Below are 131680 nucleotides of genomic sequence, written 5' to 3'. Positions count from 1 at the left end.
TGCTGGTCTATATGGCACTTGGCTGGTTTTCAAGCCAAAAGGGCCCGTCTGGCAACAGTGCGATCCCAGGGGGACGCTGTCACAACTGGCTCAACCCAGCGTGCCCGCCGGGCAGTGCAGGGCAGCAGCTGTGTCGCACGTCTGTGTTTGTTTGCCTCGTCTTGTTTTACACGTGCACTGCCATGCAAAGGGTCTTGCACATTCTTCCACTCGCTCCCATGCCTTCCTCTTTCCTCCATTTCCCTTCTTCACCCGGGAACGATTCTCTGCCGATCTGCTGAAGAGTTTTGGTTTAGCCGGTTATGTTTCAATCTAACAGGTAGTCTTGACGGATCGGTATTTTATTTGTATGGAGGTTTATTGAGAAGCCAAGACGTTAATAACGGGGGAGGACAGTGTGTCAGATCGGATTGCTAACCACCTGGAGTCCCAGAAGCTGACTGTCATGTCTTTTCTTGAGATTATTGGTCTGTTCCACCTAGTCACTAGACAAATAGCAGTAGCAGCGTATAGTCGAGAGAGATTCTCTGCACATCAGTTATTCAGCCTCCAGAGCCATTAATTCTCGCTTAGGCTGAAAACAGCTTTTCTTGTTATGACAAGCTAATGGGGACACTAAAAAAGGTAACTAAAAGGCTTTTCTAATGCTTGTTTTTTTTATACTTGCATGAGGCTCCCCTCCTCCAGGACCTTTAATGAAAGTCTCATTTCTATTGCGAACACGTCTGGTATGCAATGTTAAGACCCGTAAAGGCAAAAACTTAAGGGTTAAACAAGAGCTGCTGGTTCTCGGGGAGGGACAAAGAAAAAAAAAAGAAATCCTAAGAGCTTTGAGAAAGATGCCAGGGGTACGGTTGTCCAGTGCAGGTCTTTCTCCCCAGCAGCCCTCCTGTTTGCATCATAATACGTGGGGAACAGAAGAGGCTGATTAAGATTCAAGGAGCTCCCCTCCATCAGTGGCCCTGCTACTGCAAGACAGAAGAGGAAAGATATTCCCATCTGAAAACAACAAACTGTTTTGTTGAGTTTTCATGAAGGCTTTTACAGAGTAAATCCATCGGCCAATTTAAAATGGAAATCACTTTTTGTAGCTAAGTTGAGCAAGTGCAGGCAGGACCCCCCTCCTCTCTCCTCCACTGGCCCTTTTCTCCGCAGAGTGTGTCCGAGTTTCCACAGCGGCCCTTCCGGAGCGGCATTCCTGACGGACGCGGTTCGAAGCCGGTCTGCACCGCCCTCTTACCTTGCTCGGTGACCCAGAACGTACACACTATCACCACTCATACCCCTGTGATATCTCCAAGGGGCAAGTGCAAGGACAAGACTGTAGGACATCTCTCACCCAGCAGGTGCAGGAAAAATCATGTTAAAGATAACGCAGGCCCCTTCCCTAATCAAGCCTTCAGGAGATGACGAATTCAATGGGCAAAAGCAAGTGTCTTCAGCAAATTAGACCTTCTGGTTGCTACATTATAAAAACAGCTTTACTACCCTGGACAGAGTTCAAACATTCAGACCCGAGTTACTAGGAAGTGCTGGGAAGTGGGAATATGCAAGACATGTCTCTTCCTTGGAAGGAACTAGCTGCACGAGAGTCTTGAGTCGGTAACCTCTTGGAAGCCTGACAATCGTGAGTGGAAAAACAGCCTCTCTCCTTCGGAGCCTTCCTTGTGTCTGTGAATTGACTCAGGTGTTCCTAAGAAATTCCCAGCAGCGTAGAAGAAAGATTTAGCCAAGGGCTTTCCTGTAAGGGGGGCAAAGTTCATCCAGGCAGAGAGACTGGGAAGAGCTGTGAAGCTTTGTTCCTCAAAAGCGTGGTGTAATTTTGAAAATGAGCTCATGACGGCAAGTCACGAGATGCAATCTTTTTTCTGCCTTGTTGCCAGACCTTCAGAACGGACATGGAAGAGAGCGTTTGGAATGTGTTCCATTTTAGTCTCCGAGTCAAATTATAAAAAAATAAAAAAATCTGCAGTGGATACGTTTTATGTCCTATCGGCATTGACCGAAAAATAGATGCACAAGTCCAGACAATCTCTGTTAGTCAGGATAGGGATCCGCTGATCTGAGCTGCAGTTATCTAGGTGTGTATGGGTCCCCTCCAAAACAAACAAAGACTCTTCTACCAACATTGTCTGGAACACTTAGTTGCGCAGACGATTTGGGTCTTAGAGGAGCTATTTAGAAGTAATGAACCACTAAATCCCTTGAAATTCAGTATGCAGAGTTAATGCTGGTCTAAAACCAATCCGCTGTAAGTGCAGTGAGGGGTATAGTGGTGCCTCTATAGTTCGGGTGAAATGAACTAACACACTTTCGCTTCGTGGAGATGATTTGAGCGATACCAGCCAGTGGTCTTTTGTGACGCTGCGTGCTTCAGATCTGAGTGGTGATGCCGGAATAACAGATTAAACCCTCACCTGTGGGCATACAAGCAGCTGTCAGCTGTCATAAAGGACAAGAGGATCGAGGTTGGTGGTGAGGGTTCGACTACGGGGGTTGAAGATGAACATCGGAGAACACAGTGTTGATTGCTAGGCAATCTAGGACAGCTGCATTCAATTATGCGTCAGGAGACATAATACAATTGGTAGTGCATGTAAAATGGAGAACCGGACATACTTTTTTTTACACAGAGGCTTGTGTACACAAGCATGTCCTTGAAGCTGAAACCCTGGCTTCTTTCAGATGGGCTGACTGGCTCCTCTCGTTTGTAACCTTTCTTATGCTCTTATTTGTTTGCCTGTTTCCTCCAAATGAGTTTACTGCTATGTGGGACCCCCCTGGGAAAACACGCAACAACCGTCTCTGGGAACTCTGCATTGACCGGAAAGTCTTGTGAGTCTAAAAGGCCCAATTCAGTTTAGCTGCTCAGTCTGGCAGTTCTGCTTGCAGTTCTGGCTGCTGACAGAGAAGGAAGTTGTGGAGAATGGAGGTGTCAAAAGTGTCTGTCTTGGCACATCGGGTATTCGGCACATCGCCTGTTTGTTTTTGCCTGGCACACGCTACACCCCGCCCTGCGGTAACACATTCCGCCAGTCTCCTCCAAGCGCAGACAGACGGCCTCCGCCAAGCCACACTGCTGTGCGGAGCGAAGTCGAAATGACAGGTGGGAAACGGTCTTAGCTGGGGAAGCCAGCTGCTGCGGTATTTTGATGTCTTGTCTTCGCGAATCTTTTGCTGCTTGGCTCAAAATGATAGGAAAAGGATGTTTGCTTTTCTCTACTTTGTTGAATAATTTAGAACCCTTAAGTGCTGTGCCACCATTGGACTCTTGTGATTCATAGTAGCTGCCTTTCTCTGACAATTTAATTTTTCCTGTTTCATGTCCGGTTGCTGAGGGTGTCTCACCTGTGCTTCCCTCCTGGCTATTTCAGGCATCCTGGCTCAACCTGTCCAGCTCTGCTGCTGAATCCTGCACTCTGACCTCCAGAAAGGACTTGCCTTTTTTTTTGGACTGAATTTTGTGTTCGATTAGTTACAAGTAATTAACTTGAACAAATGCAAAAGGGAGCTTTTCTTTATAAGTGTTCTGAGAGCTGAAAGACACATAGGGGTATTGCACATGCAGCTCTCAGAGACGAAACATTTACCTGACCAATCCTCTGAAGATGAGCATTGATCAGTGATATGGTTTTTGCTCTGGTCCAAGTAAAAAAGAACTACACTCTTCATCTGGCGACGTGACATTTTTCTTTTTACAATACGTAAAATATAATACACACCTAGTGTAGATTCTGTTTTAGTTAATATTTCTGGGCTTCTCAATTTCGTGCATGACTGAATCCAATTCCGCTACTTGCATTGAGTCATGTGTCTGTGATGTGAAGATTAATATCACCATGGCAAGTTGGAGAGGAATATTCACTCTTTCGGTCTACGTTTGCAGAGGTCTTGCATTGATTGGTCATCGGCTGATCATTGATTGATCATCAACTGATCTTTGCCAGAGACCTCTGAAATGGAAAACTGCTGCTGTCAAAGTCAAGTCAGGGACCAACTTTAGGCTCAACAAAGAAACACAGAATTAAAATATGTTGTGTTGTGTTGTGGGAAAAAAGAAAACCATATTCACACAGGGAGGCATTCACCAATGCTTGGGAACAAACAATCAATACATTTGGTGTCAGAGATAATTGTCTAATCCTTCAAGGAACAGCTGGACAGAATTTCTGGATCTAATGGCCTTTTCTCATCAGTAACTCCGTAATCCTGAAGGTATATCTTATAAGACCTAGAAGGGGATTGATTTGTCACAAGGCCACAATGAGTTGAGACGCGACATGAGAGGAATGGGAGATGCCGAGCAGGAATCTAAATGTGGACATGTAGCTATGCGTTTTCTGTAACTCACAGGGTCACTGCTTGCATCAGGCCTGCGTTCTGCATTTCTAAGGACTGGAGAGAGGCTTCTGTCAACCTCGGTGATCAGTCCAGCATCCTCTGCCCTGGATCACTGCACACTTCAGCACCGGAATGCTTGTCTCTGGACAATTGGGGAAATTCCATGCTGAGGTGGAAGTACCTTCAAGCTGAAAGTGTTGGCTTAGGTAAGGAGCAGAGCCTGCTGAGCTCATTGCTTAGAGGGGAAAGGTCAGTGGCCTCTGGGTAGGGGCCGCGCATGAGAAAACAAGGGAGACTCCAGATGGCTGCCAGGAACCGCAAGGTGGTAATCACAGACTTGAGAGGAGGAAAATGAATGGCTGAATTGCTGAAAATAATTAAGCGCAAACTAAAGAGAATACACTGCCATTCCCTTCCATGAACTCTGGCAATGAACATCTCTCCTTCGTTCTTAACTTTCTGGTTCCCAGAGACTCAGTGAAGCAGAGGAACTGCACTGTCGCGAGCCCAGCATGGCAGTCCGTAATAAACAGCAGCAACTAAACCTGCCCTCTTTATGTGTGGATGGGAAAACGGTTCTTATGTTGGAGACATGTGGGGGAGATCTCTCTGGAAACTGTTTCGAAGGGTCTTGAGGGGAGCCACTTTTCACCCGGGGGCAGTTAACACCTCTGTTACTCTCGCCGGCCTGTAAATTAAGAGACAGACCATTCCTGTAACTTGCTGCACCTTCAATTCCCAGATCTTCGACGAGACTTTACTTTCCCAAATTCCCGCACATCCACTGGGAACGTCTGGAAAGTGAGCTGGCCCCCACGATTCGCCAGAAAACCTTACTGTGGTCAAGCCAGGCAGGATGACCTCTGCATTTTGATCTCCGGTTCTCACTTCCTGTCATTCGATCAAAAAAACAGGATGTGGAAAACCAGGAGCTTCCATGCTGAGTCACAAACCGGGAAAGAGGAGACTGCACTGCTCCTCTCAGGTCTGGATTGCGACATCTCAACCTGCAGAGTGCTGGCATCCCAACCCATTTATCCATCTCTCAGTGTATATATACATACACAGTGCATTATTACATTTCTCTAGTCTGCTTAGGTGAGGGACATTAAGGCTGATGAGGCAACAAATCTAAATCGATTAATGCTTTAATCTATCAAATTTCAGACCTGCGGCGAATCAGTGACAACCAGCTTTGAGCAGTGGTTTTTCTTCTGTCTGTGTTTCAACAGTATCCCATAGTGAGGCAGCTCTGGACTTCTGCGTTGCAGCTTCCATTGCTGCCTCTGTCAGATCCTGGTGTGTTCTGCCACGGTTTTCCATTAAAACAAACGTCGGGGACCCATCTTGACAAGGCCTGGGGTGGAGGACGCCTCCCAGCCCAGCTGTGGAGGAGAACCGATGGCCAGAGAACTCTTCTGGGACTGGGGATCCTTCTGCAGTCGGTGCCCAGAGGAGCCAGGTCAGAGGTCAGGGTGGCCGGAGAGATGGATGGGAACTGACAGGGGGCAGCTGGTATTTCAGTGGTGCAGACAGGATGGAGCTGAAATAACAGGGCGATTGTGCAGCCCTGGCCTGCGCTGTGCTCTGTTCGTGTTGGCAGAGGGCCAGGAGGTGTTGTGTTCACTCACTCTGGGTTTTCACCTTCTGTGTTGTGTTTGACTTCTTTGAAAAAAGTTGTGTAAGCAGGAGTAAGTTCCAAAAGCATTTTGTTCTTCTTTTTTTTCCCCCTATTTACTTTTTCAGAGGTCCTGGTATGTGCCCCATCTGAATAAACACCGTCTGGCTCTGCAGAATTTTGATATTCTTGCAGTCCGGAAGCAGGGAGGAAGTTCGCTACTGTCACTGGCGCTCGTGATGGACGTGCATTGACACGACACCCCTTGCATGTGGGCTAAAGGTTATTTATAAAGCGCCTTTCCAAACCTACATGAGAACGTTGTACATCTTCCAAAAGAAAACAAAAAAAAAACAATAAAAAGGAAAAGGAAAAAAAATAAACTAGTACATACAGGACCGACAGGAGGGCCATCAGACATAGACCCTAGTAAAAAGGTGATTTTGAGTTTGGATTTAAAGAGAGTTTAAGAATTTGTCTCTTGGAGAGTCAGAGGAAGGGCATTCCATAACACTGGAGCAGCGACAGAAAAGATAAGATAAAATCACTTTATTGGCCATACACAATTTCTTGCATTAGGAATTTGTCTTTTCACATACCCCAGCTTGCTCTCTCCACACAGGTGGGGAGAGAGAAGTTTGGGGTCAGAGCACAGGGTCAGGCATGTATACGGCACCCCCTGGAGCAGGTGGGGTTAAGGGTCTTGCTCAGGTCCAGAGTAGAGGACCTGCCTCGACTGAACGGAGCCAACAGGGAGTGTAAACACGGAGGAGGTCAGAGTTGTGCGAGTCCAGTTATGTAACGCCTTAAAAGTCAGTAAGAATAGTTTTGGACATTGTGCAACTTGCTGATGAGACTACACCATTTAAAAAGTAAGTCTTGCAATTAATCTAAAGAAGATACTCTGCAAAATATTTTCCTTCTATGGTGTAAAAGTTACATTTTGCATTCACGCTATACGGCGAACATAATGTTTTTGAGCAGGTCTATGTGATGACTATGTAATAGGTCGATCTGACTTATCTGGGCGTGTAGGAGGAACGTGTGCACCCGTTCCTCTCTCTGCCGAGTGGGTACCTGAGTCTTCGTAGGAGAGCCAGATTATAAAAGAATTACCCTTTCCAAACTGAGTGGTGGGTTAGGTGACAATAAAGTTATCATCGGCAGTCCCAAACGCCATTAAAAAGCACAAAAAGGGCTGTTATCACGAAGTATCCGGTTGCAGTCATCGAAGTTTTTAACAGTTTTTAAAAAAAGTAAATTACACATTAAGCTCTTAGTCATGATAGCGGCTTTGCCGTCTCCTGTGGACATTAGGTTAGTAAGAACCGGTTGTGCCTACGTCACATAGCGCTGTGGAAGGGAGGTGACGTCACGTCCCCCACCCTGTCTGTTCGGCCTCAGGTGCTGGCGGGCACATCTGACTCAGGCTGTTTCTCGCCACTTGAGTCGGGAGGTCGTACAAGAGCACGCATTTCTGAGCCGAACCGGAGGTTTCCGGATTGCCCTCCAGCCGAAACTCTGCGGAGTGTTGCCCAACCTCTCCTCCTCCTCCCCCAGGCCGGCGGCGAGGCTGCTTATCCCAGAGTCTCCTAAGGGCACTCCAAGCCTGCATAATGAACTGCACAACCCTTCTGCACTACTGCTACTGAAAACCTAAATTAAGGGAAAATAGGAAATGAGTCATCTGGAGAGGATTTTCTTATCAAAATACGTTCTAGGTTGAGACGATCTTTTAGCCAAGAATTGCATACAAAATATCACTAACTGACCCCTTTTTTTTCAGGTCAAGTACTGACCTGAAACCAGACAGAAAAGGTTTCTTGTGTATCTTGTCCTCATTTCTTAATTAATACGTCTTTATTCCGAGACCCATCCCCCCGATGTTTGTCTGCACTACCAGTTATTTAGTTAGTAACGATGTCTGAGCTAATGCGTCTTTTTTTGTGTGTGTGAGAGGAGCAGATGCGACTGGATTTCCGTCGTGTTGTTCCATTAGCTCGCAGTATACTGACGTAGCTTTAACATTCACGTCTTTCGGTGTGTTAAGAGTCTGGTTAATTCGTGGACGGGTCCGCAGGTGTGCTCCGTGTAAGACTCTGGTGTGTGCGTCGTCACTTCGACGTCAAGACAAGAGCCAGAACTACTAGACTAGATGACTGCCAGAAAACCAACTTCAGATGACGCAGATCCTTTGCTAAAAGCACGCAAGAGACGTAACTTTTCTCCAAAATGCCATGAAAAATTCAGGGAGCACAAGACCGCGTTTCTTTTCACCGGCGGCTGCTGCATTTTTCATTAAAAGTTGTGTGTGTGTTTTTTTCCCTCTCGGTTCAAAAGCCTTGACGAGCGTCGCGGATCGTCATTCTGCCGTTGCGCTAGGGACTGTTCCTTAGAAGTAGCCGTGCGTGTGAGGGGGAGTAGGGTCTTAATTTCAAGGTCTTGTTGTGTCTCAGGAATGAATCGTCTCTCCGGCCGTTCTGATTTATTGAAAATGCGTGCTGCCGCTGCACAACGGTTTTTCTCATTTAACTGCAGTTGCAGCAAAAGGCAGACTCGCCTCGACTCCCTCCCCACAACCAAAAGAAAAGGTAATAAAATGGACTGGGGTACATTCCCGCTGTCCAAAGTTACCCACCGTTCTGTTGGCCACCGTGAGCGGTAGTGCAGCGCAGGACAGGATTTAAGAGATTTTGAAAGTGTCGGATTGCCTTAGCGATCCATTATGCAGGTTAAAGAAGCCTGTGTATGCTATTACTCGGAACTATCGTGAAATTTTGTTTCCTGGATGATTGTTTCTCACTTAATCTTATGCTCAGCTACCCTAAAGGTAGAACTACTGTATAAAGAACGGCTTCATTGTGTTTCACCGGCTTTTAAAAAGAGTGTTTAATTCGTGTAAGAGGGTCAGGTCTAAAATAATTGCGCTGGTCATCTCAGAACATACTTTTGTTGGGCAAAACTGACTATAAGCTGATGTGACTTTAGCAAAGTGTGTGTTTAGGGCCCACCCTAGGGCACTTATCAGTAGGTAGTCTACTGCAGAACTGTACTGTGTTTTAAGGATTATAGACAATCATTTACATGCATAGACGTCTGTGGATTTGTGCTTCTAACTGACAAAAGCAAGCAGGAGCCTTCTGAGTCAGGCCCTGTTTGTTATGATGTTAGCTTAGCAGACAAATTGTCTAGGCCTCTCCAGAAAGACTTAGAAAAGCCAGGAGACTCACACCGAGACAAGAGGGGATACAGAGGTTAATACAGCTCTGAAAAGGGCATGCTGAAAAAAAAGATGCTTCATGTTCTGATTTATATATCAGATGTTAACAGCTGGGAAAGGCGTAGGACTAGGAGACTGGTGCCTGGAGAGTTGTGGCTCTGGAGTCCAGATAATCTGCTCTCAACAGAACAGAATAATATGAGCTGAGAGCACTATTCTGCAAGGGAAAGCATGGTTCAGCTCTGAGATAATAGGATGTGTTGTGAGAACTGTCAAGCCAAAGGAAAGCATGTGAACAATGATAGAATGCACTACTGGCAAGAATTTATTACAAACTGTGCAGATTTGGTAACCGGATGAAAAAAAAGAGCAAAGGAAAGCAAGATATTTCTTTCCTGGCTTTAAAGGAATGCCTTACCCCCAAAACATCTGAGGAACTGATTCTCTTTTGTCTTTAGGTGTCAGTAAAATCTTGACAGGTACTAGGAGAGTAAGTCCCAATGCCTATTGCAGGATCATCAGTGAAAGGAGGAGTCAGATGGGCAGGCCAGCCCCCCTTGATGACTAAGATACTAGTAATCAAGTGAGCAAGGTGGTGACATGGCCTCGTTGCGTGTGTAAACCTCCGTGGGCTTTCTCCTCCACAGCAGTGGTGACCTGCTTCTGATTAGGTCTCCTGCTTTCCTTTCCACTTCATGGCCTGTCGCACCGCAGCAAACCCTCACTTATTTAAGTGACGACCGGCAGGGCAATTAACTAATTAAGGGCCCAATTAAACAATGAATGCAGTGGCTGGGTCAAAATTTCCAGCAGCGGAAAATGAGTGTAAAAGCCTGAGCCGTCCTGGCCTCTCGGCTGTAACTGCTGGCTGTCCCCCATCGCGCCTGGGGTGCTGCCTGGGATTGAAGCTGCGCTCAGATGGCGAGGAGTGGCCGGGAAGGGGCCGCGATCCCTTTCCAAATCGGGCAGCGTCCCGGCAGATCGGCAGTGTCTGAGCTTGGTTGAATTATTGATTGCTCCTGCTGCCGGGAAAACAGGCTTTGAAACAGCTTCAAATCACTGGGGCGCGACATCTGTTCCCCTCTGGAAACCTGGCCTTTGGAAATCTATTGCTTTCTGCAGGCTCGTGTTACGTACAGAGCTGCCTTTTATCCCAGTTTCCAGCCTCCAGGTGATTCACCTTTCCCTAAACTATCAATATACTCTGTGCGCCCCCCCTCCCTCCGCGCTCCCCGACCCATAGGAACAGAGAGACGCACGTGTGCTCTTTGCCATCTCCACGCGGGCAGGTGGTGTGCTTTTCTCGTCATTCTTCTTCAGCAGCTCCTGAGCGCTCTGGAACTGACAGACGGTCTATCCACCGGTATCATTTCCATCAGGGGCCAGAAGCCAGGCAGGGCACTGACATTTATTCTTTTGCACCGAACCTCTGAACAGTCTGAATACACCAGATGGCACTCTCAAGACCTTAAAAACATGCATGCACAGCAGTGGGTATTGCTGGCTCTCCAAATGTATTATTTATTTATCTGATGCCTTTTTATTTAAGACGGCGTACATGGAAATGCAATTACAGAATCGTATAAAGATACATAATACAACACTTCCACATTGCGCAGTGGAGCTATATGACAGAAGGCTCGGAAATTAACATGATGTAAAAGACGATACATCTATCAAAACCGTAGGATGTTCGGCAAACAATACGCAATATAGGTTTGCTCTCCGCTTGACTGAAATGCACCAGTGTTCCTCTCTCGTGTTTTGCAAAGCTCTGTTGCCTTTTGTTCCTCTTTTGCTCAAATCAAGTTCCTTTAGAAAAAAGTATTTCCTGTTAGTCTTTTTATTGTGCAGTACTTAGAGATTTATACTCATTATGTGTGCTTGAACAAGGACACCATTATCTGATCCGTCACACTGCACACTGTACCTGCAGCTCCACGCTCAGAAGGCTGGCTGTGTTTAGGACTGTTACAGACACCTGAGCAACTTCACAAGTCGTTAGTTGTTACAGACGTGTGGCAATGATGTATATGTTTTCGCAAACAGGAAGGAAGAAGGATCACTCCCATGCTGATTTTTCTGATTATTTTAAATTGAGAACTGTGAAAATGTAGAAAGTACTCTATTCTTTTATTCAATAACTCTCCAATATCTTGTAGTATCTTGTAGCTTGTCTAAGGGTTTCGTTTTCCCAACCAAAAAACTGCCATTTTTTATTTATGAGATCTTTATTAATTCTAATGTGCATAAAATTGTTTTCCACCCTGGCATTTCAAATCTGTAATCTTCTACCTCATATGCAGATTATGGAATATACACAGAGTATGTTACACTATTCCACAGATGCGATAGATGCATGTCTAAATGCTCATTTGAAAAATGAATTTAATCACATAATGCTATGAGTAAAGCCCGGTGGCATTAAGCAGGGGGTATTTTATAATTTAACATTATGGGAGTTACATCTGTCTAATGTAAATTAAGCATATTGAATGACATATCCTGAGCTGGAAGTTTATCAATATATTATTAGCAGCAGTAGCTTCTAACAAGAAAGTGTCATTTTTGTACTCGTGTCTATATAAAGCTATCTGTATATCCTAAAAGTACAGTATATTTAGAGGGGTTTACACTTTAGCCTGAGCTATTGGGAGCCTGTTTCACTGTTGCAGCCAAGCATGTATTGCGTCTGTCAAACTAATTGAACTAAGCTGTTCTTGTTATTTACTGTATTTCCAAGCCCTGCCCCACCATGAGTGGTTTTACAAACACACCCCCCTGTCAATTGTATCTATATTAAAAACAACATAATTAACACATCAGCTGTGCCCTCGTACATTAGCTCACAGGCCTGCCTCGGACGCCTGTGCGACCAGATGAGGTCCCAAGCAAAGAAGAAGGTTTCTATAGTAACCCTGATGAGTAAATCCGAAGAGGAGCACCTAGGGGGCTCCTAACAGAGTGTAAACAGTGTCACCCCTGGAAAGGACATCCTGGCAGCCTTTATATTGGAGGCTTCTGGCCTGCATTCTAAATTGTGCTGTTAAGCCCATAACTTTCTTTTACTGCTCACTCTAGCCCTAGATATTTATACAACCACTGCCATAAATATTTACGGCCTGCTTGTGTTTGGAGAGTGAGAGCTCAGATCATACACACCCCACAAAAGGAAGCCACTGTGTCCTGCTCAGTTTCCTCTAAACACGATTTTATTGACGCTACTCGTGGACAAGCAGTGGCTGAATAGCTTCACCTCCTTCATTTGTTTCCCATTAAGAGAGTGATTCACACTGGGGGAGGTATCTGCTTTGCTTCAAAAAATAAAAATTACATAGCTGAAATAGTTTCCGATGTTCCTGTTTTTCGTTGTGTAACTGTACAGAACAGAAAAGGGAGACAATATATTCTAATAAGTAAAATAAGAGAACAAACAATAATCACTGTCACTGATCCAAAAGATTGAATGAGCCCTTATATTTATACGGTGTGTTTTACACGTTTAAGACACTGTTATCACAGTCTGACAACTAGCCTTTAGCCCGATTCCAGCAAGGTGTTACTGCTCATGTATCAGATGCGTCTCATGGTCAGTTTTCTCACTTCCACAAGTTTAGATGAAATGTCTGTAGGACTTCCATCACATTTAGTAAATGTGAACGCAAGCAGATTCCAATCGCAAATCGCTGTCAGTGGTCATTTCTCTCTCGCTTTAAAAAAAAGATCAATAAATGACAATCTGCGGTCCATACGCTTGAAGAGTTTCCTCGCGAGACACGGCGGATGATTTTAATTTTTGCGTCCTCACCCATTGAAGTGCAAATTGTCTCAAGTGTCAACCTGGCCCCCTTGAGGTGTCTCAGTAGAGCCTTGTCACCTCCGTGATGCAAAAGCAGACCATCAAAGAGTGCAGCGGACCGCGGCCGTTGCGCTAAGGGGCCCTGAAAGACAGCTCTGCACCCCTTTTCAAGGAACCCGCTGTCTTCATCTGCCACCCGTGGGGGTCTTCCTTTTGAGAGCAAAGCATGCCTTGGCTTTGGCCATCTTTGTTGTGACAAACTGCCCGCCCGCAGAAGCCTGTCTCCCAAGACGAGAGGGGCGGCGCAGCGCAGCGACTCCGGTTTCCTCCTGCAGCTCTTGACTGTCCTGCCAGCACTCGTGCACTCGTGCATGAGGCAGCAAGTCTGCTTTAAGCTCAGGAACGCCTTGTTCAATCGAGAGCCCCAGGAGGCAAGGCTGGGCATTGGTCAACCCAGCAGTGTTTTCATCGGCCCCTTGCTGATGCATGGTTCATTCATGTTCCCAGCTGATTCTCAACTTGATCGGGAGCTGGAACACAGAGATGCAGGGCTGGCTGCTTCACACAGAAGCCGGCACCTTCCTACACTCAGGACCGGTGACGCATGGTGTTTCATAATAAGGGAAATCAAGTCGCCTCTTTGGTTATAAAATGATGATGTTTGCTCATCACTAAAACACAGTGTTTTTCCAAAACAAATTCACAACATGGGTATCGCTGGTCTTTTGCCATGAAATTCCTGATCTGAAGTGTTAGACTTTTTCTCAGCTCCCTTGTGAGGTGCAGCTTACTGACAAAACACTGGTGAGACCAAACCGACTTTAGAAGTTCGAGGAAGGAGCTGCATCAGCAGGCGTAGACCGTAAAGGAACAGGTAAGGGTTTATTCCCTGCGGGAAGCAAGAGAAAAGAAACACAACGTTTCGGCTGTGGAGCCTTCTTCAACCTTCTGACACCTGGAGAAGGCTCTGCAGCCGAAAACGTGTTACTTTTCTTGTCCTTTTCAGCGGGCAATAAACCTTTATCTGTTCCTTTGCAAACCTACTTTGCCTTTCCATTTCTGACCACACACTGGATGTCCAGCAGTGCATCTAGGACAAGCAGTGCAGTGTGGTCAGTGCAGGAGGAAGTCTGGGGATTGTTCTCATCCACACAGTTTGAATGGTTGTCTCCTTGTATCAGCCAGAAATGGTACAGAATGTGGGAGAGCGTTACAGGCCTGTTAAGGCACAGTTTTTCTAATCCTGGGGTCAGTGAGAGGAAGATTAAATTACTCAAAGCCCAGCTTGCATCTGACACATAATGTGATGGAGATGTTGAAGAATCCTCTTAAACCAGCAACAACTAGCCAGATGGGCCATAGGGACTCATGTCATGGGAAACGCCGGAGGTAACTCCTTTTTAATTTTCGCAGCAGTAGCTTTTATGCATTCAGTGGAACTTGGAAAAGCTGTTCTGAAGTTTGCAAAATAGATAAACGCTTTATAGACCAGAGCACAATCTGCAAGTTGCAAATGGGCATTTCTTAATTTCCTTACTTTGATGTAGCTTTGGACTTTTTGCTTGGTTTTATTAATAGAAGAGAAAACTTGAATCAAAAGGCGCAGGAAAAATGACACCTCTGACATTCCCACTGTAAGGTTTTGTTTATACACAAAGCATCCAACCCCCCTTGCCGATCTGTAGTCTACTGGCATTATTTAACATTGAATCTTCCCATTAGAGCCCCTGTAGCCTTTAACCGTGGAGCTGTAGCTCAGTGTCAGGGCTCCTGCCTGGGCTGTCCTCCGTGCTGATTAAAGTGTCAGATTGAAAAATGAAGGGGACACAGACCGGGGGGGGGGTTGGGCAGTTTTCCTCCAGCTCCAGCACACACTGGTATTGAAGGGCTGGTATCTATCATCTCCTGCTTCCTGTTCCTTTGCCTCTTACCTGTCCCATACTTCTCACACTTTGCTCTTCCTTCTTTCCATTTTTTAACTGTTGTTTTCGACTAGAACTAGTGATTCACAAGGCAGAACGTATTTTAGGAAGCATTAGAGGAGAGGGGAGGAATGACTGTTTGGCACAAGCCTACGGTCATGATACCCCACCACAGAGCTTCAGAGTGTGGTGCAATACTCATTTTCTTCCCCATTTTTCTTACCGTTATATGCCTTCAACTGCAGATGCAGTTGTTCACTGTGCAGAGCTCTCTTATCATGGCTATAATCCAGCTTCATGGCCACTTGCCTTTTTTTTCTGTTTCTCTTAATCATGTGAGATTCCTGTCCTTTGGACAGACGGTCTGCCCTTGAGTATTTTCTGCTGACCTATATCTCATGAACTCCCCCAGACTTAACTCTTGCATTTCCAGTGCAAACTCCTTTGTCATTCTCAATGCGTCTGCAGCTGCTGTACAGGTGAAAGCTTAGTGCAGTCCTGTAAATCCATTCAGCCATTGTCGGTAAGCTGCTTATCCTGATTGGAGTCACGGAAAGCCTGGGCCTATCCCAGAACCACAGGATGCAAAGCAGGAGTGAGCACATGGCCACCCCCCACCAGAATTGCCGGGGGAAACTATGCACAAGCAGAGAGAACATGCACACTCCACACAGACAGATACCTTGAGCCCGAATTCCCACAGTACACTGGAGATGGGAGGTGGCAGTGTTGATTACCAAGCCAAAGTTTCGTCTGTTTCGAGTTTAATAAAGTCAGAAAACTGCTTTAGAGAAGAATTGATTTTGTAATTCAACACTTCTGTTCCTCCTGACATCCCACATTAGTTGCTTTTAAGATGTATTTTTAGCAAAAACACTGAATATCACAAATAATTCCAATTATTCACTATTAGGGAAGACAACCCACTACAGGGCATCTGAACTCTAAACAGTAGTGTATAACATTTTGCTTTTAAACATTGCTTACTTTTTTATTATTAGCAGTATTAGTAGCAGCTGTAGTACTTGCAGTAATAAATACTGCAATTTATGGACTAATAATAATACTAGGAGTAGTGTTACTAACAGCAATGTAAGATAATACTAATTCCTGGCTTTTCTATAGTGTTTTCGTCCCAGAGGATTGTAATTCCTATAGAGTTTAGGTCAATGTGAGAAATGGCTGAAATGGCTTCACAGCATTCAGAGGGAACTTTAGGAAGCCCAAATTTAAAAGTCCACAGTGGACATTATGTAGTGAAACTAGAAGTAGAAGAAACAACCCCTGTAGAAGCAGCAGGGACAGCAGTAATAACAGAGGCAATATTATTAATGGGTGCGCAGGTGTGAGACTTCAGCCATTCTCTGCCCCCACCATCCCTAGGGCAATGCTCAGGCCAGGAGCTGCAGGGATGTGAGATGAGTATCACAGCCTGATAGACACATGTACCCTGATGTCATCCTTTCAGGCAGGGTAAATGTACCCTGGAGAGCAGCTCCCTGGAGGGCATCTGCCTTTAGATTCCCACCCAGGTCTCATCATCTCTCAGTAAGAGGACACTTAGATGATGATGGCAGAATCACCCCTAGTCACAACCTCAATCTGTCTCTTAGGAAATAAAGGGAAAGTCCTATGGAAAGATGGGAGAGCACTGTCAAGGTGCCGTGACTGAGGTGGTGGCTGATGGTGCTGTAACATCACAGCACAGCTGGGCTCCTCATGGACAATGACAGTCACTCAGACTGGCACTCCGTCAGCTCAGGAAAGATTTCGCAGCAAGAAAGGGATGCTCGGAGGTTGGTATGAAATTCTCAAAAGAGTTTCAGCTGCAGCCTGGCAAGGTTCCGCGTCATTTTTCTCCACATTTTGTTTGAATTATTTTTTCCATGGAAAAATTGCTCGCTCGGGCTGCGGCAGAGGTTTAAATCCCATAGAGCAATCAAAGAAAAACATTATCTAGCCTGCTGCTTCTGGCTAGGTGATGGCTTGGAGAGGCTGGATATTGCAAGCTGAACATCATAATCCCTACTCAGTAGCTTTCCAGTACCCTGCTCCGACCTGCCTGCAACAAAGCCAGTTACATTCCCAGGCCTAGCACTCCCTGATTCTGTGCAGCAGCTCCAAACACGGGGGACGACAGAGTCCATTAGACCGCCTGGAGGAGAAGGAGCTCTGGTTTCTGCAGTTACATATATACAGTACACACTGTGTGTGTCTTTTTTTCACATCAGAAAATAGAGGATTAGTCTGAACTCTGCCACCTGGGCTATAGTCCTCTCCATCAGCATGCTTGACATTTATTAAGCTCAATATCAGACTACAAATCCCTGTGGCTTCAGAAGAGTGAAGGGGAGGACAGTCTGCCAACCCCAGAGCTTTCCCGTGGCTGGGCTGCTGGGCGGAGAGTCTGGTGACACCCCCAGTAGTGTTTACAGAGGACATCAGCCCACCTTCTGGTGCTGGTGTCAGACACCAGAGTGCTCAGACACCAGAAATACCCTTTCGACAGCAATAACATTAAAACACTACTAGTAATAGCACTAGTTAATAACAATTAACCAAGCGCAGCTAACAGAAGGGTTATGTTCCACCCTGGGGAGAACAAAGATCTCTTTCAAAGGGGAGGTGGCACAGCAAAGCCCCTGATTGTGCAGTCTGAGCCATGTTTTACATCCACAGTATGGATTAGCATCCAAATGTGAACTCATCAGAAAGTGGCTGTGTGCAAACATACTCATTGCCAGGAGAGGCCTGTAGTGTGAGTCTGGTGGGGGCAGCAGGACAGGGAGATCGTGCAGCTTGTTGCTAGCTGACGATGTGTCTTATAGTAGCTCCCTTCCCTTTCCTCCCTTCTGTCACTGTGCTTCAGTTTCTGTCTTTCCATACACATGGGTAGGTGCTGCTGCTCAGAAGAGCCTTTTCCCCTGTCCTTGGTCACTGCTGGGACCGACCGGTCTCCTGTCCTGCAGTAACGGTGGAGTGAGGTAGGTGTACTCCTTGCATCCCCTCCTCAAGCCCGGCTGTGCTCTGCTAGAAGATGAAAGTGACTTAGTGTGCACCTTTACAGAAGTTCTCCAGACTCGCACACATAACTAAAAAATACATACAGTATTTGTAAGGGTATAAATGAAGAAAAAAAAACTTTCAACCTTAAAATTCATAGAGGTATTATGACTAAGTCTCTCAGAAATCCTTATCATATCCGCTAAAGTCTATCAAAGCCTTTTACAGAGTCTACAAGATTGCGTGCTCCTGTGTTCCCTGTAGTGTTTACTGCTTGGCTATAGTGTTTACACTTGAGATATCCATTCTCACATTGGTCAGTCATCTCAAACTAAGCTTCACAGCTTTCACCAGTGCACCAGAACACAGAGCCTTGGCAGCAAAGTCACAGGAGACAGCTGACGTGCCGCTGATAACATAACATCTTCCCAAGTCTGCCGAAGTTCCACTGACACCGAGTCAGTCAAACCAGAGGACTGACTTCCGCATGAACAGTGAAACACGGACCAGTGGGCCCACGCGGAAACTACGGGGAAGTGCATTTAAATTCAAGAACACGAGACGCCTCTTTACACAAAGGGTGGTGGGAGTATGGAACCTGCTGCCCAGCCATGTAGTTGAGGCCGATAGCCTGGCTCCTGTGCAGAAACACCTGGATGAGGAAGGATGAACTACTAACTACCACCTGGCCAGATGGAATGAATGGCCTCCTCTCACCTGTAGCCTCTTTTTCACGAGGGAGGGTGACAGTTGATTTCAGTATGTCGCAGAAGTAGGGTGAGAAAACACCAAGCACCTCAGAATGCAGACAAGCCTGAAATCATTCATGATTTCAGGATTTCATTCACTAGTGAGTACGCTGTTTCCCCAGACAAAGCTGAGGGCTTGAGAAGAGACAGATTTAGGGTAAAGGAAGGGGGAGGCAGGCAGTAAACCTCACAACAGGTAATAAATATATAGCTGGAATAAAAGGTTTCTACCCATAGTTAATTATCCTTGAAGACTAAACAGGCACAAATGCATTAGAAAATCCATCTGTTTCCCCCTCAGGAATAATTAAAATGCTCTCCTCACTAAGTTTTACGAGCTGTGAGCATTTTATGCTTGCATGCTTTTAATACAGAGGCTGGCTAGAGACTTGAAGCTCAGGATGGTCAGTGCCTTATCGGCACGGTCACCTACAGGGACTGATGTTGTGCACAGCCCATTGGGACTGATCCCACAGGTGTTAAATGTACAACAGTTTACCTTCTATCCCTGCGGTACCTAACAGCATTGCTAGGTTGTATATTCTGAACATCTGGATACTATTTCTAAAGGCAAGCAGTCACAGTGTTTGGTCATCAGCAGGTGCTGGTTTGGAGAGCTAACACATAGCTAACTAGCACCCAATCATCTTACTGCCTGCCTGACAAGACTAACTCAACGACTCCCTGTTCTCTGCGATCTAAACAACATTTTATAGCACGGTATCGCACAGCAGACTACACCCCTCACCTGAAAAAGAGCTTCCCTTTGTGAAAACTGGAACAGCGCTCCAGACCAAGGATGACACACCAGCCAATCAGGCCACAGCCAGTCGGAGCTGTGGGAATACAAGAACGGTAGTGATTTTGTCAGTCTTCAGCCACCCAGAGAATTGTTCACCAGCCCCCATCTCCCATGCACTGCCATCCGGAGAGAAATGACTGTGTGATATGAATAACGATGTTGACTGCCAGACCCTGCAGTGGATGTCTGCAGCTTCCAGTATTCTTTGAGGGAGGCTGCAGGCCAGAGACTCAGTGTAAAGGTCAGGTCTATTTGCCAGGCCGCTAAAATGACAACAGCAGAGAGATCACAAAGTGCAGAGATGCCCCAGGTGTTTTTCTCTTGTTTGCAATTTTGTGTATGAAGACAAACGAGCAAACATCAGGTGAAAACTGAACACGTTTCTTCCTGTTTCTTTCTCAATGGGGTTTTGAGTTCTGTGGGAACTGGGAGGCACAGTTTACAGGTCAGAAGAGGAACTGAGAACTCTGCCCTGAGAGCTCTGGGCGCCCCTGGATTATATCATCAGAACAACATGCATGTGTTTTACAGGTCTGCGAAAGTGAGCCCCTCATAGTCCTAGCAAGCACAAATGGGAGCAATCAGATCCTTTTTTAATCCAATGTAACAGACAATCTATGCACTAAGGATTGTTTTTCCTAGTGCAATGCCTAATGTTGTGACAGTAGGAGAAATACCTTAATTGCACACTTACAGACAAGAGGTTAGGATTGAACAGAACTTCAGTGCTCATTGTTCTGTGGCTGTATTTTGGTTAATAGCAGCATGTTTCTATAGACAAATCTGTCCTGTTACCATAGAAATGATGTGCTTATTTTATATTGACGGCTCTTTATTATCCTCTGTAACAAAAATGAAATACATTGTAAATCAGCCTGTAAATGGATACGTGCTTATTTTGTTAATAACATAATGACTTGCTGTCTTTGTGTGTGCTGACAGAGGAATAGTTTAGGAGTCTGGGCCTGCAGGGGAGTGGTGCAATCGTCAGCGTAGGTCCTGCTGGAGCGTGGAAGAGCTGCAGGAGCTCATCGCTGCTGGTATTAAGGCGTTTCGCAGATGTGAATCACTCCAGCAGATATCACCCACCCTTCTGCTCACTGCCAGGCTCTGAACACAAAGGCAAGAGGGATTTAGACAATAATTTGGCTTGTCTGTGTTGTAACAGAGCTCCTGATTTATGCCATCTCATTCATGTATCACAGTTTTGCAGTGTGCAATAAGAAGAACATAAAAAAGGGCTTACCCACCAGAAAAGGCCATTTGGTCTGTTTCGCTCGTGTGGTCGCTGGGTAGCTAACTGAAAGAAATCTGAGCAGCTGGGTACCTTGTTCCTAACTCCCACAACCCTCTGTGTAAAGAGGCTTCACATCCGTTTCCATTGCTGTCCTCTGGTTTGTGCCTGACTGTGGATTCAGGTTACACAAGATCTGCCCGGTCTAGATCCACGCTGACACCCCTAGAGTCGTATTGCCTGCAGGTTACCCTACAGTTACGTGTTATTGTTTCCATAACCTGGCGTGCAATCCGCGTATGTCTCGTTGACCTGTAAACGCTTTGTTTCGTCACCCTTATTGTGAATGGGCGCTACAACAGCCGTTTCCGGTCAGAGACTATCGCCCCTGCTTCGAGCGGCCGATGGGAGGGTTTTATTAGGAACCCATGAATGAGCTCTCTCGTCTCTTCTCGGGTCCTCGAGATGTGTTTACCTGCATGCATCTCGTACCTGTGGCCGCCCTGCCGGCTCCTTTCTGACATGATTAAATATTGACGTTTGTATTTCCTCATCCTGAGTCATGCTGTCAACGTCTAGTTGCTGCAGAGAGACAGTGGGAGTGTTATGATATTATGCCAGCCCCGCTGAAATTGTTGATTCTCTTGCACTGCCGGCTTTCTGCAGGTGTACAGTATCTGGTGCAGATTAAGTTTTCCCGTGGACCAGAACGGCACCTCTTACAGCATCTGCTTTAGACATTCCACGTTATCTGAACTATATTTAAAAAAAAAAAACAACGTACTGTTTTGTTTTGTTTTTTCTGGTAAATCCTTCATATCAACCACCCATTGATGATCGTCGTCAGGTTGATAAAACTTTCCGGCTGTGTGAGCGTCACAGCTCAGCCCGGCCCTGCTGCACTGACCGCGCTGGTAGACCGGCGGACAAAAATGCCGCATTGAGTACAGGTCAAGGGTTTTGAATGGCTTTTTTTTTTTTTTAAATCTGCGGCCAGCTTTGCTGCGCTAATGCAACCAGACACCGGCTTTCTTTTGCGCGTCTGCTAATCCAGTGATCTGTGATTCCAGGAAGCGGCCGCTGGGTGTCAGCCTGGGAACACATGCAGTGTGTGTGTGTGGGGAGAGAAATAGGTGCGATGCCGTTTTGTTCTGTAGCTCCACTGCGCATATCTCGCATTCCACTGTGGGAGAGCTGCATAACACTGCCCCTGTTATCGCGCTTCATTCCTTCATTTGACCGTTTCCCTTTAGAATTCTCTTTGTGGGCGCATTCCATCGCGTGGGAATATGTTGCCAACGGTGCTATTATCCCTGAACAGCGTCGACTTATTTATGAAGCAACTGCCGTGATTTGACTTTCATACACAGTAATGTCTGTCCTCAAAACTACAGCGATGAGCATTCATTTATCTTCCAGCTGGAGACGGCCGGGCCATGCATGCATCGCCACGCATTCCCCCGTGGGCTCGATATAGCGCTGTAGGAGTGCTTTCCAAAATAACCGGCCGGGTGGACCGCGTCTGCTGCTATTGGCGCATTCTGATCGATAATGACTCCCTGTATGTCTCCTGTTTTCAGTTAAAAAGGACATTTATTTCAGTTTTCTATCTGTTTGTGATGATATCAGTGTCTGTAAGAACAAATGCATGATTCAAAAGAAAAAAAAAGATGTTACAAATCTCATTGATGTAAGGGCCAAAGGTTTCAAGAATGTATATACAGTAAATGGGAACTTCTATACTGGATTGATACTGGAATATAGGGTGGTAGTGACCTGCACTCTCTCTCTCTCTCTCTCTCGTCAGGACAGCAGATTATGTCAACATCAAACAAAGGCTAAGAAAAGCAACCAGCTTTCTGAGCATCTTACTCACCATGTGTGTTATTACTGGGGGTATGTGCCCATTGTGAAAAACTGGAGCCCTGTAAGCAACAAATTCAGCCTGCTGGAAAGACCGAAGTTAATTATTCCCTACTTGACAGATCTGACTCAATCCTGTGAAAACGTTATCATAACATGTCGAAATACTAGGTGTCTACCCGCGTTCATCGCTTGTCATCACATACTGGCAAACCAAACGCCTCTTTGGCTCTCAGATAAAATAAGTGCTGCACTGTATTGGTATGAAGAATACCTTTCCAGCAAAACCCAATGAGGTGGAATTGAAAGTACCTTTTGTCACGCTGTGGGAGCGTCCAGTTATCCACAACCTCTAGACTCATGTCTGTGTCTGTATTGCGCCGGGCAAACTAATTGGGATACATTTCAAACCAGATCCCTGCCTGTGCTTGTTGATTAATTATGTTTATTTTACTCCGATTCAGAAAACGCTGCTTTTCCCCCCGGCTTCAATGCAGTGAAGCAAACCACTGAACGACTCTGCGTAAACCCACTGTGCCAGATAAATACAGGATACTCGCATTTCAGTGTATTGCGAACAGATCGAATAAATAAAGCAAATCCCTAGAGGATCCAATCAATGATTTCAACAGCTGTTAGAAATATGCACGTTTATTGACATAATACACATACAGTGTATTCTGCATTTATGTGTATTGAACTAGTGTTATATGAGCTTCAGATAAAATTATATTGTACTGTGTTGGTACTTTACTGTTGGTTGCAGTGTTTATGCATGTTCTCGTTTGTTTTTGTTAATCAAAAAAGTACTTTCCGAGGTAGTGCTGAAACAGCGCTGCCCCCTAGTGGACATTATGAGTAATGGCTGTTACCAGTTTATTTTCAGAAACGAGTTCAGCAGTTCGGTTTGATGAACTGATATTTTTTCTTGGGTTGATATGAGAATATGACATGATGTTTTTCTGAACTGAGAACTGCTGATTTTTCTGAAGGTGGATTTTTGAACGAGTATCAATTGCATCAGAATCCATTTAGAATCAAGTAACTCTTAAACAATTGCACAAATGTGTAAAAATCACGAGTGATTCAGAAGTGTGTGTGGTCTGTTAACGGCGAGAGGTGGTCGTTTGTCTTTAATTAGAAATATCACAACAAATGGAATTAGAAATTCAGTTTTTGTAATTGATTTCAAAGGCATTATGTGTAAGGAATTCGGAAACAATTTGGTTTTCTAGGCGCGTGTAACAGAAACATTGTTAAAATATTAAAAGTAAAGGCACAGCTAGTTTAGGTGGTAGTATAATCCCTCTGCACTCATTTTTTGTTTAGCGAATGGTCATTTGATATTCCAATAAATGTGCTATAATAATAGTGCTTATGTAGAAAATATGTTGATGACTTTTTATTCTGTTTTCTGTTTTTACTGTTAAGTTTGATCCGTTTTAGTGATTTTCAAGGTAATAAACTACAACTCCCATGAGGCAAAGCGTGCTTCCCGGTGCTCCCCCGTCTTTCTTCTTCGCCGGCCTCATAAATTATTGTATTTATAGTGTTCTGCGGAAACGGCCTGCAATACAATGAGAAGTAAAATGTAAAATAGATGTAGTTAGTTTGTGTAATATATTGTTTTGATTGTGTTTTATCTTGTTTTATTTTTTATTTTATTGAAATAGATAGGTTTGGGATTGTTTCGTCTTAAGACGACCCGTAGCCAATAGGAACCACAGTCACGGCGTCGATTGTTTCCCCCCGGCGGACGGACTCTCAGTGCGTCAAACCAAAATGGCTGACCGAGAGGATTCAGTGAGGGAGTTTGTTACAGTTACAGGTGTAGAGGAAGAGCGGGCCCGGTTTTTCCTCGAGTCTGCAGGCTGGGATTTACAGGTAGGGCTTCCTTGATTTCAGCAATTCAAAACTTAGAAGTAGGGGTTCGTGTTGTTTAATGTCAAAAGGAGAATGACAAAGACCACCCCTCCCCTCTCTCTTTGAAAATCGTCACAACATCCAAGGCGAAACCGCTGTAGTTGTAGAATTTGCAAGTCACTCTTTATACAAAGCGCCGGTAGCTTTGATGGAAAAATTTCATTACAGTATAAATATAAAACCCCATCTTTCAAGAGCTGAGGTTTGGAGTAGAGGACGTGAATTTGGTTAAGACTAAATTGGACACTACTTTCAAATTGAATAGATTAGCCATTCGTGAGATTAAAAAATAAAAAAATGTTGAAAACTAGACAATCGAAACTGAGACTCCTTTTGGGTAATCTTATTCATATTTTCGTTTTGTTAAGTAGTTTCGTTTTTCCCAGCTAAATTAAGTTATGGGAGACTGGTCTCGCCTAACAGAATACGTCTTTGTGATTTTACTCTTTTATTTCACGTTTAGTTTACGCATGAAGTGAAAGGTAGAGCACCACGTTTGCCAAAACGTGTTTGCGTTTTCGTAATTCTGCTTCAAAGTCTGAGGAATTTGCTACGTGAATGGTCGTTCTGGAAGATACACTTTTGTGTGTCTATATAAGGATTATAATACGTGTTGTCACATCCAAATATCTGTAGGTATGATGCCCTTCAATAATTTCGTCTTGTTTTAACGAGACAACATTAAATTTGCAAACGGAAATTTAAGGAATAAACACACGCTGAAAAGAAGAAAGAAGCGAGCGAATTTTGAATTAACTATTTAATTGAACCACCCAGATGCTGACGAGCAACTTTCTTTTCAGAGTGAAATATTATTTACATTAACATTCCTTTCGAGTAGGAAGCTGCAAGTTTTAAGCATCCACAGTTTTCTTATGAGATTTCCTTCAGAACGGGAAAGACCACCTCTGGTCCTGGATGTCTGTAGGTTTTCATTCTAGCTTAACTTTTAATGGCCTAATTGGTCATGGCCTTAATTGGATCGGTTTTTCAGCTTCCCCAAAGTCTTTAGGTAACAGTGTTTCAAAGAGACCTTAAAAGACCACGTGATGAAACTAGGCGGTTTTGATGCTCAAGTTGATTAAATTGATTCATTTAATCTCTGATGAAAAGCAATTCATCGTATGACTTGAGGTGTTCTGTCTTTGCTTTGCTGTTGAACTGAGGACAGCAATAAAATGAGCAGTGTGCAAAGTGAACTGAACAGGTTTTTCTTGGCCCAGTCCGTTCAGTGTCAAGCAGTTAGTGGTGTCCCGTTTCTGCTTTCTCTGTGCCTTAATATTCTCTCAGCAGCGCTGCATCACGGCTCTTTTTCCCATCCTTCCACAGCTTGCCCTCGCTAGCTTTTTCGAAGATGGCGCCGATGATGATATTGTCACTCTCCCGCAACCAGAGGGCAGTTCTACCTCAAGGTCTACAGCGCCTAGGTAACAGCTGCCTCCTCTGCTGGGCTGGAAAAGCTAAAACTGATCTGGCTGGGTTAAAAAGTCAGTGTAAAAAGGTCTGAGGTTTTTTTTTGGAGGGAGGGTCTTATTAAAGTTACTCTGCTCTCTTTGCAGTGAACACAGAGTTACATCCTTCAGAGATCTAATGCATGAGGATGAAGAGGAGAGTGATGAAGAAGAAGGCCAAAGGTATGAGTGACAGAAAGAAATGAAACTCATGACATTGTTTTCCCAGAACTACTTTGGGAAGATGCTGGATGTCTCCATATCTGTTGCTCATTTCTTTAATTAGTCCAGCGATTACTTTATGTTGGCAGGTCTCTCTTGTGCTCGAGTACATCTGTCAATGTGTATGTTTCCATTTTAGCTACACCATTTTGACAAATAATTCTGTAATACTGTTCTGTTAAGTTATTGAAAATGAAGTTATAGTGGTGTCACCTTAGTGAGTTCAATGGTATGAGTGGCAGTATTCAGACCATCTCTTTGTAAAACTCTGTTGACAGTGATAATGCGTTATTCTGACTGGAGCTCTGGAACCTGCTGTGTACTTGCTGCTGCTGCTGCTGTTGTTGTTGTTTGGGGGAAGTGTTTCTTTTATGAAAACAAAGCTGAACATTGAAATGTGTCGAATCGCCAAAGTCTCTTGATGTTTGGCACTGTTTTTTTTCTCTCCTTCCTTGCCGAGGTCAGGTTTCTGCAGCAAGCTGGTCTTCTGCTGTTCTGAATCATATGCCCGACTCCTTCTTCACCGTTTTTAAGTCTGATTACTTGGGGCTCAATCTTTGCAGGGGATAAGTCAGCTGGATCTTCTAGCAGTGTGGGTGAAAGCCATTAAAGGACCTGCTGCCCCTGCGTGTTCATTGGGTGTGGTGTCTGTTTGGGTGGAAGCCTGAGGCTGGTCTGTGTTATTTGCCCACTGCAGGTTTTATGCTGGGGGCTCTGAGAGGAGTGGCCAGCAGATTGTAGGCCCTCCCAAGAAGAAGAGCTCAAATGAGGTGGTGGAAGACTTGTTCAAGGGGGCCAAAGAGCACGGTGCTGTTCCAGTGGAAAGAGCCTCCAAAGGCCCCGGGGAGTCCAGCAGGGCACGGGTAGGGAAAACCGGACCCTCTTCTCCGTTTCTGTGCATCCCTGGGGGAAAAAAAAAAGAATAAAAAACTGCTTTCTCTGCAGTTGTACTCCTCTGCTCTTTGAGCCCTTTCAGGCAGCCTCGTGCTTTGTAAGCGTGTTTCCCCGTTTGTTGTGGAACCAGAGACACCTTTAAGTAGTCCGGCTCAGGTGCGCTACACGGGCTACAGAGTTGCCTCCTCTCATTTGCAACCACGCTCACGTTCTTAATCGCTCTTCTGCCAGTGAGAGAAACATGGGTACATGGAGGCGGTAGGCTCTGTCTAAAAGTATCTCGGTCTCCACCCCACCTCCCAAGGGTTTTTTTATTTAGCCGCCGTGAGACCAACCGGCAAAAGCGGGCCACCCCGACGGTGAGGCCGTATCTGGCGACGGTCATCGCCATGTTGACGTCAGCGTGGCTGAGTAGCGAAGCCGTCTCCCCTTTCTGGTTCAGATGCAAGTCTGTTTTGTCCCGGCCGCGGGGGTCGCCCCTCACAGCTGGCGCTCCCGCAGAAAGCTTTGCAGCCCCCCGCGCCCCGGCTCTAACCCCGCGCCCCTCTTGCCCTGTGTGTTGCAGCCGTTTGCTGGAGGAGGGTATCGCCTTGGCACCGAATCGGGGGAGGAGTCCGCCTACGTCGCTGGGGAAAGGAAGCAGTCGGAGTCGGCACAGGACGTGAGTCCCCTTGTTCCTCGTTGCCCGGGGGGGCGCTTGGCCTTTGAGCCGGAGGTCCTTCATTTGGGATGAATTAATTGCCGACACCGCTTGATGTGGTGCTGGAAATTAATTGCTAGGTTTTCTTTTTTTTAACATTTGAAGTTTTTGTGAACAACAACAACAACAAAGACAACAAAAAGAAATGTGCCTGCAGTTAGTACCTCAGTTCAAATACTCGCTTTCCTCCGGAAGCCTAATGCAGAATTGTGGGATTTAGTTTTGGCATCTAAGGGGGAAACTGAAGGGTTTGGATTTTGTTTAGTTTATGCCAAGGCCAAGAGTGACATTCTTTTAAAAAGAGTGTGTGTGTGTGTATTGGGTGAGCCAACCGAAAGTAACTGATACGATTTTCTCTCAAACTGAAGCGGGCCGCTGGAGCCTAGAGCTATAACTACAGCTTCAGGCTTTCATCCCTATGAACACTTGTGTTCTTTTGTCAAAACTAAGCTTGATACATTGAGTGAATATGACGACTACAGTGACTCATTATACATATATATTCCATATGCATATCGCTTGCAGTGATCAATAGTGCTTAACACCGCTAACTATCGGTTTATCATTTATATTTCTCATTGCTGTTTAGGTCAAATAACTAATTCAACATGATGCAGCCTATGTTTGTAGATACGTATTGCAGTAAATCAGTTTTATATCTCCCAACAATTTTGGTTGGCACATGTTTCCTGTAGTCCAGTGAGGTATCTCTGTCTGGTCTTTTTTTTGTTCCTGATCACAAGTGCTAATCGGTGTCATAACTCATCTGTTTGCTGTTTTGGGACCTTTTTTTATACTCAGTCTTTGGTTTCAAAAATAAAAGTTCTGTATTTCCAACAACGTAAGAACACAGAAATTGTGTGTGTACTCTCTCCTCAATTTGCAGAACGATCGTTTATTTTTTGACTTAACTGCTCTTAAGAAATGACCAATCGATGAACAGATAGGTGGGAATGAGACTTATCGCACATGCCCTTTGTAAGTCTGTTTTTCCTTCCGCTCAAGATCGCATACCTGAATGAGGGCTTCTTGAAACATGTAAATCAGTACAGGGTTCATACCTGTTACAAATCTCATTCAGGTTTAAACAGCTGAAGGCAAATTTTAAGAAAGGCTCAAAAAGCTAGAGGAGATGCAGGGTACCCAGAGAACCTCTGAAATGGGATAATAATTATTATTTGAAACCAAGGCCTCAGTGTAAAACAGCTCAATTACTAGCAGGATTTAGCACAGGAGATTAAGGGCCCAGCTGGCACAGAAAGCACCAGACACGGTGTCCTCCTGGACCTGGATCGTGGATCGTTGCTGTCGTCGGGCGACAGGCCCTGCATTGTTCCGGCTCGTGCAGTGAAGGCAGTGTTGTTGCGCCGACAGGTGCACGTGGTCCTGAAGCTGTGGAAGACGGGCTTCAGCCTAGACAACGGAGAACTGCGGAGTTACTCCGACCCTGAAAACTCCCAGTTCCTGGAGTCCATCCGGAGAGGGTGAGGAAGGCGCCGGCTTTCGCTGGGCTGCCGGCGTGGCCTGTCGGAATGCGTCATTGCGACCTGGTTTAAAACGTGGGGCAGCCCGAGCTGTCGCGCAGCGTCCACCAGGACGGATTTGGAAAGAAACCTTGATTGACAAGAAATGACCTCTCAGAGATAACATTGTAAACCGCTCATTGGCACTTGAAAAATCACAGGAGAATGGACCGTGACGTGGCCGAAGTACACGTCTTAGTTTGACAAAGGGCAAGATGACAGTCGTTTTCACCTGTGGCTGCTGGCAGGTTTGGCAGAGGAGGCTGGCAGTCAGAGATCATCTTTATTTTACGAAAGCCGCCGCCCATCTGAGGGACTTGGGGTGTTCCTGTTTTGATGGCGTGTTCACTGCCTGCGCGGCGTGCCTGGGAGGGCGCGGGCGTCAGTGCTGTGGAGTGACGGGGGCGCGGGGGGGCGTCTTGTTGCAGGGAGATCCCCGTGGAGCTGAGGCGGCTGGCCCGAGGAGGCCAGGTCAACCTGGACATGGAGGACCACCGGGAAGAGGACTTCTCCAAGCCCAAGACCATGTTCAAGGCCTTTGCTGGGGAGGGCAAGAAGCTGGGAAGGTGAGCTGCAGGAGCTCCCGTCTTTGGCCTGGCTGTCCCATCCATGAGTGAGGGTGATGTTCTTGATAAGAATGAGGCTTGTGGGTAGCATTGCTGCTCCACGTTCATATGTTTTTTTGTTGCGGCTGCTCCGGTTTCCTCCCAACGGATCCAGAGATGTGCTGGTTGGTTAAATCGGCTTCTGGGAAACCTGGCCCTGGTACGAGCCAGAGTTTACCCCATCTTGTGCCTGTTGCATGTTGGGATAGGCTTCTGCTCCACACGTGACCCAGTGTTGGATAAAGTGGTTAGAAAATGAATGAATGAATGAATGGATGAAATGACTTATTTATTTTGCCTGTTGTAACCTTTAAAAGTTTCTTGGTCTTTGCCAAAAGAAAAGCATTGTTGCATCAGAAGGCCACAAGGGGGTGTTCACTTCCCATTGCAATGGACAGCAGTTACAAAACCGGTCAAGTGTTTAGGCTTCTTGACGTGTTCCTTTCCTTTATTTGACCATCGTAAAGGACTTCCTACAACTCTTAAATAAAAGATCTGCACCTGATGACTGATGGTGGTATCACCATGGCATGGTAGTTAGTGCTGTTACCTTGCAGCTCTTGAATCCTGTGTGGTTCATGACTCGGGTCACCTTCGGAATGGGGTTTGCAGGGATTTTGGCTGGTGTCTGTTCCTGCAGTCCCGTGACATGCTGGCCATGCTGTGTGTCTGGAATATCCCTGTGTGTGTGTGTGTGTGTGTGTGTGTGTGTGTGTGTGTGTGTGTGTGTGTGTGTGTGAGCGCGAGCCTTGCTATAGACAGCATCCTGGCCAGAGTGTTGTCCCTGCATTTTGTGTTTTCATGACTCTGGACTACTGTGACCATCAACAGAAATTGGTGGTTTTCTGATACAGAGTGGATGGATAAAAGACAGTTGTCCGAAGAATGTTTGTGTTTGAGTTTTTGAAGAGAAATTAGCTGTTTTTTTGCTTAGGCTTTGAAAACGTCCAACATTTTCAGAGCTGTAAGTTGCTGTTCCAATGAAGCCCATTCCACACTTCGTGGGATCTTTTAAAAGTTTAGCCAGTCCGTCCTACATTCTGTTGATAGGGCTGGTGCCGTCGTCCATAAGCACACTGCAGGGTCTTTCAGTTCCTGCCAGAGCAGGCTGCTGTTTCTTCAAGCCATCAGCAGCAGCAACACCTGAAGAGCTGGGAAAAACTGGTAAATGGTGCCAATTAAAGACACTAGCGAGTTTCCTTAAAATGTTAAGAGCTGAGATGCACCAGCTGTGCAGGATCGGAGTCAGTGCACTCTGGCCTGTGGGTCTTCCAGGGAGCTGTGTTGATAGACTGACCTGGTGCGTTGAAGAAACCTTGATTTACTTCGGTCTCTGTGTGTGCCTGCAGCGCAACACCCCAGGTCATCGGCTCCATCGTGGGGACACAGCGAGAAGCTGACGAGGCCCAGGCCTCCAGCGAAATCATAATTAACGAGGAGGAGCCCGTCACCAACATCCAGATCCGACTGGCTGACGGGGGGCGTCTGGTCCAGAGATTCAACCTCACGCACAGGTCAGGAGCCCATCCCACCTTCCTTCAAATCGATTCCAGGGATAATACTCCAGGATCCAAAGTGGCACAACTGTTGGATACCTTTCTGAGTTTCTGAGCTTTGGGCTCTTGTTCATGTAGTAACAATGAAACAAAAGAGCACTTTTTTTTTTCCCAGATGACAAAGCCTACATCACTAAAAATAATGTAGCGTCAGTGAAGCCTCCAGTTGGTTTACCTACAGTAGCTTTGAAAAGCTGAAACTTCTGTTCCTGGAGTTAAAGAAGTTTCATCCTTGTACTTAGTTCACTCCTTTTTTTATTTTTGAAAGAATCCACAGAGCACAAAGAAAAACTAGTGCTCATGAAGGAATGTGAGGCTCGAGGACAGTAATTATCTAGAAACACAGAAGTCAGCTGCCTCACAGAGATCTCTGTACTGTAAACTGCGGAGTATAATGTAACTTTCATGAAATTTATTTTCTGATAGATCCCTGCTTGATTTTAATTGTCTGTTGTTGATCTGATATTTGATGAATTTCCCAACATGTAGGATTCGACCCTTTTTGCTTTTCCTTTTGTGCCGCCTATACTCTGCAGTGCATTTCCAACAGTAATGCTGAGGGGTGTGCAAGCCTAGAGACCTCGGCTGGTACCTGATGCTACTGCTAACTTCCTCCCACCTCCCCTTGCATGTGGAGAGCGCTGTGTAATGAGACGCCCCTCTGTCCATTTTCCAGAATCAGCGATATCCGCCAGTTTGTGGTCTCTGCGCGTCCGGCCATGAAAGACGTCGACTTCGTCCTGATGACCACCTTCCCCAGCAGGGAGCTGACGAAGGAGTCCCTGACGCTGAAGGAGGCGGACCTCCTCAACGCGGTGATCGTGCAGCGGTTGAAGTGACCGACGCCCACCGTGGGCCTGCTGGAGACATCGCCAACTGGGGAGCCAACAGGAGGGATGGACTTCTTTCTTTAGGGTGTTCTCACCAGTCCGGGTGCGCTGTTGGGACTGAAGAAGATAGATAAAATGCTTTTTAAAGAAACTTTAATTGACCTCAAGGGGTTCTTCAATAGTGTTAGACTTCTAGTTCTTCAGAGATGCAAGTTTCCTACATCATGCTCCTCTCCCTTTCATGTGTAATTCGTTTGTACCGCTGTAACCCAATGCCTAAGTCCTTTCATTCAGAATCTGCAGTAAAATGTGCTGGAGGGAGTAAGTGATTTGTTTTTTACAGGGATGCGCTATCTGAAGGGTTGGGGAGGAGGGGCCACAATTTGTCTGGATTGCGATGGTTAGACTTGTACAGGGTGTTCACCCTTTCACCTTCTCTTCCCCCTAACCTTTGAATGGGTTTTTCATGACTTTTGGAAACTTGTGATTAAAACTGAACATAATTTAATTCATGTATTTTTATATATATATATGCAGCTACTGCTCTTAGCGGCGCTCATCTTCCTGGCTGAACAGCAGCTCCTGTGTGGTTGGCAGGCTCCTGCGTTCAGGGGTCCACGAAACGCGCGACTGTGCCTCTCCGGCCAGCCGCTGCGGAGCGTGTCCGCCCTCAGGACAGTAGCGGCAGCCAAAAAGCCAAAGGGTCCGAGTCTCGGGGTGGGCCCGAGCTGGAGAGGTCCGGGATGAAAGGACCAGTCAAGATAGCTGATCCACAGGGACCCTGATGATCAAGCAGCGCTAAGTATCACCTCCCTGGGGCCTCAGGTCGCCCTCAGTAGAATAGAACCAAGCTGTCTTTAGCGAGGTGAGCGTTTGAGCTTTCGTCCTCTACGCGTGTGTGACTTCAGTGAAGGGCTCTGAATGGGCCACTGGGAGTTTTGCTTGGCGTCTTCTGAATTCACGTTGCCCCCTCCCGTAGTTCGTACTGCCCCCGAGAGCTGCTTTCGTGAATGTGCTAGGTGCTAGGTTTCACATGTTAGCCTTAGTACTGGAGTTGAACTGTTCTCTTCCACTTTGACTCACGCCAGACCTTCTCGTCCGCTGCAGGGCAACTCTGTGGTGAAATCTGATACTTCATTTAGAAGAAGTTGTTGAATAAGAATAATTGATAAGAACTAGGTTTCCCAAGCAGTGCTCTCCAGACGCAGCCCGTCCGAGCTGACCCATATTTGGTCGTACGGCGTGCCCACTGCTTTTCTTATCAGAAGGACGTCCGGTCCACGGGGATCTGGAGCAGATCGGAGGCGTCAACTCTCTTGTTTTTCTGAAATGGAGCGTTGCGTTAGCTGAGGGGAAAATCTAAGAACAAATTGCTTGTGCAAGGGAAAAGAAAAGGGCAGGTCCCATAGCTTGTGAAATACATTTCGGTGCTAGCAAACACTAAGCACGGCCCTGGTTCTTTTTTTTTTCTCAGAAAGTAATGGTGAATGACCTCGTCAGGGAACAGTCGTTTTTTTTTTTGTTCTACATAGAAGCAATTAGACCCCCCCCCCCAAAAAATTATTCTAAAACATCAACGCCTCAGTTGATCACCAGAAAACGAATAAAGTCTTAAGTGGATCAGAAAACGGACACCAATGTTTATAAAACTCAAGACTGATAAGTAACAACGAGCTTCCACAGGAAGGATAGTGGCCGGGCTATAGATGCGTAGGTCTCTCCTCAGCACGGTGTGACCCACTGATGAAAACGCGCTGGAAGTGTCAGGGCGAGAGATGCCACATGTTCTGTGGGAACAATATTAGGCGATTAACGCCCTTTTCGGGGGAGGGAAAAAGTAACTTGTTTCAGCAGAAACAACTGTCACGCTTCACCGCCGCCTTTTATTTTAATGAGCTGCATAACAACAGTGTATCTTGCAGCCCGTTACAAAACTAAAGCTGACATTTGGTAGACAGCCCGCAATAAAAAAAACGCACACCCATGGAGTAAGGACCACAAGGGGAACTGACGCGGTTGCGGTGTTCCTGGTCTCTACAGTGAGGCTTCCCTTTGAAACGCAGAAACCTGCGGACTTCATGCCGCCGGTTCCGGAGGCGGTTCGGTTCTCCCGGCCCGGGGCCACGGCCCCTAAAAAGCCGGAGAGGTCTCACAGCCGTTTCCGCGACGCGGGTTACGAAACCGCGGCGGTCGGGGAGGATTTCCACCAGATGCGTGACGAGGCGCATATAAGCGCGCCCGGGTCCGTGGCCCAGCGGAGCTCCTCGAGCGTGTGTTCCCGAGCGCGTGCTGCGGGATGGATGGAGCGACGGAAGGTCCCGCGACGGCACGGGACATCAGCACCCCGCTCGGCGCTGGCGCAGGGTCCGAGGGTGTAAGTTCACCTCCATCGGGAATGCTTTCAAAACCTACAGAACTTTTAGGGGATCTATTGCATTGCGCTTTCTTTACGTTTGTATTTGCCTTTTTTTATTTTTTATTTTAAAAAAAAAAGCGATGCATGTAAAGCATTTTAGAGGTTAGTACGCGGAGTGTGATGAAACTTCAGTTCGATGCTTTCTTAAAATGAGAAAAAGTGCTAGAAATACAGCGCGTGGGAAGTTTGGTATCGTGTTTTTATGAAATTGGCGTGCAAGCGTGCCCCGAACTTTACTTATCGACTGTGTTGGGAAACGTCTCGGCAAACTCTTTTTGTTAAGATCTGGTCTTATGCAATGTGCCACGAAACCTCAGTTTGAGGAGGCTTTTACGCTGACGTCACGCCCTCCCGCAGAGACCCCCTGGGGAAGGGGGTAATGTGCACGTTATGTTTTGCCATCCCCCAAGTTTGAATGCAATTCATTTTGAACTAAAGCCCTTATTGGATATCTGAGCTATGAGCTCGGACTTCAGCCGACGTGCACGGTCCGAACGCTGGTATGCAGTGACGCTAAATGTAGTACATACAGTATGAACACACCGACACCCCTGTCCGGTCGGTTCAATGGGGTGTCTGGTTTCTGTATTGTCCTGTACCGTTACATCTCCCAGGTCTCGGGATTCCTTTTTTTTTTTTAAATGGGCGAACTATCGCAATACCCGTGCAGATAGTGGTGATGTTGCGAGCGAGTTATTATGAGCCCAGTGCAGGTCTCCACGACAGTCCGAGAAGGGCGGGGCAGCAGAGCGGTCAGTAGCTCCAGGCTGGAGGTCGAATCCGGGTTGAGAGATCAGCGAGGGGAGACGAGAGGTCCGAGACCCGATGGGCCTTCGTGTCGGTGGTCAGAGGTTCGAGAACGATGCAAGCTCAGGAGGCAGATGGATCCCGAATACCGAGCGAGGACTAGGACTGAACGGAGGGCTGAAATAGTGAAGGAAGAGGAGATTGAATAATGAGGATTAATTGCCGGCTGTGCTGGTAACAGGTGGTCCCATTTGTCCTTCGCCTTAGAGAAACCTCCAGTCTGCCCGAAAAACAAAAAAACAAAAACAAAACAAGATTGATCTCGGGTGTCGAATGGCATTCGAATCTTTGGGGTTTTGCTGGGGTCGCGAATGAGATGGAAATGCAGTTCCTAGAACAAGAAAAGCAGAGAGAGAAGGGAAAACGAAGAGATCGCTTGTGCTTTGACCACCTGTTGAAACCGCAGTGTTGTCCGAAATCCCTTTTCCCACTTCAGTGATGCAGACCGAGCAATTCGGTATTATCTCGAGATTCCATTGGACAAAAAAAACAAGCTTAACGATTTTTAAAATTACATCACTAAAGGGCGAGTCTCTTGTTAGAATACTGAATACTGAAACTGACTTCCTGTATCCAAAATATCTTTTTAAGATGGTGATTACCAGACGTGTGTGTTATGTGAATGCTATAGATATATACAGTACTACTGTACAGCAGTGGTGCGGAGTACTGCTGTACAGTACTACTGAACAGCAGTGTACTGTACAGCAGTGGTGCGGAGCTGAAGTAATCAGTATGCTTCTGTATACTGTATTGCATAGCTCCAGAGACGAAGTCGGCCGCCCGTCTAAACTTCAGTAGAGTGGAGAGGGAGCTAAGGTACATGAGTTTTAATCTTCTGCGTGGTGTGGAGGAGCCGACTGACAGACGATTGATCACACACCCCCCTGCAGTTAGAAAACCCGTCACTGAACACGGCAGCGCTGTACCTGGAGAGAGGCTAGTGCGGGCAGACAGTAATGCAGTAGCACTCCCAAACCCTCTCCTGCTGTTTTGTTTCCAGAAAGTGTGACGGGTCCTTGGGAGTTCAGCTCCTGACCCGGGGTGCGATCTGGGTGCGGCTTGTCTGTCTTCACGTGGGTTTCCTCCCACAGTCCAAAGACGTCGTGCTTCGGCGGCACAAATACCAAACATTGTAACGAGACCGAGGAGATTGGCATGGCAGGCAAATTCGTGAAGCGTTCCAAAGGCGTGCTGGGAGGTTTTCTGGCTTCTGGGAAAACTGGCCCTGGTGTGAGTGCGTGCCTGTGTCTGTGTGCCCTGGGATGGACTGGCACACTCTCCAGGGTGTGTCGTGCCTTGTGCCCGCTGCTTGCCAGGATAGGCTCCAGCTCCCCCGCTACCTGGACTTGCATGAAGCTGTAAGAAAATGGATGGAAGGGTGTAACCTGTATGTGCGCAAGTCTTCTTAAGGCCCTACCTCAGCCCTCACCCTAAGACCTGCTCGGCCACCTGCTGTGACAGATGTGCTTTAATGCTGTGCAGAATTTCTTTGGCACAGTTGTCATTAACGAGTGCGAATGCTGTCATAATACCATATGGGGTTTCAGTAGAGGTGATAGTGTTGGTTATTCGGAGAGCTCATGTAAATAAAGCGAGACCTGAAAAATAACGGAGATATGGAGACGGCTGGATCATGGAAAAATGCAAATCATGCAAATGTGTTCCTGTGGGTTTTCTTTCATTTTCCTCCCACAATCCCGAAACACACTGGGAGGTTAATTTCCTTCTAGGAACATCAGCCCTCTTGTGTTAGCGTGTGTGCGTGTGTGTGTGCGTGTGTGCGTGTGTGCGTGTGTGCGTGTGTGCGTGTGTGTGTGTGTTTGTGCCTGTGTGGGCGCTGGGATGGGCTGTTCCCTGCCTTGCGCCCTTTGCTTGCTGGGTCAGACCCCGAGCTGGAGGAAGAGGCTAGAAAAGGATTGGACGCCTGTGACATGGGTGTCCTCTCGTTCCAGAAGCCCACGGCGATGCCGCTCCGCAGGAAGATCTGCTATGCAGTCGGCGGGGCTCCTTATCAGATGACATCGAACGCGATTGGCTTCTTCATGCAGATCTTCCTCTTGGATGTGGTCCAGGTGAGTAGGTCTGGACCTGGAAGAGGTCCAGCATGTCCGAATCCCACTTGACATTACAGTTCCACGGTAGTCTTCCAGGTCCTCCCTCAGCGTTTCCTGACCCTGGTGCTGGAGGACCTCTGTCTCTCAGTTGCGTATTTTGAACTTTTAATTGCTACGTAGGAGAATTGAGGCCCAGTGAAGCTTCCCGTAAAATAGTCCATTCTTGGTGGGCTTTTTTACATGCTGAACAAACGGGTTTTGGCTGTAAACGCATTAACCTGTTGAACTGCAGAGTACAGCTTCTGAGAATTCCCTTTTGTTCTGTGAGTTTTCGGAAGGAAGGGTATGTGTCAGAGGAGGGAAGGAAATCTTTTTTTCTGTCTCAGTTTTGTTGTTCTTGAGGCGTCTGGTTTTTTTTCTCTGCAGAGGCGATAGGGTTCCTTAAAGTAACATTTCCTCTTCTCCTGGAAGAGAATTCTAACGTTGCCCATCTAGACGGTCTTCTCGGAGACGAGGGATTTTAACAGGGCTGTTTCATTTTGCACGGGCCCTCAGGGGCTGCAAGAGCAGGGTAGCAGGGCACCTGTTCAGATTGCTGTTGGCTTGAGTTGACCGGTTGACATTTGCAATTGAACTGTCTCCACCTCTGAATTCCATCCAGCCTCCCTCTGCCACTTCACCGTGACAGAGGCACAGAGCCTCAGCTGTGTTTACAGTCGGACTTGGGTCTGTCTTTGCCACTCCAGCCTCCCAGTGGGTTTCACCAGCTTCCCTCCTCTCTGGTTTAGATGGAGGCCTTTTACGTGTCCCTGATCCTGTTCTTGGGACGCGCCTGGGACGCCATCACGGACCCCCTCATTGGCTATGTGGTCAGCAAAAGTGGGAAAACAAGGTTTGGCAAGCTGATCCCCTGGTAAGTGTACCCCAATATCTAGCCTCGCCTGTGGTAGTCCTCGGGCTGTGCTGGACTGAAGTCATCATTCCTGCGCACGAGGAGTTTAAAATCGCTGGGAAAATCTTGCTGAGGCATGAGCGCCCCCCCCACTCACTTCCCTTCCTGAACCTGGATAGGAGTACTCTGCGATATCGGAGTTGTGCTTTGCAGCCTGCGAGACCGCAGCTGTGTTTTAAAGCTGTGGCAGTGCAGGAACCCCTGAGTTGTCGCAGGCTTGTGAAGCAGTGATTGAAAGCATCCTTTGTTCCAGTGTGTTTGGCTTGCTTTAAGATGTGTTGAGATTTTGGCTGCTTCAAGCCATTTGTTTTGCAAGCCAAGGATGACTTTTTTTATAGTTGGCGTGTTCCCACACGGCCACACCCCCCCCCACCCCGCAAAACACACCCCTGAACTCGACGAAGACGGGGTGAAGCCGCGAGAGGTGAGAGGAAAGGGAAGGATGTTCAAAGATGCAGCTTTTGGGTTGTGCCTCATCTCTTACCTTGTGTTCAGTGTCTTCCTCAGAAGTTAAGATCCTGATCTTCTTTGAAATATTCAGCCCCCTGTTACTTGTCTTCAAATCTTTGAATATGAAACGGAGTGAGCTTTTTGTGTTGTGTGACCCTGCTCTTGTGTTGTGTTTGCAGGGCTGTCTTCACCATGCCGTTCGGGGTGCTGTCCTATGTCTTGCTTTGGTCAACCCCCAAAGACACTATGTCCTCCCAGTTCAGCTTCTTCTGGTACTTCTCCATGTACTGCTTCTTCCAGACCTTCATGAGTGTAAGATCTTACCCCTGCCTTTTGAGGTGTATGGAAACCTCATCTCTGCCCAGGCCTGTTCCCTGATAGTTCTAGAGTAACCTGGTTTTGGCTGATTTGTGAGATAAGCATGCCTGAGTTAACAGAAAACCATAATTTTGCATGAAGCTTAACTTCCCAAGAAATCTGATATAGACCTGTTCAAAAATGTTTCCCTTTCTGTGGAGATGTACTGTTTTGGAAGTTTTTCTTACATATTCTGTCAGAGTCCAAGCTCCTTGCTACTGTTCTGTATGAGGTGTCTGATCTGAATATGTAAATCCAGGTCGGTGTTGTAGAGTTCCTTGAATTTGTCATGTTTCTCACCGTTTCCTCCTCTCTGCCTGTGCAGTGCTACCATGTCCCTTATTCATCCCTCAACATGTTCCTGGGTGGAGATCAGAAAGACAGGGACTCGGCGACAGCCTTCAGTAAGCAGGCCTCACTTGTCTATGACTTGTCTCTCTGGTCTTTTTTCTCCTCCGGGACACTTGATTCTTCTGCTTTTGTTTTGTGTTTGTGGTTTGCTGATGGGACAGTTCTCTAAAACACTTCAATCATTGCAGTGCAAAAGCCACTTCATGAGCCTCCAGAAGAGACAGGAGAGTCTAGTTGCCTCAGAGCTCTTGAGAGCATGGAGCCAACTGGTTTTTGATGGAAACTGATTTTGTTTTACCAGAGAAATTCCATTTGAGGGTGTGTGAGCACTCTGGTACTTTGGGCTGAGACGAGGTCTAAATCTAGTGAGGGTCTTGTTGTGCTGACCTCACTGTGTCACACTACTGTTTGGAAGAAAACCCTCCAACCAACTCAAGAGCGCACCTGACATTGGGTGACCACCTACCCAATTGAAAGGGTTGTCCCAAGCTTGAGGCCTGGTTGGCTGCCATTGGCCTGACAGACCAGCACAAGTGTTCTAGGAATGCATCCAGATTGGCTGTGATGGAACTTGGATTTATTTCTGATTGGCTGTGATGGGGCTGGAAGTGATTCCTGATTGGCTGAGGTGGAGCTTTGAGTGATTCCTGATTGGCTGTGATGGTTCAATGATGATTGCTGTCACGAAAAACGTTTCTTGACGGCGGCCCATCACTGGATGAGGAAATATATTTTAGTGGTTAAATGTTTCTGTATACGTGTGACAGAAAATGTCTTCCTGCAGAGGTTGAGTGGTGAATTTCTCTGCTAAACTCCAATGGTGCTCTCTTCTTTGGGCCACAGGGATGGGTCTGGAGGTTTTTGGGACGTTGGCGGGGGCCACTATCCAGGGGCAGATCGTGGGAGTGTACCACGCCAGGAAGGCACAAGCCTGCAACGAGCTCAACTCCACCGACTTCAACCTCACGGCCCTGAACGAGACCGTTGCCCTCACGGACACTCTCTACAACACGGTCAGTCTTCCTGGCTCGAGCCGCTTCCTGCCCATGCTCCCGCCCCCTGAATGCCATGGCAACCGCGATTGACAGGGAGAGCAAAGCACCTAGAATCAAAAACCGCAAGGCGGAGGCGGAGCAGCAGTCGGATGCACTCCGCCATTACTGCTAGGAAGTGCGGTAAATTGGAGCGATTGATTGATTGATTGATTGAGATGGGATTCTCTGGATCCAACCTGAATTGAACGGGCATTTAATTCACCCTCCTCCCTTTTAATGCGGACTCTGACTCTCAAAATATGTTGGAGACAGAAGTACTGTATTTGAATGCCCCCTGCATCTGTCTGTAGCGGGGTACCAGCTCCACCAGCTGTACAGGATGACCCACGTAGTTTGTGGCGTAATCTCGTCATTAGATTGTTTCTTCCCTTCCTACTGGAGGTAGTTTGGTCTGTAATGTAGACACGAAAGGGGCACTCAACCAGAAATCCCTAATTACCTTCACTATTACAAGAAAAAAGTGTGAAAAAGTGTTATCTGAAGGATGGAAACGTGGGCTGTATGTCTTCAGAGGTTTAAGTGATACCAATAACAGGTCCTGACACTGAAAAGAACCAGTTTTTTCACTGCCTTAGCAATGTGTAATGAGAGATAAATTAGAGGTTTTTAATTTCATGAAAGGGCAGTTGTAGTTTAAAGATTAACGAAATATTTGTCCTGGTTCACAAAACCCATTCACTGATCACTGGTTTCTTAATGACTCTTTTTTTCTTTTTGGAAATCAGAGGAAGGCCTACCTGATTGCTGCTGTGATTAACGGAAGCTTTTATTTTCTCTGCTGTGTGGTGCTGTTTCTGGGGGTGAAGGAACAATTGGGTGAGTGTGGACATTGAAAGGGCTTTAACAATTGCTCTCCTTCCCTTCATCATGCTGCACCTAAAAACACATTCCTTCAAGACATGAGGCAATTCAGTATCGCTCCATTATCTCCAGTAATGGGACTTTCATATCAGTTTAAGCTGAGGCAGAGGAACACTAGATGAAATCTGCACATCTGGGTTTAAGAACTACAGCAGTGTTGTTCTTGCTAGGTGCCTTTTTGATGAGTTATCCCATCCTATTGTGGGGGGGAGGATATCAGTGTGAGTCACCCATTGGTGTTGTTTGTGCCAGTACTTTGTAACTTGTACCCCTTCCATGTAACATTGAAATATAGTTGAGCTGCCCTCCCTTTCTGTCAGAAACAATCTGCTCTCTGAGACGAGCCCGTTGGAGACCTGTGCTTTGTTTTCGGCGAGCACAAGGGCTTTCTGTTTCCAGTCCCGGTCACGTGGTGATTGGTGATCTCTGCAGTGACAGGGGAATTTCTTCGCTTGGCTTTACAAATCGCAAAGCAGATGCGTGACCTGTCACTTAAAAACTTTTATGCCTTAACGAGCACCAGTTGTGGGAAGAATGAAATTTCGGTAGCTCTGCCTAAGCACTGGCACAAGCGGCCCTCGTTAAATTCATCATGCAACTGCGGACACTGAGGTCAGAGGTGAGCTGCTGAAATGTTCGTGGAGACCACTGGCTCACAGATTCAGCTTCATGCTTGTTTTCTCTCTCCTCCTCCTCCTCCGCAGCCCCCCTCAGCACCCTGGACAAGTTGCAGATGTCGTACCTGTCGGGCCTGAGGTGTGTAGTGAGACACACCCCCTACGTGCGCCTGGTTTTCGGATTCCTCTTTGCCTCCTTGGCGTTTCAGGTCAGCACCGTGGGGGCTGAGGCTGAAAGAATGGGGCACAGAGAATGGGGGGGCCCTGCAGCTGTGGTTTACTGGGCAACAGTGGGTCGGGCTCTGCTGGAGCTGGACGAGATGGGCGACCTCGTGCTGCGTGCCGTGACCCCCTGCATCTCGTGGTGTGCAAATCAGCGATCAGCCCTGAGAGGGGCTAGGGACGTGCCTGCAGACCCCAACCGGAACCCAGTGCAGGTGGGGGGGGGTAGCGTTGAATTAGCGCCTTGTGGTTCCGCAGTTTGGTCTTTGATCGAGTTCTTTTGGGGGCTCAGGGGAGCAGTCATGCCAGCGGCCACCAAACACAGAATAGTCACAAACGCGCTCTGTCACAGGGGTGATGTCACGTTTGTGGTTTGGCAGCAGCTGGTTGTCTGACCGGAAGGCGTTACAGGGGGTGATCAGGTCAGCCCTGTCCATCACTGGAGTACAGCTCCCCTCTCTTGTAAAAATTTTACAACTCGCTCTCTGAGGAAGGCTGGAAGTATCGCTAAGGATACCAGTCATCCTGGTTTCTCACTTTTCTCCCCCGATTCCTCTGGTAAGTGTTATAGGAATGTAAAGGCACGGACATCTAGATTCAGAGAGAGTTTCTTCCCACAAACTGTCAGATTACGGAACTCCCCCCCTACCACTGGCTCACACTGAGGGTATTTTTCTCACACTGCTTGTCTACCTTTTTAAAAAAAAAGAAGTGTTATGCTATTTAAATGGCTTTTGTTGCTGCTGCTTTTCTGTGTTTATGGTTTTGGTGATTCCTTTAATGTCTTTGTCTCTGTATATATGCAAATAAGCATTTCATTGCACTTGTGCATATGACAAATGAACTGAACTGAACATTTGAAAAGCTTGCAAAAACAGGTTCAGGTAAATCCAGGTGATTCTTTTTAGCTGCATTTAAATTCTAAACAGAAAAGGACCACAGTAATTTGTGAATTACAACGAAAGGAGAGTGTGAGGTTGATTTTAGAGAGTGCTCTTATCCTTCCCAGATGGCGCAGGGGAACTTTGCCTTATTCTGTACTCATGCTGCGGGCCTTGGCGCCTACTTCCAACACCTCGTCCTCATCCTGCTCGTAAGTACAACGGCCCTCGCCTTTCGAGGAAATGGACTCCCAGTGCTTGTAACTTCTCCGTAAATAACAAGGCCTTTTAGCAGTTTTGTAAGAAGTATGAAGTAGCAGTTAAGTTCTGAGCATCTGGACATTAAATAGTCTGGAATGTGCTGGACGTAGTTCAGTTTCATGTGAGTCCGCCCACTGAATGCAGTTCCCCCAGGTGCAAGGAAATTGGTACAAGCTGCTTTATCAGTGTCTTTATCAGCCTCAGAAGGACCTCGTAATCCAAGATTTTCTTAAAAGGTTCACCAGCGTAGAATGTGAAATGATGAGAAGGAAGAAGCTTAGACTATTTAAAAAACAGTTTTCTGACGTTCGAATGGACGACCTTGTATCACTTTATCAGTGAGGAGATGGTCAGAGCCAAGTGTGTATCATCAGTTAAAAGAAACTAGCTTTAGAATGTTAAAGCTGGTTTGTCCTTCTTGTCCTGATCTAGTAAATGACCAATTGCTTAATCCTCTTTTTGTAACCAGTGAGTCCTGTGTGCGTTGACATAGACTTGTGCTCCAGGGAGGAGCCTCAGATTCAGAGAAAAGTATTTTCCTCTGAAATTAGCTTGAAGCAAAACACCCAGATCAGTAGATTGTTTTGATTGATTGATTTATTTGCCATGTCATCAGTGTGTTGAATTTTTTCTATGCGAGTCAAGTTTCCTGAACCTGCGGAACTGAAATCATTTTAAAAAGGTGTTTCCTATTAGGTGGCGGCTACTTTGTCAATACCTCTATGGCAGACTCTACTTGTGAAGTTTGGGAAAAGAACGGCACTTTTTGTGGGTCTTTCGGTAAGTTTAACAAAGTCGGCATGCCTGGATGGTCACATTTTCCATTACTTTTCAGTATGCAGTCAATAGTAGTTAAATTGAATTTTATTAATATAGCAACCTTATGAAAATGATCTATTGACAGCTTGTAGGTTTCTACAGAGAATGGAGGCTTTCTAAAGAAACTTTGGGGTTGTTTTTGTAAAGTTTTAGAAACTTTATCAATGCTTATTTCAGTGATATATCCCAGACTTTGGTCTGGTCTGTTAGGGCTCATGTTGTGCTGTTTAAGAATGTTCAACACGTTCTATTGTGTTTATCCAAACAAAATCCATTCATGTTATTTGAATAATGCACGCAAACTAGTTAGAGACGCACTAGGAACAGTAGAGCACGTCATCAACAATTTGAAAACAGCAGGCAGAGAAGGCCTCAGGTACTGTACATTCTGCATTCTGTGAAAAGAATGTCTGTAACGGATCCTGTAATGCCAGAAACTGGCGATCACCCATGCCAGCCCTTTTCAGCATTTCTGCCAAGTCTGTAATTCTGTATACATTATGTACTTAGGCACCCTGAGTTTATTCTCCATGAATAAAAGGTATTATTATGACTGAAAGGACATCCAGATTCCACTGCTTTCACAAATACCACCAGCTTTATCATATCTTTAACATATCAGTTTGCATATTTATCAAATGCACGGCTTGTTGTCTGCATGTGTGTGTGTGTGGCGTTGACCTCGGTGCACGCAGACGATTGTTGGCTGAAGAACGGATGGTGTTTTTGAAAGCAGTGGAATTGCATCTCAAAATGTCAAAGAGCTATTTTAGGACAAAGAAGTTGCGATACTGTCTCTTCACACACGAAGGAAGTTGCCAATCAGAACATCCCTTTAAAAGGTCACTAACTTCTGTATTTGAACCTGCAGGGCTATTGTAATATAAAAACAAGGTGATTAACTTCACAGTGAAAAGGTCTCTTACTTACTTATCGTAGACTTGCTAGGGCATGGTTTCACATTAATTAATCTAGTTAGTCATTGTTCTTCTTCCTCCTAGTGCTACATCCCAGCTCTGATCATCATCGCCTCTGTTAGGAGTAACCTGCCTGTGTATGTCGTCATGGCGATCGTTGCAGGGTCCAGTCTGGCTGTACTGTACTTACTGCCATGGTGAGTCAGCCTCGCTACCAGACTCACCCAGGCACCTGCATGTGCTCTTGAGTGTTACCTCTTTCTCATCGAATTGCACAACTGTTCCGCGCTCTGTCCGTACGTCCTGTCTTGCGAATGGGGAAATATCGGTTGTCCGATACTTCCCAGTGCAAGATGGCCCTTTTTTGCTGTTGTTCTCCTCCGCTTCTGAGATGTGGGACCGAGTGTTTCTGAGAGCAGGTGCCCCGAGTGTGTTAATCCCTAGCTCTTGGACCTCTCAGGGTTTTTCGGTTCTTATGCCATCGCATAAGATGAATTGTTTTTTCACGTTTGGTTTTTATCCCTGCTGCCAGCTATGATGCTCTAGGACAGGCAGTACATTAACTTCTGCCTGCTGGAGCTGAGGCTCTGGCTTGAGAGCTCCAAAAAGTTTCTATAACTTTGCATACAGAGCACATGACTTGATATTTTCATATTTGGATTTTCAGAAGGTTCCACATAAAACATTAATCCTAAAATTGCATGCAGTAGGCATCCTGTACCATCTAACTGCACGTATTTAGTTTGAAAACTGCTTAGATTTGAGTGAAAGGCCTGGTGTTGCACAGGGATCTTCTTTCGGACCACTGCTCTGCTTAATTTAGTTCAGTAACCGAGATTCTGGTATAGCTAGTAAGATAAGGTTCACAGATAACAACAAAACAAGAAGAATACAAAACAATGCGGAAGTAGCAAAAGAAATTTGAAAAAGGCGAACAGTCTTTATCATTTTAGAGATGTCTTTGAGGCATGCTTTTTCCAAGAAGAGTTTTGTTGTACGTCTTGCAGTTTCCACATGTGTGGCACAGTTCAGTGGCCTGTGGGGAATCTAGCCTTTTATCTGCAGCCGTGGTGTGTGTCCTGTCTGCAAAATGTTTATTCCCACCTCTCGCAGAGAGCAGTCACTTCTGCCCTCGCCTCTCGACATACTGACTGACTGACTGGCACAAAGCCAGCTGGAAGAGCCTGACTTGTCACTCTGGGGCTCACGCTATGAAAAGGACACAAATAACGTTGGTCTGTAAGGGATCCTTGCAGACTAGATGTGGACCAATTCCTTTCTTCCAGCACAGTCATTTCTAACCAGCGTGAATTAGGGTCAGGGTCGGGGTCAGGGTCGGGCTCAGGGTCAGGAGCAGGGTTGAGGTCAGGGATGGGGTCAGGAGTAGGGCCAGGTGTCAAGGTCAGGGTCAGGAGCAGGGTGGTGCTGCTAGGCAAACTAGTAAAGGGATGAGCTTAGAGCAAGAAACTCTGTGACACGTAACTGTGATATTGTGCAAGCGGCCCGAACTGATTAAAACCTTATCAGTGAAATACTTCTGTGCTTCAGCTTGCATATCCTGTGTTTTTTTTCTCTCACAGCTCACATTAACATATGCTACCGTTTAAGCTAATGTACATCTAGTGTAAGTTCATTTTCTGTAAATGACATTCACACGTGACATAGGCACAAAAAGGCACAGAAATTAGTGACAATAATACACTAACATTTATAAATGGGTTGATTTGGAGTTGGTTGTAATGCATTCTCCTTTACATTACATTACATTATTCTTTATTGGACATTTCTGACCAACTAACACAAGACTTATAACCCATCTATCATGTTGGTCCCAGAATACCTGAGCTGTTTCTGCGATCTGAGTCCAGTCAGCCATGTGTTGTCATGATCGTCCGTCTCACTGAACAGGGGAGTGAAAAACGCAGTCAATGGCCAACTGCGTCTCCGGTCACTGCTACGGCACCTACCTGCTCCATGTTGTCTTACGGTGTCTGGAAAACTGACCGGAAGTGGAAGTCAGTGGAAAGCTCGTGGCTTCGCTGTCTTGCTGAGAAAGCCCTGACGCGGTGCGTGTGTTTTCGCAGGTCCATGCTGCCGGACGTGGTGGACGATTTCAAAGTGAAGAACCCCAATTGCAAGGACCTGGAGCCACTGTTCTACTCCTGCTATGTCTTCTTTAATAAATTCGGGGGGGGGATGGCCATCGGAATTTCCACCTTGGCTTTGCAGTAAGTGGCTGTGATTCCCTCTGACGTGACGCACCGCAGTGCTGGGGAAAAAGCCGCCTCGCACTAAAAAGATAACAAAGCTTTAGTTCTACTTTGTTACTCTACAATCCGTGTAGTATACTATACTTATGGTACATAAGGAATGGCACAGAGAGGCAGCAGTTTTAATATACTATTAACAGTGGTTGTGAACATCCTGATGGACCTGGCAGGTGTGTCGAAGCCCAGGGAAAGGTTTCATCTTTCCTTTTCTTCTGCAAGCTTTGTATGAACATGCAAGGGTATAAATACTGTAAATACAGAACCTATAACTATCCTGGCTCCCTTCATCAAGCTAGAGTGTTACATTTCAATATCTGGTCTAGAGAAAAGAGTGCCACCTACTGGCACTTTTCTTCAGTACAGATTGCATAAGAGCAGGCATTGAGGTGGCATTGTCGCTGTTATATCTCATAACACAGCTGTTTCATACTGTACCAAGCTTCACTGTTACATCAATATTGACTCATCTGTAAAGAACTTGTAACCTGTGTGACGCTCGCTCTGGTTTTGTGTCCCAGCTTTGCAGGGTACCGGCCAGGTGCCTGCAGGCACAACCCTGCGGTGATCACGACCTTGAAGGTACTGTTCGCCCCAGCCCCCATCGGGCTGCTGCTGGTGGGGATGCTCATCTTTTACTTCTACCCCATCGACGAGAGGCGCCGGAGGGAGATCAAGATCGAGCTGGAGAGAGCGTAAGTCTCCTCTGTCCAGACTAGCCTTGGCGTCAAGGGTTAGGGGTTAGGGGTCAGGGCGGACATTCAGCTTGGGTTTTTCCTAGCAGGAGTCGGAAAACACTTTGCCCTTTGCTTCAGTAATCCCGTGAGCGAGCCCAGCTTAGGTGCATACATTGGAACAGCAGGCAAAAGGGGGACAAAATAAGATGAGAATTTTTTTAAGCAATTTTAAAACTTTGAAAACATCAAAATGACATTTAGTCCATTCTCGAACCTTCACGGTGCTTTATTGAATAAAAAAGGCCCTTCCTTGGCAGAATATCCACTGGTGTCCTAAGCAGAGGTTAACACATGCTGACACTGTGCTCCCTATTTGCTGTGCAGTTATCAGTTTAATATTCTTTAACACATGTATTTAAAAATTTAAGGGAGATAGAAAGGGACAGTACACAGTACAGTGACGAAAACAAGACCATTCTCTCTTTACTTCATGTGAGAGGAAGGGTGGAGAAGTTCTGGAAATGAAAAGGCAACATCGGCCCGTCCCCTGCACTGTTTAGCCTGCAGTGTGCCCCTCTGAAATAAGTGAAATATCTTCTCGCTTATCTCTCGCTGACCTTTTGTGTGCAAAACAAATATTTACCAGCCAGTTCAAGAAGTCTGTCGACACAAGAATGGAAACAAGCGACAGGATGTCAGGGTGACCAAACCAATGTTGCACCAGACTCAGAGACAGGTTGTCCTGCGGCGTGCATGCCTAATCATGCCCTGTTAGACACAGAAATAGCATTGCACGGCAAGTGGTGTTTTGTAAGCAGAAATCGTACTTTGAAAATGTCCTCCGTCGTTGGTTTTATTTTTCCTTGCTGTGGCCTTCCTCCCGTGTCAGAAGTGGCTGTCTGGAGTTTTTATGATTCCTTGCAAGTGTGGGGGAAAGAACTGAGAAATAGGTACTTCTGATAAATGCAGCTTTTTTATTATTTTAATGTGGTAAAATATGTTGTTGCAAAATTTCAAACTGTATTACCATACAGTATACAGTATATATATATATTCATTACTCTGTCCTCACAGGGAGAAAAAGGAGAACAACATGAATCTGAACACTCCTCTGCAGAAGCACTGATCCCTCTGCACAGCCCCACAGCCCTGTCTGTCTGCAGCCTGTTTCCCCGTCAGGCGACACGAGTCTTATCAGGACTTAAAGGAGTAGTGAGGCAGATGTATTCGCTGCACCGCAGTCCTGACTAAATGAAAATCCACTGTGTGTCTCCTGCTGCACTCTGCTGACTCCAGCAGATGTGCACCTGCTGTTTTATTTTACTGCTGTCTAGCGCCGGGTGTCCTGCCCTGCGTCCGCTGGGGCAGAGCTCTGCTCGAGGTCAGCACGATTTCACACCCGGCCATTCCAGTCCAGTCTGTTGCAGTACTTCAGTGTCTTAGATAGCAGAAAGGACTGAGAGGGACGCTGGTCTGTGGGTGGATATAACACTCATTTGTCATTCATCTTGATTAGACTCCATGTTTAGGAACAAGAGCAGTACCTGTCCACCAAAAACTGCTTTTCTCAGAAGTAGATTTTTTCAGGGTGGGTGGAGGACAGCTTTGACACCCTAAATTAAATCTTCCCAACTCCAGGACTGTGTGGTCTCATCCCTGGCCCACCACTCTATGTGAAAGTGATGGACTGAGAAGAGGGCGGACCGGTGATACAGTGATTAGCACTGCTCTGGGGCTCTGGGTTCAATGCCAGACCTGGGGAGCTGTCTATGTGAGTTTGTTTGTTCTTGTGGCTTTCCTTGGGGTGCTCTGGTATCCTCCTATAGTCTGAAGACAGGCTGGAAGGTTAATTGGCTTCTGGGGAAGATTGGGCCTGCTGTGAGTGTCTGTGTTTATGTTCTGTGTGCCCTGCAATGGACTGGCTGTCCATCCAGAGTGTATCCTGCCTTGAGCCCGTTGCTTGTTGGGATAGACTCCCCGACATAAATATCCGTAAGGACCCTAACCTCAGGCCCCACCCTCAGACTTGCAGTGCCACTTGATGTGACAGGTGTCCCATCTCGGGTGTATCCTGCCTTGCGCCTATTGCTCGATGGGATAGGCTTCAGCCCTAAACTGGATGGAGTGCTTAAAAGATGAATGGATTGCGAAGAACTTTCGGCATTTGCAAAGGAGAGGGGCTGCAACAGTGCTCTGGAATGCTCACCTGTACTCTGTATCCATAGGTGAGGTTGTGCAATCCAGACACTGTATTCCTGAACTTCCTTCAGACGCAGTCTGTAACTACAGACACAGTAGCAACTCCTTTGTTCTTTTTAAAAAACATGAAAGGTCACTGGGCAACCAGACATGCAGCGTCATTTCCAGATGAACTCCAGTTGCCTTGAAGCAGGCGTTCATTTACGTTCTCGATTTCGAACAGAGACGGCTAAGATTTGCTGGTGCATGTTCCGATGTGGCTTTGTGTATTTGTAAATGCCCATAGATCTAGCTGCAAAAAAAAAAAAAAACCTCTGAAAGTCATTATCCTGGACAAAGCAGATAAAATGCTCCGAAGGATTAAGTGCAGCACCAATGGGACCACAAGATTCATACTGGGATATACACATCGCCTGTGAGACTATCACCTTTTGGATATGAAGACCATTGTGGTACTATTGCTTCCCAATGTGTCACAGCTGGTGTCATCAGCTGTCAACCCCAGCTCCACATGGGGTTTAGCTTGTACCCTGTCAATCACCTGTGCCAGCTGGGACAGATTGGATATGATATGGAATGTAAAATATGTTGATTCTGTCTGCTTTTTCTCTCTTAAATCTGGGTTCCTTTTGCTTATTAGGTTTTTTTTTCACTATTTCTGTCTATGGCAAACTTATATTTCTAATTGTGCTGTTCTGTAAGAGTATGCAATATATCAGATGTTTTGTTTTTCTTTTCTGTAAAAATGACAAAAGATGTAGCCTTATAGCTAAATTAGTGGGTTTTTCAGAAGACTGTGTATTCTGCCTTCTGAAAAGTTTTTAAAATTTCCCATTGCAGTACCTAAGAGATCAAATAACAGAAGATTCCTGATCTCCAGGTATAGTTATACTGTATATACATGGGTTAAAGGAACTATATATCTTCAGTACATAGTTTATATATTGTATGTTGTGTTCTTAATAAATACTAATTGATAATGTGATTGTTCTGCATGAATAATCAGGCTGTTTCATTACTGTTATTATATACATTCACAATATTTTAATCTGAAATATTTTTTTATTTATTTATGTAGTTTTGATCCTGCGCTATTGTGAAACATTGTGCGAGCCCTACTGACATTTCTAGTTATTTGAAAGGTGTTTTTTTAGCGTTTCCATAAACATGTTTGCTAAGTGCTATGGAGTCCAACGGTGTGCCCCCCCCCCAGATGTACTTGTGCCTCGTCTTATTCTGAAATGGAGTAGATAATGAAAATACGGCACTCCTTTCCGACATACAGTACTGTACGCATGGCTTCTCTTGTAAACGTACACCATAGAGCGCTGTGACGCCGGGACGAAAATCGCGATGAGACGGACAGGACTGGTGAAGGTTAAGTTGTCCTGCCACCTAGTGGTTGTGGCGACATCTCTGCCCGTATCTCTGGTCTCCTGGTCTAGAATCGAAACCGTATGAGACGGTCGGAAACGGTCAAGTTAATTTCAAGGGCAGCTTTGGAGTGATTTCCGGGATATGCGAATATGTTGTTGTTGTTTTTTTACTTTGCCTATGTCTTTGTGCAATTGGTATAATACACCTCTGGAGCACGGTGACCGATTCCCCTCTCGGAACCATTATTAAATCGCGAGTTGCACTGAATCTCGGCGGCTGCTCCGCGTTCAGCATAAATATTATTCCAACCATCTAGAAATAATCTCGAATGGCGATGGTGAGGGAGGAGGCGAAACCCATCCCCTTTTATCTTTGACATTTAAAAAAAAAAACAAATGCCTGGCGTCCTGAGATCCACTTTTCCCTCATAACTGTATACAGGCCCTTTTATCTATCTCCCTTGCACTGAACAATGCTGTTTTTCGCTCTGCCCGGACCACGAAGCAGCGTCTCACAACGCTTGCCCCCAACTGCGCTGGGAAGAGAGCGACCGGCTCCAAAAACAAACAAAAAAAAAAGTGCGCGGCCCGTTCCTCGCCTTTAATTAACGCAAAGACCACAAAAGGCTCTCCTTTTTTTCTATTTTTATTTTTGCACACAAAAAGCCCCAGAACCGGGCCTCCGGTCCCCGTCCCCACCCCTCTCTTTCCGGCCCCAGCGCGGAGCGGGGGGAGGTCTGTGTGTCACATGTGCGCGGCGCAGCGCAGCCAGTGCCGCAGCCGCTGGGTAGTGCGCGTCTTCTGCGGAGGGTCGCAGCGAGAGACGAGATGGGTGTCGAGATAGAAACCATTACCCCGGGAGACGGTATGGCCTCGCTTTTTTCTCCCCCCACCCCCTTTTTTTTAAAAGACGCAGCCCCGAAAAGGTGGGGATTTTGCTTTCGTGCTTTTAAGAGAGTTCAGGTGACCGTTTTCACCCATTTACGGCTCTTTCTTTTCTCTCCCTTCCAAACGCACAGGAAGGACCTTCCCTAAAAAAGGACAGACGTGCGTGGTGCACTATGTCGGTGAGTAAGCTGGCTGGGTGGTGGTGGGGGGGTAGGACTGTTCACATTGTAGGCCTCTTGTCGAGGAAGTGGGAAGCGGGGAAAATGAAATACCAGCCACTCTTGAGTGGGAAGGTTTTGCCGCAAAGGGAGACCAGACGGGGCGGCGAGCTTCGTGCAAGAGCTCAACCCGTTGTTGGGAGTTTTTTTTTGTTTTCCCGGCAGGATCAGCAGCGATCAATGGTTGTGCGTAAAACCTGCCTTGCGGATCACCTCTGGGCAGAAAGCGGGACGAGGCGGTGTCGGATTTAAACCCGTCCCGTTTCTGTTGTGGGGTCCGCCGCAGAGAGGCGGGGGGATTCCTGCTTCAAGCCCGACGGGTTCGTCTCCTTTGCCTGCTCCAGAGGTGTCCGTGTTTTGGGAGCCTAACGTGACCTTGCGTCAAATCGAGCAAATTAACTAGGTTGAACGTCGGACCCTTCCTGTGGCCTTTGCGCCACCATGCTAGGGGTAAACTGGGTTACAAAGGAAAACCGAGAACAAGTGTGTCGGTTTGGCTTGGGTTCATGTAAAAACCGAGCTCAGCGCAGCCAACAATGCGTTCGACTAGACACTTCATTTCAGCTATAAAGATCACCTTAGTAGTCGAACTTGTATAAGGTTTAATTTCGCCTTTAAATACCTATACATTTCAATCCCATTCGTTCAGACCGCTGTAATGCCCCTTTTTTCCGCCCATCTTCTTGTTTTTTTTTCACGTTCTCGTTCCCCGAGCTCTTTTTCCGTCTACATTAATTATGGAGTTAATTTACGATCATTGTTGTGCTCAAGACAAACTGAAATCCATTTCCTGCGGCTACCGTGGACAGGCTTAAAGCATGGGCTTTAAATATGTGAATTTCAAGACTTCGTGGTTCCCCCCCGATGGTTAAAACCGGTGGAATATTAAGAAGCAGTTTCTCACGGGGTGGGAGTGGAGAGGGGTCAGTAAGGTTGTACCCTTGATCCTCAGCTGTCCGGAGCGCTTGCTGTTGTCGGATGAGGCGCAGGCGGGGTGAATGTCATTCTCCGCGATTAAGGACTGGGCTGCGCCAACTGGTGATCTATCCGTGCTCGTCAGTCTCGTTCATCCTCTCGGCTCTGTCCTGCCCTGATAATGAAGCTGAGCCCGGCCCCCCCCAACTGCAGCTGCATCCTGTACTGCTGTCGAGAGACAGAAAATCCGGGAAGAGGATTCGTTTACGTTTTATGCCCTTTGAATACAACTGTATGCTATGCATGGCATTAGTGTTTAAACATTAATGGAATACAAGGTGAGCGTTTTATTTGACCCGATACAGTGTTGAAAAGCCCACCTCAAGGCGTTTTATGGTGTTATATGGATGTTAGGAGCAGCGGGAGTGGTTATTCTGTCGTGATGAAAACTGTGTCATTGCCTGTAATTCATTCTGACTGTCCTCTTACATGACCAGAAGGCACGAAGAAGACAATGCGACATTGCTTTTCATTTCTCTCTCTCCCTCTCTCTTTGCTCTGTGGTGCTTTTCTGCTTCCAGACACATGCAGTGCTGAGCTGCCTCTTGTTCAGATGTGGAGGACATTCTGTATGCGGCTTTCTCGCAATTAAAAAAAAAAGAAACATCAGAATCTTTGCCTTTTTAAAGTTGTTGCACGTGGTGGGTTTTGTCTGTCTTGGGGAAGACCTTTGCTGGGGGGGGTTGGAATTAGCTCCCGTTGCTTTCAGAAACCCCCCAGTGAGAACGTTCTGACCGCGCAGTGTTCTGTACCAGGCGGTGGACTGGATGCTCAGTGTAGGTGTCATGGCTGCTGCATGAACAAGCCAGTGCTCTGTGTTCAGAGCTCAGACCCCCCTTTGAGAACTTTATGACCTGGGGGGCCCTGTTGGCTTGTCCTCCACTCATCCTCTGAACTAAAAGACATCCTTGAGATTTCAGCTTTGATGTGGACTTCAAAATGTCAGAACTGGAGAACCACCTGACATGTAATGAAAGAAGAAAACGTCGCAAATCCAGATTTGAGGCTCATGTGACTTGTTTGTACTTTTTAATATTGTACCATGTCTTGACAGTGCATAATGGGAGGGAGGGATGCCATTTTTGATGACATCATTTTATTGTTTTAATTGCATTAACCCACCATTTCATTGAGGGGGCATTGAGTGCTTGAAGGGGTTTCGTCCGGCTCTCACCAAGGGGTGGGGTTTGTGGTTTATTTTGCAGGTTCACTGACGGATGGCCGGAAGTTTGACTCCTCCCGGGACAGAGACAAGCCCTTTCGGTTTAAAATAGGAAAACAGGAAGTCATTCGAGGCTGGGAGGAGGGCGTCGTCCAGGTATTTGTGCTGATTGTCAGCCTTCGTTGCAGCATGAAGCTCCTACGAGTGTTCGTCATGAGAAGATGTCAATGTGTAAAATGTGTGCGTGGTCTCAAAAGTCGGGATTCTTGTGCCTTTCAGATGTGGGTACAATTTAAATGTGCACCTTCCTTACTGAGAAAAAAGGGTATTTTTAAGTTGCGCTAGTATATAAATTGACCTCTTAGTGATGTCTGTTCTCCGACTGAGATGCTAGGGAATCGGATAAATGTTTGTACAGAGGAGTCGAGAAAGCCGAGATTTGTGCTGTCTGTGAGTTCCATAAATATGTAATTAACAAAGGCCTGTCACGCCCAGGATGTTTGAGGCGATGAAGAAAATCTCTCCAGAAGGCCGGCCTTCTCCATAACACCTGGAGAAGGTTCCATAGCAGAAACATTTTCTTTTTCTTTTAACCTGGGCTGAAGCTTTACCTTCATATCCTAATGTAAAGGGGTTAGCTGTAAATAGGTGTTATGGAAAAACCCAGTATCTCGAGAAACCTTCTCGGAGGTGGTGGCTAATTGTGTGGTTCTGCTGAACGCTGCCTGCACATTTTTTTTTTTATGAACTGGAAGGATCAATATGGCAATTCAGTAGCTGGTTCCATCCAGGTACAGCAATGGAGAGGTTCAGAGGGACTGCAGAGGGAGTTCCCTGGTTTTACAGGGAAAACAAACCCGAAAAGCTCCACGTCCTATTTAAAAGTGATCAGTGTGGAGGTCTTATATCATAGGGATACAAAAATCTTGCCGGACGGCATGGCCCTGCTGAGCTGGGGCATTTGTGGGTCAGAATAATTACTCTTCCAACCTGCAGCGGATTTTTGCTCGTGTTTTCGAGCCCTGTGCGTTTCCACGAGAACGGACACTCGGGGGGGGGGGGGGATGTTTGCAGGTCCCCTGGGGGAGCGCGGACTCTCACAGCTCTGTGCTCTTGTTTCGGTTCGCTGCAGATGAGTGTCGGCCAGAGGGCCAAGCTGACCTGCTCCCCTGATTACGCCTATGGGTGTAAGGGTCACCCTGGCATCATCCCGCCTAATGCCACGTTGATCTTCGACGTGGAGCTGCTGGGGCTGGAGTGAAGCTACCCAGAGCATCTTGTAAGTCCTATAATGATATTAACGCTATTAGTGGTTTTACATGGTCTTGATCTTGTGCACAGGTTTTCAGCCGGCACTGACTTTCCAGTCCAGTGGAATTAAAAATACAGCTGTGTTTTTGGTCATAACACTCTGCTTTCTGTGCGACTCAAGTCATCCATTGGCCTTGTGCATTAACTCTCCATAAATCTCCGACTCGGCCCAAGCATCATTACATCGAATGCCATGATGATAATGACAGTTGTCAAATCAGTTCTATGATTTACTAAATCATAAGTACCTTCACACATGACTTGCACATTACCTTGTGTTTTATCAGAATCCAAATTAGATTCGAGGGCTGGAAATATGTTCTAATGCAGTAGAATGCATCAAGAGGGAATGGAGGGCTATCGGCTCAGGAATAAGCTGTGGTGTATTGTCACCTGGTTTAACTTCTCACGGCTGTGGCATTAGAGCAGCGAGCTTGCTTTTGTACTGATGTCGTTGTTTCTGTTCAGGTCACCGAGATGCCACACCTATGAATAATGCCAGAGACGTTTTAGCGAAGTTTTAATAACAGCCTGTCGCAACAGTTTTTGTTTACTTTTAGAAGAGTGTGCAAAAAGCCTGACTCATAACGTGTGACTACAGGAATGTCAGGATTGCTGTGTCATGTGTGTTTCAATTTTTTTTTCTTTCCTTTGTAGGTTGCCTCCTGCCCTGGGCTTACGGAGAAAGCTAGGAGAGTGTGCACTTGAACATTAAAGGGGCTTGTCTTATAGTTCCACTTTGGTCACTATTTATCCATATAGAAAACATTCTGTGTATCATCTGTGACTCAGCTTTTTTTTTTTTTTTAACACACACCCTTCCTTTGAAAGTATGGGCCATAACCTTCAAAACCTCGTGAAGTTCTTAATCTTGAATTTTAATTGTGCATTTGTTTTCAGGGAGGGTATCTGTTTGGATTTTTGCTCTTTTTTGTGTAGAATACGTTGTGCATGATCAAGCATTTTACTGATTATACCAATGAACAGTGGCAGTGGGAGAGGAAGAGGGTGAATATACAGTAATGTACAGCAGATCGGCGGGGTACTGCAGTAGCCAGACAAAGTGCAATGTTTATACAGAAAAGCACTGCGTGTTAAATGTTCTACACTGTTCTGAGTCATTTTGAGACAGGATAATTCACCTGATGGACTGTACAGTTTCCCTCGTGGGAAATGGAGTGGGGGTGGGTTTTATATTGGAATATCCCGGAATAACGTAAGCAGTTTTGAATGAGAGGAATCTCTTTAGGCTGTCATTCCTGCGTTGCTGTTGGAAACCTACAGTACTGATCCCAGGACGATATCCAAGCGTGTCTTGAGCAGCAGAGGACATGGCTTTCGCCAGAGTGGCAGGGGAGGTTGTTCCATGCACCTGCCATTCTTGGTGTAAGGCGTATCCCATTTTCAGTCCTCTATGCTCTGCTTCTTGAATTCCCCTTGCACGTCCCGCGGTCCCACACTGTGTGCGCCGTGAGAGACGTGATGGAGCATCGTTTGGCTGTGCAGTGCCAGGTTAATTATTGCTTTGGAATTGGAGGTTGGAGGTAGGAAAGTGTGGTATCCTCAGGTCACTGTGTTCCTTCATCTGTCTGGAACTAGAATGGATTTGCATGTCTTGTTTAAGAATTCAGTTTGTCTGCTTGTATGGTTTACATTTTTTTTCTCTGGCCTCAGCTGTATTCACAAAGCCATAATGGAAGTATGACAAAACAGACCATGCTGGGGAGTGTATTTAAAGTTGTAGGACTTCTTACACAGTGCCTAAGCATTTTGGGCAGGGGAACATGCGATCTGCCCCGATTTTCATCTGAACAACTTGCCATTGTTTTGCAGAGACGAAAGCCTAAACTGAATCATTTCTACTCTTTTAAACGAGGCTTCAGAAAACCCCACACAGGGCTTTTACAAATCGTCGGAGTTACCAGTAATTGCTCCCTACTGCCTAAATATTTTTGTAGGGCCAGAAGCATCCTTTGTAATTACAGATGCTGGTTTTAGAAAACAAACACAAAAACACGCATAAGAAGATGCTGGTCATCACAACTGTAATGTATGCTTTCCAGTGTGGCTTATCTTGTCCTTCACTGCACTGTATATCTGCTTCAGAACACGCAGGGAACAAAAATAAACAGGAAATCAAAATATGCTGTTGCAATAAAGTGCTTTCTACCTGCTTTGGAAAATGCGTGTCGGTGAATTTTTTCCGTCTCATGTAGTCGTGTCTTTTGCAATTAGTGCGGTAATGTGCAATTTCAATTTTAGCGCTTCATCGGTGTTCTCCTTGCCTCGCAACAAACGGTGACATTAACATCTTTAAAGGACACATAATAAAATGTGTCGGGTCTACCCGTGATTTCACCGCTCTTGAATTAGACCACATGGCTCTGTAAATGATTGCGTTGGTACCGTGTTCGTGATGCATGTAGTTCTGAAGCTACAGATGACATTGTATCAAATTATGCCAAGTAATCTTCCGAAGTCATGAAAGGACAAAACGCGCATCAGTTACAGGAATATGGGACAGAGTTCCGTGTCGCCTTTGTGAAGTTTCGAAAGGTAGTTGTCAACATGCAGCGCAATGATCGTGTATTTTTGGTTATCTTAACTGTTAAGAAGGTTAACCTAGAAATACAGTATACAGGGGCTCTCGGGACACCGATTCCTGACAGTACAAAGGGTCTCCGCTGTACAAGTGTATCTTTGTCGCTTTTAATAGCTGGAGGGTAAACGTTTAATTTCTATTTACTGGAAATCCGAATTTCCAAATGTATGATAAGAACAGACGTTCACTGAACGCTGCTTTATTTGGGAATGAAGATTACCGGAAGATCAGTACCGTGACAAGTGCACACAAGTACTGCAAATATTTAATTAACGCATGTACGACATTCAGTTTCGTCTGGTAATTAAAAGCTGTAAGAATGTAGTTATGCAGGTAGTGGGAACTTTAGAGGGGGCGAGGTTACAAAAACCATCTTTTTAACATGCAATTCTGACAGAACCCAGGGATTATCGTACGACTCGTTTAGGTGTGGTTGCCGCTACATGCGACCAATATTCTCTGTAGTCTACAGGTGGAAAGGTAAAATGTTTTATCTGTACACACGCGTGTTTTGTTACGTGGTTTAGAATAATAAACAATGTAACGGAATGAGAGAGAGAGGTGGGCATTAAAAATAGTAAACTGTGGGTTAATATCAGCGCAGGAAGATATGAAGTAATTTATCGGCGCCAAGGACGATAGATTCGTGTAGCAATAGATACTGTACTTTAAAAACTACAATTCAGCATCCACCTACTGTACTTAACGTCGCACCATTCAAACTGGATGACTATACCACAAAGCACGCAATATCTGGATATTTGTAATCAAGGAGGATATTAAACGCGGATTCCTAGGGATACCCCCACGTGATCAATACCGACACGAACGTGTTTCTGGAGTTTCTGGGGTAAAAACAAGCTTTCCTGAACTGATTAATTTCCTTGTGACACAGTCAGCTGATGCCCTGGCAGTCCAAGTACGTCATTGATTTTAAAGCAGGAAATCATCGCACAGGGTTACTTGCTGGAGAAGGAGGGTCGAGATCGCTTTTGGCGTAGTTTGCCTTTTTCCTCTTGCCTGCGCTTCTTGAATTTGTTCCTCGGCTTCGCTCCACATTTAAGGTAAGTTTGCCTGTTCTTCCTATGTGCTCGACAAACCGGGTTTTAGTTTTATTTTGGCTCACGTCGAGAGAACAAAAGGCTCTTCTGTATCCAGGCTGGCGTGGAAGTTTTCAGTCTTGTCTCACAGCGAGTTAAGTTTCGTGTTCCCGTTCTGGCAGACAAAGGAGGAAAAAAAAAGAGATACGCCTGTTCCGATAGCTTTGCTGTTTATGACGGTAATGTCCCGATTTGTAACAAAATAATGTATCAGTCTGAATCTTGAGAGTTTACCGCGGTGTTTGGACAGAGGTAAAATACTCCACTCCAGTCAACTGGCACCTTTTTCGATTTTGTTTTTTCAAGTTTCGCTTCTGGCGTGTTGTTGATTTATTTTCCCTCATTGTCGCTTTCATTAGACTTGCGGCCGTCCGATATTTATTTTTCTTTTGGTTGTTAAAATAAAACAACTTAACGTTTCACTGGCTCTCTCTCTCTCTCTGTCTCTGTCTTTCTCGTCATACGTGTTTAGTCACCGGAGTGCAACAGCTGGACTCCCGTGTCGTTGTCTGAGATTTCCTGTTTTTTAACAGACTGAAGTACAGTCTCCGTTTTAATGCGTTAAAAATAACTGAAATATTCTCAATGATGAACATAGAAGGGAATATTAAAATATGCGGTCTGTGAAATTGTAGATGATCGGTATATTTCTCATGTGTTATTTTGTTTTAAAGACTAACAGTTACAAAGGACAGGAGGCCAGTCGGCCCATCCAGTCTGTTGGGTAGTTAGGGTCTCATCCAGCTGTCTTGAACTAAACCGGGTTATTAACACCATGGCCATGAGCTTTTCCCGCACTCCTGCAACCTTTTCGGAGAAAAGGTGTCCCTTGTCCTCGGTTTTAAAAGCACTTCCTCGTAGTTTCCTCCTGTGCCCTGTGGTTTGAGTTTCACTGGTGATTCTGAAGACGTCCGCCGGCTTGACTCTCTCAGCGTCTGTAAGGATGTTGAACACTTGTACCAGAATTTTAAATTTCGATTTATTTACGTTACCTTCCACCTTCTCATTTAATTAACTGAACAGGGAGGGTACTTTTTTTTTTTAAAAAAAAGAAGAAATGGGGCATTCTTGATGAGAAAACCAGAGTTTGTACAAGAATGACTTCTGAGAATTCTGGTTTTCTGGTTTTATTCTTCTGAAGGTACTGGAGATGGATTTTAAAGAGCGTGGAAAGAGCTTGTATATTCTAAGACCTCAGAAGTTATTTCATCTGGTCTGGGCTGAAATACTGGTTTCATTTACAGTGCTGTGCTGAAGATGCACTGCATCAATATATTTTATTCAAAACCAAGCAGTCTCCCAATACATGTCTTTTAATAAATCTGCCACCAAATTATTATGCCAGTGACTAATCTTTCAATACCCTTTTTTTCAAAATGTGGACATCGAGATGGTAAAATGCGTGCCATGTGCGTCAACAGAGATCTTGGATTATTCCCGGTTTGTTTGCGCGTGGGGAGGGTGTTGAGAGTGGGTGCCGTCTAGCGTTTTGTTTTCATTCCCTGAATAAAGATCGGGGCTAGAATTAGAAGAGGCTCAGGGGACTTCGCCATGTGGACGATGTGGTTTTCCGCAGTCTGGGTATTTGGAAGACGCGCCTGTGTCTGGAGACCACAGGACGCACACATGCTCTGCACGTCTGGGAGGCCCAGTGAAAATTCTGGTCAGTGCGTTGGGCGTCGTCGGCCGTTTGTGCGTGGACGGAGTCTTCAGGAGCCGAACACGCCTCTCGGGCAGTCACGATGGTGGCCAGCTGGACGCCGGACACCGTGAAGAACCTCTAAAAGGGATAACCCTGCTGTAGCGTCTCTTTAGTTCATTTCCTTCTTGGTCAGTTTTCAGCCTCGCTTGGCCTCTTGGACACAAGAGATGATGCTTCTTCCCACTTTCCTGGTACAACAGCCCCCCTTCAAGCACGACATGAAGCCTTGAAGTCCTTCCCAGTGCACCTGAAGGCTTTTTGCCGAGCGTCGCGACTTGCTGTGAAAGCACTGGCTGTGTTTTTGAGATGTAACAAGCGCAAGGGGTTCCCAGGGGATCCTGAGCCTGACTGTGTAACGTGCTCCATGAGCTCACTGTTTATTCTAATGCAGGCTCCGTCTTAACTGTAATTCCAGGAACACACTATGGCTAAGGTGCACTTTAGTTTCTGAAGCGCCATTATAGCATGACTAATGGGCAGGTTTTTAGTGCTGGTTTTGCTTAAGAGCCACTCCTTCCATAATGGAAGCAAAAGATCAATCGGGTCCTTATTTCCTGATTTGATTTTCCTTGGCTCTCAACCTCTGGTGTGACTTCAGAGACAGCTCTGCGCCGGGGTCCGTTAGGAGACGCAGGGAGTGGGGGAGGAGATGCTGTGTAGTAGGTTTGAAGCTTCCCGGTGGGGAAGACGCTGCCACAGAGCAGTCTGCTTAATTCTCCGACGTTTTTAGCTGGGAAGAGCTGCCTTGGTGACCGTGTTGCTGGGAGAGGTCCCGTTCGGCTGCACAGGGATCTGGGCGGTGATGGTGAAATCTTAGAGCACCGTGGGAGTTTAAAGTGCTCTGATGGGGCCGAGCAAGCCCCGAAGCATGGCCCGGTTAGCATGAATATTAGCGCTGTGCTCCAGGGAAAGAGGCCGTGCTGGCCTCTTTCACACGGAGAGAAAGCTGAGCTGGCAGTGGTGACCCCAGGAATCCAGGTTGTGCAGCTCTTGAACGGAACGAGAGAAAACACCGCCGGGTTTTTCTAGTAATTTACCATCTATAGGTCTGGAGAGATCAATGGCTGGGGGCACTCGAAGCTGCTGACAGCTAGCAGCTAACTGATCTCTTCATCGATTCTTCTGGTTTTTAATGCAGGACTCCAAATTAAAGCACTCACAGTATAAGGTGGCTTAGCAAGGCGTGTGCCTGGGAGACTTGCAGTGGCTATGGTAGCAGAGGTTAGAGGGGAGGGGTGGGGCAGCGCACTGGCATGGCCGTTAGGGCAGCAGCCTCAAAGCACTTGGGTCCTGGGTTCGATTGTGATGTGGAGTGCCTCCTGTGTGGAGCTCGCATGTTCTCCCAGCACTCAGCTGGGATTTTTTGCCAAGTGGTCCAGCTTTATTTCACCTTGGAAATGTATGCTGCGTTAGGATCACCTTGTCTCATGTGCACCCTGCGATAGACTGACAGGACATCTTGACTGCAGTCCCCTCTTGCTCCCTGCGCTTCTGGGATAGACTCTGGGTTGCCATGAGCCTTATCAAGTATTGGATGGATGCATTTGCTCGCTTCCTTTTTTTTGTCCCGGATGGGAAATGTGCTTTGTAGGCAGGTAAAGGTCAAAGACTTAACACGGCACCGTTAACGTGACATGATCCCATCGACAAATAAGAAACACACATGTGTGACGAGCAAGAAACAAATGAATGTGTCAGTCAAGTACAATATCCAATCAGCTGTCCAAATTAAGCAGGTTAATGACTGTGGGGATAAAAGCTAACAGTTGTTGCAGTTGAATTGGTCTAAATTGGCACCCAGATGGAAGAAGCTCACAGTGAGTATCGCGACCACCCTTTGAGCAGTGAGTGATGACATTGGCCTCCTGCAGTACTTGTTTGACGTAGATGTCTGACATCTGACATGAATCCTGGCCACTCTCCTGCTCAGTCTGTTTTCATGGCGGGTATGAACAAACCAGGCTTCCGCAGTGGGTGGCGGGACGGGACAGGTTCATCGTTGTGCTACATGCTGTTTCTGGACGTGATGGCGTTTGCTGTTGGTTTGTTACTGAACGACGTCCTGTGTCTGTCGCAGCTGCTGTCTTGTTTGTTTGCAGGGCTGAAGTTGATGGAAAGCTGACAGATTTTATGTCTTGCTTCAGTTGTGTCTGCTTGTCTTGTGACCTTGTTTTTTTTAAAGGTTGAGAAACCTTTAAATCTCAGCAGTAGTCTCGGCGGGAAAAAAAGACCACATTTCAGATAAAACTTCACTTTAACATTGGAGAGGTTTGGCTTCCGGGTGTTGCAGGACCTGTTTTCCAGTTATTTGTGCTTGGTTCCTGCATCTGCATTTACTCCTGCTAAAGGGTTCCCTGCAGCCGTGTCTCTCACCTCTTCTGTCACATGGGCTGCTGTGCCGATCGTCTGTTTCTCAGGGCTAACTTGCCTGTACACAGTAATGTAGTGCGATGTACATCGTCAGTAGAAACAGACTGGCCAAGAGGCACGGTCTAGAAAATGGTGATACTGTATATTGTTCTAGAGGCTACATGCTTGATTTTGCCTGTACATAATCATCTTTAAAAATGAATGTAAAATATGAATGAACAGCTGTAAAATGTGAATTGCCCTCTCACAGAGTGTCAGCAAAAAGGAGAGTCAGGTTTTTTGGTTCCCCAATGTTTCTCTCTAAAACTAAAAAACCTGATTTGTCAGCTTTTTAAAACTTGTCATTCATGGAGATACTTGTTGCATGATGTCGCTCAGGGGCAGTGCAGTTGTTTCCGCTTCTCAGTTAAAGTTCGTTTTTTGAATCCACATATTCAGTTTTATTTTTTATTTTTTTATTTGCAGTACAGGTTGCTTGTGATTCATTTAAAAAAGGACAATTTTGTAATTAATTGAAGGAATTTGGAAAATGTGTTTAGGGTGGGTTATTTAAAATGAAGGGAGTTTTTTCTCAAACTCACCCTGAAAAGACTGCAGGAAGTGTTCCATGACAGCCATTTCAGCTAAAAAAACTCTGCTGCTGTTGGTGTTGAAAAATTCCATACTCTAGAGACAAAACAAGATTATATTTCTGCCTCACATCCATTCCAATGCAAAACCTTTTTTTCTTCCCAAATGTGTCCACTGAAAATGACAAACATGTTTTTGATGCTTATTGCACAATACCACAATTTCTTCTGTATGTCGTTAGATGTTCATATAAAAAAACTGCTTGTGATCGTCCAGTAACCCGTGATATTATAGGTTTACATTCCAAATTGAAATCGCATTTGCTCGTCAGTCCTATTATAGGTAATCTGGATTTTGTGCAGTGCTTATTCTTAACTCACCTGTGGATACTTTGAAGTCCATTCCCCTGTTATAATTTAATGTGCAGTAAATGTAGAAGCTCATGGGCTGTTCTGTGATCTGCTGATTGCTTACTGACGAGTCTTCACCTTTTTTGTATTTCAGCGAGATGTCTCTGTATCCTTCTCTTGAGGACCTGAAGGTCGACAAGGTCATGAAGGTAAAAGAGGCCTTCGGGTCTTGGCTCCTCGGCATCTAGTCTCGCGCGTCGGCTGTCTTCCCTCTAGGCGGGCCAGAACAATGGCTGTTCCGATTAAATCAGAACTTTGACCCTCCCTGCGGTCGCGATGGAAGCTGCCTGATTTTCGAACGCTTCTGGCTTCTACCTAGGCTGGGGCCGCCATCGGCTGGTGGGTCAAAGTCCTCGTTTAATCTGGACTTCTGTAAGCGTGCTGTTCTCGCTCTGACTGATATTCAAATACCAGGACTGCTCAAGTGCCTTTTCCCCCTCAAGTTCCAGTTCAGCTGTACACCTCTACTACTGATGCCATCAGTACCTGTGTAAAGATAAGCCGGCGTGCGAGTCCTGCACACATCAGAAAATGTCCTCTGTAGCGTGGGAGAGTAGTTTTCGATTCTGGATTTATTAAGAGCTAAAAGACCGGGTGACTTGGGGAGGAAATTGCTTCGGTCAGGTAAGACTAGAGGCAGAGGAGAAACCAGGTGCCCCAGCATCCCTTAAGAACTGGGCTGTCTTTGCCCCAAGGAACACCAGTGATGACCGGCTTAACCAGCTGGTGTCCTGTTATCTTGAGGTTTACAGGAAGCTAGCCCCTGCGTTGTCATCTTCTGTCCACTCTCTGTTCGGCCTCTCGATCTCACCGTTTTCTCCTCCGTCTTCCTTCCTTCCTTCTCAGGCACAGGCAAGTTTTGCCGCGAAGACGTCCTCCCCAGCCATCACAGAGGGGGCTCCCGAGGAGATGCCTGCCGGCCTGGGGGCTCCGAGCTCAGGTTAGTCCCAGGATGTGTCCGGCCTCAGCAGCCTCCGTCACTGCAGGTCTATTGTAGGTTATTGTGACCTGTACTGTGGAAAAACCGAGATCTTTCCAATTTCTTCAATTTCTGTGTATGGTGTTGAAGAGCAAAAAAAAAAAAAGAAACATGGATTGTAAGCTTTTTTTCCTCCTAATTATTTTATGCTTTAGCATCTGATACTATGCAAAAGCGAATTTATTTTCAAGGTTTGTGTTTGCGTTATATGCAAAGCATGTGGAGGGTTCGTGTTCCATGAGCTTGTTAGTTCCTGGCCTGCGTCCGTCGATCACCAGCTGATAACTGGGAGATGGGCGAGAGAGTTTACAGGGAAGCTATGGTGGAGCAGCAGTTCGTATTGCTTCGTGGGCAAAGATCCACATAAAAGAAACCATAACTGAGACTGAAGCCTGAGTCCAGAAAGCGGTTCAAGAGCTATTGACTGGGTTAGGATAGGGTACAGAGTAGCACATCTTTATACCCATTCATTTCTAGGTATTGACTGGCCCACTCTTTGTCTCTAGTGTTCCTTGTGCCTTACAAGCACAGTAATATCTGCCGCATTTCTGTGATTTCAGAAGGCAAGGGGTGGGGTTTGAACCTGTTCTCCTGGAAGCATCTGAGCCATTTCTGATGCACCCAGTCGGTACTGTAGCCTGGGGCGAGAGGGACAGGAAGTGAGGACGGGGTGGGGGCGAGCCGTAGAAAGGGGGCCGAACGGGTTAACTGCGGTGCTATTGCTGGCCCGGCTTTCTTTCACGGAAGTACAGAGGCTGAAAGGCCTGGGCCTTTTGTTTTCCCCCTTTGGAGCTTGTTGATGGTTGCTATGGAAACTGCTGGCAGCCATAGCTGCTTGAGCCGTGGGAGTTGTGCTGTTTCTGGCCTGCGCTGGAAGAGAGATGGAGGCAGAGAGGGCACTGTCTGCTGGTGCCTGGCGCAGCTGCTGCAGGGTGAGTGGGCTGCTGTAATTTACTCCTGCAGGGGTGTTTGACCATTTGGAGGAGCAGCGAGGAAGTTGTCTCGTCCTGATGTGTAACAGCCTTAACTCTTTGGTGCCATCAAAGCTCCTCATACTGTCTGTGAGGTCAGCTGGGTTATTCACATGAGGTTTCAGCTGGGGATGACATAGTAAAGCTTTTGTTTTTTTTGCAAGACTTCCCTTGGCCTGGCCTCTCTCTGGTTTTGCAAAGGCCTGCTGCGCCTTCCTCAGGATTTGTAAATTGGTGTAACTGATGTGGTTGACTAATGGAACGGACACTGCCTTGTTTGTCACCCTTTCTGGAAGTGATAAATTGAAGGAATTAAAGAGACAGAGTTTTGACAAAGGAGTCCTTTACACCCCCCCCACCCCACTTAAATTTTGAGAAAAACATTAGTTTGGGCTGAAGCCCAGATTGTGTTTGGGTTAGTTCTAAATTCAGGAACATCACTTTCATTTTAACGGCCATGCCTTATTATAATAATAATAATAACAACAACAACCTTTATTTTTATATAGTGCCTTTAAAGGTGGCCGCTCAAAGCGCTTCACAGAACGACACCAAAAAAAAGATAAAAAATAAACGATATATCCACAATGAAAATGCGCACTGAGGGGAGATGGTAGATGGGGGTTTGCTCTCTTGTCCTCTCGTCCTTCCTCTAAAGGAAGGGCTCCCTTATCATCTGGCTCAGCCGGTAGTGAATCACTTCAGGACAGCTCCTGCCTTGCAGACAAGACCTCTAGCATCTAAGGGGCATAGGCATCTGGGTTATCCAGGTGGATGCTGCACATTGGTGGTGGTGGAGGGGAGTCCCCATTACCTGTAAAGCGCTTTGAGTGGAGTGTCCAGAAAAAAGCGCTATATAAGTGTAAGCAATTATTATTATTATTATAGGCGTGGGAGTTTTAAAAAAAAACAAACAGATTTGCTCTAGTTTCCCTTTAAGCAAAAGGCGTGTGCCTGTCCTGGGCAGAGCGAGTGGTTCTCTGTGGCAGCAGTCGGCACCTGCTTCCTGCAGGCTCTCTGTGTGTGTCGGCCCCATCTTCCCAGGGAGGCCTGCAGCCTCGCGCTTTCCCCAGCAGGCGGGAAGGGAGGAGGAGGAGGAGCTGCTGCTACAAGAGAAACTTTGCCAAGGAGCGGTCTGGGAACGCCTGGAAACTATTACGCAAGTCCAGCCTCTTGCAAACACTGACACAACAAGCGTCCCTGTGTCGGACGCACCCACTCCACACACGCGAGAGTTTGGACGGCGTCCACGTCCTTGCTGCCCGGCGTCTAGCAGGCAGGCACCACCCCCGTCAGCCCCCCTGAGACCCCCAGCGGAACGGGTCGTTTGTAGATGTAGATAAACCCAAATGGGTGGGGGGTCTAGGTCTTAAACTCGTGTCTGCACCCAGGGGGTGGTGGCGCAAATCCGATCCGGGGATCAAGCGATGACTGCGGGCATTATATAAATGTAAAAAAAAAAAAAGAGCTGGTTTCCCATTTCCTCTTTATTTCAGCTCTGCTGTTATGTTTTACACAAACATAAAACCCTCAATATGAGGCTGTTCATTTAGTTTAGTTTCTCAAGCGAACTGTGGGAAACCAACGTCTATTCTAAAGCCTTTTGACGATCTGATCATTTCCTGTTGCCGTTTTGATAAGAACACATGGAGTTTCTAACGAGGCTGTTCAGGCATTTCAGCTGCTTTCAGCTTGAGCCGTGTGGGTTGGGTGTTGGTTCTAGATTCTGGCAATCCTCCGTGGGCAGAGAGGGCCTCCAATTTTCCCTAAAGCTTAACTTCCCGCTCTGTCTTCTGCTGTTGTGTTATCCTGGGGGGGGAACCCTCTTCTTCCCATCGTTTGAAGATGTTAACAAGAAGAGGGGAAATTGTTGCTCTGGATCGGCTCAGCCAGTATGGACCGTCGCCCCAAGTGTAGGCTGAGCTTTGCAGTCTGGATGATACGAGTCTGATACTCTTGGGCTGTGTAACTGGGATTCTCCCAGTGGCCAAATGTAAGGGGCTTGTGGCCTTGCAGGGTAGGATTGGTCAGCTGCTTCCCTGTGAGTTCCCAGGTCCTTCTGGGATTGCGACAGCATCCGATGCGTCACTCCTCCGGCTGGAATGTAACCCTTTCGGGAGGCGCTGCAGAGTTTGTGGCGTGTGAAAGGGTGAATGTCTCCGGCTGGTGGACTGAGTGGACGCTGCCTCATGCTTCAGTGTTGACACAGTGGCGTTTGCCGAGACACAGACACCAGGGCTGATTCATTCCGGAGTGGTTACATTTTACAATCGGACATTTTTTATTTTTATTTTTTAAAAGGGAAAAAATATTTTTTTCCTTTTTTTTTTTAATGGAAATGGTTTTTTGTAAGTTGCTCCCGAATGGTGCCGTTCCAAACCCGGTCATTTCCACAGCATCACGCCGGGTTGGGAGAAACAAAACGAACGAAGGAGCGTGACCTTGTGAGTAGCGTGGTTCTGGTTCACTGATGGGGGTTTTCCTTCTCCTCTCTCAGTTCTGTATCCGGACCTGCAGGAGCTGGGCGAGTACATGGGGCTGAGACTGAACAGCGACGAGGTGCGGAATAACATGGCCCTGGTCCCGGCAGGGGACAACGTGAGTCCGAGCGTCGCTGAATCTCGGTGTCCGCCTTCCGTGCTGCACCTGTGCCCAGTCCCCTTCTTTTCAAGCCCCTTCCTTAGTTTTATTTATTTTTTGTCTCGATAAACCGTCTGGAGGAGGTTTCTGTGAAACCCCTTCCGAGATGCTAGCCTCCCTTCGGCTCAGCCAGGGCTGCAGGAAGTCTTTATGGATGAAGGATGGGAGTTACGGGAATCAAACATTTTGAGCTAGCATTCTCTTTTTCCATTGAGAAGGTGATCTTTAAAACCAGGAGGACATAAAATAAGAGTTAACTTGCCAATAAACACTGTTGCAATAATGTTGATCGGCGCACGAACCTCGGTACACGTTCTTTGACGGATGGCCAGGCCACACTCGGGAGACACGCGCACTGTTACCGGACGGACAGACGCAGATAAGCAGACACAAAAATACACGCTTTGAGCTTTTCATCCACTGCACTGCGGCACCACATCGGCGGTCTGCTGCTGCTGCTGCTGCTGCATTTCTGACTCATCTCTCCAGATCGCTAAAAGCCTGTCTGCCATGAGGCTAGAGCCAAGAGCTTCCTCAGCACGGAAGTGAAGCTGACAGGGGGGCAATCTGAATTCAAAGGAAACGAGGATGTTTTTATCTTTTCCACTTCCTCTGCCAACTTTTTCTTTGTGCTGTTACTGGCTGGGAAAAGGTGCTATATAGAGCCATTTGATAAAAAATTCCCATGATTCTCTAATGCAGCAACCCTGGTCTGCCTCCTGCTGTTTCCTCCTCTGCCCCAGCTAGCGGAGAACCAAGTAAGATTTTCTTGTCCGGTCCCGATAGCGAACTGTTACTAGCTTTGATTTTTAGTAATTTTGCAGGTACAGCTGAAATAGGAATGTGTCCCTTCTGGTATGTGCTTTTTCTTTTCTGGTTGCGTTTACAAGAACAAATGGCATTCGTTTGGGTTTTGGTTGATTGTGTTAATGACTTTGCACCCTTCCAGGGTCTCTATCCAGTCCCGCACGAGGCACTTGCTCTTTAGAGACACTACTTAATCTCACCAGTATGAGATGACATGTGGAGAACATGCCAGAGATGCCTCAAGTCAGAAATTGATCCCGGGACCCGAACACGCTGCAAGCTCTCGTTGCTGTCCGCCACGCCGCTGGGCTGTGGACGTAGAAAATCGAAAAGATTCAAAATCTCTTTAGGAGGAGTGAAGAAATTAAATAAAATTGCGCGTTTTGACTGTAATGTTTTAGTTATTAGCAGAAGTTGTATACATATAAACACCATTCATTACAAAAACCTAAGATTTCTTTAACAAAATTCAGCTGATTCAACAAGCTTAACACGTTATAAAACTCATAGCAATAATGCAGGTCAAGATGGCTGGGGGTATGTGATTTGTATTAATTGTATAAAATAAAATAACACTGGGTAATTCTGGCCACACGGTGCCAGACATAAACGTGTGTCATAAGGCTTCAGGAATTCAAGGACATGACTGGATCCAGTGTTTACCAAAAATAGCTAAACTTCCCAAGCTATTAATAAAATTGAGTAGCTGGTTATTTAATTTGACTGGGGATATTCAGTATCTGATTTTATTCTTAATTGCTTGAAGACGGTGGTCTTTTCCCAGCAGCCCCTGTTTCTTGACTACTTCACTGATGTACTGAAACCTTTGTCAGTGTGGCCTCCACGCAACATCTGTGCAGCACATAGTCTGCTATCAGCTGTCCTATTAACTGCTCTTGAGCCTTTAAGAGCAGATGTTAACCGCGCGCTGCACGGTACAGCAGGTTTACAATCCTGCCGTTTGTCTCTCACAACGTTCTGCATGACCTCAAGCAGACGTATCTCGGGTGTTATCAGCTACAGCACCAGGAACACCCGACAGCCAGTCACCCCTACAAGGAAAAATTCAACTGGCCAATTGCCAGCTGATTATATATCAGTACGCCCCTAGTACTGGCTAGACGTGCTCACAGAGCAGAGTGAAACAGATCTCCCTTAATCTGTTTACATTTGTTCCACATTTCTCATCTGTGGTCTGCTTCCTAAAGGCCTTTTCTTGTTGTTTTTCAGTAACAATATACAGTAGTGACACTTCAGTCAGTTTCAAACAGATGCTCAAAACATTATTTCTTTTTGTACTTCTCGCTAAGGCTTATCTGTTACCTTGGTGAATGCTTTGAAAGTTTGCTACATGCTTGAGATGGAAAGACTAATTATCACGACAGACGGATGACGTCACCGGTCTTGTCAGCGTCGGCAAGCGCTTGCGGAGTTTCCATTAATTCTCCGTTTCTTCCTCTCTCTTCAGCAAGTGGCCACGGCGCCCTCGGCTATGGGCGGTATGGTGTGCCCCGTGACGGGCGGCGACGTGGGGGTGCGACGCGCCGAGATCAAGCAGGGCCTGAGGGAGGTCATCCTGTGTAAGGACCAGGATGGCAAAATGGGCCTGAGGCTGCGCTCCATCGACAACGTGAGTGGCGCCTCGGAGCTGGCTCTGGGAGGCTGTCCGGGTGGGAGGGAGAGGCCTTCCTCCCACGCTCCCGGCACCGTGTGGAGCTGTGGGTAGTTTTGGTGCCAGCAGCATGAAATTCAGGCTTCCTGGGAGTATCAGGAGCTTGGGTGCCGCTGCTGAGGCCCGGCGTCGGGGGATCTGATGGGACGAGCACTGTTCTTCGGTTCTGAAGCCCCAGCTGAGCTTTCCAAGGGAGTCCAGAGGGCAAAGACCAGTGATCACACAGGGGTGGGGGGTGAATGAAGAGCGACGGAGGGGAGAGGGGGCAGTTCAGCGCGCCGAGTGTCTCCTCGAGCATCTCGTCGTGTGGCCTCCTGAAGCCGACACCCAGCCTTCCTTCAACAACGTGGCCTGCCTGCCTGGTTTTCCGATTGGGGAAAAACACATTTAAGTGTTGCCCCCCTTAGTTTCAGCTTGTGTCCCCTGGCTTGTGCTGACTAAGACAGGAAGTTCTTGCACCTGCTGGAGTGGCTCTTGACCGTCCCGTTGGGATTCTTCCTTCCGGACCATGATTCCCAGTGCAGAGCTGCAGTAGGGTGACCTACTCTCCTTTAGTAGAGCCGGTGAAGTCATGTCTTGGTGCTCTGCCTGCCCTGCTGTGCAGTGAAGCTGCTGGTGTGCGATGGCTGCTCATCGCCCAGGTGGGGGCCGCACTGCAGTGGTGGGTGAAGTTCATCACCCCTCTTGCACGCAAAGCACTCTGGAGCTGAAAAGTGTGCAATAATGCAAAGGATTCATTATCTTAAATCCTACAGTGACATTCCCAGTGTTGCTCCTCTCCTGCAGGGCGTGTTTATCCAGCTGGTCCAGGCCAACTCTCCTGCCGCGCTGGCTGGCCTGCGATTCGGAGACCAGGTCCTGCAGATCAACGGGCAGAACTGCGCAGGCTGGAGCCAAGACACGGCACACAAGATGCTGAAGGTCGCCGCCGAGGACAGGATTGAGCTCATCGTGCGAGACAGGTGGGCCATTAGAAGAGACTAGGTCTCCTGCGTAAGATGTTTATTCCGAGAGCAACTCAGAATAAATGGGAAACTTAAACGTCTTCTCGGAAGGATGTCTTGGGAGAGGTTTGTATTCTCTTCAGCTCCCCAACCTTTGTTTTCCCAGCCAGATGTTGGAATTGAGAGCCCAGAAATGAAATTCAGCTTGAAAAACAGAACTAAAAACTCAGATGGTTCTGGTGGGAGGTAGGAGAGGAGAAAGAGGAGGCGTGTGCAGCTCGTTCAGAGCTGGTGACTAAGGCTGTCCTGGGCATGAATTGTTTGTAGGAGGTGTTCTATAACTGAGGCTGTGAGCACGTTTTTTAAACTTGTTCATACCAAGTGAGTCATTTTTTTTACCAGATAACAGTTGTAGTTTGACTCTGCGCCTCCCGCAGCGCATGAAATAGTCCCGTTTCCTCTTGTCACGGCCGGCTGACTGCTGGAGGGCAGTGGCTGTGATGGATCGCATGTGAGTCTGTCTGTCGGTCTCCCCCAGGCCTTTCCAGCGTACCATCACCATGCACAAGGACAGCTCGGGGCACGTGGGCTTCATCTTCAAGAACGGCAAGGTCACCTCCATCGTGAAGGACAGCTCGGCCGCCCGCAACGGCCTCCTGACCGAGCACAACATCTGCGAGATCAACGGGCAAAACGTCATTGGGCTGAAGGTGAGGGACTCCCTCGTACGGCCACCCAGCTCCGCCCCATTCCTCAGTCCGCACGCGGGGATGTCGAGATCTTAATTTCGAGAACGAGAAAATTTCGGTTCGAGTCTTAACGTCGAAGGTTATGAAAGAGGACAACACGGGGGCATGACAGCGGGCACTTCAGCATCACGGCCCTGGGGTCTCGGGTTCGAGTCCATCTAGGCCCATCTAGTTTGCATGTCCTCCTTTTGTTCATATGGTTTTTCACTGGGTGCTGTGGTTTCGTTTCACTGGTCAAAGACATGGTGGAGTGTCCACTCTAATTCTGCCCTTCTTAAAGGGGTTACAGACAGTCCTGGACTACTGTTGCAGAGGACGCTGGTATGGGCTAGGCTTGGATTGTTCTTAAGTCTGAGTTGAGCCATATCGGGGAAACAAATCTGATGGCCTGTGTCTCATCATTAATGTTCTGAAGGACAGGCATTTGATCCAGTATGCCTAAAGAAGGCAAAGAGGTGTTTCAGAGGGAGGTACTGTACAGCAGAGTGGGCTACTCACCTGTTTGACTCATATTTGCTGAAATTCCTGAACCTGTTCCCTCTTGTGATTGCAGGACCCTCAGATTAAGGATATTTTGACCGCGTCCTCCAGTGCTATCACCATCACCGTCATGCCTAAAATCATCTTTGAGCACATGGTGAAACGGTAGGTCTGACGTGAGAATTAATACCAACTTCGTCACAGCTGGGCTGACGAGGAGCATGTGTACTATAGGGCTGCATCTTCATGGTCAGCAGTCCTGCTGGAGCTGCTCAGGAGCTCTGCGGTCTGAAGGTTTTTGATGCTGTTGCTAGAAAACGATCAAATACACTGTTTTTCTCTGCATAGGTGAGGCGTGGAAGGGGAATAGGGATCAGAGAACTGGGGCAGCAGTGGTTAAGATTCTGGATTTGTAAATGCATTCAGATCCCAGATGAGATGCTGCACTTGTACCCTTGAGCAAGGCACTTCACCCAAGTCCCCAGCAGTAATGAAAGAGTGCAGATTTGTGCTGTTTTGTTACTTCGGCTGCTGGAGGTCATCTGAGACTGATCTGTTTTGCGTGGTTTTTTTGCAGAATGTCTGCAGGTCTGATAAAATCAGTGATGGACCACTCCATCCCTGAAGTGTGAGGAGAAGCCCAGGAGCCTCATCCACCAAGACATCCGAGGGGCTATCCAGGTGCTCCAGCTCCCACTCCCTGCTGTGTTCAACCACAGTCCCAACCCTAATATCTTCCAAGATACATTTCTGTTCTGAATGTTCTAGATTTGATTTTTAGCTGCTTCATTTTTTATACACACAGGCGTAGATGATAGTCGAATATTCCTTCCAGCAAATGATTATTTTATTATACCACGGTGTCCAAAGTTTTGAGCCTTTATCCATGTTATTTTGAACACCCATGCATTGCTGTTCAACCTTCTGCCGATCCGATCTGTGCTGGATGGAAAACGTACTGGCTGTGTGGTGAAATGGCTGTGCAGTCACGCAGGCTTGAGATTAGGAACCTGTAAGATTAATGATTTGTCTAGTCTCATTGCACAGTGTTCTAGCAACACATGTAGGTAACCCCTGGCTGAAAAATGTTAAATAGCCTTTTCATCCTGGAGATAGACTTCGTATGCTAATTACAAGTGAATAACATTTATTCTATTCATTGTTTCAGGAACTGTAAACCCAGTGTTACGTATGTTTGGAAATGTTTTTAGATTTTGTGTAACCACTGATGGCTACACAGGGATGGGATTTTCTGACATGCTGTTATACTTTACTTTGTATTAAAATTTCTTGATTTCTATTCAACTTTAAAAGAATAAACATCTTTCAAAACTGTTTGTCCCTAGTCAGTCCCCGTTAATCTTAATTTCTTAATCTTAATGTTTGAGAATTAAGAAATGAGATGGAAATGCAAAGCACTGTGCTGTCTCCACCCCCATTACATGTAACACAAAGTGTACTAAATAGTGCTTAATATTTAATCATTTATTGATCAGCTTTTGAGTACACATGAGCAAATTAGAAAATACAGGACACCCATATTTTCATGCTGTTTAATATATATATATAGGCTTTGGGTTCTTTTATTATATAGTGTGGTGAAGTGACTATGGTACAAAATGAATGGAGATGTCTGTACAGATGAATATTGCTGCCATATTTTTATTTTTACAGACATTAGCTCCAATATGTGTTTCCACATAGCTGATACAAAGGTATTCACAGACACAGCCAGTGATTTAAAAGTTTAGCTTGGACATGTTCAGAAACACGCATAAACACATACATACTGTACGTGCAGAGGTACAACATGACTGACCAAGGCAGAGAGCAACCCCTTCCACCAAACAGAGAACAGATCACACGTCTGCACGTCACACTGAACAGAACAAACCCCCCCCCCACTTCACAGGTAAGAGACTTAAGGCCAACAGTTAGAAACAATTATTTCCCTTTCTCAACCTTCAGTACAGCAAACCATGACCCCTTACCGTGGAAATAGCAGGGGAAAAAATGAGTTTCCCATGCTACGTTAATTATTTTGTGGCACAATGAATAATGTTTGAGAAATAGTCAGATTGCTAGAGAGCGTGGACTACGTAATTTGTGAGTTTTTTAGGAGTTGATGGGGAGGGGGGGCTGCTGGAACATGGTATTGGGAAGGATACCAAATAAATTAACCACCACTGTCACAGAATGTCAACAACACTCATAGAAAGACAAGACAATTTATATCCTAGCCTAATGTGAATGCTAACAGTTCCGAGATCACCCCTATTTGTGATTCAGCATTCCCCCATCTTGTTAGTTCGCATCTAGAAAACATTTGGAAAGTGTAACTTCTCTACTGTGAATGATTGTAATCTCAAAACAAAACTCGCCCAGGACAGGACATGGTCTTTGTTTGGAATATAAAAAGTATTGTGCTGTACAGGTTAATTTAAATCTATCCATACCCACCACACACTTGATACCAACTCCCAGTTACTTGTGAAAAACTTGTCATTTTCACCCCTGGTAACGTGCACAAGCCTTCAATTCAGTGCTCAGATTCTGACACATTCAGGGTAGCAAGCCTTCCTGAAAACGAAAACTTCATTCCCGGTCCTCACACTTCTAGCCCTGTCCCACTGGAAAAGCTTTGACTCGCCGTGGCTAAATTCTGCCACACAGACTGTCTGAATCGAAGAATGCCATTGCTAAAGACCAGTAAAGCAAAAAAAACGTACAATCTTAAATTCTAAAGGCACCTAGCCAGAGTGAAATACATGTACCTGAAGAGCCTGTGTCTGACTAACACTCATCTTTCAAGTGCTTAACATGGCCAGCTGCCCGGAGGACACAGCAAAATCTCAGAGCTGATTAAAAAAACAGCGTGATTTCCCAGGGTTTGAAAGAATTCTCCTGTTTTTGTTCAGTGGGCAATGTGTTGGGTAATTGCTAAGATTTTATACAATAATTTCACAGTCATAAAAAGTCTGTTGCCCCTGCTGCATTTCCAATTTTTTCAAACCTGAAAGCTGATACATATATCGCAGATATGAGCTATGTCTCTATTGCCGGATGAAGATGCATCATATCTTACCCTCGATGCTCAGCAGCAGTATTCCAGCTTGCCTGTGGTGCCACCTGCTGACAGAAAGGGAACATCAGGGCCTGGGCACACCTTAAAATCTGCCTGAACTTTTTTTTTCCCCCCACTAGGCCTCGTGTGTAATCCAGTTTTGGGTTTTCTTTACAGTTTTACACTGTACTTTAATAAACCGGTGCAATGAGTCACTATGAACTCCTTCTCCTTCTTAAGCAGGTTGCCAGGCTTTGGAAAGTGTCCATAATTCCTGTTTGGCTTGAGCAGTGGGGCTAGGAAGGAGAGCGAATGCCGTGCTCATCACTCCTAGACAATGACTGCGTTCATGTCTGTAAATTGTTTAATTGATACAGAAAAAAATTAATGCCCTGGTCATGAATATGGCTTTTAAACACATTTTGTACAAAACGTATGCTTAGAAAATTGGGAATGCACACGGTTGTAACAGTATAAACCTTCATTAAAGAAAACCTTTTTTGTCTAGAATACTCCTGGATGCAAAAACCTAAAGCATTTTCGTGCAAGAATTTTTTTACAATGACGAGCGGCACCTTCCTTCCCAGTAACTCTTTATTGTGACATTGGTTGAGGCGATGGAGCACACTCCGAACAGACATCAAAACAGCCAGTCACGCCCAGAAAAATCGCAAAGCTAAAGCACAGAGGATTGTCAAGCGTCAAAGCTAATGTTGCACAAGTTTCGGAAAAAAAAAAGTGACAAAAGGCAACTATGTTTGTGTTTAGAGAGGATAGCTCTGTCAAGGACAGCTCCTCAATTTGAGACAAACCACACATAGCTCAGATTAAATATTCTGTGCAATAACAGCTACAAAATAAATTAATCAATCTCATCGGTTTGTAATATTAATTCTACACCACTGTTTTACAGTATATGAATTGGTTAACTCTTCACCTGGAACTCATTTACATATTTAAAAATAACCGCCCCTAGGAATCTAGGGGAGACATCCATCAAGAGACATGCAAAGCAAATCTAAATTTCAAGTAATAATTTCATAAAGTGATTTTACAGTGCAAATAAAAAGGACAGGTTTTGAAGAACAATATTTGGCATTTCAAAACTATAAATGACACACATTTTAGTATATTTTATCCTCTTCGATTTGGAAACTTAATAATCAACTGGTGCTGGTTTTTCCTGCTGTAAAGTTGGATTACCTTTCCTGGGGAAGCCTGCTCCGTAAAACGTGATATATTACACAAACAAAACAAGAGCAAACAAGCAACAGTGCTAAAAGAAAAAGTGGTTCGTTTTTTTAAAGATTAAACAGATATAGCAAAGAGCAACAGCTAACCACAGCATCTCTTAACATGACCAATAAAAGAGGAACAGGACTGATTCCTTTAAAAGGAGATTTTAGCATCCCCTCTGAACTCATACTTGTATCCCTAATTGATTCGGCCTATTGACAAGAGTGTTACTGGGACAGGTAGCGAGCTGTGTGCTGCTCCACAGCGATATCTGATGAAACCGCAATGTGACACTATCAATGAGGTGTTAACGGAGAGCTGTGGAAGATCAGCTACTGGAGACTCTCAGCAGATTTGTGTCGAGTGATCACATTTCCATTTCTTGACAAATTACAACTGATACAATCCTGTGTGCTCCCTCTAACTCCCCTGAAAGTGAGTAAAAGTGTGTATTAATCCTGCAAACAGAGCAGTAAGTTTATGTTCCTCAGCAGTCTTCCTCTACCTCTTCAGTTAGCAAAGTACCATGACAACACTGCGAACTCCAGCAGGGAATGTGGTTACAGGCCTGATGTATTTATTTCAGACATGCCACACGTTTCTGCTACCCTGCAAGCTGTCATGGACATCTATCTGATCACAAGGCCTTCCCTTATTAGCTCTCTGTCCACTCTGTTCACAGAGCAGCAGAAACATTGTCTGTTCGGACCCCTGTAGACCTGTCTTCTAGGATAAAAGCAACAATAAATAGGCACATTTATTGTTTAATTAACATCCTGCCAACTTTCACAAAACCTCCATACCATTCTTTGTTTACCTCTCATTCCCTGTAGATATTAGGCACAACAAAAGGTCATAAAGATTTCCTGGCATTAAATGCACACATAGCTCACCGTGCGAGAAAGAGAACTTCTCCCACTAGAAACCAAATACAAAACACTCGCTGTTTGACTAGGTGGGTGCATAAACAATGCCGCATACCAGCTGCTGGTATCGGTCCCAAATCCGATGCCCATCAATATACTCTGTGTATGATTACACATGCCTTCCAGCCCTTTCAGTAGACCACAGATTTCCAGAAGTGCTTTGTAGAGAAACCAAGATCTAAGATCTTGATGAAAAGGGGCCATATTAATGGCATCAAAGCACTTCATACTGGATCAGCCAAAAATGTCTTCTCTTACGGTGGTACGGATGAATGTGCTACTTCAGTCTCAGTGCTGCAGCAGGGACTGCATGATCCGTTGCACCTGAACTGGGTTTCCATAGCAGCAAATCACATGACAGGGTTTGTCCGCATGTGGTCCTGGGAGCTCCAGTCCAGTAAGTCTTAAAGGTCACCAAACCTCCTACTCCTAAAGAAACTGCCAGATATTTCAGCAGGTAAACCTACTGAATTAAGACAATTCTCATCCCTTGTATATGAGGGACATTCACTTTTCTGAACCACTTGATCCAAATTAACTTCTGGAATTGCTTGTGTGATAGTTACCTATAAAACCTACTAGCATGCGGTTCTCTCTAAGACGGCGAGGACATACCCCTGATTTAAAATCTTTAAGTCTAGAAAGATTTCAATCACCAGGGACCATGCATAGATAAAGTTCAGAAGAACCACCTTTTTGTACTTCAGCCATAATCCATAGCGAATCTACCTATACACACATTTTCTTTACAGAAAATGGAAAGGATTTCTGGTCTGGGTCAGGGGAGTTCAGTCCTGGTCCAGGAGGGCAGGTGTCTCTGCAGGTTTTCTGGGTCTTTCTAATGCAACCTAAAGAGTTGGGAGAGAAGCTGTTACATTCCTCTAGTTAAGCCAATAATCAGTTTAGGTCGTTGAAACCTGAGCTGGGATGAAAACCTGCAGACACTCCTGACCCTCAAAGACCCGGGCTGGTACCACAGATTTAGAAGATTGACCATTCATGTCTCCCGATACTTAAAATACTACTACTGCACAGTGTGAACATACACTGCCTGTGACTCTGGAAGATGGGTTCTGTAGGCAAAAACGCCAACATTCTACGCTGCCCAGTGACTGCCAGACAGTGGGGCAGCAACCAGACCCATTGCCCTTTGCTATATCACCAACCTGACCTCCAAGCAGATCCGGCTCCCTTTGCACCGGGCTGAGATACAATCAGTGTCAAAGCACAAGGCCCGTTGTCAGTCCCGGTGTCTCAGTGCAAATGTGGAGGGGGGGGGGGGGGGGACGGTGGGAGGAAGGGAGGCAAGGGAGGGCGTCGCTCGGCTTAGATCTGGGAGCTCCTGTGAACGGGCTGGCCCCCGCTCATTTTACGAATGGAGTGCAGAGCCACCGTGCAGCAGCCCCGCAGCAGGGAGCTGATGTTGTAGACCGGCTGGCCCTGCCGCCGATGGCCCCGGCACAGCCAAGCCACAGTGGGCACGATGGGCACGGCCACGGCCAGCAGGTCCACCAGGAAGTGGCGGCTCCAGTAGCTCTTCTGAGGGCTGCGGTCCTCCGAGGCCCCTCCACTGTCCTCCTCCTCCTCCTCCTCCTCCTCCTCCTCGCCTACCTCCACCACCTCCACGCTGTATGCGGCCGTCTGCTGCTCCTTGGCGCTGGTGGGCTGGCTGGTTTGGGGGGTGGCTGCCTCCCCACTAGGGCCAGTCACCACCACAGACGTGCTGGGGTGGGAGGAGGTGAGGTCCACGGCACAGCTGAAAGAAGAGATCGGCGCCAGGCTGTGGTCCACATGAGTGGTGTCCATGTCCTCGGCGTCTTCGGAGATCCAGGTGGAGGTGGGACTGCAGGCCTGCGACTTCATTACCTTCTCCACGATGGTGTCCAGGTCCGGGTTGTACTGGACGAAGTCCGTCTGGATGGCTTGTTCCTTGAGGTCCTGGAAGAGGAGGTGGTGGGGGTGGCCGTTGTTGCTGCTCATCTCCACGCTGCTCTGGCCGCTCACCAGCTTCTCGTAGGTGGAGCTGTGGTGCAGCCGGGAGGCTGCTGTGCAGGACGTGAGCAAGGAAGCGTCCTCCAAGAAAAAGCCCGGCTCCAGGAGGTCCGTCCTGCTGGCGCTGTCCTCCCCGCCCGCAAAGCCGCTGTCCAAGGTCTCCTCCCCGTTGAAACTGGGGATGTCGTTGGCGTTCTTCTCGGGCGCCGCCTGGTCACTCAGCTTGGTGTAGGTGGAGCTGCGGGTGAGCGAGCGGGCGGGCGAGCCCCCCGCAGACTCCGAGATCAGGCCGCCCATCGCCTCCTCCTTGGGGGACCCGTTCTGGGCCAGCTCCATGCTGTGCAGAAGGGTCTCCAGCTTCTTGTTCTGGATGTTGATGTCCACGAAGTACTTCTGCACCCCCTTGTCCTTCTCCGTCAGGTTGCTCCTGACCGTGTCGATGACCTGCTTCAGCTGCTTGATCTCCTTGCGGGCTTCCTTCAGAGCCAGCTGGGCCTCCACGCGGTGGCACTCCTCCTCTATCCAGTCCTCCTGCATCCTCGCCAGCTGGGTCTTCAGCTCCTCGATCTCGGTGTCCCTGCAAAAATACAGGCGGTCACAGTCCTGCACAGGAGCAGCAGGGGTGCTTCACATGCAAACAGCTTGCACGGGAAAACAACTGTCAGCAAGCCTGCACAGCGCACCAATGAGGTTACTTGCACATACAGATGGGGCCTAAAACTGGCCCTTGGACAACGACAGCACACAGCTCAAGGCACAGGTACTCAACAGATAATGCATCCAAGACATCACGGAGATCACACTGAGCCCATGTGACTTTAAAAGCACCGTTAGGAACCAGGTGATTGCTGAAAAAGTGCCTGTTACAAAACGCAAGTTATTTATTTATTTTTTTTACCAACAATGGCTTCACACTCAACTAGGAGATCATGCAAACTGCCAGTGCTCCTGAGAGTCTGGAACGGTTTCCTGTCTGGTGTTAGAAGAGCGAGGCCACTTCCTGAGGCACCCTGCTCTCTCTCTCTCACCGGTCCTGCAGCTTGTCCAGGGTCTCCTTCAGCCGGGCCCGCAGGTGCCGGATGCAGACCTCCTTCTGCTGCAGGGGGGTGAGGTACTGCTCCGGGGTGGGGGGCTTGATTCCGTGGTTGTCAGTGCAGGACGCGTACTTGACATGTCTTCTGGAAACACCCCCCGTGGGGAAGCACAAAGTTCACTGACAAAGCTTCGGAAGCGGCAAGTATTTAACCTTTGTCATTTAAATAAAACAAATGTTCTAATAAAAAAAAGTGTTTTTTTGTTTGCCAGTTCTTCAAATTACATTACAAAGGAAAATGTTCCAAAGGGCAAAACTTAGGTGACACAGTGGCACACAATCTGAGAGTTCGGGAAAAGGGACAGTAATCCTACGGGTTTCTCAGCTCTTGGATGGAAGACAGAGCTCAATTCAAAAACAAAATCCTAATCAAACCCATCACGCACTGTTCAATAGAAAATCTAAGCTATGGGCTGCTTGCTGATGTGCATCAGCTGTCTCAGGATGTGTGTGTATGGGGAGTCGCGCCGGTGAATCACACTACATTAAATGGGACGAAAACTGAGAGATGAAATGTGACACTGTTGTGGTTTTCCCAATGTCTTTACAGTATGTGAGGGCAGTCGAGTCCTGGTTCTGGAGGGTCAGTGCGTCTGTGGTGTGTCAGGCTCCCATCCAGACTCTGCTCGTGGACTTCCAGGCGTCTTAAAGCTACAGCAAACAAACCCTACCCAACGAAGCATTTAGGCTTGTGAAAGTCTCTAACCCAATCCTACGCAGGGAATTAGCACGACCACCATTTATTTTCCTTGCATTGCCCACACATCAGTCTTACTCAGCCCCTCCCTCCAAAATGCTTGCTTTAGCTCAAGTCGAGCAGCAAATAATTTCTCACTCCCAACACCCGCTCTGGTGCGTAGAGAGGTGGCTGGTGCAGAATGGGTGAAGCGGGTCCCTTCCTCTGTGGAAAACACCGAGGGATTCTTCTGGATCAGATCAGACGTGCAAACCAGAAATGCAAGGAAAAGCATCAGTGCTTGATAATGCCTGAATTACAGTGGGATCTGAATTCTTGGTTAGATATCATGAGGGCACATCGCTCTTAACATCTGTGCAGGATGGCTCGTTGGGGAAACCAGGGCTTGTGACGCCACGGGCTACAAGCTGGGATGGGCGGGACGGGTGTCCTTACCTGGGGGTGGGGCTGCCATCGCTGCCTTTGCACGAGCCGGAGTTGCTGCTGCTGCTCAGAGAGGAGGTGCCGTAGGCGTCCCGAACGCTGACCTGGGAGGCCGGGCGTCTGGAGGGGCGCAGGGGAGGGAAACAAAGAGAACCCGCTTGTACTTAACAGACGCGGGGAACCGTGCCACAGCCAGGCCGGGCGCCCGCGTCCTCCGACAACAGCACACTCGTTTGGGTTTGCGCATCGCCTCCAGGCGCTGGCGTCTGCGCAAAGCAAAACGAACGACGGCGCAGAACGGAAAGAGAGAGACCAGGGGGTTGAATCTCTAACACACCACTCGGACAGACTCGACCGGACAGCAGGCGACGAACAGAAAGACTCCAGATGCCACAGACAAGACCGGACAGGAGACATCCACGGACAGCAAGCAAGCCCGCGTACTGTAGGCACGTTTCAAAGTGGAGGGAGTTGAAAAATGCTGACCGATTCTGAAGCTCCAGCTGTGACGAGGAAAGTATTCCACGACTTTGGCGCATTGAAACCAAAAGCCCTGTCTCCATAGGAATGTAGTCTAGCTCTATGAACCTGCAATAGTCAAAACTTCCCAAAGATAACAGATTATAGTGGGCATGTAGTGCACAAATAAGGAAAGAAAATATGATCTAAAAGAACTGAAAGAAGTCATTCCTCAAAGTTAATGCAGGGTGATGTTGTGATGAAATCTGATTGTCCCACACAAAGGAACACCTGTCCATGGGTTGTCTCCTGAATGCTACTCCAACTACACACGTTCTTTTCGGTCTGAAAATGACTTTCTGCATTTTTGAGTGTTGACCCATGACGTATTTTCTGAAATATGTATGCCTTTCATCTCTAAAATCTGTGTTTAGAAACAGATTCATTTAACATAGCAAATTAAGGTTTTGAAACATCTGATAAACGTGGATTTATGCATGGCACTTTTGGAACTCATATTCAAAGATCCCGAGGTCTCTCTCACAATGGGTTAATTTCTCACTCTGTGACTTTTTTTTAAATGGATCATTATTAATTAATGTTCCAGTCTTACATTCCTTAATTCAAAGACCATTAATTGGAGCAGCACAACTGTACTTACAGTATAACTCATTTCCTTGAGAAATATTAATCACTGCAGGAAGGACTGTTTAAAAATTTAAATACAGTCCTCTGTCTCCACCTCGTTAAAAAAAAAGTTCCTGAATAAAATCCCAAACTTGGTCATGGAGGAATAATGTCTCTTCTGGAGTTTGTTCCAGCCAGGTTTTTATTCACAAGGTAACCGATTTCAGTTTTCTATTTGCTCATATTGTTGAATTTACATACTCAAAAGGCCTCTTTTTATGACAGACATTAAATGGTCGGATTAGATGATCACGGGGAAGGATTCTGGTGCTGATCTCACTAAAATTAAATAAGCACCATCAGAAATTACAGCAGCAGACCAGTTAAAAAATGGGTTCTAAGTAAAAACTAGTTCACAGCAGGCCCAAGTCTCATAGAAAGGTGGAAGTGGCGAGGTCTGCGTGTTCTGTAACAAGCACGAGGCAGTGGGACATCTGCACCAGGAAGAAAAACCGTTCTTCCATTTCTACCATTCCCAGTTTTCCAGCTGCTCGGGAGGTCTTCGGCTTGCTGTTGCTTGGATGTCGGGAGAGAAAAGGCCGTTGGTGAGGCCTCCGTTTCCCGAGGCAGTTCACCTGGTACCCCCTTCTTCACTTATTCCCAGAATAGGTTGAGACAAGGGGGAGGGAGTTAGGAAGGTGACATGGGGGCTGCTGAGCAGGCTTGGACAGCAGAGGAAAAATAATACGAGCAAGCATGGAGGCAAGCGTACTTCAACACACACGAGCAGAGTCAGGGAGGTCGGGCTCGTCCCGCAGCACTGAAAGGGCTCTAACCAGACGAGACCAGGGGCCCTGACGGGGCGCCTCCCACACAGCACCCGCCGCAGCGACGATGGCACAGTTTTACGGGTCATTAGTGGACTGAAAGTGGGGTTTTTTCAGGGAGGTCCAAGAGAAATTAAAATATTGGCGATCCCAAGATTAAATGAGAGGTTACAAAAGAGGAGAGGCCATGGGGTTAACTGGGAGTTCATTGATCTCGGGGCCCTATCCAGTCGTTTCATGAAAGAAACCAGGGAGTCAGCTCCAACCACATGGCTGGGCAGCCTGTTCCCCTCTCCCACACCCCTCGGGGTAAAGACGTGCCCCCCCCCAACCCTCTGCTCTGGATTTTTAATGCATCAGTGTGCGTGTGCGTGTGCGTGGGTACGAGAGAGAAATAAAAGCGAAGCTCACGCTGAAGGGGAAGACAACATTTGCTGCAAGCGGCGTTTCGGCTGCAGAGCCTTCAGGGGGTTGAATCTGAGGAGAAAACAGAAATAGGGGCGAAGCTCGGCTGCTGGTTCACCAGAGGACAATAGAACATTTACCCGTTTTTGTCATCTCGTCTTCCCCCTCCACATGAGGAGCGCTGCGTTTCTGTGAGCCCTGACTCAGAAACACTCCGGCGGGTTTTAGATCTCTGGCTCGAAATACAGCTTCACTCAAGTGCGGTTCGAGAGCAGCCTCAGCTTTCAAAAGCAACTCCTGAAAAGGGGGTCAATCGTGCCTTTAAGATGGACGAGAGTCTTTTTCGCTCACAGCAGAAGGACCAAGTGGCTGATAACACTTGGTTTTGCTTCTCTGGAACACCATCTGGTGCTGCGAATACGATACTGAGACCTCACGGATGATCCTTTTATATAATCTCTGAATTCCAGTTAGGAAAACCGATTGAAAATAAAACTCATTGCATTACTAAGTAATTCTTCAAAATCTTACAATGGTCCCAATTATGGGGATCGCTGGTCACTGGAAAGGAAGCTTGATCATGTACCAGCGCAAAGGGACCAGACATACATATTAATCTAATCCAATACATTTCATTTTAACAGCCTCCACTTTATAACCATCGTTATGAAGTTACAAAACTTTTCTTTTTAGAAAAGTCTATGTCTGATTGCCCTACACCCGTAAAAATCTGTATGCTCTTGTTTATTTTTTTTCTTTTATGACCTTTTATTCTATTTTTTTTGTCTTTTTCTTTAGCACTTTGTACAACATCCTCGGGTTTGGATAGGCGCATTATAAATTAAATAAAAATAATAGTCCGTGAGCTCATGCCTGGGGCTCTGAACCAGCAAACTCTGGAGCACTTCTGCCGCACAAGCAAGGGTGTGTGCCTGGCGTGGGGTATTAAAGAGTGTGCAGCCAACGCGTGCTTCCCCACTGCCAGCCAGCTGGCTGCGGCAGTTTCAGATTGCAATGTTTTCTGTATTCCTCCGGGAAAGCAAAAGTGCCTTTCCAGAGTGAAAAGGCAGTGCGCTAATGGCTACAAATCATTAGCGCTGGCGAACTCGGCAAAGGCATGCTCTAATGAAGCCTGAAAAGCTGACTTGGATAAAACAGCCGAAGAGTGTCTCTGCCCCAATGCATCTCTCCATCTTAAGAAACTTTGGAGCCTCTCAAGTCCTGCCCTGCCGACATTATTGAAGGGAGGAATTCAAATTATTGAAGGACGGAATTCAAATCTCTCGATGGAAGAGGACGCGTCTGCGAGACGGGACGGGAAATAAGGTGCATTCCTCAGGTGTCTGCAGGTGAAAGGGTGTAGTTGTGGGAATCGGAAGGCGGGTCGGTTTTGTGCAGGGGGTGGGGTGAGGGTCACCACAATGCAGGCGTGAGTTCTGATGGGGCTGTGATCTACCTGCTGTGATCTACTGTGATCTACCTGCGCGATCCAGCCGAAGATCTCCTGCTGGCGGGGGCGGACATGGAGACGGCCTCACTCTCGGACCGCGGCGATGGCTCGTCAATCCCAGGCAGCCTGGGAACACAGAGAGAGCAGGGCCATCAGTGCTCTCAGCCCCCGGTGACGCACGACAGCACAGCGCAGAGCAAAGCAAAGCATTCATTTTCAGCAGAAACGCTGCAACTGGACGGGGCAGGCAGAGGTCAAACATTTTTCAATTTTTGCTGCAGTGAGCCACAACATCCACCTTCCTGAGAAGATGGGAGAGATGCGAGTGTTGCTGGACTTTCCCACATAATGTGACTGCCCTTGAAATATTTTCTGGGATATGAGCAGGAGAGCTGCAGACTTCAGGAAAGATGCTTATTAAAAAAAGGCACGTGGGAATGCAGAATAGAGATGCCAGTGAAATGAATAAATGAATATTATTTTAGACAGGTGGTTGTGTCATATTTTGCAGGTACTCTTTTAAAAGATTCCGTATAACAAAAGAGCAGGTATGGCAGATAAACCAAATAGCCCTTTTAACAATTGTTTTAAAAAAGGATTCTGTCCTTTACAGCCAACCCTGAGAACCAGTGAAATCATGTATATACTGTAGAAGCACAGACAGTGTACTATTCACACAGCAGTGGTGACTGCCTGACTATGGACACACAGCTTCTGTTCTGCGTCAGCATTTCCTCAAACACGCGCTCAGCTCCTCACTGATCGCAATGACAGCCTGTGGTTGTGTGATCCAATGGGATACACAGGACTTCCACTGGGCCCAGTTGCTAAGCAGTCTTAGCAACTGGGCCCTGATCCTTAAAAATGCAGTACTGTAATTAAAACCGAGGAAATTGAAGTTGCAGTATTGGTCCATCAAAAAGCAACGCCCTGAAACACTTCAAACCTTAACATGTATTTAGAAATGCATTTTAATGAAGGACCACTTCAATGCCTTTGCATCATCACAGTTGTTTGCAATCGGTCCATGTTTTGTGCATCAGTGTTCTGGCATTGGGCTTTCTGTTCGCACCTGGAAAGGACATCAGTCCAACCAACTCTCCAATAGGGTTAGTTTGGTTCCACTCATCTGACAAGAACCCGCCAGTTGTACATGCAGGAGCTCCACTGAGAAAATAACAAGCAGGGTTTAGGGCAAGGATACCCAGACCTGGTCCCGGTGAACTGGTGTTCATTCCTGCTGAGCGCCCACTTACTGGAGCCCTTCACTGAGCCGACGATGATTAAACAGAAATTCGATATCCTTCTCAGCCTTTAAATTGCTAGACAGACTAATATTTTAGAAGCGGCTTAAAATCTGCAACGCTAAAAAAAACGAAGACAAATGCCTAGGCAAACAAACCAGCGTACGTTATGAAAAAAAAAAACATGTGCATGCGTTAAAAAGCAGGGAAGTCAGAGGAAACCAGCTGTTGGTTAGCAATAAGAGACACACAGGCCTGGGCTTAGAATTCTGACTCGTGCTCTTTAAAACCACAGATGTAAACGATCCACACAAAAGAAACACAGAGGCCAAATCCATACTGCTTACAGCGGCTTTCTCATCACTGTTGCCTAGCAACCTCTGAACTGCGTAGCTTTTCTGATTTAAAATAGAGAAATGCTTTAAATATAAATAGAAACAGATGACAGCTTTTGGCTTTCACCCAGCTGCAGACAGAAAACAAAGATCACAGCAACCCGTGAATAGCCCGCTGCAAAACAAAAGGCACCCCCCCCACACACCAAAAAAAGAGGCCAAGGTGTTTAATACCAGGACACGGACACAAACAGAATGCTAATCTTTTTTTCTCTTTGTACGCCTCGGCGCCAACACACATCTGCAACTGCATCAGCCGCGCACCGCTACAGCGTCAGTCAGGCCCAGCGACTGGCTGCCCGGCCCCTGGCGTCCGAGCATCCTTTCCAGCGCGAGCCGCCACCGCCGACCTCGCCTCGCGCGCGAGAAACCTGCCTCGTGCCCGGCCGGCCCGCACGGTGCCAGGGCTCGGCGCTGCTCCAGGTCGCTGGGCGCTGGAGGAGGTCCCATCGCAAGCGTGTCCCTCAGCCCCCCGACATCCCCATGACTGTGCACAGGAAAGGCTTCCCCCGGTAATGCAGAGCGCAGGCAGGCAGGCGCACTGCAGCTTCACCTAGATCACCCCCGCCAGCCAGTACGACGACACAGGCAGGGAGGGACTGTTGGGAGGGAGGCTGTGTTGCAGCGATCTAGAGCACTATCCCTCTCCCCCACCCACGTGCTTCCTCAGCCTGCCACTACGCCGGAGCCCCACTCAGGTCCTTCACTACCATGGGGGTCTGGTGACCTGCAGCCAGGGCCTGACTTGACCAGGACGGAGGGAGCCGTGCTCCTTGAACAACCTTGAGAGGCAGGAGGGGGCAGACAGCAAGTGTGGTAAAGAGCTCCTGCTCGTGTCCTTACAGCTGCAGAACCATGCGACCGGGTCCTGCGTCTGCGTCTGCGTCTGCGCAGCGGCCAGCATTTCTCCGGCACGAATCACCCAGCAGCAGAAAGAAAGAATTGGTTTTCACAGTAATTAATCACCACATGGATGCAGGTTGCCTTTTAGAGAACCTTTTGAGAATGCATTGTTTATTTTCTAGAGGGAATAACTAAAAGGAATATTTTCTAAAAATATATAAAAGCTACAAAGAAAACTCGTGAAAGTTGGAAGAATCCAATGAATTGCTCTATAATTTGTTAAAACAGCTTATTGTGGATGTAGGTGAAATAGTTTAGAAGCTGTGGGCACACTATTTTGACAGCAGGCTGGTGGGCTATCCCGACATGTTTTATAATATGTAGCCTGATTTCATCCACCACTGCTGCTAATGATCAGAACCCACACTTTACCTTAGAGGAGAAAAGCTGTTCAGAAAATAACATTTCTAAAGAGGGCATTTTTTGTAAGATGCATACATCATGTAATATTACCTTTCCACTTGCCATTTATGAAATATTAATTATACCCAACATACTAATATTAAGATGTAACCCAGATGAAAAATTCATCACAGACAGTGGCATCACACTGCACTGCCTTGTCTTTTGAACAGGGGTGCGAACAGTAAGCAGTATTAATCTCAGACTGGCTCTGCTCTCCCCCCGCTGTGCAGAACCTCACTGTACACGACCACTCGAGTCCATAACAAGTCACCTTGGCAACAATATCCTGATGCACTTCAGTAAAGGTGACCTTGACACGACCAGGAAGTGAACGTGCTTCCAGCTGCACATTCTCCCTGCAAAACAGGCGCAGGGTGCTGGGTCTGACGGTCCCAGGAGAGGCAGGAGGATTGCTCTGACTGCCACACCTCGGAGTCTCCAGCCACACTCACAGAGACAGTGCGAGGAGTTTTACATGCAGAAGCACTCAGATGTTTCTGCAGATACAGGACTACAATGAGCAGAGAGTTGCTCTCTAAGCCCTTCTGTATGCTTCTGTTAATATGAACATGTGAATAAAAAAAAAATATTTAATTTATATATATTTTCGAATAAAAAAAACCCCACTGAAGTCCTGTATTTCCCACTCTAGGCAGTATGGAGCCTATTTTCTTAAAGGAAAGAAAAACAACACCCCTGACCATCAACAGGGCCGAGCAGTGTCCTGAGGGCTGGGACACCGGCAGGATTCAGAAACAGCTCAACTGTGCCCTGCGCATGGGTGACCTACTCCATTGCAGAATGACCAGAAGTGAAACGGAATCCCAAGTCAGTTTTGTTAAATACAACTGCACTGCGGTTTGAAATATCAAGTGCATTTTGCAAAAACCATATTGAGGAACACGTGACTTAATAGCACATAAGAAGCAAAGTATATGTCCGGTAGAACAACCTCAGCACTATAACGAAGGAAATAATGTAGCATTAACTCGCTGCCAATTAACCTTTAAATCTGCCTTTCATTTCACAGCACTTGTGCCAGACACTGCTCCCTGTTTAATGACTTGCTGGAAGGCACTGGAGAATTAGAGAGAAAAATGCTGATCCACAGCAGCCTTGTGGGGGTACAAACAGGATGAAATCAGAGAAGTCTTGATTAAATGAGGCTAAAGAGAGGAAGAGAAACTTGCCAAGGGGGGTAATACGATGTGCGCTGAGTACTCGTCGCGTTCTCTCTCCACAAGATTTCCACTGATCAACAGAAAGTCTGAAAACTATACATCTACCTACCATATATATAACTGCTACACATACAAATAATGCAAATAGGATCGTGCTGCTCAGATCCTAAAGAGTCTGCTGCGGTTGTGTTAAGATGTAAGGTGCTTCTGTTCTGTCAAGGGGATGCTCAGAATAACAAACAGATACCTGTTGCTCCCAGAAGACACCAGGATTCATTGTCGTCAGCTACGAGGTGCTAACCATATCATTAAAAACGGAAACGCAGCAACCCAGAATTCAATAAATGATGCAGACAGATGACTCCATATCCCAGGATATATACCCACAATACCATAATTCCACAAACTGCTGTCGTTTGAGATGACATCACTGACCAGCATGTAATGTCAGGGATTCTGAAGTTTTCAATTTCTCAGTCACACCAGGGCCACACTTTCATCCCACCTCTGATTTCTGTTAACTATTCATTATTCAATTAGAATTATGAACTATTAATTATTTGAATAAGTAGGCTCTATTGTGGTTGGCTTGGTGGCACAGTGGTTGGCACTGCTGCCCTGGGTCGAATTCCTGGAGTGCTGTCTGTGTGGAGTTTGTATGTTCTCCCCGTGTTTATGTGGGTTTCCTCGGGGTGCTCCGGGTTAATTGGCTTCTCGGAAAATTGGCCCTGGTCTGAATGCATGTGTGTTTATGCGTGTGTCTGTGTGTCTGCCCTGCGATGGACTGGCGTCCCACCCAGGCTGTACCCCACCTTGTGCCTGGTGCTTGCTGGGATAGGCTCCCCACGACAATATATAGTGCTTTTCTGGACACTCCACTCAAAGCGCTTTACAGGTAATGGGGATCCCCTCCACCACCACCAATGTGCAGCCCCACCTGGATGATGCGACGGCAGCCATAGTGCGCCAGAACGCTCCTCTCCCCACACGCCAGCTCAAACCAGGGAGGAGAGCAGAGTGATGAGGCCAGTTTATTATTATTATTATATATTATATTGATTATTAGGAGGCCGTGACTGCTAAAGGCCAACGGGAAATTTGGCCAGGACACTGGGGTAACACCCCTACTCTTCTCGAGAAACGCCCTGGGATTTTTAATGACCACAGAGAGTCAGCACCTCGGTTTCACGTCTCATCCGAAGGACGGTGTCTGTTTTACAGTATAGTGTCCCCGTCACTATAGTGGGGCATTAGGACCCACATGGACCACAGGGTGAGCGCCCCCTGTTGGCCCCACTAACACCTCTTCCAGCAGCAACCTTAGTTTTTCCCAGGAGGTCTCCCATCCAGGTACTGAACAGGCTCACACCTGCTGAGCTTCAGTGGGCTGCCAGCTGTGAACTGCAGGGTGACTGACGTGGCTGCTGGACAGATCACCTGTTTTATAATTATCTGAAATGTGAAAGGAAAAGTGCCTTAAAACCGCTGGCCCATCCGTGTTCCCTGGTCTACACATCCCCCACCAAACAAGAATATCACTTAACATGTCTCCTTAAAGCCACAGACTCCTATATATGTAAAACTATGACCATTTAAACTCAGACAACCAGAGAACAGACAAAAACTGGGAAGAGGAAAAACTAGGCATAATTCCGAAATAACATCACTGATATAATATAATTTAAAATACTTTATTAATCCCCAGGGAGACAGTTTTAGAATTCATGTGTATTCAATTCCACTCGTGCTGTGGTGATTTGCCATCAAGTTCACATGGCACTGAGTATTTTATTAGCTCCTACATTTGAACTGCATGGGTTTGTAAACACATTCTCTAGTCACAAACTGTTGGCTTCCAGGAGTGTGTTAAGTTTACCTTACGCCTTGAATTTAAGAGGGAGAGAAGCAAAATGAAAAGCTACTGGCTGGATTTGTACACTCCAACACTTTCAGCTGTGCAGCAGCTCCTCAACACCCACCCTGAGCTCCTTCTGTCTCGGGCAGCACGAATGACGCTTTGGTTGATAAAACCGCTGTACCCTGTACTCCCTGGCTTCTCTGACAGCTTCTGCTTTCCTGACTCCTAGCTGTAATTTCATTTAGGTAAATTATTGATGCCGCTGTTTCTTGCCATGCAGTATTTTTACACTGAACAGATGACTCATCCATTAATCAGGAAAGCAGGCCTCTGCAGCATCAGCACTCAGAATCTACGGCTCTCAGTGAAGAGGGAGCCACTGCTGGGCATTGGAGGTGCCTGGTGACTCTCCAGTACTGTTCATGGCTTCACCTGGGGACAGTTTCATTTCAAGGGCCTTGGCTTCATTAAGTGCTTAGGAGCTTGCCAAATATGGCTCTTTTCTAGACATTCAGTCTAGAATGTTAGCAATACTTCAGATCTGTACAAAATGTGTTCTAACCAGACTTGGAATTTATGTTTAAAAATCAGGTGCCTTTTCTGTGCACTCTGGACAGGGATCACAAGCTCAGCGTGCTTCATGACACTCCAGAGTATTAGTAGCTCTCCTCTTTGGACAAACTGCTTCTTTTACAATTAAAAAAAATCAAGTTTACTGTCTAGAGATCAATGCAAAATAATGACTACATCGTTACTGAAGACAGGCACGTGCTTGAATCGGGTGTCCCCAGTCATGGTCCTGGAGGTCCAGTGTGTCTGCAGGTTTCTTGACAGCACTGGAAACTGAAGAGCCCTGGAAGAAGCTGTTAAACCGGTCCAGTTAAGCCACTTATATGCTGTTCCAGGTCAGTATAAGCCAAGCTGGACAGAAAATGGACTGGTCTATAATAGCAGCTCTGCAGGATCAGGACTGAGGATTCCTGGTTAAAACTAGTCTTTTGGCTGATTTTTTAAAGTCACCTGTAAGTAACTGGCAATGGAAGTAACTCATGCATGATTCAGCAATGTACAGATATTGGAGCCATGAGAAACCTATACTGTTCTATAATAATTCATTCAACATTTCTTTAAAACATCTTTGTACTCTTAACAGAAACAGACTAACAGCTATGAGAAACAGTACAAGTACTCTGAATTCCACATTGCAGTCACTGAATATTTTTTATTGATGGTTATGCATGTTAACTGCATCTGTTTTTGTTCCCCCAGAGTTTTCCAGTTTCAGGATTACAGATGAAACCGCATTGGCAGGTGAGTTTTAAAGCCACCTTCTGCATCTACACTGAGAAATAAGTAACTATACAGTGCACATCCCTTTTCTTGTGCAAAAGCACAGCAGACTCAGTGCACTATTCATAGATAGTTCTATTTTGGAAACATTATGGAAAAACATCTCTGTAAAAAAAAATACCATGAATTGTGGCTGCAGACTCTATTTTCCCCAGTAAAGAAGAACCGCAAGCATATATAATTTAAACATTTTGGTAATTAGAATTACTGTAGCTGCAGTTCTCTCTTTAGATTAAGCCTCACCATCATTATGATTGTCATAATCTGTGATGCCACAGCCTTTTCTCTTTAAGGAAAAACATAATTTTTCAATCACAGGCCTTACATTTCTGGAACAGCAATGAACCCTAAAATAAACGATATAAAACCGCAGTGTTTTCTGTAAGGAAAGACTAAACACCAAAGGTCAAGCTTGCTAATTTTCAAAGACCATTATCAAACAAAGTATCGCCTTTCATTCTCTCTCCTTCAGATCCAGCTGAAACAGTTTTTTTTTAACAGTCACAGAGGAAATGAACACAACAGTACAACATTTTGCCCAGGTCCTACACAAAACATAGACTCGCTTGATCTCGTAAGTCTGACTTGTGATGAGCATAACCAACCAGCTCCCAATCGGATATCTGGAACATATCAGGACAAACCCAGCAGAGGTTTTAGCAGTAAAGGAAGACAATGCAAAGCTTAACAAGGATTGGATTTGCATTGACAATACTGGTAAATTCAATCAGGATCTATCATTCACATGCATGGGCAGTGCTAATAATGACAACATGAAGGGTCACATTTTGTTAGTGCTAAGGCGAAGCGTAGGGTACTCTGCTTCTGTCTGTAGTATGTGTGGACTGCTCTCGAGTCGTCTCAGATACCTGTGCAGCAGCACATACTGCACATGCAGAGAGAAGGGAGTTCGAATTTTGCCATCTCTCAGCACGGCGAGGTCAGCAGATCGCTGATGGCTGATGTGCTTCATGTGTTTGTACAGTTGTTTTCCCATGTAAAAGCAGTTCTGTTCCTTTTTTTTTAAACCATAAAGGACACGCACTGTAACTCACAGACACCTTGCCATGGAAGCCTCAGACGTTTACCAACAGGTGTCCTGTTAATGAAGAGTTTTTAACCTGATCGCACAGTGTGACCTAAACTAAACAGCAAACGCTGTTCCAATTCAGCGACGTTTTCCTTACTATTCTTACACCTGCAAAGGTACCTTTTCATGACTTGCAATCAAGCCATGCACTTCACAAGCCATGTGCTAACGCCTGGTGACGTTCTGCTAAACGTCACGCACAGCATGGAATGCTTATTGCTTTTATTTCCAGCCCGTTTTCACCAAAATCTTTTCCCTCCTGTCTTGGGGATAAAATAGACGGATCGCCGGGCTCTGTTCCGGGACCATGGTCTGTTTCCCCGGCAACGGCGAGACACTATAGATCCCAGCATCAGAAAAAACCCAGATGCGCTGTCCAATTATTATCATAATGGACATTGATCGTACCCGTTTGTGATTTTGCTGTTGCGTTTTCCCCCCACAGGTTAGGGAGGCTTCTGTTAGAAACTAAGAGGGGGAAAAAACTCAAAATCCTCAAAAGATCAGATGGAGAAACAACGAGTTGGCTAGTTGGATTTTCCTCAGTGAGAAATGACTTTTTTTTGTTGTATTCTAGCCGGCGGAATTCAGTTACTATAAAGGTTTCATTGGATTGGATTACCAATTGTGTAAAACCCGTTTCACTGACAACGCGGAAGATAAAACCAAGATCTCAAACGAAGCGAAGTAACACACGTATTAATCGTATAGAAGACAATGAAACAACCACCCATTTTTAAACGAGTGACGTGAAACATGTTCCCCTCTTCGTCCTGTCCATCGCCAGGGCCTCAATCCTACATATCATTACATACACCGATGTGGATCTTGGGGAGGGGGGAGCGAGTCGACTAATTATTCAACGCAACTGAAATCGATTGATGAACACTGGACATCCGTTATTCAATGTAATGTTATCGCCACCGAAATAAACAAAAATCATGTTTACAGAATTCCAATGAGCAAAAGACATTAGCGCAAAAGTAAGACGATTATAAGATATTTGATCATAGCCGCTTACTTTTAGAGAACTACGGCCGTCTTAATCCAGATTGATCTTCTCCTATGACAACGTCCGCAGCCGACACCAGTACCAGACCAAGACCAGGCGTCACTTGGGCACAAACGCTTGTTTTTTTTTAATTTAAAATAATCAGAACACACCAAGGTGAATGCCGTGCGTTTCCCCGTGAAGGTTTTAAAACAAACCTGGATTAAACGGAAGCCGACTCTGAGGCGGGCAGCTCACCTGAGGATAACCAAGGTGTCACGCTACCACCACAGGCAGGCTGGATCCTGGCGCAGCACCACTGCAGCGTTAGCGGCGGCTACACCACTCTTCACGAATGCAATCAGAAAAGCACCACACCATGCCTTTAAACATGCACACAAGCAGCAGACCCCCCAAAAAGTACATTATTATTCGACGTTATCCAATCGCGCAAAATTCCGGAGGCGCAGTCCTTGATGTGTCCTACAGATGATATTGCACCTCTCCCCTAAGGAAGTTCATCCCAAATAACAGCTGAGGAAAAACACACGGGAACGATTTTAAGGCATCTTGACATTTTTTCTTTACCTTTTCAGGGATCCATTTTTTTTTTCCGGACCTCGGCTGGTTTAGTGGCGATTATCCCCCGAAAACAACTCACCCGGGCTCCAGCGGTCTTCCAACAGCGCAGCGACGGACGCTGCGGGGTTTGTGGGCGACACCGCCAAACGATCCAGATACAGACAGCTGCGTAGCTCCCAAGCCTGGCCTCTTAAAGGGATATAAACTCGGTTTTGAAAAATGCGCGGAGTCATTTAATGACAGGAGAACAGAATCTACCGAGGCCCCCCCAAGCCCGTGTGTGCCCTTCAGGTGAAGCGGACTTCTCATAGGCGAACAGCCAATGGTGGCCTTGGATCAGGGAATGTGTCGGGAAAGGAACAGGTGGTTCGGTATCGAAGTACACGGGAATCGCACAAGTGTGGATGCACCTATTCACAAGCTACAGGTGATAACCGTAGTACCTCCCACTGAATCTACATTGTGAACCCGAGGATTCTTGCTCTTGTTCAATGCGTTGGATAGTGTTAGGCAAGACATGAGCGTGGACACCCGTCATCTCCAACAGTGTTAGTCACTTGTTTGCTGAACCGCACTTGTTTGACAATGACACCTCAGTTAACTGAATACTCCTTTATTCGATCTGGTAGCAGCTAAAGGTTTATTTAGTGAATTCGCTAAAGACACAATGTTTGACTAGCTCTATAAACACAATATAATTCTACACTTCAAAGTGTCTTCAAAATTCATTTGCTAACAATCGGAACCAACGCTTTCGAAGACACATATTGTATGTTATCAATTAACCATCAAAAGATTTTTAAAGAGGTGTAGTTTACTGTATTTCTAACACTGAAAAAGAGAAATACTGGCCAATAGGATCGATTTATTGAATTGAGAATTTATTGGGAACAACCATTTTGAAGAGGAAATACACCAGGTAAATTCACAGCTCTATGAGATAAAACAAATCAAGTGCAAATTATATTGCCCAGTTGTGTGACAGAGACAACACTGCAAGGTGGCCTAAGCAAGGCATCCCAAGTTCCAGCCACTGGAACAAGTAATCTGAAGCAGACCTCTGAATGTCCGCCTATCAGAGGGAATTCTAACAGTGAATGTCAATTAGTTTTAGCAGTACTTTCTACCATCTGCCTGAGTAAGTGAGCATTACTGCATGGATTGCTCTGCTGTTCTGAATGACTTAAAACCTTACGGTATGGGTGTATCTAAACAGGCTAAAAACCGAATACTATTTAAAAGCAAGAAAGAAACATCAAAGCAGGACAATCATTTCCAAATATCCAGGCTGGAACTCGAACTAGGTTTAAGAAGTGCAGTGTTACAAAAATGTCTCCACTGCCAACTCTTCTACACACATGGTCTAATCATAAAAGTACCTAAAAACACTAATGACATTGTAGTTTTTATTCCTTTTGAAAAGCAAAAGCAGAGAAAACAGTTCATAAATACACAGCAACAGTGAAGACGATATACAACGAACAGCAAGACTGCATTTTTAATTTATACATGGAATAAATATGTGACTTTTTAGACTACGATAAGTAAATGAGGCTAAAGATTTAGAAAGTATTTACAAATCATTATCAATGTTTTGTCTTGAATTCTGAACAAAATCACACATCAAAAGATATCAATAATGTAAAATGTACATTTGTAATTGTAATTATCAGCAATTATGCAGAACATTTTAACAATGAAAGTGTATATATCTGTATATACAGTATATATACACAAGTTTAAAAGTATCTGGCTATACCATCACAAACCTTGGATATTTAAACACTTCTGACTTAACTGATCCACAATGTACAAAAAAACAGTCTTAAGAAAATGTGAATTAATAGCACATTCCTCAGAAGTGCTGCCGTGAAAAACAATATTGCTGTTGTAAGATTTAATCCAAGTATTTGAAATTAATATAACTAGTTTTAGTTTCCACAAGGTATAAAAATATCTGTAAGAATCATTAATACCTCACTGTGTAAGCAGAACATAGTACTCTTACTTTAACTTTAAAACTACAACTTATTAAACATTATTCCAGGTTTTACAATGATTTCATCATAAGGTTTGCTCTGATAGAGCTCAACAGCATTGTGCTTCTTTAACACCAGAAAGCAAAAGAACATTGTAGCAACCCGTTTACGATTTTCATTTTTAAAAAGACTCTGTAAACTGAATGATGTATTTCCTGCGTAGCTCTGTTTCTGTGGAAAAAAAATTAAATGAGATTAAAGTATTTCCTGAGGTCTGAAATAAATATGAATTAATTTACTGTAAATATACTCTGCATTGAATATCTAAAGTTTTACATACCTGTATGATTTCTGAACAAAAGTCATTTATCAGTTTTGAGATTCTTAAATTAAATGGAAACGTACTTAAAAATATTTTATAAGTAAAACTGTCAGCAATAACAAGGAAGAATTACTGTTTACTTTAAAATTGGAGAATGCATCTTAAAGAAACATCAGAATGTGGCTTGTATTTATAGACTTAAAAAAGTATAAAGTATTATTTAGAACCCGAAACTAACACGTTTTTGCAAGGATACATAATTTAAACCCACAGCGGAATTTTAGAGAATAACATACATAGGCTTGTTGTTCTATTCTTTTTCATAAATGTTTTGCTTTATAAATAAATCACATAACAAAACTAAGTTTAAAAATAACAAAACCGATTTATGTTGTGGAAGTATCACTGAGTCTTCGAGCACTTAGAACTTTTTTTTAACTGTGTATTGATCTACAAGTCTTCATAATAGATTTTTCAGCACTTTCTCAGATAAATATATGTGCCTCAGTCATAGACTTTATACTCCCCCTAGTGTCAGTTACAAGTTTAACAAAATACAGAAAACGTGAAGTGTGTGTGTGTACAGTACCAGGTACATATGTATGAAAATCTGCATGTCACCGTTTCTAAATTACTTTAAAACATTTTTGTGACAGATCCTATTCTAGGCTGTCCCACGGATCTGCACATACAAACATTTCACAGTGACAGTCAAAGTAAGTATAGGAGGCTTTATTACTGGGTTTTCCATGGCTTTAGTAAAAAGACTGGTAAAAAACAACCACCACTGGATACCCAAACAAATCCTGATGAATCCCGTGTGAGATTGTGCATTTCTACCCATCCCCAATAATCTAACTCACATCCAACTTTGCTGTAACAATAAAAGGGGACTTTATCAGCCTCTATTGGTAGGCCAGCTGCAATTGCAGACTCTTGCTAAACAGACTTGCCATAATTCTACTTAATAATAATTAAATAATAGAAATACATTTTTGAACAATTACAATAAACAAGATGTAGTGAAGAACTATACTGACACGATTAATACCATGTGCAGTCTCAAAAATATAAAAGTTAAAATACAGTCAAAACAATCTGAAACTAGTCTTCACTGGTGTGGTGTACACTCTGCTGTGAAGATAATGCTAAGACAATGCCAAAACACTATTTCTTATTTAAATCGTTTTATTTCTGAACCTGTTCTAATCACACTTCATAACAGATAATTATTTTGGTGATAAAATAAACATACAATCTCCTATACAGCTTAGTGATACTAAAACTCAAAAGATAAATTCAATATTTTTCTACCTAACATTTCTTAGTGTTATACTCATGATTAATCACTCTTTGATGACTTAAACAAAATATTTAAGCTATATGTGTAGTTCTTTACTTACTCTTAAAGTCTGCAACAGATACTGAACCCTCTTATTTATCCTTCTGTCTTCTGAATCTTCACAATCCTGTAAGGTTTCTTCCTATTTTTTTTAAAGAATCAAAAACTGTTGTTTTATTATTATTTTAAATACTATCGTAGTTGTAGTTCTACTTCCAAATAATGTCAATTTAACATACTTAGGATGCTGCAAACTGCGGTTTGTGAATGCATACTAGACCAAATAACTTAGATTCTTATTATAAGTTGCTGTATGACAGCAAACCATATTATTTATTTAATCTCTTCAAAATATAACTCAAAATATTATATATTTTGTAACCATCTGCAATTAGAGAATTACAAGGACTACAAAAAATAGATCCAAAGCACTGAATTACCTGGACAGACTGCGTCTGAGTCTGTGATATTTCTGCTTGTATCTCTGCTGATGGATGAACAAACAATGAATCCTCTGAAGGCATTCCTGCAAATGTCTCTCCAACACCTTCTTCCTGTGTAGAGCAAAGTGCTTCCTTTTAATCAAGACCTACATTCACAGTGCATCCAAACTGTGTATATTCAAAACTGATTATCACTACTATTTCTTTCCTCAAGTTTTATTATATTCAGAACTTGATTGACTTTTCAGCGTTTAATTAAATGTACAAACATTACGACAATGCTTTTTATGTTGTACAGTAGTTTGTATACAGTATGTCTTTGTATAGCCACTCATTATGCTGCACATTATAAAAGGCACAATATTTGGTCACATTGACAAGACCAGATAAGACAAAATTAAAATGGAAAAAGACAATGTTACATTTTCCCTGTTCCAAACAAGACTGCTCTCGTTATCTGTTGACAACAGCGGTGTGTGATCAATGCTCCTCCTTGTTGAGTCTTGAGCCACTGAGGTCTGTAGAATACTTGGATCTTCAATCATGTGCATGAGTGTTTCACAGTCTCCTATAAAGACAAAGAAAACATTTCCATTACAAAAACCAAACATTAAGTTATATGTACATTACAGCATTTCGTAAACACGAATCATAATTAAAAAAGGCAACTTTAACTTATGGACGTGTACAAAAAGGGTCATTTGTACAGTACCGTTTGCATTCTAGTAATCACATATCATCGTTGTTGAATGTTATGTCATGACAGACTGACCTGTACCATCCATCTGCAGGTTCCTGAGCTCTTCCTTTTCATGCTCTTCGAAATTTGTATTCCTCTTCAAACCACCACGTATGAGGTCTTTTGGAAAAAGCTGGTGAAGTATAGTCAAAGTTGCTTTAATCGTCATTTGCTGTCACACTTCATGTTAGTACACACAACTATGGCAATGTTAGTACTGTACCTTCTGGACAGATCTCATTAGTTTTCCTAATCTAAGCAAGGATGGGCTTGGTCAATGCCCCAGCAGGGTGACCAGACAAAGTGCTATAGGAGGTGGTATCCTTGGGATGGGATGTTATATTAAAATCCTGTTTGTTCATTACGACTAATTTAATAGCTGAAGCAAACTGCCCTGTTTGACCTCCTGTATAGTGGGGCTTTATATATATATAAAATCTATATAAATGCAATTATCATTTATAATTAAACCAAAGTGTTGAAGTATAATTAAAATCAAAAGATTCACCTCCTGTTTTAGATACTCCTCCTGTATAAAAGATAATTATATTCAAGCAAAAATGATATACAGAAAATAGAGTAATACAGAAGAAAATACCAAAATTGCTATTTCTCATTTTAGTATTTTTATAAAAGCCCCTAAAAACTGATTAATTGTAGTGTAAAACCAATTAAACATCACCAATGTGTTTCTAATAATACATATGTTACAGACAAAAAGGTATTAAACATATTTTCAAGGGTTTAAAAAAAATCATCAGGATTTACTATTGTTGATCAGTTTTAAAAGATTGAAATTACTGTATTTATGGGATCCGGAGGCTGTATTACCTCAAATAACTGACTGTTTATGAAAGTAAAGCAGGATCGACGAAAGAGCTTGTCCACTCCTCCGTTCTCTTTCCAGCTCATCAGCTTTTTCAGTGGCGGTGCCGAACTGAACGTGGTGACGATATCGGAGTAACCTGCAATCTGTTCCCGAATGACGCCGTTTGAAAGCTCCTTATCTTGGTCCACAACAAGCTTCCTCTTTCTCTTTCGTTTCTTCGAGTCAGAAGAAGCTGAGGGTTTGATTTCAACAGTTAAGTCTCTAAAACTGTCAAGCAGAGAAAGTATTTTTAATGATAGGTAGGTGATAAAACTGATAGTTACCTGAGCTATTTTAAGATGTTCAATGGTGATATAAGAATGGGTAATTTATAGAAAAGCTATGATGCAAATTTACTATGGTCAATTAACACAACGTGTAAAGCTAATTACACACACCTCCATCACATAATTTTAATTAGGTACAAAAGAACCATCTAAAAGTATAAATGTACCTGCATGCTGCTTAAAAACAGGTAACCTCCTTTTTAATATTAGAATTGTATGTCTTTTTCCTTTGCTTAATTAAGTTAAAACAGAAGTGCCTACACTGTTAAATCCTCATAAAGATCCTTTGTGAACCAAAACGTTTACTATTGCATTTAAATTCTATGCAATAGTAAAAATATATTTTGAGCAAGTAATACAAATGTGCAGGTTACTTTGTACCATCCATATACTGATGCATTTATCAATGTAGATTATCAAGGATGGTTCTAAATATTCACCACTTTCTGCAATGGGTTCCAACGCAAAGCCTTGATCCTCATCTTCCAACAGAACTGTTTCTTTTACTGCTGAAGTCTCCTCAACATGCTCCTGAATTTGTATGTCTACAAAAATTGAACACAATCACACTTCAAAACAACCCTACACATTTTACCAAGTTCTAATTATATGTCCATTGAAAATATATTTAGACTATTTCACTACAGTGGAAAAAGAAGAATTTTCATCACCTACAAATAATCTGTAAAGAAATAAACCTGGTTGAGTAAAATTTATCAGTCCTAAAGAAATGTATGTGGTAATTTAAACTACATAAAACAAGTTTAAATATTTATATTCAGAAATTAAATCTCAAATTATATCAATAATATATCAATACCATTTATCCTGATGCTAATTTGTGAAAACATTCAATATATTTGTGACACTTTCTTGTCAGGCAATGGATCAGAAAATTAAAATAACATTTAAGTCTGTTTTATCACATAAACCTTATTTATATTGAATTACAAAATGCCACTAGTGAGCTGTAAATGCGAAATTTGCTCTACGAACATGTTTTATTAAGTGCTAGCAACAGTAAAACATACCATTGTTGTTGATGTCCGACGATGACATAGTTTTTTCCTCGTTCTCATTGAAAAGTTGTTTCTGCATAGTATCTTCATCATTTAAAACAAGGTCTGAAATTGAAAACATTAAAAGTCTAAAAATACTTCACATCCAATCAGCTGCATACACCACCCTTTGTATCATAGCTTATAATACCTTTAATTGTTTTGTAGTACTGTTACTGGTGTTGTTTATGCAGAAAGCAATGTGTGGTAGCTTTCCTCCATTACAAAACCTACTGTACTTAGGTACCTGGTAACTAAAACCACTATCTGCAATTAAACAAAAGTACAGTACTAAATAAATTATACAAGAGGTATGAGTACACTACCAAATACAGGCATTTTTTCTTATATACAATAAGGGAAGCAACGGTGTCCATTTCAGAGAAGGGGAGTAAACAGGCAGTTTTAAAAAACGCATACTGAAAATATCAAAACCACTTTCTTCATCTCCAAACCCATCTGCTGTGAGTCTGTCTGCCAGGCTTTCAAAGCTGGGCAGGATGGAATCATCTGTGTTGATCTGCACGCCATTATCGAACAGGTCATGCTGTCTCGAGTGAATCTCAACTCCTGCCGAGCACATTAAAATAAACCCAATTATCTTACGATTCAATTGTATATGCTAAAAGCTTATACATCGCTTTACCTGAAGTAATGAAAGTTATATAACTCAGGCACTGGCACTGACTGCTTTTCTCTTCTAGTTAACGGTGAAATCTAAAAAAAAAACTTCCAGATTTAATTTTTTACCTATGATGTGTGAAATAATAGCTGACAGTACTTCAGCTCAAAGAATCATAAAGCTGCACTAGCTGTTCTAAGTACAGAGCACGTCACGAGACACTCATCCCTAGAGTTCTAAAGATCACAAAGCCATTCGTACCAAAGTTGTCGTCCAGAAGAAAGTTATTCCCATAATCTTCTCGAAGTGTGATGTCTTCATTCCGGCACTGGTTCAGAGTGAAATGTTCAGTGACTTCGATGGTGCTGAAGAGGTATAAAGAGGTAGCTTCAAGGAAGAAACCCTGAAAAAAACCTTTCTATAAAAACTGCAAACACAAAGGGTTTCATATACGTTTTGATATCATGTTCTCCAAAGTGGACACTGCCTGTAGATTACCCGTCTGCCGATTAATGGGTGCAGCTAAATGAAGGTACAATTTGGGTAGTGAAGATGCAGTTTGGAGTGCAGAAGTAAAGTCTAAGCATTTGACATGTTTTGCACAATGACACTGAAGGAGATGCAGTTGATGAACAGTACTTGACAGCAGGCAGCTGAGACTCAAAGTCATGGAAGTTCTCAGCCAAGGTGATTGCTTTATATGTAGCTTCAGCATTCTCAATGGGGAGATCCGTTAGGTCTGCAACACAAATATTCATAAAAATCAAAGTTTGTGCAATCATTTGTTCTAATTACAATTTGTAAGATAGGAATTCTAATAATATTAACTGACATTTTAAGAGATTTTAATACTTCATACAGCTCGTGAACAAAACTGCATTCAATTCATTAGCTCTGTATTGCATAACATAAACTAGGTTTTAGTTTTAGCTAAATATACGTGCACATCCAAAAACCAACAGCCTCAGAAGATTACAAATAATTATTACACCGTGTTGCCCATTTTAGGTTTTGCTAGTGATGCATCTACATAGAAACAAAGGAACTGATTACCTGGACGAAAGGCCACTCTAATTTTAACAACAGCCTCATTGCAATCCGCAAGAAGATATTTTGCTTTCTTTGAATAGATTCTCACTACTCCGAGCAGTAAATGTCCCGATGTTCTCAGAGCAATTTTAACCTGGGTGTAAGGAAAAAACAAGTAAACACGTTTACAAATGAACAGGTTAAAGGTTCATGGTATGAATGGTAACGAAAAGAAACCCAATCTTTACAGCTGTGGAGCCTTCTTCAGGTGTGAAGGAGAGAGGGAAAGCAGCAAATAAACTACGCATAAGGGAACAAAAGACAGAGTGGGTAAGAAGGTGTGAAGATCAGGGGGGAAGTGGGCATTAAGCAGATGAGAATGAGTGTCCAAACTAAGGGATAACAGGAGGAGAGGTGTGGAAAGCAAAAACTGAACATAAATCGACAAGATTAAGAAGGAGATCGAGTCTGTTTGAGAGAAGGGGAAAGGTGTGATCCAAGTTTAAGGATTTTGGTTTTCGAATGTCATTTTCCAATAGGAGTTCCAAAACCCCTGTGTGAGAGTAAAGACAGAGAGATCAGAAAGACTGAACATATTTTCCAATGCTTTCATCATTTATTCACAAAGGTTGCAAGTACCCTTTCCCTTTTTTCTTGCTTAAGTACTGTTTTCTTGAATGCTTACCTTTGGTGAAAGTATGTCTTTAACGGTGTCTTCTAAATTGCACTCATACACGTGAGCTTTAGTTATCTTCTTTTCCCAGTGAGCTGCAAGCCATATTTTAGCCAGTGGCCCACGCTTGCACATGAATAGCTGTGTATAAAACATCCTGAACAGTCTTTTCTCAAAACAGCAACAACCTACTGAGAGATAAAATTAACAGAAGTCCATTAGTGAGTAGTGCAGTTATGTCTAGCCAAAATAGCTACCAAAATAATGCATAGTTTATTGCTCCACTGGACAAATCAATAATCTTTTAAAACTGTTTTATTAACTTCTTAAATGCTATGCTTTGAATTTAAAAGCAAAGCAGTTTGAGCATCTGCAAAACACGTAGCTTAAGGTGTTTGTATCAGTTAGATTTTTGTAGCATTTATCATTTCACATTGAAAATGATGTGTCAACACTACTGTACAAAGCTCAGTAACGCTTCAGTTTATTAAGCACATTTTTATTTGTACTTAATAAACTGAGAAGAGGTTTCAAAATAAATAGAATGAAGAGTTCTTATTTCTTGCAATGGATCTTTTCATAGGTGATTTTATAATGGTCCAATCGGTTACCTAGCCCTAACGCACCACACCCAAACTTCCATACAAATAAGGAAGTTCTGACAATATCAATTACAAATCCCCACCGCTTTCTAAAACCCTGCCAGCTTGAAAATCAATTAGCAGAATTAGCCTGTGATTGAGAACTCGACTGCAGAGCAAACCCAGAAGATACTGGGGTCCCCAGGGAACCAGGACTGAGAACCACTGATTTAGTATCTCAGCTGTAAAGGTTAAGGACCTGTTGAGGGGACATTCAGACCCGCTACAGACTGAACTCGCAATGATTTCTGACCGGATTGGTCCTCTCATTAGTGCTCGCAGGTAAATTACCTGAAATTGATTAATCACCGTCGCTTTCAACACTGTCTAATATTGGAGGGGGGGGGAGATTACAAAATAAACACGTTGAGGACATTTAAAAAAATTGGCATTAGGCGGTAGCTGGTAGTCTGATATGTTTTGTTCCACGGTACAGTCTATTCTGTCGGCATTATTCGGAACCCACCCCCTCCCGTTTTCGAAAAGTAAACCGGCCAATCAGACGCTGCAAGGAGGTCGTTTTACTACAAACCTAAAACGTCGGCAGTGTTTTTACGACATTCGGCGAGGCAGAGGGCAAAACCCCTCTACCGTTAACGCGTTTTTATTCTCACCGACGACCCGCAAGTCCAACGTCTAATACAGTAGGTACGTGTATTATTTTTTTCCCCCACCCCGTATAGGCTCGGCAGGTAGTCAAGAACAGTACCGCTTCCTCGCGTTCCTTACTGGCCCGAATAGGACCGTCATTTACGGAACCCGAAAAGACCCGTACCTCCGTCCCCGGTGTGCACTGGCAGCGGCAGATACTTTAAAATCGAGCCGTTTGTGGGGGAGGAAAAAAAGCGCCAATACCTTTGGTTTGCCCAAGATGGCGGCAGCGGAAAGGTTTCCGCCGCGAGACGGGCTCGAGCCGGCGGCGCGCGGCCCCGCAGCCCGCCGAGCGTACCTCACGAGCTGGGGGGCCCGCCGTTAACTCGCCGTTAACGGCCTCTCGCCGCTCCCGTCGGACCCCGTTGTCTTCAGGTCGGCCCGCCCGGTCCGCTTCTGGTTCGGGCTGCCGGGCCCTCCTTGGCGACGTGATCGTGTCGCTTTGGCCGCTCGGACGGAGTCCCGCGGCGTACTGGACGGCAGAGCGCGAGTTTTCCGTGTGACGAGGAGGGCGAGGTGTTGGATATGCAAGTCGGACAGTGAACATAGGTCGACAGCTCAAATCAAGTCTCTTTCTTTTTTTTTTGTGTGTGTGAATGTTTTGTGTTTTTTTTTTTTCATGTGTGTGTGTATACGTAGGAGACGGGTGCCGCAGACAGGAAGGACTGCTTTGGGGTGTATTTTATGAAGACCAAGATTTAAACGTGGCAGGCAACACTTAATAATAATAATAATAATTGCTTACACTTATATAGCGCTTTTCTGGACACTCCACTCAAAGCGCTTTACAGGTAATGGGGTCTCCCCTCCACCACCACCAATGTGCAGCCCCACCTGGATTGGTGGATGACCTGTTCTGAAATCTGTTTCACGTTAAAACTTTCTTTTAGAGGGTCTTCTCGTGTCTCTGGGTTGGAGTTGATGCTTATTTTCCAATTGATCGCTTAGCTGAAACATTAAAAATGAGAAATTGCAAAAGGTGTTTGTTTTTTTTCCCCCCGTTTAATAAACCGTTTTGCAATCCATGCGCTTGCAAGACGAGCTACCTTTTTAAGCAACTGAAACAGCACTTTCCCTAACTGTTCGTGTGTGACGTTCAATATCATAGCTAACGCTGGAAGACATCATTTAAAGTTCTTTTTAAGTTCAAGTCTCAAACAGCAGTAATATTGCAGGAAAGCCAAGCTTCAATCTTTTGAACAATTCTAAGCACTATGCGCCGGCCACTAGAGGGCAGGAGAGGTTACATTTTGCAGCAATGTGTACCAGTGAGACGCTCCGTTAGCAGCAAACGGAAAGAGGTTGTTGGTGGAAATAATGGAAAACCGCAAATTCATATCGAGCTGCCCCAGAAAGGTCTGCGCGTATAACATTCCGGAATGCAAAAGAAGACACGGGCTTAGTGCTTTTAATATCTTTAAACTCCAAAGCCCTTCTGCGTCTTAAGACACTCAGGTTGCAAAACATTGCAGCGTTAAAATTCTTAGACAGGCGCATTTTACGGATTCGGGTTCTCCTATAATTAACAACATTGTGATCCAAATGGCTTCTTTCTGCAGTTAGGGGCAGTATATGTTACCCCTCCTGACTTCCCTGGTGATAATTGCCTGCCTTGCTTCATTTAACAAGGCACTGACTTTTGCAGATTGCCAGTGAAAGTCTTATTCACAGTCCTGCTATCCCACTTTTTAATGGCTTAGATTCAAGCATCTGCACGATTTGCATTTAACCTTGATGTTAATTTATTGCTCAAAATGTTCGGAGAAACAGCATTTGAGCTGCGCTTTGCTAAAAAAGGTTGCAATACCAATCCATATTTATGCGTTTTGATTTAGTTGGAGGTGAAATTATATTCTCATTGCAGTGGATTAGACTTACAGGTGAGGTTTAACATGAACATGGGGTGAACAGGGAACAAGATGTGTGCCGTGAGTTTACACTGGATCTCCCAGGATGCTTGATTGAATGCTTAACAGACACCATCCACCCTCCCTGGAATCATGAAGAACCGTGATCTGCAAATCTGATTTTTTGTTTTTCCCCTGGTCATGTACAACCAACACTAATAAAATAACCACAGGGATGCCTTCTGGTTATCTGTCAATACATTTCACCCCACCCTCTCCTCCGGATTAAGCACGGAGACCAACAGAGACGAACTGTACGGTACAGAACTAGAGTCGGGGCCTAACAGAAACTCCCAAGTCTCATGTGGTGAGTGGTGCTTGCATGAAAATTTGTTTTTCTGTGCCATGTGGTGTATAGTGTGTGCCAGTTCTCGGAGGCCCTTAACTTTGCATTTCTTGCTTTGCTGATGAAGCTACTCAAATAAGCACAATAGGAATTCAGATTTGTTTATAACAGCTCTTGTCAAGAGTTAATTTATCCTGGTCTGTCTGGCTTCATCTTTTTTTTTTTTTTTTTTTGGTAGATCTTTTCACTTCTGGGTTATGCTGGGCCACAGCTTTTACAGGTAACGTCTGATCGTCAGTGAGCAGAGTCTGGGGAAGCGCAGTGGTAATTGGGAACAGCTGAGCTCCCGGGAAGCTCACTTGTACATCCAGGCCTGTAAATCCGCAGAGCTGCTGGCGATCTGTGTGAAAAACAAAACTCCGTTCTGTGTCCAACTCAACGGTCTTCACTTGCAGTGGGAGCTGAATTGTCTGCAGCTTTTGTGATCTGTGCTGACGACCTGAGTTGACGGAGAGCTGGGAGAGAGCAGCGTCTGTAACGAGCCTCTCGGCTCCCCTCCCAGCAGGATATTGTACCGCACAGGCGGAAAAGCAGGAAGTTCTCGCTGTGTGTCTGTACACTGAAGGAGTCCACAAATCGGTGATTTATTCTTCTACTTTCGATAGAATTGCTTGATTTATGAAAGCCGCTGACCTTTCTCTGTTGCCTCAGAATTTCTCAGAAACAAATTATTTTATCTTGCAGAGGGTGAAACATGCAGGTTACAAAACAAAAAGCAGCTTGCAGCTCCCACCAGGTTATTTAGCTCTGTAATGTCTTTTTTTTTTAAATAAAGAGCACAGAAGTTGATATTGAATGAGCTTCCATCAGTGTTGCTAAGTGCCTATTCTGGGAAGGTCTCTGTAATCAAATACTGTAGTGCATTGTAGCAGGCTGCTGCCACAGATAGCCTGAAGAACTGTATCCAATCTTTATTAATATTTGTTCGCGTGTGGAAGTAACGGGAGTATTAGTCCTATGCAATTGCAAGGAGAATGGAAACGGTAAAGTAGAGCCATCTTTGTGGTTTCCAGCAGAGACATTTCTCCTGCCGTTGGATCTGAAAGACTGTGCCTTTGACTTCCTGGAAGGCGTGTTGATTGAACCCTATTAAAAGTTTGGAAAAGAAGAAAATGGAGTAAGCACGTGCGTTTTGTAAGGAGTTAGCAAGTGCAGTTGCATCAAAGAAGCGTTGGTTCTAAGTGTTGTGTGGTGAGAGATTTAACCCTGAAGGCATGATGCAAAAAACGGGTGCTGTTCCTTCTATAGTAACTTATGCTCAGGTCTTGCGATTCGTAACCCAGGCAGCCTTGACATTTCTTCTTAGCTTGCAGATCAAGGGTTGGGGTCCATGCTTTTGTATCCTGTCCCTGCGGCATGTCCTGCCAGCGTGCATGTCAGAGGCACGTCATGTGTTGCAGTAAGTGAAATGGGCACCTAGCCTCAGCCATTCGGCCCATTTTGCCTGTTTGGAAGAAGTGTCCCTGACTGGGAATTGAACTGGGGCCACAGCAGTGAGACACCTGATTCTGCAGACTCCTGACTGTTATCCTCCGTTCATCGGTTATCCCGAAAACCTCTCTTTTCTTGGAGAAGGTTGCAGGAAAAACTGGGAGACGCCAGCTGGCCTTTCCAGCATGACTGCCCAGGGAGAACAGGCCCAGGATCTACGATGGGACCCAAGAGCTGGAAGGTGGCAGTGCTACCTCTTGGTACAGGGATGGGAAAAGCTGACTGTGGACTTTTCACCTGCCCCTGTTAATCCTACAAGAAGAGGATTGGAAGAGGAATGAGCTCTGGTTTTAGTGTTCGAAGAAGTTTAGCTTGCATTTCCGTAAATGGTCACGCTGGGAACATTTTTTGTTTTCGCCATTCGTGTTATGACCTCACCTGGCCACTAAGCCAAGTAAATAAACTAGCAGATGGTATTGGAATGTGAAGTCTTCAGTATATGCCTTGCTTCTCTTGGGCACAGATGTTAGAAGTTCACTTTTTAGTTTGTGCCATTATAGTACATCATGTTGAATTATTTAGAATTTCATTGTGTTTAAGGAGGTTGTGTTAATGCTTTTAGCAATGTAGGTTATTCAATATACAGACTCTTAAAAGGAGATGGGTTTGGTGGGACTTTAAAGATTGAGAAACATGAGTTTGGATGTAATTTAATACCATTCAGGTTTTCTTCCGATGAGCATTCAGTATGTCCGATTATGAAGTGAATGGTTCCATTATCATTTTAATTAGACTTTTTTTATAATCATCCTTTGCTTTGCTGATGGTCTCTGAAACTTGTGCGAAGACTCCATTAGTTGCACACAGTATTCACAGAAGTCTGCCACAAGTCCATCCCAACTCATTTTTCTGCCCTTTCTGAAAACTAATAAAATACTCCCAGCATAGTTTTGTGTACTAGGAAACCTAAGTGCATATCCAGGCTAGGCTTGTGCAGTGTGCATTTTCTAATTTCTTACATTTTTATTGCCTTGTGCCTTGTTTTAGTAATCAGCCACATCACAGTGGAGCTGCTTCACAGTTTGGGGGGGGGAGTTTCACAACAGAGAGTTTTAAAGTCACCGAAGATTATTTCTAACATTAGCACACAGCATCCGTGATAAAGCAAATCATATTGCTGTATTTTAGGCCTCAACAAAGTGTTTGACTTTTTTTAGGAATATGCCCATAAATCCATAACTGCCTAAGTTTGAATAGGAGAACTGGTTATGTGCATTATATGTGGATAAAAAGGCCTGTCTTACTGTAAACGTGGATGGGGCGCTCTGTAATCTATCCAGGAAAGAGCACCAGATTGTTTCTTCAGCTCGAAGAGCTGTCCCATGCTGACGGTCCAAAAGAACTAAAACATTTTAGCCTTAAACAGAGGTGATGTTAGAATATTCAACAGCACCAGCACAGCCTACCCTGTGGCAAAACCCAAGACAAAACCAGACGACATGAAGGGGAAGCAAGGGGAAAGTGTGCTTGACGCTCAGGAGCCAGTTCTTTTGCCTAAAGAGCTGTGGGAGTCTGACACAAGCTTCCCAGCCATGGTGTGGGTGTAATTACCCGTCTTCCTTCAAGAAACGTTACGCGCTTTATGAAAGTCTAATTCGCAGCCTACACCATGCACACCGGCTGTGCCTGAAATAGCTGACCTTCTCCTGGCTGTGTTGAGCTGGGGGTCCGCCACTCCTTTGGCTAGCGGAAGCTGATCAGGACCGATGGGGCTGAAGGACTGGGATAACAACCCGATTCCGGTCCTGTTCTGATGTGAGCTGAACTGTGATGCCTTGATGAAAAGTGAGCAGAGCCGAGCTGACAGGAGACCGGTGGGGCGATACTGTGGCGAGCAAAACTACCTCGAGAGCACATCAGATCAGTGCTTCTTCGGTTCGCCTGGATATGCGGAGTGTGCGTCATAAAACGCACCACATTGTCTGGCTGCTGGGACGCCGTCTTTATCCTGGCTGGAAAGACTGGTATACGTGCTGCAGTAGGGACTTTATTTTTCCCAAAATATTTTCTGATGTTCAAATATTATGCATAGCGAAACGTAGGTTTGCCACTTGCTGTATAGAAAAAATATCGACAACGGAAAAGGCTTTATTCTGCTGTAACGATGGGGAATTTCAAAATGGGGGGGGTGGATATAGGAGGAGGTTAAAGAAGATCGACCCAGCTGTTGGAACTGGGTCTAACGTAACCAATCGGGCTTCTTTCTTTCCCTGAAGGATGCATTAAAGGGCGAGGCAATTTACCCATTAACCTGATGAATCTGCGTGCTTCCTCGTTGGCCATTGAGAGGATCCCCGAGGGGGTGTATACCTAAATGTTAAAACATGCTCAGTAATGTGGATTGATGTGGAAAACCGTGCAAATGCTATCAGTTAGTTTTAAGTGTTCCTGTAGAGACAGAACTTTAAAAACTGTTAGTGGTTTACGTCCGTATTGCATCCAGTAATTATTTCTCAACATAGTTGAGGTCTTATTGACTTCTTCAAAATCTGCTTCCGAATAAAAAATCTGTCATTGACCTCCTGGATGTAGAGTAAATCTAAGGTCATGTCAGTGGAGGCATGAGCTCCACACGTACTGTATTTGGAATAAAATTGTATTCAAATAAGTGTGACAGCAGTTGAAACTGAAGGTGAATGGAACATTAATATTCAGTATTCTGTTCCCCACCTGTCACCAGGGTCAGGAGCAGCACAATGCTCTAGAGTTTATTCTCCAAGTCCTGGGAAGGTTAACTGGAGGGGTTGCTGCTGACAAAGGAAGCTGGGATTCTGCAAGGTTTAAAAGAAGCTGGGGGTATATTCCTGTGGCGGTGTTTAGAAAGAGGTTTGTCAGCGCTGCGAATGAATGACATGAACCTTTTCCAGCCCGTTTCCAACAGGTTCATAATGTACCACAGCAGGAGCTTTTTTCTCAGTGGAGAGCGAGACATTTCTCCAAAGAGCTGCGCTGCTTTATGGAATCCTGCGGAACACGGTATAAACGTAGCCCACTTAGCGAAAGACATGATTGAGTGAATTATTGAGCATGGTGGGCTTAGACAGTGCCCGTGGAAAAGGGACACGAGATGACAAGGCCAGTCTCCTTGTGGGTTTGAGGAAAGCCGTTGCATCTTCAGCCTCTGCAGAAACCGCTGTCAGGAAGCGCTGGTTGATTCCTGTTGGGTTTTTTCTTGCTGTGCGTTATCTGTGACGCAGGCTGCCCCCTTGCCTCGGCAACCCTTTCAGCGGCCGCAGCGGTTAGTGCGTTTCCGGTGCGTTCTTCCGTGACCGCGAGGGGCTCTGCAGAAGCGCTCTGGGCTCTTCGTCGGTGACCTGCGCCCTCCTCCTCCTCCTCGCCTGTTGCATCCTCGATTTTCCCTTCTGCCTGTACGAGCCTGCCACAGGAACGGACCTTGACGCCGGCCACCATGACTGATCCAGCCGCTGGCTTCTTCTGACTGACTGTCGTCGTTGCGTCAAAAATATAAATAATTTCCCCGACGTCACACAGAAAATAAAAAATTCCAGCAAAGTTCCTCATCTGCTACTCTCACCGTGTGGTTTCTCAGAAGCATTTCGGCGTGCACCACACAGGTGTCTGTTTGACGTTCCTGTAGATGCTGATGATACTGGAATGAGTGCAGAACCATACTGTGGCTTCACATTGGTAGTATCTCATCCCACTCTCTGTGATTTGGTGCTCAGTAGATTAAGACATCTTCTATTTTAGGAGGCACCTCTTTAGCGTCTTGCTAAAACAACTGCTGTTTTCTGTATTGTGTAAAAATCTACCTCCAGAGGTTTCATTTAGAAGGCTCATTTAGAGTGGATTCTCTTCACCTTCTTTTAATTTAACGAGTGCACTAAATCTGGTGTAATCGCGAGGCCTCACAGGGGTTTATGGAGGTTTCCTGTTTCTTGTTCCCAGCATAAGATAATGGACAAGGTTAGAAGGCTAATTGGAAAAGAAACCATCCAGTCATAATCACACAATGGGTTTTTATTTCCTTTTTGCTTAAATCCAGTAGAATGTCAATATACCTGATTATTAGGGTGCCGTGAGACATTCTAATGGCATTCTGTTCTTTCCCATCTCAGTGTTTAAACTGTAGAAAGAGGCAACTTCCTCTAATACTTGCCTGTGTTTTTGAAATGGCATTGGCCTTCACTAAATATAGAACATATTTATGAAGACGAACACTCTTCCGGACTACAGAATACATCCCAGCACAAAAGAGGAAGATGCTTAGGTTCTGCTGTCCTCTGGCTCTGTATTTTTCTTTCGGTATTTGTTCAATCAAATACTGTGTCCCAGTACTGTCAAGGTTGAATCTCTGAGTGGGGGGGACAATGGATTTGAATCCACTAGTCATTAAAATTCTGGCTCGGTAGAAAATGTTTTTTTTGCGTTCACCCTAATGCAAAAGACTGACATACTGTGTATTTTTAACTTGAGTGCTAATCTTTTATGTTGGATGAACGGCATGTATAAAGATTTTCATTGCTTGTCATCCTTTTGATTTTAATCAGGTTGTGCTTATACCTGATTTAGCAAAGTGCAAAATGATCCATGCTAAGCAAACGGCAAAGAGCACGCACACACTGCCCCCTTTTGTCTTAAGTCCCTACTGACAACTGCTTTTACTGTGTTTACTAGTCTTTCATGTCTCCAGTTCTGGGTAAGGATGCTAGTGAGGTCATTCTAATGAGGTAGTCCTGGAAAAGGCACCAGTCTTTAGCCCCATGCTGTGATAAGAAATTGTGTATTTTCCCCTTGGAATAAACTGCTGAAGAAGGCCGTGAACCCCATCTGAGCATACATAAGTTGACATTTGGATAGGCATTGCTCAGAAGCCAGTTCCTGATCTGCTGTGGGTGTTTTATCAGTTTGTCTAGCGTGGCAGGTGAGCATGGCAAAAACAAATGGCAGTGTGCATATCATATTGTACGTAGTCAGACGTGTGTGTGTGTGTGGGGTGTAGATTTGCTCTTTGATCCCTTGGGAACAAAACAAGGAATAGTCCAACTTCATCTCATAAATCTGTGCTTTATAAAGGAGATGGAAATGTTTAGATTAAAGTACAGAAAGGTGCAGTCACTCATGGGCTGAAAGCTCAACTTCAGACAATCCCAGGTGTATTGAATTAGTGCATCCCATTATCAGCCACATTATTCATTAATTTAGCAAGGACAAAAAAATTATTTGTTAATCTACAATTACTGTACTTGGCAGTGGTGCAAACAGACCTGTCAATCAAAATTGGATGAAGATGCAGAGGATCATTCAAACCAGAATTATCAGAATGTAATAATGCAAAACACCATTAATATAATTTGTGCTTTATTATCCTCTAGAGGGAATCGTATTACAACAGAGTCCGACATAAAAATACAGCGAAAGCCATTGTTTCAGAAAAGTATAATTGTTCACATTGAAGAATGAGACTGCAGATATTTTTTCCCTAAGTCTTTGTCTTATATCTGGGGGCACAGAGGTGTGTCTCCCATATGGGAGCAATGTCAATTCACAGTGCCCCACGACGCTTTTACCCTTCTTTAGTTTTATATTCGGATTTGTAGAGCTGCCTGTTTGTGGAGGGCTTTAGGTTTGATCCGATTTGCACCAGTGATATATATTTTTTTTTTTATCAAACAGGCAGCTTTCAGGCCTGATTTCTATGAGCCTCTCTCCGAACACAATACAGTGGCACGCACAAATCCGTTTTTGCAGTCAGCCCACGGTTTCGAGCACACCTCATGTCCTAATGCTGAATAGGCAGACGAGCAGTAGTAGCCCCTCCAGTGAATTCCAGTCTTGCACACTGTATCGCTCCTCTCCCAGTGTGCCGTTCCACTTGGATGCCAGTGTTGGCATAACGGTGCTGCCCTCGTCAGCTCCATTCGCGACACGGTCTGCAAGGAATGCTTGACTCTTAATTAGTTCGCATCAGCTGGCGGGGCCATCCAGCACATCCCCGGCTGTGCTTCCCCACGTCTCTCTCTCCAGGACAGCTCGTGTTGCGCTGAAGGCACTCTTCCAGTTTTTCGACTTGCCAACGGCTGTCCATTTGACCTGATGCGATTCCCCCCACGCCCCCTCTTTAGAATTTTCCTCAGATGTGATTTGGTCTGCTTCTTAAAACGGAAATCGCCCCCCGAAGCCTGCCGGCCTCCGCCACGCAGTCTTTTATAAAGTTGTGCGTCTCGCGTTTTCACGAGCGCAGAATCCCCTGCCATCATCTGACTCACAAAGCGCACAAAAGGCTGTTGATGTGCGAATGCTAGATCAGAACCCATGCACTTAAATGGATTAGCCTCCAGCAACCCGTTTAAGTAGATGTAAATGCAACTGAAATTTGTAAAGGGAGCAAATTATCAGTATGAGTTACTCTGCGGGCTCGATAACCCGTCTTTCATGTTCCTTGTAGGAGCCCTCCATTATCTCGCTCCTTTCAAATGAGACAGAAGAGTACATTCTGAAGTAAAATCACATAATTACTGCAGTGTTTGATCTTTCTTCTCACTTGATATGAGCAGTGCTCGACGCGTTGATTTGCAGCTCAGGCCGTGTTCTCTTGCCGGCCTTTCTTCATTACAGCAAAATTATAGCCCGTTTCCAAAGAGCACTATTGTGCGAGCTGATTTCACTGCAGTGAATATAAAAGATGGCTTAACAGGTGCCTTGATCCCAGCTGTTTTTGCAAATACTGTTGAATTCAGCTTCTTTATGAAATTAAAGTTCGTTCGTTTCTGACTGAAAGGTATTAAATGTGCACTGTGATTAAAAAGCAGGTCGGAAATCATTTTTTAAGAATACAAAAACCTTTTGCTTTAATCTGTTACATTACCTTTCGCAACCAAAGTGGCACGGAAAGCTTTAAAGAAATACAGTACGCATGGCCTATTTGGACACAGAGAAGAATAAAATAAATACTCTCACGGGAAGAAGATAAATCTGTGGAGATCTAGGGCTCAGTGGTTGTCTTCCCTCTAGGTAGTGGGTCTATGTAAAAGGTCGAGCCTTGCCTGCTGTTCAGTCCTTTGGCGTTTTATCCTGGCAGCTGCAGATCAGAGGGCGATTCATCAGGTCTGAAATCTGAGACCGTCGGCTCTGGGTCTGGCATTCTGGGTCTGGCATCATAAGAACATCATAAGAGTGGTTCCAAAGGATGGGATGGGCCCATCTGTTAAAACCAAACCAAGCTCTTCAAATGCGCAACTAAAATTGAACAAAGTGAAAAGTAACCCAAGGACCAGAAGCGTAAAAAAGTGCAGTCCCAAATTAAATTCCCACACAAAGACTGAATGTAGTTTTTTTTTCATTGCTTTGCCAAAGCGGTTACCAAGGGACAGGTGCTGCAGAGAAAATATTAACCTCATTGGCTGCAGGTTAACGCATCTAAATCAGTGCTGTGTTTTTTATTGAGGCTGTTTCACAGGCTTGACTCCCCTGGAATCCACCCTGGCAGAACGCAAAACTTAATAAAAGCTCTAGCGATAAGGAAATGCGATGCTTCGATGAGTTTTATGAAAAATATGCTAATCTTGGGGATTACTGTTGATGCAAAAAGGCATGAACTTCTGCGTTATATTGATGTCACCCTGGGAAAGCAAGTCTACAGTCATCTATTATGAAAGTAATCCTGGTAACATTTTGTGAGGTGCAGTAGGTACAAGGGTTGTGCGATCTGTGCTGCAAAAATTGACAGTCTTAACAGGGATGAGGTTAAATAGGTAGGCCTCTAATACTGTAATTATCTTTAATAATCGCATATTTCTTCATTTCACTGTGTCCTGTTCTCCTTAATATGTTCTCCTCATGTGACCTCAGTAGTTGAAGTATTGTGGTTTAATTGGCAGGTCTTTTTTTCACGCACCTGTTGCAGGAAGAGTCCAGGCCAGTTGTGCAGGACTGTGCAGTACGGTGTAATTGTGAGTTACGCAGTCCAGAGTTATAATTAGCACAATAGCAGGGTGGACACCTCCCTTCTGGTCAGATAAAGGTGAGAAGGAAGATTGCTTATCTGTTAAAACCCATTATGGAAACTGAAGGAGAAATGAATAGGCTGTCTCATAAAATCAATGATGGATTAGATTTCATTATTGGAGTCAAATGACATCTGTGACCTGACTGCAGGCCGGAGAGAGGTATCCAGTCAATAGTGAGTTATCTCATATCTTTTGACAGGTTTCTCAGTGCCTGGCTCATTAGTTTGAACCATTAGCATTGGATAACAGTCATTTGCCTGTAATTAATGGTACATTGCTAACGTGTGTGTGGTCTCCAGTACATAAAAGAGAGTTGCTAATCATCCAATAAAGCCTAGCAATTCAACTAGTTCTCCAGTTTGCACACTCTTATTTATGCACCTTAATTTGTTCCTACCCATATAGAAATAAATGTTTTTTTTATTTTTATGTTGCCAGCATAACCCTAGAATATGTGTACATGTGACAGTAAGAATTTGGTGTGAGCCTGTGTAGGCAAGTTCTTAAAGCATGCAAGTCTTTAGGTTTTTGATTTGAATTCAAGAACACTGAACGTACTCTGGGATCCTCATGCTGAATTTACTACGGGGATTCTGCTTGAGTTCAATAAAATTATGCAGATAAAGGACGTGGAGGTTCTGTCCAAAATTAAATTGTCACTGAAACAAGAATATTAATCTCTCCGTGCCGGTATTAATGTCTTTTGTGTGTATATTATGCCTACGTTGACGAATTTTGAATGCACTGCCTGAAGACAGGCTTTTGTAGATAAAGATACCATTTCCTGTGATGATAAATAATCATACATTGACTATCAAGAGTATGATGAATAAATTTCCATGCTACAGTGAATGATTAACAAATGTCCTGTTTTTCTAAAAAATGCCACATCCCTCTTTCCCATTTTAAAGAAGAGTGATGTAAAAGAGAAACTTGATCTGCCGATGGTTGTCAAGATTTTGCCTGTGAAGGTCTGTGAAATTGCTGGGTGTTATTACAAAAACCCAACTATCCCGGCTCCTTAATTTATAAACGTCAAACTGTTTCGGAACTATAGATCAGGGGTTCCCAGTCCTGGTCTTCGGTGGTCACACACTTGCTGGTTTTCTTTGCAGCTGAAATTAATTAATAATAATCCTTACACTTCTGCAGCTCTTTTCTGGACAAAGCACTACAGGCAATGGAGACTCCCCTCCACCACCAGTGTGCAGCCCCACTTGGATGATGGGTTATTACAGTACCTGCTTGAATTAATCAAAGCCTTAATTGATCTAATATGATTGAAATTCTGACCGGAGTGCTTGGAAGTTTTTATTTCTACAGAAAAGTTTGGGGTTGCATTTTACCAATGAATTGCAATAGTAAAAGGCAAAGTTCAACATGTTTATGAAAAACAGAGAAGAGCTAAACACTCCAATTAATCCTCTTACTAAGTCTATTAAGAGTTCAGTCGTGTACCTGAGGGCTTAGCTGGAATAGAACCCAGCTGCTCTGTGGTCCTCCTGTTCCTGATACTTTGCAGTAGGCATCCTTTGGCAAAACATCTGGAGACGATGGGGCAGCCAGAGTTGTCAGGTTTGTGGACTTTTGGAAGGAGGTAAAATTGAGATGGTTTGTCTCCTGAGGGAGTTCTTTTATTTCGGATGAGAAGAAAGGTGATGGATACCACTTCCTTTTGGTAGTTAGTGGTATGATCCTGTGGGAGAGGACTGAAGGCAAATCGTTGGTAGGTTATCTGGAGGCTTCAATGACGCCTGCCTTTGTCTGCTCGTTTAATGACAATATCGCCTCTATTGCAGAGATTTATTTGCCAAAACATGTTCAAAATGCATAATTTTGCTTAGAGCTGTAACGGTTTCCCTGTTTTAGGATTATGTAGGAGATCGACTGTGCGCTGCCTGTGCATGTGAAGCATGTAGATGATTAAAATGAATCCGTACAAAATGCTTTTTGCTTGGTGTTGGTGTTGAGTGGCAGAGTTGAGGAGTGAGTAAATGTAATAGTTTCAAGGTACTCAATACTGTCCTATCAAATTATAATGGAATGCACTGTATAGCTGTTCACTCTATTTGTAGTGTTTATTAATGCCGAATGCTCTAGTGTTGAATCCCATTAAATGTTCGCAAGTGTCTGTGGAGTGTTATGGGACCACTCCGCAGTTTGATGTGGGCAGGGGTTCAGTGACTTCATGTGGCCTGGATTGCTCTTTCTTTACTCTTCCTTCTGTATCCCCTGTTTTTACCCACTACCATCTGTCTGTAAACCCATGGGACTGCCTAGCCAGGACTGCTGTTGCCTTCAGGATTAAGCTAGCTCGTTGCAAGTCCTGGTCTATTACGAATTTACAGGACCAGGAATTATCTCAGCAGTTTCTCCTATGGAACATACTGTATGTCCCAGAGGAAGAAATGAGAACATATCCTAAGGTCAAGTGAACGCTTCCCATATTGAATCATTAACATTTTTGAACTAGTCAGTCCTGTAGAACAAATTGTAGGTAGAATAAAACTGATTTTCTGTTTTTTTCTTTTTAAGCTTTTGTTCTAAGTTTCATATAATGACTTGAATGATCTGATGCTTTTCATTTTTTTGCACTGAAATGTTGCATACTGTATGTAAGTGTTATGGAAGTTGACGGTCGCTAGTTTTCAATGTTAATTCTTTCTGGAAGACACTAAATAATAATCATGCTATCCTCCTTTCACTTTTAACAGTGTGGTGGGGAGGGAGAACCTAGATTCCCCACCTCTAAGTTGAACATGTGGACAGGACCAAACTGAAGAGAGGTCCTGTGCTCTCCTGGAAGCCAGCTCAAGCTTATAAACAGCAGCAAAGAAGGCCATTTACTACAGGTGAACAGCCATGAGGATAGAGGTGTTTTTTACTGTGTATACTGCACACTTAGGGGAAAAACAAACTTTAAAGGGTTCGTATGATACTTAATTGCCCTTTTGCAGGTCATGAAACTGCATCTTCTGCTGGCCATTGCAATGGGCAGATATTCGAGCAAGTGCAGTATTTCTAGATATTGTTGGATGCACATGTTACACAAATGGGGGACCCCAAGTTCACCGATTGGACATGAGACCACAAATTAATTCAATTACATCGTAATGATACATTTAATAATTAGATCATTTTTGTGTCCGTCTGATCTCTGGGTGATGTTTGGTGACATTTTAAAAGGCTGAACTTCACACACAATATAGATCCCGATCTCTCTGACTGGGGGGTGAAAAGATGGGCACACAAAAGGCACGTCCGACATTTAGAGATGCGGTATTCCTGCTCTAATGAGACTTCATATGAATGGATTAGTGGGGGTGGAAAGGGGGAGGTCTGGGCTTGATCTGGCTTTTTAAAACATTAGCTGGGCTCAGAAGACTCGTGTCCATCTGTTTTAGTCTATTTGCACCTGCTCATCCAAAAAAAAAGCTGGATTTTTAATATGAATGATTTTATGCAGGGCTGTATTTGTTGAAGACCTCGTCCGGGATGATTTCACAGGTTCACCAGCCAGTACAAATACACATGCTTAGTAATCCGTTAACCACTGCCACACTCTGCTATATTACACAATTACCACACATTGAATTTTTTGGTGCACTGTATTATTGTTAATGGTCTTGCATCTGCTGACAGATCTTTTGCGCTAGCTACAGTGATTCTGCATGAATTCAATAAAATTACATAGGTCATGGACATGGTGGTTCTTTCCAAAACTAAATTGTCACTGAAACAAGAGCATCTTTTTCAGTCTTTTGTGTGGATATTATGCCTACATTGACTAATCTTGAGTGCATTGGTTTCTGAACAGAGGCTTTTATAAAGACAAAGATTCCTTTCCTCGTGATGATAAATAATCAGGCATTGTTTTCAATAACTGCCTTTCATGGTTAAAATGCTGTTCAAAGCAGACAGAACATGAAACAAAACACAACATACACTTTGAAAATAATTTAAGAGGCAGGGTATTTTGAACTTATTTACTGTGCTGAAGGAATGAGTAAGCTGTCTGATAACTGGTGGATGGACAGAAGCCATCAGTCTGCAGAAGGATGTTCAACAGCCAACAGCAGGTTTTTAATGTAGACCCTGGGCTGGGTGAAAGGTTGGGGTTAAGATAGAAGATATAACTTCATTTTCCATCTGAAAGGGTGGAAATTTCTCTGTAGCATCAGCATACAAAACAGCAAAAAATAAAAAACGACACTCAACCTAAAGTAAATACATAATAAAACAATAGTTTTAGACATGTAAACAATACATACAGTACTGTATTCACACACCTCACACTGGGCCTATTACACTGGCATTGCACATGATCCGATGTGCTGGTGAACCTCAGGTTCAGGGCAGTTGTTGTTGTTGCTGTTTTCGATGCTTTTAAGCAGGTTGGTACAAGTCCTGGAGTGGTCAACTTCGGTACTTAGGTTTCTTGCCATTGTCCGACTTCAAAACATCAATTAAACACTGAACTGATGAATAATTGCTATATTAGCTCAGGTATGATCCAGTGGCCAGTGCAATACTAGCTCTGTGATAGAGTGTGGGCACCCTGGCATCAGCTCTGTAAAGGCAACATTGAAAGGACTTTTTTTTTTCCAGTTGTATGTATCCGGGCCATTGTACCAAATCTGAAATGAAGGGAAGAAATGTGTACAAAATGTGATATTTCAGACCCAGAAATTTTTGAATAAAAACAGTCCTCTGTGAAGCAATGCAGAATTGAAGGGCTGGAATAAACAGGTCACGTGCTAAAGTGCCACCTATTTACATGATTTAGTCCTGTATATCTGGATGGTGCGATATTTTGACGTGATTCACATTAGCTTGCTTGAAAAATCTCAGTCTCTAAATCTCACCCTTGACGTGATGCAGCCCTGAACTGATTCAGTCATGTCGATCTATCAGTGTCCTACCCGTTCACACTTTGACAGGTTTAATGTTGCGGTAGGTGCTAATTAATTATCCTTACCGGGGGTAAACTCGGCAGATGTCGTCCGCCTGAAGCGGGACCTGTCAAGCTCGAGATCGCCCACGCCGAGCTGGCGAGCCGCCCAGAGCCGGCGGGTAGGTGGTGTTGTGAGGCCGGGGCTGAGGGGTTAGCGGGGAGCTGTTGTCTGTCCGCCGAGCACGGCTAAGTGGTTTGCAGGCCTGTCGGACTGAAACATCGTGACGCCTGGAAATCAATAACCTGCCGCCGGTTTCGGCCCAGTGATTTAATCAGGCCCACTCCTCGGCGGGAGAGAAGCGTAGCGTGCTCCTCTGTGGGCCAGCGGCATTACAGCACGCCTCACCAGCAAGTCCGCCAGGAGCACAGGGCATCTCTGCACCGAGAGGAATCGGAAGCGAGGTCTGCCGCGTGTTCTGGAGTAGATTTGTGGCTTTATGGCTTTTAGGCTCCCATGGCGTGGTATTTAACAGGGCAGAGAACTGAACAAAGCAAATGAAAAGGACTCCCAAGATAGCAGATTTCTCTCTTTTTATATTTAAATGGATTATTTCAGCCTTCTGTGGGCCTGTTCCGCCTGATTAATTTTCATTAGGCTCCTCGAGACTTAATCCTTTTCAGTTTGCAGGTTTTAATTCAATCATAATTGGCTTTGTTTACTAATGAGCTGTACGGACACTTCTTTTCTTTCTGTGATCGGCGACGCTGCTGGTCTCGGTCACGGAGGTTTTCTCCACACGCTCCCCGGTCCGCTGCTGTAGGGACTGTCGGCGTGCTATCTGCTCCGTGCTCCATGTGGTTGTAAAGTAAAAAAAAAAAAGTCCTCAAAGTCGTCCTGTTGGCCCTACTGTGGTTATAAGTGGCAGTAAAGGAAGAAACTGCTTTTAATACCTACAGCACATTATCCAGTAAGAAACTTCACATGTAATACACAACTTTTTATTTGTGATGATATGAGGATTCATTTACATTTCTTTAACCTAATATTAATGTAAATGGACACTAAACCATTTTAGCACTTTAGTTCACATGTCACGGTTTAATTATGCCTAGCAGGTTGTTTGCTTAGTCAGCCACTGACTAAAATGTTTTTACATTTCTTTTCACTCTAGAGGAGAAGATGCAAATGAACCCAAAGGCTGGTGGCTTCCTCACGTTTAAGTCAGTCCGCTTGCCTTGTTGCTGCAGCCTGTTAGCCAGTAGGGGGCGCACTCCCCTAGCAGGCCTGCTCTGGCTCTTGCAAGTGAGCCCGAAGGGGTTGTTGATGTAGTGACTGATTCCAGTCAGCCCAAGCCTAGCAGCAGAGCCTGGGAGCAGCAGCAGCTGGCTGTGAGCGGTACTGCCTCACAGCTGCCGGATCCTGGGTTCGATTCCAGCTTGGGGTGGCCTTCCTCCCATAGGGAGCTCCCAGTGTCTGTGTGGCTTTATCACCAGCTGCTCCGGCAAAGACAAGCGTGTTAGACTGGACTGGCTGCCCCGAGCTGGCCCTTTCCTGAGGCCAGTAGGGAGGTTCCGATGGGATTTTGTGCTTGGCAGCAGTGCGTCGTTGATAATGCCAGTGCTGGCTTTTGGACTACAGAGATGTAGAACCCAGTAAGCATGATGTAAGCAATTGACAGAGTAGCCAATTGTGGGACAACACTTGTGGAAGCTGGTGCCATATCCCAGGACCAACTGGACAAAAATCGGATTATAGGACTGCACCTCTGCTCCCCTTCATGGAACAATCCCCTTGTGTTCCACTGCCCTCTCCTGAGTCCTCCTGGAGTGGCGCTTTGTGGAGAAGTTTTCCCTGGATTTTGCTTGTCTGCCTGCAGGGCCTCACTCACGCACACTCCTTTGTCCCCTCCGATCGGATTCTGGGAACGGAGAGTTGGGGAAAAATCCAGACTTACCTGTGACTAACAACACGGGTGGTATTTGGAGTCAGGTGATTAGCTTGCAGCTAAACTTCAAACTAAGACGAAAATGAAACTTGGGTTCGTAGCGGTGATATGTTTAGCTTCACAAAGTGCTTCCATCTGAGAGAACATGCTTGCTCTCGTTCGTGGGCAAACCTCAAATTAAATTAAAGTCGATCGAACTGCAATTTTTAGAGACCTCCATTTAGAGACCGCCATTAGCTGATGAACAAAATCGTTCTCATCAATAATAAGCCTCCAAAGCTTCTTATATATGCTTGCCTTTGTCAAATACGTTTCTATTTCTCATTCTTCATGCAATGCAAATATGTTTTTTTTTTTTAGACTGGCTTCATAGGAAGACTGGTTTTGCGTGACCAAAAATGACTGTGGATTTGCACTGCCTCTTGGAGCAGAGGAGCCTGTATATGACAGAGCTCTAAGTATGTTTACTTCCTGAAAGGCCTAAAAGATAAAAGCTGTTTGAAATGTGTTGTTTTGTCTGAGAATAATTGGATAAATTGCTTTGTGCTGCTGTGATCTGCCTGCCGGTTCTCCTCCTGGGCTGAACCTGAGCAAGGACAGCCTGCCCCCTGGTTACTGACCTCCTTCAGCTCTGTGCTGTGGCGGTCCTCACTCTCGGCCCCTGTCAGGATCATCACAGACCCTGTACCCCTCTACTGCTGTGTTCTGAACAGACTGTGAAACACTGTATATACACTCGGGCAAATTTATGGGACATGTTTAATGCTCTATTGTATTGGCACATAAGTAGAATTGGAGAAATCTTTTCTTTTTTACCCCAGTCTTCCTCGCAGGGGACGTGGGCTTGGAGGGGAAGAACACTTCTGTCACGAAGCTCTAGGCGGTACAGTTCTTCTTGAGGGGGAGTACCTGCTCAGGCAGGGCTGTGACCCAAGGCCTAGGGGACAGTGAATTGTGTTTCTGAAAAGTGCAGGGGCATCTCGCTTGTCCAAGGCAAAAACTCATTACTTTCTGCTGTTGATGATTTTTTAATGTGAGCCGAAAAGCCAATATTCAGTGCATTCAATATTCAACATTTACCAGTTGAAGGGTAAAGGCAATTATTGCAGCACTCCCAACAATTAATTCGGTGCTGTTAGTGTTTAATTTTTTTCCTTTTACAATGGAACATCTTGTCTTAGATCTTTATTCTCAGAAAACAGTGGCAGGATACTGGATTGGGACAGTAAAGATGAGCTGTTCGTATTACGGATCCAACCATGAATAATGAATGTACTTGGGAAGTGAAAATGCATATGTGAAAGGTTTGAATAATTCTGCCAAAATAAAGTACTGTAGGCCTGTGGTGTGAACCATTGGAGGAATGAGTAATGGAAATGTACTTTGGCAAAGTCTTCAACCTCTTAGCACGGTTAGGAACTGCTCATTGAAGGCGCGATTACATTAGATCTCTAGTGTGACTGAGCTGAAAGCGAAATATTTAAATATTCAAGTCTTCTGGGCCGAATCGTTTCTGGCAGCACATGTATTCAGCAGACTTTCTGAATTATCTGCAGAAACCTTTGGGAAAGGCATTTCCTGGAAAGCCCTGTGAACTGGCTTAAGGTAAAGCTCTGCAATGCAGATACAGCACCGCATTCGGATGGTCTGGGTTCAGCAAGGATATTCCCAGGATTCAAGAGGCTCCCGACCAGCCTCCTGTGAACTGTTGAGAGCAGATCTTATTAAACTCCATCGCGGGCGTGATGCTGAGTTGCTGGCTCTTCGCTGGAGCACGCTTTCATGTTCAGCTGCTCGCCGGCGCAATAAAAATCAAATTGAGTTGCGAGTGAAAATAATGCCTATCCAGTTGTGTCCGCCTTATCCCAACTTCTCAGAAGTGAAGCCGCGCCTCCTGCAGCTAGCTAGCCTGTGGTTGAATGCTGGGAAGGATCTCAGTTCTGCCCTCCTGACCAGGTTTGTCTGTGACTGTCCAAGTCTTCTGCCTTCCCGACAGCCGAGTCTATTTGTTGCTCGTCTTCCTTCGCACTCTCACGGCCTCCAGCAGTTTGGCACCTATCGGTTTCAGGATCCAGAAAGCTTCCTCTTCACCGTGTCTGTCCCCATGACAACAGTCTGCATTTAAAGACACTTAAGTAACGCCGTTGCAGAAGGTGCCAAGCAAGTGCTGCACAAAAGTAGAACAAAAAAAGAATGCAGATGTACCTTACCCACTGGACAATGGCAATAGCCTACAGTAAATACATGTATACTGGCAGTGTGGATCTGTATTGCAGGCACCCAGCTACATGGATTCATGTTTCCAGAGCTTAAGTGCATCAAGTGATTTACATTCCTCTGCACTGGAGTAATTGCAGGGAATTCCCAGTTTGGAATAAAGCCACCGAAGCAGTAGCAGCGAGGCCACAGGTGCGCTCAAAACAGAAGCTTCGACGGAATGTCAGAAGTTGGTCAGGGACCGAGCAAGAGAGATCGGGCTGAGACCGAGAGAGAGAGAGAGAAGGCACCATCCTCAGACCTAAATGTTCTGTCTTGGTCTGCTGCCGGCGGAGCTGGAGGTGCACCTGCAGATAATCTCTCAGCCCCACAGCCCGCCAAGCCCAAGTGCAGGCGACGCAGTCCTCTTGTGAAAATTGGAGTGCTCATCATGAGCACACATGCTGCCAGAAAACAGCCCATTCAGTTTAAACAACCCATTTGTGACATTATTGCAGTCATTAAGGCTTAGCAGGCAGTATCGACCGCAGGCCCTGGGGCTACCCCCGATTGGAGGGTTGCTCTTGGTGCTTGCTTCCAGGCAGCAGTATTCTTATGGGTTTTTTTGGCATGACTAATCCATTGTTTTCCATCTCACAAAGGGGTTTAACAACTGATGAAGCACCTGGACAGGAAATTAAAAGGTACCACGAGGTGACGTCAAGGAGGGGCCAGGCGGCGGAGTGGTGAGTCCTACCGTGTCACAGCTCCCGGGGTCTTGGGTTCGAGTCCATGTGGTGGCACCTGCCTCTGTGGAGTTGGGCTTTGGGCTTCGGTAGGATACTTGAGTTTGCTCCGAGCTCCCAGAGACGTGCTGGTTAGGTTCATTCGAGTGGTCAGTGTCCCGTATTTGTTTCTGAGGCTCGGGGAGTACAGAGGAGCCGATGATCTCCATGGGCCGAAGGCCTCCCTTTCTCCCCTGTGCGTAACCTTTCTAACGTTCAGCTCTGTAACGGCTCCAGACCAATAAAAAAGCATCGGCAGACCAGAGCCGCATGCAGTACATGAAAGAGTTAAACACATTTCCCAAATTGCAGTAACTGATTACGACTGTGATAAGTGTTAGCTGATGTAGTAATGATTGAATTAATGTGGGATTAGGAAATGCACATACCGGCATGAGCTTCTGCCCTACCATTTGAACCAACCGCAGCTGCCTTGTTACCTGCTTATTAATGGGCATTGAGAGGAGCCCATTTTTTTATAGCATTTGCAGAATCTGTAATTTCCTTCTTTGACAAAATGCTTTGATTGGACTCTGTTTAAGCAGTGGATTTTCAGAGCTTTGCCCTGTGATTACCCACAGCATGAGGAAATGATTCTGGATTTTGGTGTGTTCTGAAGAGGAATCTATGATTTTCATTTTTTCTTTTACGTTGGCAATGGTGACTACAGTTCTTTTTTTTTTCTTTTGGAATTGGTGATTGTTTTACTGCATGAATCCTTTGGCCCAGTTTGGGGATAGCAATCAGCTCGGCGTACTGCTGTGACTCTTGTACTGTACCTGCACAGTGGAGCCGATACCCAGTGTCCTGCCAAGTGTCTCCTTTAGCTGAGCGGCTTCATCCAATGTGCCCACGGTGAGCCCCATGGCTCCTCACGCAGGTGTTAGCATCAGTTGCAGGAGTGCTGCGTCTCCAATTGATGCCTCTGCAAGCTTGCTGGTGCCCAGCAGGTCACCACCTGTTGCTGGTGTGGGCCAAGGTGAGCACACCTGGCCAATGCTGGAAGTACAGTATGCCTGCCTTTGCCAGTCGGAGAGGGCATGCCAGTGGGAGGATTGGCACATTTCTCGCCAGCGTTGGCAGAAGACTAGACCGCAGCAGGTGAGGAGCAATCATGAAAACAGGGCGGACATCAGACTGAGAGGGATGGCTCTCCTGAAGCAGACTGCAGTCCCTGAAAGACGTCGTGGATTATTTTTCATGCTGGAAATGAAGTGCCAGATCAGGCTTTTCCTGGGCTGCAGAGAATTAAGCCGTCTGACGCATCGCTGGGAGAAGCGACTGGAATGAGTAATCTGTTTATGATCGTTATCGAAATTCAGACTCCCCACTGCCGAATGAAGAATTAATAGGTTCTTTTCGCAAATGGTACTTCATTAGTCTGCTTCGGCGGCAAATGAACCATTTTCAATGAAATTTAATTTGTATTTAATTAAAACACTCGTTCACCAAGCTACGAGATGTCTCTTTTCTTTGTTCTCCTCCAAAACATTTTTCCAAATATTTCTGTATGTGTAGAGCTTTTGAATTTCTATGTCTGCTCTTGTAAATATGACTCGGGCTGCCGAAGGACAAAAGGTAACAGTAGCCAAGACCTTTAAAATGCATTTTAGAGTGCAAGTTACAGGAAAAAAAAGAAATTGCACCCAAGGTTAATAAACTGTTCAACTGAATGCGATCAGAAAGAAAGAGCTTAGTACTAACGGAGTTGAAATCTGTGCATTTAATTAATTCAGAATGCAAGTAAGAAAACTTGTTGCCAGTTCACCTGCAGTTCTTAAACTTCTTTTTTATGCATTAAATAGCTCAGCAGCGCATGATCTTGACAAGTGTGAGGAGGCTGTGTCATTCAGAGGACTCCCAGTGCTCTTATTATGATGCTGGTTTCCATGGCGATTTTATTTGATTCACTTGGTTCGAAACCTGAAACCCCTCATACAAGGTAT

The 131680-nt window shown here is 45.2% G+C and overlaps 6 protein-coding genes and 2 long non-coding RNA genes across 18 annotated transcripts; 4 read left to right on the top strand and 4 right to left on the bottom strand.

Annotated features, from left to right (window-relative positions):
* Positions 1–10676: 10676 nt before the first annotated feature.
* Positions 10677–19439, bottom strand: LOC148648313 (uncharacterized). Its single transcript, XR_015926769.1, has 2 exons — positions 19401–19439; positions 10677–17927 (listed from the first exon to the last, which is right to left on the bottom strand). It is a non-coding gene; the product is annotated as an uncharacterized LOC148648313 (long non-coding RNA).
* An 826-nt stretch (positions 19440–20265) lies between these two features.
* On the bottom strand, positions 20266–21742 carry LOC148648312 (uncharacterized). Its single transcript, XR_015926768.1, has 2 exons — positions 20705–21742; positions 20266–20564 (listed from the first exon to the last, which is right to left on the bottom strand). It is a non-coding gene; the product is annotated as an uncharacterized LOC148648312 (long non-coding RNA).
* A 2539-nt stretch (positions 21743–24281) lies between these two features.
* nsfl1c (NSFL1 (p97) cofactor (p47)) lies at positions 24282–32763 on the top strand. Its single transcript, XM_088608458.1, has 9 exons — positions 24282–24435; positions 25804–25901; positions 26034–26108; positions 26845–27010; positions 27607–27702; positions 29116–29225; positions 29693–29830; positions 31219–31383; positions 32102–32763. The coding sequence occupies exons 1-9, from the start codon at positions 24334–24336 to the stop codon at positions 32262–32264; spliced, it is 1113 nt and encodes a 370-aa protein (XP_088464584.1). The 5' UTR covers positions 24282–24333; the 3' UTR covers positions 32265–32763.
* A 1049-nt stretch (positions 32764–33812) lies between these two features.
* LOC148648310 (sodium-dependent lysophosphatidylcholine symporter 1) lies at positions 33813–51406 on the top strand. Of its 2 annotated transcripts, none has more exons than XM_088608454.1 (14): positions 33813–34629; positions 37434–37553; positions 38324–38448; positions 39117–39249; positions 39620–39698; positions 40489–40658; positions 41426–41516; positions 42266–42387; positions 43410–43493; positions 44239–44322; positions 45363–45475; positions 47363–47506; positions 48067–48240; positions 49297–51406. In XM_088608454.1, the coding sequence occupies exons 1-14, from the start codon at positions 34552–34554 to the stop codon at positions 49346–49348; spliced, it is 1569 nt and encodes a 522-aa protein (XP_088464580.1). In that variant the 5' UTR covers positions 33813–34551; the 3' UTR covers positions 49349–51406. The 2 variants fall into 2 exon arrangements, with proteins under 2 accessions (XP_088464580.1, XP_088464581.1); XM_088608455.1 differs by lacking the exon at positions 33813–34629 and adding an exon at positions 34777–35522.
* A 1104-nt stretch (positions 51407–52510) lies between these two features.
* fkbp1ab (FKBP prolyl isomerase 1Ab) lies at positions 52511–58534 on the top strand. Its single transcript, XM_088608460.1, has 5 exons — positions 52511–52662; positions 52817–52864; positions 55084–55196; positions 56173–56319; positions 57009–58534. Exons 1-4 carry the CDS (start codon positions 52626–52628, stop codon positions 56299–56301), a joined length of 327 nt encoding a protein of 108 aa, XP_088464586.1. The 5' UTR covers positions 52511–52625; the 3' UTR covers positions 56302–56319; positions 57009–58534.
* Positions 58535–59857: 1323 nt separating this feature from the next.
* Positions 59858–75684, top strand: LOC148648308 (syntenin-1-like). The gene is made up of 9 exons (XM_088608459.1): positions 59858–60017; positions 65200–65254; positions 65952–66045; positions 69553–69653; positions 71971–72132; positions 72961–73136; positions 73657–73828; positions 74421–74512; positions 74925–75684. The coding sequence occupies exons 2-9, from the start codon at positions 65204–65206 to the stop codon at positions 74977–74979; spliced, it is 903 nt and encodes a 300-aa protein (XP_088464585.1). The 5' UTR covers positions 59858–60017; positions 65200–65203; the 3' UTR covers positions 74980–75684.
* Positions 75685–75817: 133 nt separating this feature from the next.
* snphb (syntaphilin b) lies at positions 75818–97881 on the bottom strand. Of its 10 annotated transcripts, none has more exons than XM_088608444.1 (7): positions 97625–97881; positions 87577–87672; positions 86103–86168; positions 84265–84381; positions 83791–83898; positions 82594–82740; positions 75818–82142 (listed from the first exon to the last, which is right to left on the bottom strand). In XM_088608444.1, exons 1-7 carry the CDS (start codon positions 97852–97854, stop codon positions 80900–80902), a joined length of 2007 nt encoding a protein of 668 aa, XP_088464570.1. In that variant the 5' UTR covers positions 97855–97881; the 3' UTR covers positions 75818–80899. The 10 variants fall into 10 exon arrangements, with proteins under 10 accessions (XP_088464570.1, XP_088464569.1, XP_088464576.1 ...); XM_088608443.1 differs by having other exon boundaries at positions 82594–82743; positions 97625–97879; XM_088608450.1 differs by having other exon boundaries at positions 82594–82743; positions 97552–97695.
* Positions 97882–100700: 2819 nt separating this feature from the next.
* Positions 100701–108803, bottom strand: LOC148648306 (double-strand-break repair protein rad21-like protein 1). Its single transcript, XM_088608001.1, has 13 exons — positions 108404–108803; positions 106920–107098; positions 106259–106388; positions 105845–105944; positions 105467–105570; positions 105004–105153; positions 104557–104649; positions 103966–104070; positions 103202–103431; positions 102404–102503; positions 102054–102199; positions 101601–101742; positions 100701–100720 (listed from the first exon to the last, which is right to left on the bottom strand). Exons 1-13 carry the CDS (start codon positions 108744–108746, stop codon positions 100701–100703), a joined length of 1842 nt encoding a protein of 613 aa, XP_088464127.1. The 5' UTR covers positions 108747–108803.
* Positions 108804–131680: the final 22877 nt, after the last annotated feature.

The sequence above is a fragment of the Lepisosteus platostomus genome, chromosome 15, assembly GCF_059453375.1.
Source record: "Lepisosteus platostomus isolate fLepPlt1 chromosome 15, fLepPlt1.hap1, whole genome shotgun sequence".
Taxonomy (NCBI): domain Eukaryota; kingdom Metazoa; phylum Chordata; class Actinopteri; order Semionotiformes; family Lepisosteidae; genus Lepisosteus; species Lepisosteus platostomus.
The sequence above is the reverse complement of the archived record's forward strand: the minus strand, read 5'-3'. Positions and strand labels throughout refer to the sequence as shown.

Bases quoted from the DNA above. Each gene is read 5' to 3' on its own strand.
- nsfl1c (XM_088608458.1), top strand. From the start codon at position 24,334: ATGGCTGACCGAGAGGATTCAGTGAGGGAGTTTGTTACAGTTACAGGT. The intron at 24,436-25,803 runs GTAGGGCTTCCT...ATCCTTCCACAG, and splicing joins CTGCAGGCTGGGATTTACAG to CTTGCCCTCGCTAGCTTTTT. The intron at 27,011-27,606 runs GTAGGGAAAACC...TGTGTGTTGCAG, and splicing joins GGGAGTCCAGCAGGGCACGG to CCGTTTGCTGGAGGAGGGTA.
- LOC148648310 (XM_088608455.1), top strand. From the start codon at position 35,370: ATGAGCCCAGTGCAGGTCTCCACGACAGTCCGAGAAGGGCGGGGCAGC. The intron at 42,388-43,409 runs GTCAGCACCGTG...TATCCTTCCCAG, and splicing joins TTGCCTCCTTGGCGTTTCAG to ATGGCGCAGGGGAACTTTGC. The intron at 43,494-44,238 runs GTAAGTACAACG...GTTTCCTATTAG, and splicing joins ACCTCGTCCTCATCCTGCTC to GTGGCGGCTACTTTGTCAAT.
- fkbp1ab (XM_088608460.1), top strand. From the start codon at position 52,626: ATGGGTGTCGAGATAGAAACCATTACCCCGGGAGACG. The intron at 52,663-52,816 runs GTATGGCCTCGC...CCAAACGCACAG, and splicing joins AACCATTACCCCGGGAGACG to GAAGGACCTTCCCTAAAAAA. The intron at 52,865-55,083 runs GTGAGTAAGCTG...TTTATTTTGCAG, and splicing joins GTGCGTGGTGCACTATGTCG to GTTCACTGACGGATGGCCGG.
- LOC148648308 (XM_088608459.1), top strand. From the start codon at position 65,204: ATGTCTCTGTATCCTTCTCTTGAGGACCTGAAGGTCGACAAGGTCATG. The intron at 69,654-71,970 runs GTGAGTCCGAGC...CTCTCTCTTCAG, and splicing joins TGGTCCCGGCAGGGGACAAC to CAAGTGGCCACGGCGCCCTC. The intron at 72,133-72,960 runs GTGAGTGGCGCC...CCTCTCCTGCAG, and splicing joins GGCTGCGCTCCATCGACAAC to GGCGTGTTTATCCAGCTGGT.
- snphb (XM_088608443.1), bottom strand. From the start codon at position 97,854: ATGAGAAGTCCGCTTCACCTGAAGGGCACACACGGGCTTGGGGGGGCC. The intron at 84,382-86,102 runs GTGAGCTTCGCT...ATCTTTGGGAAG, and splicing joins ATGTTGTCTTCCCCTTCAGC to TTTTGACTATTGCAGGTTCA. The intron at 83,899-84,264 runs GTCAGCATTTTT...GCGCCCCTCCAG, and splicing joins CAGCTGGAGCTTCAGAATCG to ACGCCCGGCCTCCCAGGTCA.
- LOC148648306 (XM_088608001.1), bottom strand. From the start codon at position 108,746: ATGTTCACTGTCCGACTTGCATATCCAACACCTCGCCCTCCTCGTCAC. The intron at 107,099-108,403 runs GTATTGGCGCTT...TTTATCTCTCAG, and splicing joins CCATCTTGGGCAAACCAAAG to TAGGTTGTTGCTGTTTTGAG. The intron at 103,432-103,965 runs GTGAATATTTAG...TCAAACCCTCAG, and splicing joins GGAACCCATTGCAGAAAGTG to CTTCTTCTGACTCGAAGAAA.